This window comes from Hippopotamus amphibius, chromosome 1 (genome assembly GCF_030028045.1).
Source record: "Hippopotamus amphibius kiboko isolate mHipAmp2 chromosome 1, mHipAmp2.hap2, whole genome shotgun sequence".
In the NCBI taxonomy this organism is placed as follows: Eukaryota; Metazoa; Chordata; class Mammalia; order Artiodactyla; family Hippopotamidae; genus Hippopotamus; species Hippopotamus amphibius.
In genome coordinates, this window is record NC_080186.1 from 232816566 (window position 1) to 232932605 (window position 116040).

Consider the following 116040-nt stretch of genomic DNA (forward strand, 5'->3'; position numbering starts at 1 on the left):
AGTCAGACTATATGGAAGACAGGAACAGAGACTATTGATTTTTTTCACTCATAACTTATTAAATAATTCTATCCAAATCTTCATATGCTCTTGGACAACAAGGCCCTTCATTGTCATCACCAGCTCCCCTTTTTGAATTATCAGCACAGTTTTCTAGAGTTCAGCCATATCACTTCCATCTAGTTGTTTCAGACACAGCATAGTGAAGCTGTCATTAGAAAAAGTATTCCAACCCCTAAGTATCTGCTTGTATAATATTAATGCAGTTTCCCCCAATTATCTTAGAAGTGCCTATGTATCATCTCTAATGTAACCTCTTATTTTGTTTTTTAAAGGAGTCTTTCAAAAATTTGTTTACAATGAAATCTAACACATTAAAAATTGAAATCTTACTGCAGGAGTTATTTATTACCAAATCTTCAGTTTTTGCCTTTGGTTCCTTTTATGGAAATTCTTCTGATGATCTTCACATGCTTTCCAAATGAGCATGAATTTTGATGAACGGGTTTTTCCTAAACAGAACTTATTTGCAAAGTAATTAAGAGATAACCTGTAAAATGAGGAATAAGAAATTAACTATTGGGAACAACAATCAAGATGGCAGAGTAGGCTCACTCCCTCTTGCAAGAGCACTAGAATTACAACTAACTGCTGAACAATCATCAACAGAAAGACACTGGAACTCACCAAAAAAAATACCCCACATCCAGAGACAAAGGAGAAGCCTCAATGAGATGATAGGAAGGGTGCAATTGCATTAAAATCAAATCCCATAAATGCTTTGTGGGTGACTCACAAGCTGGAGAACAGTTATACTGCAGAATTCCACCCACTAAAGTGAGGGTTCTGAGCCCCAGGTCAGACTTCCTAACCTGGGGGTCCAGCAATGGGAGGAAGAATCCCAAGAGAATCAGACTTTGAAAGCCAGTGGGATTTGATTGCAGGACCTCCACAGGACTGGGGGAAATGGAGACTCCACTCTTGGAGGGCACACAAAAAGTTGTGCTCATCAGGACCCAGGGGGAAGGGGCAGTGACTCCATAGGAGACTGAACCAGACCTACCTGCTGGTGTTGGGGGGTTGCCTGCAGGGGTGGGGGACAGCTGTGGCTCACCAAGGAGACAGGGGCACTGGCAGCAGGGGTTCTAGGAAGTGCTCATTGGTGAGAGCCCTCCCAGAGTCCACCATTAGCCCCACCAAAGAGCCTGTAAGTGCCAGTGTTGGGCCACCTCAGGCCAAACAAACAACAGGGTGGGTACACAGCCCCACCCATTGGCAGACAAGAAGATTAAAGTGTCACTGAGCTCTGCCCACCAAATAGGATTAGTTTTACTGAGCTCCGCCCACCCAGCCTAACCCACCATCAGTCCCTCCCATCAGGAAGCATGCACAAGCCACCTAGATAGCTTCCTCCACAAGAGGGCAGACAGCGGAATCAAGCAGCATCAGCAGTATTTCATCTTGTGGAACTGAAAACCACAGCCACAGAAAGACAGAGAAAATGAAATGGCAAAAGACTTTGTACCAGATGAAGGGACAAAATAAGATGCCAGAAAAACAACTAAATGAAGAGGAGATAGGCACCCTGCCAGAAAAAGAATTCAGAATGATGGTGAAGATGATCCAGGACTTTGAAAAAAGACTGGATGCAAAGATTGAAAAGTTGCAAGAAAAGTTTACCAAAGACCTAGAAGAATTAAAGAGCAAACAAACAGAGATAAGCAACACAATAACTGAAATGAAAAATACACTAGAAGGAACCAATAGCAGATTAACTGAGGCAGAAGGGTGAATAAGTGACCTGGAAGACAGAAAGGTGAAAATCACTGCTGCAGAAAAGAATAAAGAAAAAAGACTGAAAAGAACTGAAGACAGCCTAAGATACCTCTGGGACAATGTTAAATGTACCAACATTCGCATTATAGGGGTCCCAGAAGGAGAAGAGAGAGAAAGGACCCAAGAAAATATTGGAGGAGATTATAGTTGAAAACTTCCCTAACATGGGAAAGGAAATAGCTACCCAAGTCTAGGAAGCGCAGAGAGTCCCAGGCAGGATAAACCCAAGGAGAAACATGCCAAGACATATACTAGTCAAAATGACAAAAATTAAAGACAGAGAAAAGTTATTAAAAGCAACAAGGGAAAAACAACAAATAACATACAAGGGAACTCCCATAAGGTTAACAGCTGATTTCTCAGCAGAAACTTTGCAAGCCAGAAGGGAGTGGCACAATATATTTTAAATGATGACAGGGAAGAACCTACAACCAAGAATACTCTACCCAGCAAGGATCTCATTCAGATTCAACAGAGAAATCAAAAGCTTTACAGACAAGCAACAGCTTAGAGAATTCAGCACCACCAAACCAGCCTTACAACAAATGCTAAAGGAACTTCTCTAAATGGGAAACATAAGAGAAGAAAAGGATCTACAAAAACAAACACAAAGCAATTAAGAAAATGGTAATAGGAACATACATATCAATAATTACCTTGAATGTAAATGGACTAAATGCACCAACCAAAAGACACAGACTGGCTGAATGGATACAAAAACAAGGCCCACATATATGCTGTCTACAAAAGACCCACTTCAGACCTAGGGACACATATAGACTGAAAGAGAGGGGATGGAAAAAGATATCCCATGCAAATGGAAATCAAAAGAAAGCTGGAGTAGCAATACTCATATTAGATAAAATAGACTTTAAAATAAAATATGTTACAAGAGACAAGAAAAGACACTACATAAAGATTGAGGGATCAATCCAAGAAGAAGAGATAACAATTATAAATATATATACACCCAATATAGGAGCACCTCAATACATAAGGCAAATGCTAACAACTATGAAAGAGGAAATCGACAGTAACACAATCATAGTGGGGGACTTTAACACCCCACTTACACCAATGGACAGATCATCCACACAGAAAGTTAATAAGAAAACACAAGCTTTACATGACACAATAAATCAGCTTGATTTAACAGATATCTATAGGACATTACATCCAAAAACAGCAGATTACACATTCTTCTCAAGTGCACATGGAACATTCTCCAGGATAGATCACATTTTGGGTCATAAATCAAGCCTCAGTAAATTCAAGAAAATTGAAATCATATCAAGCATCTTTTCTGACCACAATGCTATGAGATTAGAAATCAATTACAGGGGAAAATAACTGTAAAAAACACAAACACATGGAGGCTAAACAACACACTACTAAATAATCAAGAGATCACTGAAGAAATCAAAGAGGAAATCAAAAAATACCTAGAAACAAATGACAATGAAAACACAATGATCCAAAACCTACGGGATGCAGCAAAGGCAGCTCTAAGAGGGAAGTTTATAGCAATACAATCCTACCTCAAGAAACAAGAAAAATCCCAAATAAACAATCTAACCTTACACCTAAAGAAACTAGAGAAAGAAGAGCAAACAAAATCCAAAGTTAGTAGACGCAGAGAAATCATGAAGATCAGAGCAGAAATAAATGAAATAGAAACAAAGAAAACAATAGCAAAAATTGATAAAACTAAAAGCTGGTTCTTTGAGAAAATAAATAAAATTGATAAACTTCTAGCAAGACTCATCAAGAAAAAGAGGGAGAGGACTCAAATCAATATTAGAAAGGAAACAGGAGAAGTTACAACAGATACTGCAGAAATAAAAAGCACCATAAGAGACTACTACAAGCAACTATATGCCAATAAAATGGACAACCTGGATGAAATGGACAGATTCTTAGAAAGGTATAACCTTCCAAGACTGAATCAGGAAGACATAGAAAATATGAACAGACCAATCACAAGTAATGAAATTGAAATTGTGATTAAAAATCTCCCAACAAACAAAAGTCCAGGACCAGATGGATTCACAGGTGAATTTTATCAAACATTTAGAGAAGAGCTAACACCCATCCTTCTCAAACTCTTCCAAAAAATTGCAGAGGAAGGAACACTCCCATTTTATGAGGCCACCATCACCCTGATACCAAAACCAGACAAAGATATGACAAAAAAAAAAGAAAATGACTGACCAATATCACTGATGAATTTAGATGCAAAAATCCTCAACAAAATACTAACAAACAGAATCCAACAACACATTAAAAGGATCATACACCATGATCAAGTGGGGTTTATCTCTGGAATGCAAGGATTCTTCAATATACACAAATCAATCAATGTGATACATCATATCAACAAATTGAAGGATAAAAATCACATGATCATCTCAATAGATGCAGAAAAAGCTTTTGACAAAATTCAACATCCATTTATGATAAAAACTCTCCAGAAGGTGGGCATAGAGGGAACCTACCTCAACATGGTAAAGGCCATATATGACAAACCCACAGCAAACATCATTCTCAATGGTGAAAAACTGGAAGCATTCCCTCTAAGATCAGGAACAAGACAAGAATGTCCACTCTTGCCACTACTATTCAACATAGTTTTGGAAGTCCTTGCCACAGCAATCAGAGAAGAAGAAGAAATAAAAGGAATCCAAATTGGAAAGAAGAAGTAAAACTGTCACTGTTTGCAGATGACATACTATACATAGAATATCCTAAAGATGCCACCAGAAAACTACTCGAGCTAATCAATGAATTTGGTAAAGTTGCAGCATGCAAAATTAACACACAGAAATCTTTTGCATTTCTATCCACTAACAATGAAAGATCAGAAAGAGAAATTAAGGAAACAATCCCATTCACCATTGCAACAAAAAGAATAAAATACCTAGGAATTAACCTAACCAAGGAGATAAAAGACCTGTACTCAGAAAACTATAAGACACTAATGAAAGAAATCAAAGAAGACACAAACAGATGGAGGGACATACCATGTTCCTGGATTGGAAGAATTAACATTGTGAAAATGACTATACTACCCAAAGCAATTTACAGATTCAATGCAATCCCGATCAAATTACCAATGGTATTTTTCACAGAACTAGAACAAGAAATTTTATGATTTGTGTGGAAATGCAAAAGACCCTGAATAGCCAAAGCAATCTTGAGAAGGAAAGACAGAGTTGGTGGAATCAGGCTTCCTGACTTCAGGCTATACTACAAGGCTACAATGATCAAGACAGTATGGTACTGGCACAAAAACAGAAATATAGATCAATGGAACAGGATAGAAAGCCCAAAGATAAACTATGGTCAACTAATCTATGACAAAGGAGACAAGGATATACAATGGAGAAAAGGCAGCCTCTTCAATAAGTGATGCTGGGAAAATTGGTCAGCTACACGTAAAAGAATGAAATTAGAACACTCTTTAACACCATACACAAAAATAAATTCAAAATGAATTAAAGACCTCAATGTAAGGCCAGACACTATAAAACTCCTAGAGGAAAACATAGGAAGAACACTCTTCGACGTAAATAACAGCAAGATCTTTTTTGATCCACCCCCTGGAGTAATGGAAATAAAAACAAATAAGTGGGACCGAATGAAACTTCAAACTTCCGCACAGCAAAGGAAACTATAAGCAAGACGAAAAGACAACCCTCAGAATGGGAGAAAATATTTGCACGCAAATCCACAGACAAAGGATTAATCTCCAAAATATATAAACAGTTCATCCAGCTCAATATCAAAAAAACAAACAACCCAATCAAAAAATGGACAGAAGACCGAAACAGGCATTTCTCCAAAGAAGACATGTGGATGGCCAAGAGGCACATGAAAAGCTGCTCAACATCACTAATTATGAGAGAAATGCACATTAAAACTACAGTGAGGTATCATCTCACACCAGTTAAAATGGGCATCATCAGAAAATCTACAAACAGTAAATGCTGGAGAGGGTGCCAAGAAAAGTGAACGCTCTTGCACTGTTGGTGGGAATGTAAATTGATACAGCCACTATGGAGGACAGTATGGAGGTTCCTTGCAAAACTAAAACTAGAACTACCATATGACCCACCAATCCCACTGCTGGGTGTATACCCAGAGAACACCATCATTCAAAAAGACACATGCACTCCAATGTTCATTGCGGCACTATTTACAATAGCCAGGACATGGAAGCAACCTAAATGTCCATCAACAGATGAATGGATAAAAAAGATGTGGTACATATATACAATGGAATATTACTCAGCTGTAAGAAGCAATGAAACTGGGACATTTGTAGAGACATGGATGGACCTAGAGACTGTCATACAGAGTAAAGTGAGTCAGAAAGAGTAAAACAAATATCGTATATTAACACATATATGAGGAACATAGGAAAATGGTACAAATCAACCAGTTTGCAAGGCAGAAATAGAGACACAGGTGTAGAGAACAAACATATGGACACCAAGTGGGGAGGGGGGATTAATTGGGAGATTGGAATACCAAATTGTACACTCTAAATATATGCCGTTTATTGTATGTTAACTGTATCTCAATAAAAGTTCTTAAAAAAAAGAAATTAACTATTGGGGGATTCTTCCTTTTCTTGGAAATGATTTTAGGGGAAACACTCACTTTCTATTTAGGCAAAAAGCTGTGTTCATCAGGCATGCCTTCCTGGAAGAAAATGATTTTCTGTGGAATTTTGAACAAGTAATGGGCATGAATTGGTGAAAAGGAGAGGCACTAGTGTGTGCAAACTGTTGTCAAATTAATGTTGCCTTGGTTTTCAGGGTCAGATTGAACTATAATTCTTTTTGTGATGTAAGATTTAAATTGAAGAATTGGGCAAAATAATTTTTGTTAACCTCTCTGAGCAACACCCAGATATTACCTGTCCTGCTTCCAGCCCTTGGCCAAAAGTAATCAAGGATCCCCAGTTTTCACATTTCCATTTTTCTCAGCATGGCCACAGTTAGATTGATCCGCAACCCATAGTCAAGTGCTAGGGGGAGGAAATCCCAGGACAGAAACAAAAATGCCCCAGAGGACATCTAATCAAAAATCTCTGACCTCAGTTAAGGAAAGTTCAATACAGACATCCACCACCTTTTTACTGAATTTGAGGCAGCATGCAGTAGGTTTCTCTCTTCTCCAATAGAATCATGGAAAGCAAGCCATTCCCATTTCCAAACAAGGAGGCCTTGTGCAAACAATCCTGCAGGTGTCAGATTCCCTCCTGATCTCATGATAAATGAAGTGTCATGACTCAGTGATGTCAGAGACCTCTCCGGGGCCTCCCATAGCACAGAGGGAATAGTAAGAAAGTGAGTGGGACAGAGAGGAGCTTGGTGACAGGGCTGAGGCTCAGATGAGGCCAGCCAGGTGAAGGAGACACTCAGTATATGTGCTCGACCCTGTGGGTGAACCCCACCCTGCTTGATGACCATGTACCTAGCTGGGGGCTGGGTTTCCTGTCATCACATGAGGTTGCGAGTTGTCCAGGTTCTGCAACTGGGCAAGTGGCATGATTAAGAAGACTATTCTAGCACTTGAGTGAGGCATGGACAAGAGAGGGTAAAGCCTGGAATGAGAAACTGTTAAGGAGAGTTTCTCTGATGCTGGTGAAAACTGAAGGGGGCTTAGACTAGGAGGAAAATTGGAAGGCAAAGGCAGCTCACAAGACATTTCAGAAGCCACATAGCCAGTCAGGAAAGAGAGAAAGGAGATATAGCTGGATAAATGAGCCAGGGAGGAAAAGGAAAAGTTATCCTACTTTTGACGCTGTCTCCAAAGAGAGACATCCTGAAGACAATTGGGGAAACCTGAGGCCCTACGTCCCTGTCATATGACACCAAGTCCCATCCCCCCTCTTTAGGACTGACAGATTTCTGTCCTGGGGAGGCCAATCTGTTGGTTTCAGGGGCTCATGTCCATGCCATGGCTCTGGCTATACCTATGAGCTGGGGAGTGTGGGGCTAACAGCAAGGGAAGGTTTCCACGGTGTGAGTAGACAGGGAACTTCACAAGGGTGTACCAAGGCAACTTAATAATGGCAAAGATCTGAGAAGCATCTCATTTCCTCTTTCAAGACAATTGTAGTGAACACCACTGCCCAATCAATTTCTGCCTTCCTCCCTCCTTCCTATATTCCAGTGCCAACTACCTAAACTCCCCAGGACACACCCCTGTGACTGCAGGCCTCATCTGAGTTTCTGTTTGTGAAGAGCATCGAGCACAATGGCACTGATATGGGGTAGGAAAATGTGGGACTTCTGCCCCAGACCTTCTCCAGGTTCTCAGTAAAGCCAGGTTTATACCCCACCCAAGTTCAACTCTTCCCAATTTCTCAGATGGACACATCCAGAAATGAAGACACAGATTATCCATTAGAAAAAGCAAGGGTTTGGAGGCAAACAAACCTGGCACAATTTCTGTGACCCTCATTTACCTCATCTGTAACAAAAACAACAATAATCACTACACCAACATATTGGACAACCTAGAAGAAAACTGATAGATTCCTGGAAGCACACAACCTACTAAGACTGAATCATCAAGAAACAGAAAAGCTAAACAAACTGATTACTAGTAAGGCAATTGACTCAGTAATCAAAAACCTCCCAACAAACAAAAGTCCAGGACCAGATGGCTTCACTGGTGAATTCTATTAAACATTCTGCAAATAATTAATACCAATTCTTCTGAAACTCTTCTAAAAATTACAAGAGAAGGGAATACTTCCAAACTCTTTTTTACAAGGTCAGAATTACCTCGATACCAAAACAAGACAAGGACACAACAAGAAAAGAATATTAGAGGCCAATATCCCTGATAAACATAGATGCAAAGCTCAACAAAATATTAGCAACCAAATCCAGTAACACATAAAAAGGATAATACAACATGATCAAGTTGGATTCATTCCAGGGATGCAAGGATAGTTCAACATGCATAAATCAGTGTGATACATCATATTAACAAAATGAAGGATAAAAATCATATGATTATTTCAATAGATTATTTCAACATCCATTTATGATAAAAACCTTCAATAAAGTGGGTATAGAGGGAAGGTAACAATATAATAAATGCCATACATGGCAAGTCCACAGCTAATATTATATCCAACAGTGAAAAGCTGAAAGCTTCTCCTACAAGATCAGGGACAAGACAAGGATGTCCACTCCTGACACTTTTATTCAACATGGTATTGAAAGTCTTAGCCAGAGCAATTAGGCAAGAAAAAGAAAAGGGGGGGGGGCATCCAAATTGAAAAAGAAGAAGAAAAATGGCACTATTTGCAGATGACATACTATATAGAGAAAGCTCTAAAGAATCTACACACACACACACACACACACACACACACACAGTAATCAACAAATTCAGTACAATTGCAGGACACAAAATCAATAGACAAAAAAAAAATCACGTGTTTCTATACAGTAACAACCATTCTATCAAAAAAAGAAATCAAGAACATAATTGCATGTACAATTGCATAAAAAATAATAAAATACCTAGAACACAGTGCCCCAGCTGCAGTGTCAGGGCAGCCTTTTGGCACTAGGAACTCTGGTCTGAAGGGCTGGTGCAAGTCCTCTACACTCAACCCCCTGTGAGCAACTGAAACTAGATGAAACATGAAAGAAAAAAAAAAAAAGATGGGAAAAAAGAAGACCAGAGGAGAGTGAGCAGCCTGCCCAAGGTTGCACACAACAAATCTGTAAAAGAAAATATCCAACCCAGATCTTCCCCCAATTTTTTAAACATATATTAATGAAATAAAATAGAAGGGAATTAAATTTGAATAAAAAGTTCAAGGCAAAGAGAGGAGTAAGGACAAGAACCCAGACCTGGACCCTCCCAGGTAGCCCTAGCAATAGTATTGTATTGGCCAAAAAGTTTGTTTGGGTTTTTCTGTTACACCTACAGGAAAACCCTTTTCCCAAACAAACTTTTTGGCCAACCCAATATATTAGTATAGTGTATAATAATCAAAAGAGTTGACATTCAACCTCCTCTCATGAAAACACCAAAATCACAACTAACTGCTGAACAACCATCAACAAAAAGACTGGAACCTACCAGAAAAGATATTCTACATTCAAAGACAAAGAACAAACCATGATGAGAAGCAAGGAGAGGAGCTTTTGCAATATAATCAAATCTCATACCCGTTGGTGGGCAACCCACAAACTGGAAAATTACATCACAGAGGTTCTCCCATGGAAGTGAGAGTTCTGAGTGCCACAACAGAATTCCCATCCTGAAGGTCTGGCATCAGAAGGCAGAGCCCTGAGAGCATTTGGCTTTGAAGGCCAGTGGAGCTTGAATGCGGGAGCTCAACAGGACTAGGGGAAACAGAGGCTACACTCTTGAGGGCACATACAAGTAGACCTGTGCACTGGGACCCAAAGCAAAGCAGTGACTCCATAGAAGCCTGGGTCAGACCTACCTGCAGATCTTGGAGGATGTCCTTAGGAGGAGGGTGTCAGCTGTGGCTCACTGTGGGGGCAAGGACACTGGTGGTGGAGGCCCCAGGGAATAGTCATTAGCATAAGCTCTACTAGAGGTTGCCATTTTGGCACAGAGACCTGGCGCCACCCAACAGCCTGCAGGCTCCAGTGCTGGGACACCCCAGGCCAACCTACCAACAGGTGGGAATACAGCCCCACACATCAGAAGACAGGCTTCCTATAGTCATCCTGAGCTCACAGATGCCTCTAAACCCTTGACACAGCTCTGCCCACCAGTGGGACAAGACCCAGCTCCACCCACCAGTGGGCAGTCCCTCCCACCAGGAAGCCTGAACAAGTCCCAGGACCAACCTCACCCATCAGGGGGCAGACCTCAGAAGCAAGAAGAGCTATGATCCTGTAGTTTGCAGAACAGAGATCACAAACACAGAAAGTTACACAAAATGAGATAGCAGAGAAATATGTTCCAGATGAAGGAACAAAATAAAACCCCAGAAGAACAACTAAATGAAGTGGAGATAGGCAATCTACCTAAAAAAGGAATTCAGAGTAATGACGTTAGAGATGATCTAAGAACTCAGAAAAAGAATGGAGGCACAGACCAAGAAGATACAAGGAATGTTTAACAAGGAACTAGAAGATTTAAAGAACAAACAGAGATGAACAACAAAATAACTGAAATGGAAAATGCACTAGAAGGAATCAATAGCAGAATAAATGAGACATAAGAACAAATAAGTGAGCTGAAAGACAGATTGGTGGAAATCACTGCCATGGAGCAGAATAAAGAAGAATGAAAAGAAATGAGGACAGTCTCAGACACCTCTGGGACTACTTTAAACGCACAAACATTCACATTATAGGGGTTGCAGAAGGAGAAGAGAGAAAGGGCTTGAAACAGCATTTGAAGAGACAATAGCAGGAAACTTCCCTAACATGGGAAAGTAAACACTCAAGTCCAGGAAGCACACGGAGTCCCATACAGGATAAATCCAAGGAGAAACACACCAAAACATATATTAATCAAACTGACAAAAATTAAAGACAAAGAGCAATATTAAAAGTAACAAGGGAAAAGCAACAAATAACATACAAGGGAATCCCCATAAGCTTATCAGCTGATTTCTCAGCAGAAACTCTACAGGCCATAAAGGACTGGCACAATACATTTAAAGTTATGAAAGGGAAAAACCTACAACAAAGAATACCCAGGAAGGCTCTCATTCAGACTTGATGGAGAAATCAAAAGCTTTAATACAAGCAAAAGGTTAAATTATTCAGCACCACCAAATTAGCTTTACAACAAATGCTAAAGGAACTTCTCTAGGGGGAAAAGGCCACAATTAGAAACCAGAAAATTACAAATGGGAAAGCCCGCTGGTAAAGACAAACATACAGTAAAGGTAGGAAATCATACACACACACAAATATAATGTTCAAACCAGCAATCATGAGAAGAGGAGAGTACAAATGAAGCATATTGGAAAAGCACTTGAAATTAAGAGACCAGAAACTTAAAACAATCTTGTATACATATAGCCTGCTATATCAAAACCTCATGGCAAGTGTAAAACAGAAGTCTACATTAGATACCTACCAAAAAAAGAAAAAGCAATCCAAACACTAAAGATAGTCATCAACTCACAAGAGAAGTGAACAAAAAAGGGAGGGAAGAAAAAAGACCTAAAATGACAAATCCAAAACAATTAACAAAACAGCAATAACAACATACATATCGATAATTACCTTGAATGTAAAGGGATTAAATGCTCCAATCAGAAGACATAGATTGGCTGAATGGCCACAAAAACAAGACCTGTATATATGCTGTCTACAAGAGACCCACTTCGGACCTAAGGATACATACAGACTGAAAGTGAGGGGATGGAAAAAGATATGCCATGCAAATGAAAATCAAAAGAAAATGGGAGTAGCAATACTCATATCAGACAAAATAGGCTTTAAAATAAAGAGACAAAGAGGACACTACATAATGATCAAGGGATCAATCCAAGAAGATATAACAATTGCAAATATATATGCACCCAACATAGGAGCACCTCAATATGTATGGCAAATACTAAGAGCCATAAAAGGAGAAAATGATAGTAACACAATAATGGTGGGGGACTTTAACACCCCACTTAAATCAATGGAAAGATCACCCAGACAGAAAATCAATAAGGAAATGCAGGCCTTAAATGACACATTAGATCAGATGGACTGAATTGATATTTAAAGAACATTCCATCTGAAACAGAAGAATACACATTCATCTCAAGTGCACATCAAATATTCTCTAGAATAGATCACATCCTGGCCCACAAAGCAAGCCTCAGTAAATTTAAGGAAACTGAAGTTAACCCACACACATAGGGGCACCTTACCTTTGACAAAGGAGGCAAGAATATACAATGGAAAAAAAACAAGCCTCTTCAATAAGTGGTGATGGGGAAATTGGACAGCTACGTGTAAAAGAATGAGATTAGAACATTTCCTAACACCATACACAAAAATAAACTCAAAATGGATGAAAGACCTAAATGTAAGGCCAGACACTGTAAAACTCGTAGGGGAAAACATAGGCAGAACACTCTATGACATACATCAAAGGACGATCCTTTTTGACCCAATGCCTAGAATAACGGAAATAAAATTAAGAATAAACAAATGGGACCTCATGAAACTTAAAAGCTTTTGCACAAAGAAAGAAACCATAAACAAGACAAAAAGGCAACCCTCAGAATGGGAGAAAATACTTGCCAATGAAGCAAATGACAAAGGATTAATCTCCAAAATACACAAGCAGCTCATGCAGCTTAATACCAAGAAAGCAAATAACCCAATCTGAAAATGGGCAGAAGACCTAAATAGACATTTCTCCAAAGAAGACATGCAGATGGCTAACAAACACATGAAAACATGTTCACCATCACTAATCATTAGAGAAATGCAAGTCAAAGCCACAATGAGGTATCACCTCACACAGGTCAGAATGGCCATCATCAAAAAATCTAGAAACAATAAATACTGGAGAGGATGCAGAGAAAAGGGAACCCTCCTGCACTGTTGGTGGGAATGTCAGTTGGCACAGCCACTATGGAAAACAGTTTGGAGGTTCCTTAAAAAACTAAAAATAGAACTACCATATGATCCAGTAATCCTACCCCTGGGCATATACCCTGAGAAAACCATAATCCAAAAAGAAATATGTTCCTCAATGTTCATTGCAGCACTATTTACAATAGCCAGGACATGGAAGCAACCTAAATGCCCATCAACAGAAGAATGGATCAAGAAGATGTGGCACATATACACAATGGAATATTACTCAGCCATAAAAAGAATGAAATTGAGCTATATGTAATGAGATGGATGGACCTAGAGTCTGTCATACAGAGTGAAGTAAGCCAGAAAGAGAAAAACAAATACTGTATGCTAACTCATATATATGGAATCTAAAAAAAATGGTACTGATGAACCCAGTGACAGAGCAAGAATAAGGTTGCAGGTGTAGAGAACAGATTTGTGGACACAGAATGTGGCACGAAAGGGAAGCTGCGATGAAGTGAGAGAGTAGCATTGACATGTACACACTACCAAATGTAAAATAGATAGGTAGTGGGAAGTTGCTGTATAACACAGGGAGATCAACTTGATGATGAGTGATGACTTAGAGGGCTGGGATACGGAGGGTGTGCGGGAGTTCAGGAGGGAGGGGATATGGGGTATATGTATAAATACAACTGATTCACTTTGCTGTACAACAAAAACTGGCACATCGGTGTAAAACAATTACATTCCAATAAAGAGCTTTAAAAAATTACTATACTACCCTTGGCAATCTACAGATTCAATGCAATCCCTATAAAATTACCAATGGCATTTTCCACAGAATTAGTACAAAAAATTTTTCATTTGTATGGAAAAACAAAAGACTCTGTATAGCCAAAGCAATCATGAGAAAGAAAAATGTTGTTAGAGGAATCAGGGTCCCTGACTTCAGACACTACTAAAAAGCTACAGTCATCAAAACATATGGTACTGGCAAGAAAACAGAAATATAGATCAATGAAACAGGATAGAAAGCCCATAATTAAACCCATGCACCTGTGGTCATTTAATCTACAACAAAGGAGGGAAGAATATATAATGGAGGAAAGACAATCTCTTCAATAAGTGGTGCTGGGAAAACTGGACAGTTACATGTAAAAGAATGAAATTAGAGCATTCTCTAACACCATACACAAAAATAAATTCTAAATGTAGTAAAGACCTAAATGTAAAACCAGATACTATAAAACTCTTAGAGGAAAACATAGGCAGAACACTCTGTGACATAAATCACAGCAATATCTTTTTGGGTCCACTTCCTAGAGGTAATGAAACTAAAAACAAAAATAAATGGGACCTAATTAAACTCAAAAGCTTTTGTACAGCAAGGGAAACCATAAACAAAATGAAAAGACAACCCTCAGAATGGGAGAAAATATCTCCAGAAGAAGCAATGAACAAGGGATTAATCTCCAAAATTTACAAACAGCTCATGAAGTTCAATATCAAAAATACAAACATTCCAATCAAAAAATGGCCAGAATATTTAAATAGACATTTCTCTAAATAAGACATACAGTTGGCCAAAAAGCACACGAAAATATACTCATCATCGCTCACAATTAGAGAAATGCAAATCAAAACTACAATAAGGTATCACCTCACACCAGTTAGGATGGCCATCATCAAAAAGTCTACAAATAACAAATGCTGGAGGGGTGTGGAGAAAAAGGAACACTCCTACAGTGTTGGTTGGAATGTAAATTGATACAACCACTATGAAGGACAGTATGGATGTTCCTTAAAAAACTAAAAATCAGGACTTCCCTGGCAGTCCAGTGGTTAAGACTTTGCCTTCCAATGCAGGGGATGTGGGTTGGATCCCTGGTCAAGGAGCTAAGATACCACATGCCACAGGGCCAAAAAACCAACACATAAAACAAAAGCAATATTGCAACAAATTCAATAAAGACTTGAAAAATGTTCCACATCAAAAAAATCTTAAAAAAAAAAAAAAACTAACCAAAAATATAACTACCATATGATCCAGCAATCCCATTCCTGGGCATATATCTGGAGAAAGCCATACTTTGAAAAGATACATGCACCCCAATGTTCATTGCATCACTATTTACCATAGCCAAGATATGGAAGCAACCTAAATGTCTATCAACAGAGGAATGGATAAAGAAGATGTGGTACATATATACAGTGGAATATTAGTCATAAAAAAAGAATGAAATAATGCCATTTGCAGCAATATGGATGAATCTAGAGATAATCATACTAAATGAAGTTAGACAAAGAAAAATATCATAGGATATCACTTGCATGTGGAATCTTTATAAATGATACAGATGAACTTATTTAGAAAACAGAAACAAACTCACAGACTTAGAAAAAAACATTTGATTATCAAAGGAGAAATGGGTGGGGAGGGATAAATCAGGAGTTTGGGATTAACATATACACTCTATATGTGTGTGTATATGTTATACTATGTATATATAAAATACATTATCAACAAGGACCTATTATATAGCACAAGGAACTCTACTCAATATTCTGTGATAACCTATATGGGAATAGAATCAGAAAAAGAATGAATATATGTATAACTGAATCACTATGCTGTACACAAACTAACAGAATATTTTAAATCAACTATACTACAATATAAAATAAAAATTAACTTAAAAACATTCAAAATTTAAAAACATTGAAAAAATAAAATATCTAGAAATAAATTTAACCAAGGAGGTGAAAGAACTATGCACTGAAAACTACAAGACATTGATAAAAGACACAGATAAATGTAAAGATATTCTGTGCTTGTGGACTGGCAGAATATTGTTTAAATGTCCATACTACCCAAAGCTATCTAAGATTCAATGTAACCCCTATCAAAATTCCAATGGAGTTTTTCACAGAAATAGAACAAACCTAAAATCCTAAAATGTGTGTGGAATCACAAAGACCTCAAATAGCCAAAGTAATCCTGAGGAAGAACAACAAAGCTGGAGACATCACGCTCCCTGATTTCAAACTACATTACAAAGTTATAGTAGTCAAAACAGTATGGTGCTGGTATAAAAATAGACACATAGATCAATGGAACCAGAGAGCCCAAAATTAAACCCATGCATTTATGTCCATTAATTTATGATAAAGAAGCCAAGAATATATAGTTGGGAAAGGAAAGTCTCTTTAATAAATGGTTCTCAGAAAACTGGACAGACACATGCAAAAGAATGGAACTAGACCACTATCTTAAACCACACACAAAAATTAACCCCAAATGGATTAAAAACTTAATATAAGACTTGAAACCATAAAACTCCTGAACTATCAATAAATTCACATTAAGATCCCAATTCAACCTGCAAAACACTGAAATTAATTGTGATGAAAGAGGCATTCGGTGTATTAAGAACACAACTTTTTCAAAGAGACCTCAATTTTATTGAACCCTAGTTCCATCACTTTCCGGTGTTATGACCCTGGGGCAATGTCATCTCATTAGCTCTATTTTTTTATTATTATTATTATCAGTTTTTTGGGTTTTTCTTAAGCTCTTTATTGCAACATAATTGCTTTACACTCTTGTACCAGCTTTTGAGGTACACTAAACTGAATTAGCAGTATTTATATATATATCCCAATATCTCCTCCCTCCCGCAACTCCCTCCCACCTGCTGTCCTGGCCCTCTAAGGCATCACCCATCATCGAGCTGATCTCCCTTTGTTATACAGCAACTTCCCACTACCTATCTATTTTACACTTGGTAGTGTATATATGTCTATGCTACTCTCTCACTTCATCACTACTTCCACTTCAACTCCCCGCCCCCCCAATCCCATGTCCTCCAGTCCATTCTCTGCATCTGCATCCTTATTCTTGCCCTGTCACTGGGTTCATCAGTACCACTTTTTTTAGATTCCATATATATGAGTTAGCATACAGTATTTGTTTTTCTCTTTCTGGCTTACTTCACTCTGTATGACAGACTCTAGGTCCATCCATCTCATTACATATAGCTCAATTTCATTCTTTTTATGGCTGAGTAATATTCCATTGTGTATATGCGCCACATCTTCTTGATCCATTCTTCTGTTGATGGGCATTTAGGTTGCTTCCATGTCCTGGCTATTGTAAATAGTGCTGCAATGAACATTGGGGAACATATTTCTTTTTGGATTATGGTTTTCTCAGGGTATATGCCCAGGGGTAGGATTACTGGATCATATGGTAGTTCTATTTTTAGTTTTTTAAGGAACCTCCAAACTGTTTTCCATAGTGGCTGTGCCAACTGACATTCCCACCAACAGTGCAGGAGGGTTCCCTTTTCTCTGCATCCTCTCCAGTATTTATTGTTTCTAGATTTTTTGATGATGGCCATTCTGACCTGTGTGAGGTGATACCTCATTGTGGCTTTGACTTGCATTTCTCTAATGATTAGTGATGGTGAACATGTTTTCATGTGTTTGTTAGCCATCTGCATGTCTTCTTTGGAGAAATGTCTATTTAGGTCTTCTGCCCATTTTCAGATTGGGTTATTTGCTTTCTTGGTATTAAGCTGCATGAGCTGCTTGTGTATTTTGGAGATTAATCCTTTGTCATTTGCTTCATTGGCAAGTATTTTCTCCCATTCTGAGGGTTGCCTTTTTGTCTTGTTTATGGTTTCTTTCTTTGTGCAAAAGCTTTTAAGTTTCATGAGGTCCCATTTGTTTATTCTTAATTTTATTTCCGTTATTCTAGGCATTGGGTCAAAAAGGATCGTCCTTTGATGTATGTCATAGAGTGTTCTGCCTATGTTTTCCCCTAAGAGTTTTACAGTGTCTGGCCTTACATTTAGGTCTTTCATCCATTTTGAGTTTATTTTTGTGTATGGTGTTAGGAAATGTTCTAAACTCATTCTTTTACACGTAGCTGTCCAATTTCCCCATCACCACTTATTGAAGAGGCTTGTTTTTTTTCCATTGTATATTCTTGCCTCCTTTGTCAAAGGTAAGGTGCCCTTATGTGCTTGGGTTTACCTCTGGGTTCTCTATTCTGTTCCATTGATCTTCCTTTCTATTTTTGTGCCAGTACCATACTGTAGCCTTGTAGTATAGTTTGAAGTCAGGGAGCCTGATTCCACCAACTCTGTCTTTCTTTCTCAAGATTGCTTTGGCTATTCGGGGTCTTTTGTGTTTCCATACAAAAAGTAAAATTTCTTATTCTAGTTCTGTGAAAAATGCTGTTGGTGACTTGATAATGATTGCATTGATCTGTAAATTGTTTTGGGTGGTATAGTCATTTTCTCAATGTTGATTCTTCCAGTCCAAGAACATGGTATGTCCCTCCATCTGTTTGTATCATCTTTGATTTCTTTCATCAGTGTCTTAAAGTTTTCTGCATACAGATCTTTTGCTTCCTTAGGTAGGTTTATTCCCAGGTATTTTATTCTTTTTGTTGCAGTGGTGAATGGGAGAGTTTCCTTAATTTCTCTTTCTGCTCTTTCGTTGTTAGAGTATGGGGATGCAAAAGATTTCTGTGCATTAATTTTGTATCCTGCTGCTTTACTAAATTCATCTATTAGTGCTAGCAGTTTTCTGGTAGAATCTTTAGGGTTTTCTGTGTATAATATGTCATCTGCAAAGAGTGACAATTTTACTTCTTCTTTTACAATTTGGATTCCTTTTATTTCATTTTCTTCTCTGATTGCTGTGGCTAACACTTCCAAAACTATGTTGAGTAACAGTGGTGAGAGTGGGCACCCTTGTCTTGTTCCTGTTTTCAGAGGAAATGTGTTGAGTTTTTCACCATTTAGAATGATGTTGGCTTTTGGTTTGTCATATATGGCTTTTATTCTGTTGAGGTAATTTCCTTCTATGCCCATCTTCTGGAGAGATTTTCTCAAAATGGATGTTGGATTTTGTCAAAAGCTTTTTCTGCATCTATTGAGATGATCATATGGTTTTTATCCTTCAATTTGTTGACATGATGTATCATATTGTTTGATTTGTGTATATTGAAGAATCATTGCATTCCAGGGATAAACCCCACTTGATCATGGTGTATGATCTTTTAAATGTGCTGTTGGATTCTGTTAGCTAGTATTTTGTTGAGGATTTTTGCATCTATATTCATCAGGGATATTGGTCTGTAATTTTCTTTTTTTGTGACATCTTTGCCTGGTTTTGGTATCAGGGTGATGGTGGCCTCGTAGAATGAGTTTGGGAGTGTTCCTCCTTCCACTATATTTTGGAAGAGTTTGAGAAGGATAGGTGTTAGCTCTTCTCGAAATGTTTGATAGAATTCTCCTGTGAATCCATCTGGCCCTGGGCTTTTGTTTGTTGGGAGATTTTGAATCACAGTCTCAATTTCCATACTTGTGATTGATCTGTTCATAGTTTCTATTTCTTCCTGGTTCAGTCTTGGAAGACTGTACTTTTCTAAGAATTTATCCATTCCTTCCAGGTTATCCAATTTATTGGCATATAGTTGCTTGTAGTAGTCTCTCATTATCTTTTGTCTTTCTGCAGTGTCTGTTGTTACTTCTTTTTCACTTCTAATTCTGTTGATTTTCATCTTCTCCCTTTTTTTTCCTGATGAATCTGGCTAATGGCTTATCAATTTTGTTCATCTTCTCAAAGAACCAGCTTTTAGTTTCATTGATCTTTGCTATTGTTTCCTTCCTTTCTTTTTCATTTATTTCTGATCTCATCTTTATGATTTCTTCCCTTCTGCTCACTTTGGGGTTTTTTTTGTTTGTTTGTTTTTGTTCTTCTTTCTCTAATTGTTTTAGGTGTAAGGTTAGGTTGTTTATTTGAGATTTTTCTTGTTTCTTGAGGTAGGACTGTATTGCTATAAACTTCCCTCTTAGAACTGCCTTTGCTGCATCCCACAGGTTTTGAGTTGTTGTGTTTTCATTGTCATTTGTTTCTAGGTATTTTTTGATTTCCTCTTTGATTTCTTTAGTGATTTCTTGGTTGTTTAATTATGTATTGTTTAGCCTCCATGTGTTTGTATTTTTTACAGTATTTTTTTCTTGTAATTGATATCTAGTCTCATGGAATTGTGGTCAGGGAAGATGCTTGATATGATTTCAATTTTCTTGAATTTATCAAGGCTTGATTTGTGACCCAAGATGGGATCTATCCTGGAGAATGTTCTGTGTGCACTTGAGAGGTGTATTCTGTAGTTTTTGGATGGAATGTCCTATAAATATCAAGTTGAGATGGTCTAATGTGTCATTTAAAGCTTGTATGTCCTTATTTATTTTCTGTTTGGATGATCTCTCCATTGGTGTAAGTGGGGTGTTCAAGTCTCCTATTATTCTTGTGTTACTGTTGATGTCCCCTTTTGTGGCTGTTAGCATTTGCCTTATGTATTGAGGTGCTCCTATGTTGGGGGCATAGATATTTACCATTGTTATATCTTCTTCTTGGCTTGATCCCTTGATCATTATGTGGTGTCCTTCCTTGTCTCTTGTAATAGTCTTTACTTTAAAGTCTAATTTGTCTGATATGAGTATTGCTACTCCAGCTTTCTTTTGACTTTCATTTGCATGGAATATCTTTTTCCATCCCTTTACTTTCAGTCTGTATGTGTCCCTTGGTCTGAAGTGGGTTTCTTGTAGGCAGCATATATAAGGGTCTTGCTTTTGTATCCATTCAGCCAGTCTTTGTCTTTTGGTTGGAGCATTTCATCCATTTACATTTAGGGTGATTATTGACATATGTGTTCCTATTACCATTCTCTTAATTGTTTTGGGATTGTTTTTGTAGGTGTTTTCCTTCTCTTGTGTTTCCTACTTCAAAAAGTTCCTTAAGTAATTGTTGTTAGGCTGGTTTGTTGGTGCTGAATTCTCTTAACTTTTCCTTGTCTGTAAAACTTTTGATTTCTCTGTCGAATCTGAATGAGATTCTTGCTGGGTAGAGTATTCTTGGCTGTGGTTCTTCTCTTTTAGGACTTTCAGTATACCTGCCATTCCCTTCTGGCATGGATTTTCCCTTATATGTCATGTGTTGCTTTTCTCTTGCTGCTTTTAATATTTTTTCTTTGTGTTTAATGTTTGTTAGTTTGATTAATATGTGCCTCAGTGTATTTCTCGTTGGGTTTATTCTGTATGGGACTCTCTGTGCTTCTTGGACTTATTTCCTTTCCCATGTTGGGGAAGTTTTCCACTATAACCTCTTCAAATATTATCTTAGACCCTTTCTTTTTTATCTTCTTCTAGGTATTTTTTTTTTAATGAGAATAATAATTGAGCCTACCTCACAGAGTTGTTGTGAGGCTTAAATAAGACCCATAACACTTTTGCATAGTTACTGGTCCATAGTAAATACTCAATAAATGATATTTAGCATTAGCAAAATATGGAAAGTAGGAAGAAAGAACACATACCTAGATTTCAAGTTTTCTTTTCCTTCTCCCTACTCAACTACTTACTAGAAAAGTAGGTTTACCTATTAAGCCTACTAGGTAGGAGTTTACCTTAAAGCGTTAAAAGATCACTTTGTCTTTAAGAAGGAGAAATGCTCGGGTATAACGTGTGGGGGTGAAATCAGAGGCAAGGAGAGCAGTGAGGATGCTGTTGCTCTAATTCTGGGAGAGACTTGAACTGTGACAGGGTCAGAAATGCAAGGAGGAAGGAATGGATGGTTGAGGGTATTAATGGGGTAGGATCATTAGTATGTGATCAACTGATTAGATATGGTAGGTAAAGGAGTGGGCACTCTAGCTGCTTTATCAAATGTGAGAGGAGAGGCAGTCAAGTGGCAAGAGAATGCATTGGGGTGATTCCAGTTGGCTTCAGAAATGCACATGCAGCAGGTGAAAAGAGGAGGCTGGGGGCAGAAAAGATACCTGGGCTAGAGGCAAAGTCTTGAGAATCCTGAGCAAAGGTGTGTGGGCTAAGAATGTCACCTGCCAGTTCAGTAAACAAAGGATGTTGTGGCCATTAAGCCATCAGCAACTGCAGCCACCCTCAACCTGAGGGAAATTCAGGGTAGAGAAAACAGGTTACTGGCCCTAGATAGCTAAGGTGTGTACCAAAGGAACTATTGCAATAAGTCCATACTCTTGCATCTTCCCATACATAAAAAAGCATTAGATTCATTAACTTGAGATGTCTGGTTTTTGTGATTCACAGTAATCTTTTGATGTTCGACTATGTAGGTTTTTGTTTTTGTTTTCTCAGCAAAAACTCCTACATATCCTGACTCCTCCTTTACCTCTTTGGAGCAGTGCCTCAGAGCTGAGAGGCTCTCTCCCAGGGTATAGTCCTCAGTAAGACCAGCGAATAAAACATCGGTTTGAACTTTTAGGTGGCAGTTTTTTGTTTTTTTTTTCAGTTGACAGGCAGTGCAGCTTTGTCAATTTGTTAACAACAACAAAAAAAGATATCAGTAATTACTTTCCAAGATCTGATGAATAGCAAGTGAGAGGAAGACACGACGACCTGTTGAGGCGAGACCCCCAGATTTGAAGCAGGCAACCCACCTGGCTCCCAGTTTCTCTAATCTCAAAATCTCCAGAGCACTTCTGCTCTCTCCTTCCCCTTAGCCACACAGTCTCCCCTCCCCTCCCAACTTGCTCCAACCCACCCACAGGAAAACCTCCATTTCAACAACCAACATGCCTGCTGCCCCCCCCCCCCGCCCCTTTCCCTATCAGCTTTACCCACCTTCACCCTCACCAGGACCCTGCAGGTGCCTCTCCCTCCATCACACTCATCTGGAGGTCCACACTCAGGATAAACCTACTTACCTGCCTCTCCTCCATGGAAGATATTTTTGGGCAAACCAGCACCATGACCGACCAATCACAAATATAAAATTATTCTTTAACCATTGCAAAAACTATTTACCTTTCCTTCACTTCTCAAAACTTCCATCACCATTTACTCTTCTGTGAGATAAGCCTACCTCACATTTAAAATACTATATAAAAAAGTTTTTTTAAACACACAGTAAGTATATCTGTTATTCACCGGGCACTTACTCTGTGCCAAGCACTGTGTTCCTCTCAGAACAATCATCACGTCATTTATCTCCCCTTGATTGAATGCAGTGATACTATTCCCCACACACATTTTATAGATAAACTGAGGCTCAGGGAGGCCAAGGAACTTATGAAAGCCCACAGGTGAGCAGACAGCAAAGCTTGGGCTTGAAACAGTTCCCCCTGCAATACTCCTGCTCCAAACACCAAGCTCCAGCCTAAATATCGGGGGTCACCCCCCTCAGGCCCAGGCCACCAGGGAACATTAAAGGATATAATCTTTGACAAATGCAGCTAGTACCTGGCACACGTTAAATAAACTCGTGCTCTGTATTTTTAGTTACTCAATGTGGCGGCCCTGCCAGGGTGTCAGGGTACCTCTTCATCCAGCCAGTTTCCCAAGCCTTGCTTCCTGCCCCTGTCCCTGTGCCTCCTCTTTGGTGGGCAGCTGGCGTCCTCAGCCCCCACAGTCAAAAGTGCCTGGAAAGTTACACACCCAAGTGGGGACGCCCGCAGCAATGACCGAGGGGTTTAAAAGCATAGAAGCCCAGGCCCCTTGCCTTGGCTGGGGGCACACCCTGAGGACCCAGACACTTACCTCCAGCGTCCTCCGTGGGATCAGGCGGGCGCTCCTCGGGACCACGTCTGAAATCCCACCCTCCTCGGCTGACTTCTTCCCACTGCCCTCATGCCTTTCCCAATGCCTCCTGGGAGTGCACTGGTAATCAATTTGTTACACTGAATTGGTGCCTCCAGGTTTGCTTTGGGGGAATTAACATAAACGCCCTCCCTCCCAACAGCCTGCACAGACACAGCTGTTACTACTCTGACCAAAGCGGACCCAGGCTTGATCTGGGTTGAGAGTGGGCAGGTGTGCAAGGAGGCCCATGTGATGGTCGGAGGCAGACTCACTCAAAGTGTCAGACTCTCGCCTGGCCCCAGCTTACCACACTCAGAAAGCACCCGTTTAACTGCCAGTCTCCACTTGGAATACCAGCTGGGGGAGCCTGCCGCTAGACCCTGTCAGCCCTATAGCTACGGCCCTGCTTCTCCACGCACAGGGAGAGCTGACCCCTGAGCCCGCCCTCCACGTGGACCCACCCTGCCTCTGAGGAAACAGCTTCTACCCCTTCGCTCTGTGTCCCATTCTGAAGGCGTTGGCCTCACAACAGCTTCTGATTAGCAGCCAGTTTGGCATTTGCAGTTACAAAACCCTCCTGCGGAGATATTCTATACTCTGGCATGAGAGGTGGGTGAGTTTTTCAGGGACATAAGAAAATAAATGTGACATGAGAAAAACAATTATTGGCTAAAAACCAAGAAAAGAACGTTGCAAGCATATTTAATTAAGCTGAGAGCAAACATAACATGAAATCAACCTCATTCTTTTGGAATTCATAAAAATGTTGTTTATAAACAAGTTGCAAATTATATTAGAATAAATGGATTTTCTCAATTCACAAGAATCCCTATAGATGCAGGATGACTGCTGAGAAATCACAAAACAAAATTACATATAGTCAATTTCAAAAACAAAACATAAAAACCTTTCCAAAAATTTTATGGCAAAAAATTATAGTTAATGTGAAATGCGGGAATTTCAATGTATTTGACAGTATGCGGGCTCCCTGGGGCCCATGAAAGCTCTCAGCCGTCCCAGCATTTAACACATACTGTACCATCCTCACCTACTTTCACCAACCAACATGCTGCAACTCATCAACCACATTTCCAGCCGACCAGCCAGACATCACCCTATTCTCCATGGTGTTACAAGTAGCTGGGACATTTGGCCAATCTAATCTGAGGGGCTGGTCAGAGCCTCAAAGTGAGTAAAGGATGGACACAGCAGTCTTTGCCAAGAGCTTGGCAGGTCCACTGGGAGGAGTGGATGCCTCTGTGACACCAGTGTCCCTTGGGAAGGATGGGATGGCCTGTGTGTAAAGCCCAGGTCATCCTAGGAGATGGGACAGAGCAAACCCTGAGGTCTACAGACCCACACCCACCTGGCTTGATGGCAAAAACACAATTAAATGGTTAAAAAATAGACATTGGCCACAGGGGTGAAGCCAGGAGACAGTCCAGTTTGTGGCTGTTGTAAGAAAAGGAATGAGCGCTCATGGGCGATGCTCTGTGACTTGCCCAGATGTACTGAGTGGCCAGCTGGGGTCATGAGGAGCATCATGAGGACTGGGAGGCACCCTGGAGCCTGACTGGAGGCTGATGGACCTCAGGAGGGAGCCTGCCAAGGAATGGGGAGCAAGGAACCCCCTCACACCCCAACCGCTCCAGTCAGGGGACGGGCTCCCTCAGGCCATTGTTGCAGGGCACAAGCTGGCTGACAGTCTGGGGACAGCTGGACCATCACACTCAAGATAATGCCAGCCCAAGAACACAACCTTAAAAGAAGGGATAGGCCCAGGGGCTGCCTGAGACTTTCGAGTTTTAGCACTGCAGGGCCCATGTCCTGGGATACCTGTCCGTCCCACGCGGCTGAGCACCCGGCCCACAGCCAGAGCTCCACACAGCCCCTCAGGAGCTGGAGGCACAGCAGACGGTGGGAGGGAGAAGCAGGTAGTCGTGCCACCCTAGAAGAGAGGGCTCTGTTGCCAGCGTTCTGTAGTCCTGCTGGTGAGAAAGAGCTGGGTGATTCCTGGTTTGTTACTGGGTCTGTGTCCTGGTCCCACAAGGGTGTGGCCTCAGGACGCTAGGGTACTGAGACCCAGCAGGACCCAGTGGGGCTCCTGAGTGCCCCATTTCTTGTTTGTAGGGAACAGACTCCAGCCTCCACGAACTTCCCTGAGTTCCAAAGGCCAGATTCGAACAGGTACTCATCAGGGAAGGGAGGGGATGCAGAGACAGGGGAGGAACAGCCAGGAAACTATAGTGCAGCCTCGGGGCAGGGTCCTGGCTCCCCCCGCAAGGGATGCACACAACAATATCTTTGAGCTCTTTATAGAATTAAAACCCAACAAGTGGAAGATGTCAGCATTCTTCATACCAGAGAAGACCCCTGAGGCCAGATTAAAGGAAACAGAGATGCTCAGCAAGAGACCACCTGAGACCAGATTAAAGGCGTGCAGGCCCTGCACACACCCTAGTCTTGTCAGCAACCCCACCCTTGAACTATTGCTATAAAACTCCTCACCAAATCCTCGGGGGTTGGGACACACAGTGTGGAGGGCAGGAGCCCACTGGATCCCCCTTTGCCTGGCAAAGCAATAAAGCTGTTCTTTTCTACGTCACCCACAACTCTGTCTCTGAGATTTGATTTGGCACCAGTGCACAGAGGCCAAGCTTTTGGCATCAGTACCAGAGTGCAAACACCTGGAGACTTTACCATCCATCACTTCCTCCCTGCTGCCCCTCACCGGCGAAGACAGGCAGGCACTAAGGCCAGCAAGCAGCGGGAGGAAGCTGGGGTGATGATTCACGAGCCCTGAGGGTGGCTCTGCCCCAACTGCTCCCCCCCGCCCCGCCCCAGGTTTGGTCCCAATTCACACGTAGTGGTTCTGATCCCAGACACCACATCTGCTGCCCCGGAGCCTGACTGCCTTCCCGGCCTACGAAGCCAGGAATGTGTGTCTGTGGGCCTGCACACCCACTCTGCGGTGGACAGCACAGCCGTGGGTCCACAGTGCCACCCTGTCCTGCCCTGAGACTGCAGTCCTCAGAGGGAACCCCCTCCAAGCTCATTAGCTTGGGGCTCTCCCAGCCAAGGAGGGCAGGGGGGACTCAAAGGATGATTTCAGACAGGAGGAGCCCTGAGTTTCATTCTGTTGTTTTTCTTTTGGGATTGTTCTTTTTAGAGTTTTGTTTTTGTTTTGTTTTGTTTTTTGGTGGCGGGGGCGGGGGGCAGTGTCTGATTTTTGTGTGTCTGTGTTTGGGGTGTTTTTCTGGTTTTGTTTTGTTTTGTTTTGGCAAAGGGAAATGGAAAAAATTGCTTTGGGTCCAAGAGATGCTGTTCTGGGTGAAACATTCTCCCTTTGGTTAAAGGGTCACGTGTCCTCCGGAAGCAGCCCTGAGATGTCAGGGAATTGTCAATTGAGGAGGCTGTTATCTTACCATCAGGAAACCAGCATCCAACAACCTTAGAAGCTTTTTCCAGGAACTCACATTTTTTTCCTGTTAAACAACAAAGGCTGGCTGATAAAGCATGTCTTGGGAGAGGCTTGAGTTACAGATACATGCTGACTCCTCTAGAGAAAATGTTCAACTTAGCTTCTAAGTAAATATTTGTTATTTATTTGGAAGGGCAAACAGAACTTTTTTGCTTCCTTCGGGTTGATCCCTATGAAGGAAGATCTGGAACAAAGAAGCCCTGAGATGTGCACATATCACATCATGGTTTTGACCCCGGCACTGGGGGTTGTCCACTAGTTGGGATGTGCTGCCATGGAAGGCTGAGCCCTGCCCGGTCCTGAAAGTCAAGGTAAATACTTGGAATTCTGAACTGAGCGGAAGTTTGTTTGGATCCGGCGCTGCCTCCCCTTGCTCCTCCCCAGGGCCTTGCCCTGATGGTTCTCATGAGCCTAGACCCCCACAGGCCCTGTCAGCTGCGGGCAGCCCCAGGTCTGCTCTCCGGGCTCCTCTGGTAGCCAGCCCGTCTGGAGGACAACGCGCCCTGGTCAGCCCTCTGCCCCACAGGAGAGGGGCTTGTCCCTGCAGAGCGAGGCCTGAGGAGTCCAGCCGGACCCAGTGTGTCGAATTCTGGGGTGACCGCTAGCAAGCCCTCTGGGTCACACATCTAGGGCCAGGCACTCCAGGCAGCGTTATCGGCAACACGCAGGCACGGATCTCTGTCTGGGAGTGGTCCACACCTGGCTCCCACTGGGCTCTGGTCTCAGACGAGACTGGTCCACGGGTCAGGAACACTAAGAAGCAGACAAAGTTAACAGATGCAGAGTGAGGCTTTGGATGGGGCCTTAATGATATGCTTCAGGCCTCAGACTGAGCTCCGTCCCTGCAAGCAGAGGCAGATAGGACTCCAGAAGAACCATCAGGGAGATGCAACAGCGTGGCTTTTTAGATGGAAGAGAGGGCCACCAGCCAAGGGAAAAAGGCTGCCTCTAGAAGCCGGAAAAGGCACAGAAACAGATTCTCCCCTAGAGCCTCCAGAAGGTATTTTCGATTTTAGCCCTGTGAGATGACGTTGAACGTCTAACCTACAGAACTGGAAAATAATAATTCGTGTTATTCAAGGCACTAAGTGTGTGGCAATTTGTTACAGCAGCCATAGACAACCAATACCCGTTAGCTCATTGAACGTGTAGCACATGAACAAATACTTTCAAAGAAACCTCACCCATCACTATGCTAAGGAGTTTGGATGTTACCTGTGGACCATTCCATCAGGAATTAGGAAGCAGGCAAGAGACAGAACCAGACCTGTGCATAAAATCATTCTGGAGGTAACATGCAGGATGGATTTGGGGGTAGAAAGTAGGGCTGCAGGAAGGAAGACCAGTGAGCTGTCAGCTCAAAGATCCAGATCAAAGATGACCAAGCAGGGAGTTGGCACGGGATTAGGGGGAACGGACTAGAGAGGGCTGATAGGGGAGAGAAGTGTTGCAGAGAAGAGTATAAGGATGCGGTAACCCATTAGATGCTGGCGGCAAGGGAGGAAGGAGCTTCAATGACTCCAACGGTCCAAGTATGAGAATGGAGAAACAAGGTCAGAAAGAGGTAAAGTAAATAGGTTGTGGATACACATTCTTTGTTTCGGACATGTTCACTGCAAGCGTAGATGTCCAGGGAGCAGCTGGACGTGCGGATCCTGGGCTCGATGCAGGTGGAGATTTGGGGATGACACAGCTGCAGCCTGGGTGTCGATGACAGAGAGCTTGTGGAGCGCGCTGTCCACCAGGGACTCAACCCCAGGGAACGCCAAGGTTCAAGGGGCAAGTCGGCCAAGGGGCGCCTGAGAAACAAAGAGCAGGAGAGTGATGAGCGAGGAGTGGAAAGAGGGGATTAGTGGGAGGGCAAAGTCATGTGCAGAGCCTTGTTCCCGCTGTCACGGGAAGTCCCCTCTTCCACCAGCCCTCCCTTTGCCCTGCCCGAGGTCCCAGGGCACTCACCGTGTCTATCACTCTGTCGTGGCACCTTGCCTGGCTCCTGCAGCAACCCAAGCCCATCCTGAAGCTCAGGCTCCCTTGGGTCTTCTCTCGTCTTGTCTTTCCCTGTACTGAGAACATGGACATGGTGCCTGCCCCCACCCCCAACCCACCCCTGGATCTGAAACCAATCTCAGGGGTCCTGGCAGGCAATTACAGAGAGGAAGGGTCTCCAGGCTCAACCAAGAAGAGATTCTCAAGGGTCCTCCACATCTTGGAGTCTCTGCTCCCCTCTAACTCTCTCTGACCTCAGGAGCTCACTTGTTATTGACCAGAGGCAGAGTAGCACAAGGGGAGCTAGGGGTCTGGGTTCCAACCCACCACTCCCTGGTTGCAGCACCTTGGCCAAGTCACTGAAGCCTCTGTGAGCTCAGGTTCCTTGTCTGCAAACGGGATCATGGTACTACCCTATCTATGGTACCCACCTCTCTGCACATGAGTTACTAGTACCTCACAGCATAGTGAGAATTGCAAGATAATGCATAGAAGGCCCTTAGCACATGCCTGGTACAAAACAAGATATACATTAGCTGTGGGCGACATTCGTGATGAACAGAACAAACCCTGAAGAAACCGCCCCACTCCAGGGCTTCTCCAGCAAGAGTGGGCACACATGCGCTTTATATATGGTTATTTAAGAGGCCATTCTGGTGCCTTGTCCTCTGTCCCAAAATTGTCTGCTCCTGAAGCACTTGCTTTCTATTCCTCTAGAACATTTAGCAGTGCGATCTTCTCACTACCAAAAAAAGAAAAAAACGAAAAGAAGAGGAGGGGAGGGAAGGGGAGGAATTCAGCCTTCAGCTGCCTGGAGAAGCCACTACACCGGAGGCAGCCCTTCCTACCCTAAAGCGCAGGCCGGGCTGTGGGCTCACAGACAGCAGAGGCAGGTGAAGATTGAGGAGCACCCTTTGTCCTCTTTTCTTTTAAGTCAGAATCACCTGAGCATGTTCAGAGGCTGAGGGGAAGGAATTGATGGAGAGGGAGAAGTTGAAAGTACAGGAGAGGCCAAGGAAGGGATGGACGAGAGCAGGGCCCCCTCCACCTCCAAGACCCTCCCAGAAGAGAGATGGGCCGGCAGCGCATCCTCTGTGAGTGGGGGCCACGTCACCTGCTGAGAGCAGTAAGGGGAGGCCCCGCAGGAGCTTGAGGAGCTGGAAGGAGTTTGAAATGTTGCCACAAGGAATCAAATAGGAGGACAACGAGAGCTCGGGCCTGAGGCCGGCTGGCTCCTTGGCGGTCACTTGGAGCTCTGGTGTTTCCCACAGTCACAAGACCCCTCATGTCTAACACGGTTGGTTTTGTACATTTTTTAAGTCTCATTTTAAACATCTGAGTGGGTAAAACTTTGAAATGGAAGTATAGTATTACATAAAAATGAAATTACAGCTTTATTATTTGAAAGCTCAAAACATAAATGCACTTACAATAAAGCATTTGAAAGGCTATTCTTATTACAATAACCATGTTTTCATACTCCCCTTAAGACACAGAACTTCAATGCACATGCATTACGTGTTGCATCGACATACGAACAACATGTGGAAAAGACGACATGCACAGCCCACAAAGAGGCAGCTCTCCTGGTACACACGGTCAGCCTTCCTCACTGCCATCATCACTCTGGTTTGCACATCTTGATTTCTATCTCAAAGTCCGGGCCTCGGGATACCTTCCTGGCATTTTGTCCTACACATACAGTGAAGTTGGGCGGACAGAAAATTCCGTTCCTGTAAAGGGAACTGGCAGCACAGGCACCTAGAGTCCTTTGAGCGGCTCCCCGGCGGCTCGCTGCCCGCGGGCTGTGTGCGCTCCTGAAGGAGTCACTCCCCTGCCTCTCTCACACCTTTCTCAGCAGCAAGGGGATGGGCATCCCTACAGGACGGCCCAGCAGGAGCTCAGTGCTAAGGGCAGGGGCGGCCTCCAGGCTTTCGCAAATGTGGCCTGGGGCTGAGCAAACTCTCCCCCTGCTGACCCCAGCGTCCAGTAAAAGCTGCAGAAGCAACAAGGCCTGCTAATGATCTTTGTCCTGCTCCACTCGGGAACCTCCACCCAACAAGAGCACAGGACCCGGTAACGCCACATACTTTGATTATAAATAGGCCTTGTCACTAATTAATTTTACATAAAACACTTAACAAAATACATCAGCATGAAATTTCTTTTAAAATACCCTACAAAACCCACATATTTTTAAATAGTCAGCCAAAGGACAAAGTCCATCAACTGTTCTAAAGTCCTGCTGAATGCCTCTCATTTCTAGCAGCTCAGCTGGTCTCTCAGTGGCCCTGGGAGCTTAGAAATAGAAGATTCTGTAATGTCAACATGTGGACATATGGACAGTAAAATGTAGATGGAAAAATTTAGCTTCATCATGACTTAAGCAACACGAACATCTCTGAGGTTTCATTGACCACACCCAGTAAATTGACAAATTTACTGGACAGCTGATTATCAGTGGCAAAGGACAAAGGACACCTCAGACATGTCTGGTGATATTGCAAATCAGTGTAGCTTTTGGGGGGCACAGTCATGCAGTAACCACAGAACTCTGACCCAGCAGTGCTACCTCTGGAAACAGCCCCAAGGAGGGAGGGCAGAGGTGGGAAGAGAAAATCATGTGCAACCATGTTCACGGAAGTGTCTCTCTATACAAGGAGGACGTTGAAAAAAATCCTTAGCAAACCACAACATGCAGGTTCACCGAGGGGTTCTGCATGGCCACTGTGAACTATGTTCATGCCTGGAATTTTAGACAGGAAATAATAAGTGACAGTAAAGGGAGACTACAATCAAATCAACATAGAACTCGCAATTAGGTGACAATGTGCATAGGGACACGCAGATCATACCAGGAGTGAATTAAGAATGATATAAGTAATTGGTATTAAGAGAGTTCTGTTGTTGATGTTGTCGTAAAGTTGAGTTCAAAACAAAATTTACGTTAAAAAAAAAAAAAAAAAGAGGGACACCTGGAGCCACGCGTGGAGGCTGAGCAGCACTGCGGCGGGTGTTGCGGTCCCGGGCAGAGGTGAGTGCATCCAGGGCTTCTCACCGCCGCGCTACGCACACCTTGAGCCCCCTAATTCTCTGTTGCGGGGCTGTTCTGTGCATCGCAGGGGGACCACCGTCACTGCTGGCTCCTACCCGCGAGGTGCCAGCAGCCCCCTCCGGAAAGATCCTCAGGGGTTGCCAAAAATCTGACAGTTGGGGGATGGGAGGTAAAATAACCCAGGTCAAGAACCGCCGGAGTAAGGGACACGTAGCCACCAACGCTCCAGCTTAGCCATGGGCGGTGGCCGACAGGGACTGTGAGGGCCGCGGGGGCCAGAGAGCCTGTGCCCTTCTAAGGGGGCCGGGGCTACCTAGTTAGAAAGCCAGAATGACGCAGCCTGATTTTTGTTTTCATTAGCCCCTATTTCCAAGTTAAAACGCTTTGTGCACTCCGAAGCCCCTGTGTGTGGGCCACGCCGGGGTAGGTCAGCAAACGACGTCTGTGAAGGGCCAGAGGGTGGGCGTGTGGGGCTCTGCAGGAGACGTTCTCGGTCACGGCTGCTCAGCTCTGTCTTTGTGCGGGGACGGCAGCCGTAGGTGTCACGTGAAGGCTGGCGTGGCTGCGTTCCTACCAAGCTTCCCCGGTGGACGCTGAAATTTGAACTCTACAGGATGTTCACGTATCATTCGTCCTTTGATTTTGTTTTCTAGGCTTTGAGAACGTCAGACTCCTCTTTGGCTCGTAGGCCCTGCGAAAGCAGAGCCCAGACTGGGCCTGAGGGCCGGCTGGCTGCCTCCTGGCTGAAGCGGGCCTGTGGCGGCCGTAGCTAGGGACCCCCGGAGAGCTGGGGTGGGGGGCGGGGCGCGGGGCGCGGGGCGGACGGCACAGGCTTTGCCCACACGCGGGAGGAGCAGCCGTCGGGGTGGCTGGGACCGCCTCCAAACCGCTCCCCCCGCCCAACAGGGTGTGTGGACTGTGTTTTACTGCAGCTGCCTGAGAAAGAAGGAAGGTATCATCTCTCTCTGTTAACCCCAGATCGGCTTTTCTGCCATTCTTTACATTTTTTTTTCTGATATTGTTGTAAAAGGAAGACTATTAATAGGGCAATAACTTAGCTGTTTGCGTGGTTCCCAGAGCCCTAGAAAACTCTAACGGGAATTTTAGCCATTTTTAATGACCTTGCGAAAACCCAAGCTTTCCTGTTTGTGTCCTCTCGACGTCTCTCTGGCAGTAACAGAGAAAACACAGATGGCCTTCTCCAGTCACAGAGGCAGCACAGGACCCTGGGAGTGGGGACAGCTCATGACTTGATTCCAGGAGAGAAAGGTCACCACTGGCTTCTTTTAGGCCATGTCCTGTGATCTGCTCTGGAGAGCAAAATGTGTGGCCTGCAGAATGCATTTCTGGGCTTCCTGGGAAACCTGCTCCTCTTACTGGCTGGAAACGCTGACTCCTATGAACTGCCTTGGATCAAACAAAACAGAGGGCCCTGATTTCCCTAGCCCTCAAAGGTAGCAAAAGTAAATTTGGAAACCACAAAAGGGGGCTGATGGGAAGGGGAGAAAGGAATAAAAAGAAAAGAAACTAGAAATAGGAAAGGAAACAAAAAAAGGGGAAGCGTTAAAAAGTCCTAAAAGCTGTGGGGAGTGGTGGAAAAAAAGAAGCAGAAGACTGGAAAGTGAGAAAAAGGAAAGTGAGAAAAGGGAAGAAGAAATGAAACAGAGGAAGGGCCAGGGGTATGATATTTGCAAACTCTTCATTCAGGCTTTAATGAATAATTAAGGGAAGGAGAACAGAGGGTAACATCTTCATCTCTGAAAGCCACTCACAGAAGCCATCTGTGACCTTTCCTTTCTCCCCAGCCATCACATTCTTGGACTTTAGTTTCAAAAGCCTCAGCCAGCTGTGAGGCAAACAAGACTGGGGGACTCAGCCTAGGCCCTCCCCGCCCCGCAGCTGGAGGCGGCAGAGGGTCACAGCAAGGAGGGAGGGGCTGTGGGGCAACAAGCCAGGACCTCCTGTAAGCACATGAATCAGAGGCAGGTGGAGGGGCCCCCTGTGGAACTCTGGGGGACAGTGGGCTTCTAGCAGTGCCCCATCACAACAGCCGGGAACCCCATGCATCCCTTTGGTCTGGTCCTTCTCTGCTCCCGGGACACGGGTTCCCTAGTGCCCTGCTCCGGGCCTCCCTTAGTCCTTGATTTATCAGTAGCTGCCCTTCTGTAAACGAGGAGTGAAGAATGTGGCGGGGTCGGGGGCGCTGCAGATACTTGAGATTTAAGGAGGAGAGCGCTTTGGGAGAGCACACCCCCTGCCTGTGCCCGGCCTGTGATAAGGATACAGCACTTGGCTGAGAACGTGGCCGGGGGTGGGGTCGGGGGTGGGGAGGGACGTCCCTGCCCAGTGTTCGGGAGCAGACGTCATGCTGCTCCCCTGGGTATCCCCTGTCACTCAGAGCCTGTCCCAGGGTGGATGGGGCACAAAATCCCACGTGAGACTGAGCTACAAACCCAAGGCAACTCAGAAACACTGCACTGGGCTGTGGTTACTTCAAAAGGTCAGGGGCGTGGCCACGAAGTTCCTTTTAATTCTAGGAAAGTAAAGTGATGTTTTTGCACACCTGAGTCAGCGGCTTGTGACATCTGTGCCTGCTCCACACGCACTGACTTCGCAAACACTCAGAAAAAATGCTGTCAACTTTTCCATCTGGCAAATGCCCAGCTCACTGCACCCTGCTGCCCCCATCTCACCAGGCTCTCAGTGGCCGCCCCCAGCGGCCAGGCGAGTCACAGCCACACATCAGCAAGTCATCTGATGTCACTGTGCTCAGGGTGCAAACCCAGTGCCAGCCATAAGCTCCCGGGTATCTGCCATCAGCACTTGGTTGCAAGCCCTGGGGTTTGCCACATGAAGGCAGAGGCGTCCTGGTGCTGGAGCAGCACGGCTGCTAAGCAGCCCCAGGTTCTGCTCGGCTGCTTCGGGAAGAGGCCTTTGAAGGGTGTGTTCAGTAAGCATTCCTGGGCTCTGAGACAGTGTGGGGGCCAGAGTCCCTGGAAAAGGCTGCTGCAGTCTTCGGTGCCTTTCTCTTCCCAGGCTTGGGTGCAAGATAGAGGGGCAGCGAGGGCCTCCAGGAACTGTTTGCAGGGCTGGGCAGTGGCCTGGACAGTGGGGCGGACCTGCCAGGCCAGGCGAGAGGCCGTTCCCCAGCGCCCTGCTGAGGGCCTCTCCTCCCTCGTCCTCCATCCCTAGCCGCAGGCGTGGAGTGGACCAGCGGCTAGAGTCGGGGGTGGGGGTGTTGCTGCAGACACTTGAGATTTAACGAGAGTGATGAGGCGTTTCAGGCGCTCCATCGGGAAGGCCACAGCACTTCCCACCCCTATGCTGAGAGAGAGACAATCTCTGAAGTGGTGTCAGGGCCACCTCAGAGGTGGAGTCTGGAGGCAGGGGAGGTCAAGGTGGAGGGAGAGAGCCTCGCCTCCCACCAGAGCACCCAAGCAGCTAAACAACTGTCTTCTGGCGACAGGGAAAGTCTCTCTTGGAGCTGTGAGAACAGCCCCCTCACAGGCTGTGCCCATGGCCCAGTTCCTCAGGAAGGCCAGATACGTCCACCTCCCGCATCCACTGTCCCTCCAGGTCAATCTGTCAGAGGCCTCAGTGACAGCTTGTTATCTGAACAAAAGAAAATAAACTGCTTTTCCTCTGCAAAGTGCTCAGGCTGATCACCATCCTTTTTCTCAAGCAAGCTACACGTCTGTGCCGACCAAGCTCAACACGTTGCGAGGCTTTCTCGCACAAGCAGGAAGGGAGGCGTCAAGGAAGCTCTCGTGGCCAAGTCTTCCCTCTGTGAGTCATCCACACTGAGACGCGTTCAAGCCACGGCAGCATGTAGACTTCTCTTTGGGTTTGGTCTGGAAGTTTTCAGACACCAGAAATTCTCTGGTTGTCACTGAATTTTTCAAGTATGGGTTTGGTGCTCCTTCCTCGCAGAGATGGTCTGGCCCTGCACCTTGGGGAGCAGGGAGAAGCTGCTCTCTGGCTTCTGAGCAGATCCCCTCTGGCATTCCAGAACACAGGTGTTGGGATTTTCTAGGTGGAATCTCAGTTGAAACTGCGGGACAATAAAGCCCATATGAGGAGGTCATGCACTCATTCTTTCCCTCTCCCAAGATGTTTTCCTGACCCTTTTCAGGTTCCTCTGCAGAAATCACTTCCAGAAAATTCTCAGCATTCACCACCAACTTGTCAATAAGGTCCCTGGGGGCAGAATATGGTTTTAGAATCCTGACTTCTTCTGTGTTCACAGAGTCATCAAACTGCTTCAGATTTAGCTTATCCTGGAAAAGAGAAAGGGACACCCCCAATGGTCATTTGGGGGCCACATACAATGTCGCCAAAAGCTATTAGGCTTGGGACACCCAAAGGCCCAGCCCTGGACCAGCCCCCACATTCCTCTTAGAGACCAGACGTGGTGCCCTTCCATGGGAGCTTGGCAAGAGTGACCCATTCCCTGAGAAGAACACACTGTATTCAAACAATTTCTTCTTCTAGAGAGCTCAAGGCTATTTTCCACATAATCACATGCTCATAAAATCCCAGTGGAGATGGAAGCATCAGAATTAGAATTCATACAGATGGAAAAACCACAATCATAAAGGCAAATGACTTGCCCAACATCACCAGAAAATCAAAGGCGGCCTCCTTGCAGAGGCAGTGTCCGGAATCTTTGTATCCCCCACGCCTAGCTCAATGCCTGGCATATAGTGAGTGATGAACAAGTGGTTGCCACAGAGGCCAGACCTACAGATGATTCAAAAAACACTTTAGACATCAGACAATACTGCTTATGAATTAATTTGCTCTCGTAATAACTTTTTTTAAATTTATTTTGTTTATTGGCTACCTTGGGTCTTCGCTGCTGCGCGTGGGCTTTCTCTAGTTGCGGCAAGTGGGGGCTGCTCTTTGTTTCGGTGCACGGGCTTATCTTGTTGCAGAGCACGGGCTCTAGGCATGCGGGCTTCAGTAGCTGTTGCATGTGGGCTCATTAGCTGTGGCGCACGGGCTTAGTTGCTCCACAGCATGTGGGATCTTCCTGGACTAGGGCTTGAACCTGTGTCCCCTGCCTGGGCAGGCAGATTCTTAACCACTGAGCCAACCGGGAAGTCCCTACTCTCTTAATAACTTTTGATAAGTAGGAAATTAAGTAGGGTACCACATGAATGATAAAAGAGAGAAGAAAATAGAAATAATCAAAATTTAATTAAATACAAATAATTTTAATATCTGTGTTAAATAAAAGAATTCTGAGTTGAAACAAGGGCTAATATTAACTATTCCTTATCAAGGAATACTGGAAACAGTCTTTCAATAACAAGGACTTAAAGGTTATATTTGATTGGGCTTATTTCTACTTAACCAAGAAATTAAACCTTAAAAATTTCAGAACAGTTCTCAATCTAGAAATGTGTGGAAAAGGAAGGTTTCTATTATGAATAACTGCCTAGAAAACCCCATGGCCAACGTCTCCAACCTGAGAAAAACAATTTGCCGCAGCCTGCCCCAGCCGTTGGGCGGAAATGCGCATCAGCACCCCTCAGGGTCTCCAGCTGGTCACTAGATTAACTTGCTCCTGGCGGCTTTTTAAATGGTCTCCAGCCTTATAGCTGGGTTCTCTTGCTTTCTAATTAGACCGTCAGGTCCTTAAGGGTAGGGCCAGTGTCTCTTCCATGGCATTCTTTATAGGACCAGTTCTATGCCCAGCAAACACTGGGTCCTATGAGCCTGGTAAAGCACTTTCCTCTTGTCCAAAGAATGAGGTCAAAGTCATTCCAGGAAGGCTGATTCCACCCATCCTGCCAGCCATTCCCTGGGACTGTTTAACCTGGAGTTCTCTTTATGTGAACCCTATACAAACCTCAGTCCATCACCCTGTCCACCTCCCACAACCAACCTGCTCAACGATCTTCTTAACAAAAACAGGAGCGTTTACCTTGAAATCATCTCCACGCCACGTGGCTATACTGCTTTCAGCAGGGTTGGGGACATCGGGCCAACATAGGTGCTTCAATTTGCTAAAAAGAGAGAAGATTTTAAAATAGGATGTAAGTCCAAGGAGCATTTTACTTGTACTGCAAGGCCAAGCCAAAAGAGTAGGGCTTTACTACAGGGAACTGTATGACTCCCTATTGAATAGGGGCAAGCTCACAGCCTCCTGACAGAAACTGGAAAAGCAAAGTACTTTGGGGGTGAAATTGCAAGTCACCTATGGGACACGATGGGAGGAGACCTTTCCCTAGGCAAAGCTATTCCTACTCTTCCCCACTCTCCCACCCCTGCATCTCCACCCCCTGGTCCTAATGCCAGAAGTCACACCATCACAGAGCCAATGTCTTTGAGATTTATTCCCCAGGAAAGGTAACACTCTAAGCCTTATAAGATACCCACACTTTAGAGCAGTGATTCTCATAGTCCCAACCAGCAGCATCAGCACCACCGGGGAGCTTGTCAGACATGCAAAACGTACAAGAATTTGTACTGATGACTCACTTACAACCCACAGTTGGGAACTGAGGTTGCCATTAGTTTGACCATAACTAAGCACAGCTGCTGGGCAGAGGAGGCCCACAGCTGCACCTCTGGAGAGACAGGTGTCACCAGGAGGGAGCCCTTGACCTTCAGGGTAGAATGACGCTCTCTGGAGAGAGAAAGCGCAAGACCCTGAAGGCAAGCTTCCTTCCATACAGTGGCCAGAGCAGGCGGGACAGATGGCCCCCAGCCAGCCCTCCGACGCTGCACCAGAAGCAAGGACGCATCTGTGCTGCGCCTACACCGGGCAGTGCTCTAACTCCATGGGTATCCTGCTCCCTGCTCTGCCTGGGAGAGAAGCTGGCGACCTTGAGGCCCCTTGCTGCTGCCAGGGGTCCCCTCTAGACACACAGAGAGGGGGTCTTGCCCCCAACTCTAGTCTCAGATGCTGCACACAGCAGAGGAAGCTTGTGGGAAGCTGGCACTTCCCTGGCTTCAAAGAGTCCTAGGCCAGGTGCGTGGGGCTCTGGGGGTGAAAGTCCTCTTATTTGGTTAGAATTCTGGCGTGCCACAGTGCAAGGCATACAATAAGTTCAATAAGTATGTATCAAATCAGCAAATGAATGGACGGCCCCCTGTAGCAAAGTGCCCCTTCCACCCGTGGTGCCTTCCAGCCTTCTCCACCCCTGAGCTGGAGGGCCCACACTGTTCTCTGCAAACTCACTTGGGTTCTTTGAGACCACATGCCACCGTCAGGATGATGAGAATAAGAAGGCCCCCTCCAACCAGAGAAGTTATAAGGAAAATCTCAAAGACACCTTTGGGAAAAGGAGAACAAACGTCAGTAGCAGGTCGAGCCCCTTACTTTCTTGACAACAATCAAAGATTAGTGTTTTCTTCCAGTGGCTTCAGCAACACATTCCTTATCAGTTTTCCTTCAATGTAATTCAAAGGCATTCAATTTCTCTTCTCCTTGAGTAATACTGACAGAAAGTGTGTTCCCTGGGTTTATCCTCCAACTTCATTCATTGAGTGAACCTTTTTTGAGCGCTTACAACATGCCAAATACTATCCCGGGTAATAAAATAAACAGCAAGACGCAAGAAACACAAGATCCTTACTCGCATGGAGCTTACATTCTGGTACAAGAATTCAGACGATAAATAATGCAAGATTATTTCAGATAAAACTGAGCGATAGAGAGTAGGGTAAAGTGGGAGGGGGTTAGCACCTGTGGATAGGGTGGCGAAGGAATTCTCCTCGGAGGAGTGAAATGTAAGCTCGTGTGAATGACGAGAAGGAAGCAGCCAAGTTCACGCTGGGGAAAGCGCTCCAGGCAGAAGGGAGAGCGGATGCAGGAGCGCACATGGGAACACACGTGCGAAGTGGTGGCAGGTGAGGTCAGGAAGGGACAGTTGAGGAAGGGTCCTGGAAGCCATGGCACAGAAGCCATTGGTGTGTTTTAAGCAGGGGGTCTAGGATTTTAAACTCTGGCTGCTCTGTGGAAAACAGATGGTAGAGGATCAAAGATAGAAGCAGGGAGAACTATAAGAACCAAGAGTATGAAACTCCTAGGCTCCAAGGCAGGTTCTTGCCTGCAATGTGACCCCTAGAGAAGATTCCATCAGAGAGTGCAATTTGCACCTAGTGTTGTGAAAGCATCACATGATTTTAAAAGATTTTAAAGAGCAGTATCAAAAAGAACTCCCCAAAGACAATGTTAGCCAATAAAAACAGAGCATGTTTTCTATGTAAAAACACATGCTATACTAACATTTTCTAGAATGATAAATTATTTGTACTCTTTTGGAAATGTGATGAACAAAAGACTTTCGAGCATACTTAAGACTATTTATAGCTTTTACTGCAAGTTTTGCAATGTTCCTTCACTTTTAAGGTTCCCTTTTTTAAAAAAGTGTTAGTATATCCTTAAAATCAAATCTCTGTCATTCAAAGATGTTGAAAAATTAACCTGTTTCTGTTTCTCCCATTCTCCTTCCTTCTTCTTCTTCTCCCTCCTCAGCCCATCTTCTTCCCTTCTTAAATATTGTCCCCATAATCATCATATGAATCCCATTATATTTTACATTATTGTTGTATTTATTAAATTTTTCTTGCTCTCATCTTTTAATATAAAAGCTGATTAGTAGAACATATTACACACTTTTTTACTCAGAAAACTCCACCAGTGATGAGGTTAAGTGGGCCAATGTACTTGGTCAACCACGGTTTTCCCTTGTTTGACACACAGGGACTGGTGGTTGTAAACTTGGGGACAGCCTTGAGGTAGGAGCTGGTTTGCAGTGACAGTGAAGTTGGCATCAACTTGATCCTTCCTCCCGAAGAAGATTTGGGGCTACCCATAAGGAAGATGTAAAATGACCTATCTTTCCAAATTCAACTCTCAGTTTTCCTGCTATCCCTCCTCACTCATACGCTGTCCAGGACGGCCAGTGAGTCAGAGAGCAGATGGTTCTTCCCACCTCCCCCTTTCATTTGGCTTTCCTCTGAAGGAGTACTCACTAATTGACAATGTCTTGAAGTTTATCCTGGTGCCATTAACTCCCCCAGCACTGGTGCTGGCCATGACCTCAACAGTGTAAGAGGTCTTTCTTTCCAGGGACTCCAGTTCATACTGCAGGATGCTGGAGTTGACTGTCTTGGCTAAAGGAAAAATATAGAAGTCAAACACCACAGCCAAACCCAAGTGAAACTTGTGCTTTAGTGCCACTGAAATAAGGGCATTGGAACCAGGGCTTCCAAGCTTGGCCATTTCATACCCCCATCTCTCTATCCATGTTCTGATTAAAATTAGCCTATCAAGATGGATGAAAGACCTAAATATATAAGTTAAATCTATACAACACTTAGAAAACATAGGGTAAATATATATGGCCTTGAGTTAGCAATGGTTTCTTAAATATGACACGAAAACACACAAGCAGCAAAAAGATTAAACTGGACTTCACCAAAATTAAAAGTTTTTGTGTATCAAAAGACACTATCAAATGAGTGAAAAAACAACTCACAGAATGGGAAAAATATTTGCAAATCATATATTTGATAAGGAATTCGTATCCAGAATATGTTAAAAAAAAACAAAACCTCTAACAACTCAACAACTGAAAGACAAACAACCCAATTTAAAAATGGCAAAGAGATTGAAAAGAAAGAAGACACACAAATGGCCAAAGAGCACATACAAAGATGCTCTACATCATTACTTATTAAGAAAGGACAAATCAAAGCCACATTGAAATAGCACTTTACACCCACTAGGATAGCCACAATTTTTTTAGAAATGAAAAATAACCAGTGTTGGTAAGGATGTGGAGAAATTAGAACTCTCATGTATCTCTGGTGGAAATGTAAACTGGTGTAGCTGCTGTGGAAGAGAGTTTGGTGGTTTCTAAATAAGTTAAACTAGAATTGCCCAGCAATTCTACCCCTAGCATACACCCCAAAGAATTAAAAGCAGAGATTCGAACAGGTAGTTGTACACTAATGCTCACAGCAGTATTAATCACAGTGGCTAAAAGATGAGAGCAACCCAAGTGTCCCAGCAACTGATGAATGGACAAACAAAATGTTTATCCTTAGAATAGAGTATTATTTAGCTATAAAAAGGAGTGAGATGCTAATACGTGGATGAACTGAACACATGATGCTAAGTGAAAGAAGCCAGGCAAAAAAGGCCACATATTGTATGATTCCGTCTATACGAAATATCCAGAATAGGTAAATCCATAGAAACAGAAAGCAGTTTGGTGGCTGCCAGGGACTACGGGACAAGGGTAAGGAAGAAACTGATTAATGGGTACAGGGTTTCTATTTGGGGTGGAAATAGGTAGTGGTAATGGTTGCACAATGTTATGGATGTACTTAACGCCACTAAATTGTACACTTTCAAATGTTTAAAGTGGTAAATTTTATGTTATATGTATTTTACCATAACAACAACAACAAAATTAACCTAAACAGAAATCCAAGCCTAGCCCAGAATTTAGGATGTCAGGCAACATTGTAGATGCAAGAAAAAGGCGGTGGACAGTAGGAGTCACGGTGAAGAGTCCTGCACTGACGTAAGAGCCAAACTGGGTCTGTCCACCTCCAGCCTTTAATCCAGGTATGCCCTACTCTGGAATAAAGGTCAGGAAGCCCACCTGTTCATGGCCTGATGGGCACAGTTTATATCAATTCCTCTGGTTCCTATAGGACTCTCAGATACAGTCATTTCACTCTTATTTGACTCTAAAACACTCCAGAGGTGGATACCCCCTTGGCCCCGTTTTCAAAGAAGCTCAAAGAAGCAAAGTGATTCCTGCAAGGTGGCAAGGCACCAGCCATGGGAGCCACCCCTAGAGCAGGTCTATCCACAGCCTCTGTCTGGGGCTTGGGGTTCTTTCAACTTGGATATAAGCTCACTTACAGAATTCCTTTCCATCTTCTGCTTTGTAAAATATGGTGTAGTTGTTGATGAAACCATTTCTCTTACTCTTGGGAATCTCCTTCCATGTAATTGTGACTGTATCCACACCAATGTTCTCCGCCTTTGTTATGGGGCCTGCTGATGGAACTTTACAGGACAGGGAGATAAGTAATAAACACTGAATCACACCCCAGCAGATCCTTCCCCCACAAAGTCTCTGGCCAGTCCTCATACTGCAATCAGTGCTGGGGGTGGGAGGCGGGGGCACAGTAGGGAACTGATGAGTCAGCTTGTCTGAGAAACTGCTGTCTGGGATCATCCACCTCGAGTGGGAAGAGGAGCAGTGTCCAAGCCCAGAGATGAAGTACTTCCTGGGAGACCTCTCACTCTAATGTGGCATCCAGCTCTTTCATCCATACCTGTAAGAGCTGCTACCAAAAATTGAAAGGTATGCCTCCATGGGCTGTCTTTGAGTGACAGGATATAATTCCTAAGGTTGGATCTGGAAAAAAAATAAAATAAAACCTTCCAAAAAGTAAAAATAAAGACTGAATGGTTTGCCAGTAAAACCCTTGCTTATCACCACACAATTACAAATCATTTTTTAGCATCTCCAAACTACCGATAACTCTCAGGGTCCCTAACTCGGTCTTAGCTAAATGTTGTTTCTGCTTACAGCGCTGTTTGCACTAAGTTGCTTTGTGACTTTGGGCAAGTGAGTTCACCTCTCTGAGCCTCAGTTTTCCATTTGTGACATGAGGGGCTTGGACTTGATGATCTCTTATGTCTACCGCAGCTTTAAAAGTCAGTGAATCCAGGGACTTCCCTGGAGGTCCGGTGGTTGAGGCTCTGCGTTTCCAATGAAGGGGGCACGGGTTCGATCCCTGGTCAGGGAACTAAGATCCCACAGGCCACGCAGCGTGGCCAAAAAAAAATGCAGTGACTCCATACCACGACCACAGCTGCGTGAAATACACACAGCTCACTGCCAGCTAAAGGCGCAGCACAGACGGGCAGTGCAGCAGCCGGGAACCAGCGACAGGCCTGCTCTGCCTTGTGTAAGTGCTGCGCAGACCCCAGTGTTTCTTGTGTAAGTGCTGCGCAGGCCCCAGTGTTTCTTCTCCCCTATAGAACCTTGGCCATACACACCATCTTCTTTGACATACGCCTGGATAGAGTATGGCTCGCCCACTCGGTCTTGCAACATTGGATACACAGAGATGTTATAGCACCAGAAAGGTTTTAGTTCATCTGTGGGAAAAGAAGAGAGTGGGGGAGGGAGGGAGGGGGGATAAACAGGGGGGGAGGGAGAGAAAGGGAGAAGAAAGGAGAGAGAGGGAGAAAGAGAAAGAGTGGGGGAGAGAAGAGGGGGTGGGGAGAGAGAAACAAGCATTAGGTGCAGAGCGTGGCATGTAAGAAGGAATGCTAGGCTAAGACTTTACGGCCTTTGACTTACAGAAGATATTCTATTTCTCTACAGTTTTCACATCTGGGTAATAAGGAAGTTAGGTTGGATGGTATCTAATGTCTCTTCCAGTTCTAACATTTTAAAATTATTTCTTAGAACTAAATCTGCATCACTCTGACAAAATGACAGAGCCACCCAGGAAGGGAGAAGTAAGAGATCCAGTCTCTCCTCCATCACTAATTTTGTTACATGATTTGCGGGCATACAGGATAAACTTAATCCTTCTTTCAACAGTGTGTCACCCTAGAGAACCCAGGTACCATAAATTCTAGCTCTTCTGTCTGCATCCCTACATAAGCATAACTCTTCATATGGATGCTGTTAAGTGTTAAGAAATGGTTAGACGGACAGGATTGGGAGAGTGAAGCCTCACTTATGTGTCTTCCACGGAGTGGGGACTTTCTTGAAAAGAAGGCTATTCCCTGTATCAGTCACCTGGGGAAGAGGCCTAGATCTTAAACAGGCAATCAACCGAAGGAGGTGCCCTGGGTAGGACAGATGGGATGCAAACTCCGCTCTTACCCACATGATCAAGATATCTGGGAAAAGCTCTCTGATGGTGGGTGTCAAGATGGTTTTTCCACCTGGAAACATGCCAGCTGCCTGGCCTGGTACCCATGGCTTCCGATTCCAGCATTGCTGGGAAATGCCAAGAAGTACACTTCATCAAGCTTGCCCTAGCTTGTCAAATTCTATTACTCACATTTACAGCTTTGAAGCCAAAGTTAATGATTTCAAAACTGATGAAAATGAAACTGAATCCCACACAGAGGGAATGTGTGGGTCTGTACCGGCTACCTTGCTGGATGGTCCAGTTCCTGGTCTGAGACACAGATTCCCAGGAAATGGTCGAGGGCTCTGAGTCCAAATCCGGGACCCACTCGACCATCCACGTATCCACCTCCCAAGCAGAGCTTTGCCACTCCACCACCAACTGGTCGTGAGTGAGGCAGGTCTGCATGACCTCGATGCACCGAAATGCTGAAAGGAGAGGAAAAAGACTGCTTTGCAACACCCAACTCGTCCTCCAAAGGCACCAGCCACGTTAACATCCATTTTCTGCCCAAAGTGTCCAGAAGGTTCTGGATCCTCGCCGCAGCCTTCCCCTGTGATGCTATTTTCACTGCGTTTATCGTATCCCTTTCCTTACCCTCAACATTTGATGAAACGCCTTCTTCATCTTTTGTTATCTTCCCCAAATTTACCTGTTTCCAGCACAGAATCTTACTAGAAGGAGGGCATGAAGGAATGGGCCTCAGAGGATCACAGTGTGTGGCTCTCCCCTCACCTACTCCTCTCCACCCACAACATACCTGGGCCTACACAATTGGAGTCTGTAGGACGTATGTTTAAAGGCACATCAAAAATAGTCCTGCATGAGGGCAGAAGAGGAAATGGAGTCCCTCAAAATAACCCAAGTGCCTCTTGAAGCTGGAAGCCTAGGCAAATGTAGAGATTTGATGTAGGGGCTGGGGGTACTGAATTCCACTGTTTCTATGCAACAAGCCCCAGCGAGCTGTGCATGTATTTAGGAGCCGCAGTTCCTGAAGGCCACAAGTGGTGGGTCCTTTCCCCAGACTGGGCCTCTGTGACAGACTCCAGCTTCTGGTCTGGAAGTAAGGCCAGAGAGTTTGTCCACCTGAAAGGGCAGCTCTGAGGAAGGACAACCGAGGCATGGGGGAAATGTGAAGCTGGAGTAGGGGCAAGGAGTGCAGAGCCAGGCGATCAACCCCACCTAAGCCCTAGGGCTCGTGCTTTCTCCTCCCTGCCCTCCCCTGCTCATAGCCTCTAAGCATCCTTAGTCGCTGTTCCAGTCAGCTTGAAAGTCATCACTGGAGCATTTGGAAGCTTACCCAGCCTCCTGGAGCAGATAACATGCGTGTTCCCTCATCCCCACAGATGCCTTCTCACTGCTTTTATACGCTGCCTGGTTGAGATAACTTTGAGATGTAACTTACACTTCAGAACCACCCTCCCCAGGACTGTCAATTCAGAGGACACCTATTATGGGTTGAATTGTGTCCCCCCAGAAAGATATCTCAGTACCACAGAATGCAACCTTATTTGGAAATCAGGTGTAAGGAGTTAAAATAAGATGGGGGCCCTTAACCCAATATGACTGGTCTCCTTCAAAGTGGAAACTGGATGCAGAGACAGAGACACACAGGAAGCTGGTCATGAAAAAGATGAGTCAGAGATTGGAATCATGCTACTCTAAGCCAAGGAAAGCCTGAGGTTTCTAGAAGTTGGAATAAGTAAGGAAGGATCCTCCCTTAGAAGCTTTTGAAGCAGCATGGCCCTGCCAACACTTTGTTTTCAGACTTTTAGCCTGCAGAACAGTGAGGCAATGAGTTTCTGTTGTTTGAAGTCACCCAGTGCTTTGTTGGGAAGATCTAGGACAATCAACCCGCACCTTTGGATCAGCCTCTTCTTCCTCCCCTTCCTTGGCCTTGCTTCCTCCACTTCTTTTTCTGGTCTCTAGAGGCATTTTCTTAATACACCATTTGCACACCAATCCTGACTTGAAGACAGGAGCGAGCATTGGTGGCTAGCCCCACACTCTCTCTCTTTACCAACGTTGGCCCTCTGGGGAACAGACGTGGAAAGAGGACAAGCCCAGGCTCTGGACCACGGTGGGTGTGGAATCAAGTCATGAGTCAGCCTTGCAAGATGAAAGGGCCTGGGCAGCATGAAGGGGTGCTGAAAGAAAAGTTTCCAAACCATCATCCTACTGAATGTCAACGAACTGCCTCCATCACGCAACAATAATTTTTTGAGCAATTTCTCCAAATACAATATACTCCTGGGTGTGATGGAAAATATGGATCCCTCCAGGGAAAGAAGAAAGGGACTTTGTAAATACCATAAATTTATTGTGATTGCATGAAGTCAGTCGCTCCGGGCCTATCAAACACCGTCCTCAGATGCTGTAGTGCCTCACCTCTGCCGGCCATCCTAACCCGACCTATACCCGACCTCAACTCGGTCCCCACCTCCTCCTCGGCCCCTCATCACACAACTGGCCGTATTTTGCTAGGTCCTGCCTCAGACTACGCCATGGTCACCCGCTGGCTAAGGTCTCCTAGAACTCAGAGGATATTCAGGCCTGAAGGAAATTGAAGGTACACCTATTCCAATCCCTTATCTGAGAGATGGGAAAATAGAGGCCCACAGAGGAAAATAACCAGTTTAGTGTCACACAGCCGCTGTGGCCAGATTTCTAAGTCACTTTATTAATACCAAGTCCAAGATTAATGACATTGTACAAGATTGGAATCATGCAGACCTGGGCTTGAATTCCACTTGAGAAACTTTGGGCAAATCACTAACCTTTCCTGAATCTCACCTTCATCAGCTATAAAGTGAATCTAATAGCACCTACCCCTGGGTCATTTCAAGGCTGAAATTAGATTAACCTATATCATCTTAGCACAATGGCTGACATATCTTAATGGACAACATTGGATAATTATTCTTACTTAATGATTGTTAAACTTATTATTATTATTATTATAACTATTCTCCAGTTGACTCTACTTTATTAAACAAAATTCTGTAGAGCATTACTTTCTTATATGTCTAGGATCGAAACCTGTAAAGAGGACTGTAAGGGGCCAAAGAATAAACACTTTAGGTTTTGTAGGCCTCTGTCTCAACTACTCAGATCTGCCATTGTTGCACAAAGGGAGACATAAACATAAAAACAAACGGGTGTGGTTGCATTCCAATAAAACTTTATTTACAAAAACAGGTGTCAGGCCAGGTTTGACCCACAAGCTATAGTTTGCCTACACTTGGTCTGGAATCATTATAATTGATGATTGTGCCAATACTTGATGACATAAAGCAAACACCTTCAGAATTGGGGATAAACAAAGAAACCCTGTGTTAATTTAGCATAACCTTAAAGTGCATATTATGATATTTTTAAAGTTGATAATCTGTATCTAATAGAAATTTAATTAATTAGAAATTTTACTAAGAATCACAATAATAATAATTAGCACTAGACAAAGCATCCTATACACACAGTCTCACTTAATATTCACAATAGCTTTATGAGGAGGTGTAACTAAATAATAGCCCATTGAATAAGTAGCTAAGGTTTGAGAGGTTAGATAATTTGCCCAAGGTTTATGACGTCTAGTGAAAGAGCAAAGGTTTGAATCCATAGCTGCTGGACTCCAAAGCCCATGTTTTCATTTCCTACTCTTTACTGCCTCCCACTACAGGGTCACACCAAGAAACTGAAATTACTATTCATCAGCGCCTCTATTAACAAAGAATGTATATTCAATGTCACATGCATTTGTCAGAAACTTCGTCACTAGAAATATTGGATAGGCAGGAACTAGGATGCCAGGAACTCAGGACTATGGGGAATACTATCAAATACTGACTAAAATAATATCAAGTGTAGCTTAAAACACACGCAGAAAAATGTATACCTAGGAGTTCTAAAATGAGGCAAAAGAAGATAAGGGTTCAGTTTAAGAAGAGAAAGAAGAAAGCATAGGCAGACAAGTCTAGTGCTGGTAGGGTAAATGCCTGAACCAATCTAGGTCTAAGCAAATAGAGAGAGTTAGAGAATAAGAGAGTGTATACTCTAGTCATGGTGTATTTCAACAAATAGCTACTGAGTTCCTTTTCTATGCCAACTGCTCTATGTCTACTCTAGATGTTGGAAATGGAGGAGGAGAAGAGGAGGATCAGGAAGAGAAAGAAAATGAGAAGAGAAAAACAGACCAAAAAAATCTCTGTGCTTATGGAACTTGCATCCTATTGATGGAGAGATAGGTAATAATGAAAATAAATGAGAAAATCTATAGAATTGAGGAACAGTAACATCTGTAGAAAAAATAAAGCAGGGAAGAGGAAATCCACTGCTTGCAATTCCTTGAATAAGACTTAAGGAAGGGATTTCCCACGTGGCGCAGTGGTTAAGAATCCACCTGCCAATGCAGGGGACACGGGTTCCATCCCTGGGCCAGGAAGATCCCACATGTCATGGAGCAACTAAGCCCGTGCGCCACAGTTACTGAGCCCACATGCCACAACTACCAAAGCCCGCGTGCCTAGAGCCCGTGCTCCGCAACAAAAGAAGCCACGGCAATGAGAAGCCCGCAGAACACAACGAAGAGTAGCCCCCGCTCGCAGCAACTAGAGGAAGCCTGCGGGCAGCAACAAAGACCCAATGCAGCCAAAAATAAATAAATTAATTAATTTAAAAAAAAAGACTTTATAAAGAAGCTATTTTATTCCAAAACAGGATACAAAATATGTTTACTGGGGAGCAGTACATTTTAAAAATTACTTAATTAAAGGTGTAACAAGCAATTTATTGGCAAGTATAAACATTAGAAATTTCCCTAAGTTGATATTCAAATGGATGGAGAAAAGGAAGAAAACAGGAGAGTGAGCAGACCAAGGCTGGGACATGGTCAATCCTGTCGGGGGGAGATTTTGAAAGAGAGGTTTCAGCCACTGAGGATAAACGTGGCAGATATGACAGTTTTTTATAGCTCAACCCAGCTTATCTTCACTCAGAACAAAACAAATCCAAGCTGCCCATAGAACGTCCAAGCTCATGACTTTGTATCACATGATTTATGAAGTCTCTGATTTTCAACACAGCCTTTGTTCCAAAGGAACTTTATTTCAAGAGTCTCACTCATTACTTGAAGTCTGTGATCCCTCCACCATAACCTAAAGAGTCCTCATTTCATTTTCATTTTGACTCTAGAGAAACAGCAACTTTTGAGAGGACAGGGACTACTCCTTGGCCAATTGGGTGGGGCCAGGCATCTAAGTAATAAGTGTATGGTATACTTACGCTTTTCATCAATAGCTGGAATCCTCAGCGTGGCCACCGGAGACTCCCCAAGAGAATTATAAGAAATCACATATACCCAGTAGGTCTTGCCTCCCAGAGACAGTTCAAGCTGCTCATCAGTGGTGTTTCTTGTCTCTGTGAGGTTAGTGTTGTTCTCTGGAAAGTACCATATGTTGTAGCCAAGAGTTTTCTCCAGGACCGGAGCTCCTTTAGCCTTCTGAACACAAAAGAAACAAAATTTATTGCTGAAAGCAAAGAAAGAAAGGCACTGAGAGGTAATAAATGGTGGGAATCAGGAGTGGGAGGTAATGTGAACCATTAGGTGCTAACCTACAATCAGGTAATTACCTTTCTGGGATGAATAGCAAACCCTGTGCCATGATATTAACCCTCCAACTGCCGGAAGAGGGGATTTCTAAATGGTCTCTTGGTATCAACCCTTGACATATCTAATTCCATGGAGCTAAACTAGGATGATGCCCAAACCAATGCAAGCAAGCCACCCCTGTTCCTTTTGGCTGTATCTTTCTCTCTATTCTACGTGGGCAGAGGAGTATAAATAAGCTTAAAATTTGAGGCATTTTCTCTGAGCCAATCCCAAGTCTGTTCTGGCCCCGGGTCATCTCTTTCTTAGAAGCTTCCAAGGGTTGGAGAGTACCAGTGCGCTTACCTTTTATCTCCACACCCCACCCCCACCCCCACCCCTCCAAGGAAAGAGCTAGCTTCCCCAGACCAGGCATCCCTGTTAAGAGGACTAAAACATTCAAGGCTGCCCTATCAGACTCAAATTTTTGGTGAGAATCAAAGGTGACCCCAGGGGCTCCCAGACAACCTCTTCTTTTCAGACTTGAACCTGAGCCTACTAACTAGATGCTTTGCCTAGAGATCAGCATGCAGGAATTATAGGGCTTTCCAGTAGTTCTCTTTCTGTTACTGAAAACACACACAGATGGAGCAGAATAACTGAATGTAAGGTCAGAAGGACTATAGAAGTCACTTTGTCCCACTGCCTTTACAGCTGCCATGACATAAAAAGTCAATTAGAACCTTCCTAATGACTGGGAAGCTTTTATCTCTCAAGACAACTCATTCTCTTTTTACAATAACAGCTTTATTGAGATATAATTCATACACCAGAAAATTCAGTTTTTTGAAGTGTGCAATCCATTGGCTTTTAGTGTGTTCACAGAGTTGTACAATCATCACTACTATCTAATTTTAGTCCCTTCTTTTTCTTAAGCAGTTCTAATTCTTAGAAAACTCTCCTATTAAAGCAAAAGGAAGACCAGCTCCCAGGCGAAGGGGAGGAAGGTATTGAAGTCCATCTCACCTACTTCATAGGTTGGCCTACTTGACCCACGAGAGTCTGGCCACATGTGGTAAGTGCCATTGTTTCCTTTCCTTCCTCAAAAATATGTTGATAGTCATTCGTTTCCATGCTTGATAACTGAGGAAGAGGCCACAACATCTGGGATTGACACTCAAAGATTTCCTAACACCACTGGCTGTGCTCTCCCTTGCCTGCTGCCTCTGAGGGTGTCCCTATGCCCTTGGAGTGGGAAGGGAGAGGAGAAAGGATGCTCCAACTCTGAAGTGATTGGGATTGGAATGTCATTTGGGAAAGCAGGGTGATTTCTCCATTTTCAAAAGGATTTTAAGCTTGCCTGGACTTGAGCAAGTATGAGATAACCGGATGAGTATTTCTGGCGAATTCTGAAGACACACCAAAGAGTTTTGGCTTTTCATTACTCTCCTCCCTCTCTTCTTTCCCCCAACTCCCCATCTCCTCTCTCCTATTTCCTGGCTCTTTTCTTCCCTCTGTTTGCCCTTTTCCTTTGCTAATTATTCCCTCTTGCCCTCTTTTTTCTGCCCTTTTTACTACCACCTCCTCTCATCTCCTCCTCCTCTCTCTCTGCATTACCCACCTGGCTCCTCCTTTGTCACTCTCAGGCCTCCATCCTGCAAAGGACCGTTTGGCCCCTGTTCTACCCTTGCCCCACACTATCCCAGTGCTCAGGGAGATTCTTGTGCAATATATGTTGGCGATGACCTCAGGACACACTAGTAAGCTCACCTCAAGTAAGTGCTCTTCTCCAGTGTGGGGGTAGGGGCAGTATAATTTTACATTGCCTTCTAGTGGAGGCCAGCCAGTGACAGTCTTCTCCAGAAGGTCAAGGTGCCTCCTGCCCTTGCACTGTGTACCTGTCCCAAGTGTTAACATTTCAGACCAAAGAAGAGGGGCCAGGGTCTGCAATGCACATTCAGGCCATCTACAAAATGACCTACAGGCCTTTTTTAGGTGGGAAACCAGTGTGAGATCTGGGGCATCCAAACCTCTAGGGAAAGAAATTAAGGAGGTAAAATTCCAATAATCACAGTTCTTAGAGGTGTAAGAGACCAAGGCTTTTTAACAGACATTGTAAATAAATAACACAGAGGGAGGTCACCTTCCACAACAACTGCACTGGCCTTCTTCCATCCACCTTGGCTGGTCCCAGGACTCTCCACAGATCCGGGCCATGTGGAGCTATAAGGAACAGGAGTGAGGTGTTCAACACAGACAGAAGGGAGTTGCAGCAGGAGGTGGTGAAATTAGCTAACTGTTTAGAAAATACAGTCGGGGAGGATTTGCTTGAGGGAGGCAGCAGGAGTAAGGTGGCGAGTGGATGGATGGCAACATTACAATGATGTCTTCATCTTGCGGCGGAAGGACTGGAATCAACCAAAGGTCAAAAATAACTAAGAATCTATAAAATCATTATCCTATATATAAATCACTCCTGCCCCACAATGAAAACATTGGGATTTTCTTGCATTAGAACAATACTTTAATGTGGTGCAAAACTTGGTATTTTGTGAAAAAAATAAAATCACAATTATTTGGTAAAAAAATAAAAAATTTTTTTTAAAAAACTGCCCTTGGATCTGATGACTTAAGGTAAGGTAAAATAAAATGACAACAGACCCCATTGTAATATAATCTATCACACAAATATGGATTGGAATGTGACATTTCATATTCTCTAAGATACAACATTTACATACATTAAAGCTGGGAATGACATAGATAACTGATAAAGATATTTCATATATATAACTTATGCCATATCTATTCCCCAAAGAGTTGAAACTTCATACTTACAATGTTATAAAACATATGAAAGAATTAAAGAAGAAAGAAGCAGAGAAATAATCTTTCCTAGGTCCCTCTCTGAGCTCTGAGTTTAATGCTGATTTTCCAGGCAGGACAAGTAAAAAAGAATCAAATTGAGTTGTGTATTTCCCATGGGCTGATAAAAAGGAAACACAGAAATCGACGTGAAGAGGTAAGTATTTTCAGGCTATGGGCACTAAATTCATAAATGGGATTTATCCTGTGGATCCTCTCAAAAAAGACAAAGGGTGACGTAAAGGCTGATGTCTACAATCACAGTTGAACGAAGGTAAAGAAATATTGCATGTGTACATTTCTCATGGTTGTCTTCTATGAAATACAAGGTCATAATGTCAGGCTTAATTCATGCATTTCTCCAGTGAGAAACAACATAACTTAAGACAGCATAGTTCAAGTGTTAGCTTCTGATGATCTACCTACACAGGGATAAAGCTTACAAAAACAAGAGGAATTTATATTACACTTGATCTCTGGACTATATCTCTCAAGTATCATGTCTCAAGGAGTTTTGGCAAGAAGTGGATCACTGGCAATTTATAGTTGAATCCTCAGACATGCACCTAAAATTTCAAAATGCTGAGCTTCTGATTAAAGATACACATACACTTTGATCATGAGAGGAAAGCAGGGTTCTAAAGAATTGTTCAGAAGGCTAGAGGCCTGTAATTTGAGAAAGTGAGGAAATATCTCTAATTGAAGCTGCAGTTGGTAAACTCTGAATCTTTTCTTGAGGAAATCATATGGAGGAAAATAATGTAATTCAGTCTGTAAAACATGGGGTCTGCCACTCAGGCCGAGATCTAAACTGCTTTAGTACTGAGAGATTGTTTTCAGGGAGTTTTTGACTTCAGGTGATTGAGAGTTTTAACGTGAAATTACACACTGAACTCTAATTAAAGACAACTTCATAATGTAGAAAAATGCACTAAAGGGCAATTAAGTCAATAACCTGTCTTGTCATCAATGGAGGGTGACATTTCTAAAACTACTCTTGCAGAAGCCAAAGTGTGGGTAACACAGTCTGTTAGGCTCCCGATGAGACCTATTGCAGTTCCATGCAAGCTGCAGATAAAGAAATTGGAACTGTGTAAACTTTACATAAGACGTAATCTACATTCCATTGAAATGTTGTCTTACAACTCTGCCAGGAGTTTTCTGATTTCCCAAATGTCTTTACTGAATCAAAAGACTAGACAGCCAGGACTCGGTTTTCTCAGACAGACAGCAACAGGTTTCAGCCCGTCTACAGGACAAATAGATGTGTGCAGAGAGACTTCCTCCCTGAAGACAGCCTCAGCACAAGGCTACAAAGTCATGAGACCTTCAAAGGTGACCCACAGAATGGGAAGGACTCTCCGTCTCTTACTTGCAGAGTCTCTCTGTTCCAGTTACATGGAAGTCAGACTGTGGGATAATAATATTGAGAATGAGAAAGAAAAAATCTGAAAGCAAAGTGTTCATTACAAGCCAGTTCCACATATTCATCTGACGCATAGACAGAAGCAAAAATAAACTGATTATTAAATAATCAATCATTCTAGTTATTGATTAGAAACGAGTAAAATTCTCCTTAGATTTATGCTGTAGGCAGCCACTTGGTTCTCATAGATGGTGATGATGAGTGAACTTAATCAGGTATTTCTTCTTTCACTGAGATCATTATTTCCTGCAGATGCAGTCCAAAGAGAAACAGTCTTCTCGATACAGACTTCCCACAGACGCAGCTGAAAATATGGGCGAATGTGCCAAACATCTCTTAATACCAACTTGGTTCTCATGGGAAACTCAACCAGGATCCAGAGGAATAAATGTTTGCCATATGGACCAGGGAGCACAGGAGTTGACCCCACATGTTACCTGAGACCAGGGAGGGAACTGACTGTAAGACTGACTAAGAAAGGCCTGAAATCATGCCCAGGGGTGAGGTGGGGGAAATTCCTGGTCTAAAACTTGGGTCTTATAAAGGAAGGTAAAGCCTCAGAAGGTTAGAAAGATCAGCATTTTTCTGTTTCTTCTGCATGTTTCAGAAGATGTGTGGCCTTCAGCAAGTATTCATCGAACTAGTCTTTCATTCATTCATTGTATCAGGTTGAAAAAATGAACCCCAAACACTTAAGTACAAATCTCTGGCACCTTATATGATCAAAGGGACGTAGTACATGTGATTAGGTTGGGATCTGGAGATGGGGAGATTACCCTGGATTATCCGAGTGGGCCCTAAAAGTCACCACAATGCTCATTACGAGAGGGAGGCAGACAGATCTGACACAGAGAAGGAGGAAAAGGCAATGTGATGACAGAAGCAGAGGTCAGAGGAACACGCTTTGTTCACAGGAAGGGGCCGCAAACCAAGGAATACAGGAGGCTACTAGCAGCTGGAAAAGGCAAGAAAATATACCCTCCCCTCAGAATCTCCAAGAGGAAACAGCTGCGCCAACACTTTGACTTTAGTCCAGTGAAATTGAACTCGGATTTTGAATTCCAGAACTATAATAGAAAAAAAAAAGTGTGCTGCTTTAAGCTATTAAATGTGCGTTAATGTGTTACAGTGGCCATAGGAAACTAACACATTCATCAAACATTTATTGAACATTTACTGGAGGTCAGGCACAGGGCAAGGCTCTTGATTTACAGAGCATGGTAACGTGCTCAGTGACCTGCAGCAAATGGGAGTGATTCTACACAGTTCATAGGGCTTTTAGGAGAATTAATAATACTAATAGGATATCTGGCACTTACTGAATGTTTACTATGGGCCAAATACAGTATTTCATTTACTCTTTAAAACAATACTAAAAAGTAGGTACTACTGTTGACTTGATTTTATAAATCATATTCCATTATGAAAAAGTGAGGAAACCGAGTCTTAGAGATTAGGTATCTTGCTCAAAGTCACTCCAGAGCCAGGCTGGGATTCATATCAAGCCCACAGATTCAAAGCACTCTTCTTAATGACTATGCCTGACTCATGGTAAGCATTCAATCAATGTGCAATCCCTTTCTCTTTCCGTCCCTTGCTATCATTAAAGATGTGACTTTTTTTTTCATTAGTTATACTTTTACTTATTTTTTAGTAGTAGCTCCAGGGTTTACAATATATATCTTTAATTTACCATAGGATACCTTTACATAATATTATACCACTTCATGCCTAGTATAAGAACTCTACACAAGTATTAAAGATGTGATCTTTCACCTTCAAGGCAAGAAGCTGCTAACGTCACTAACACCATCAGAGGAAGGCCAGCCTATCCTGTAGGCTCAGGTGCATACCATGAGCCCTGTGGAGAGGAAATGTACAGACTCTCCAGGTTCTGGAATGTGGGATCCCATGATTCTCAAGTACAGCACTTGACAAAACCCACAAAGACTCAGTCCAGGTTGCCCTAAACCAGAGCAGGCAGAAAATGAATTACAAGAGACCAACTTGCCTTCTTCCTCAGTTATTCCCATTTTTTCTTGACTCCAGCCACTCCAGAAACTGGACTTGTCAGCCACACATTGCAGAGCTACAACATACTGTGTAAAAGCCTGCAGCCCTGTCAGGTTGTATGCTTCTTCTCCATTCACATCTCCTTCAGTGAAGTTGACTTCCACCTAAAAAACAAAGACCACCTTGAGCTGGATGGGGGGGGCCACATGTTTGTTATCTTTCCATTTTTCTTCTTTGCTCCCCAGCCCTCTCTCACCTTTCCAGAACTAGTAGCATTATATCTCAAATTTTTAAATGCATAATTTTCATAAATAAAGCTCTACACATGCCTGGGGACCATTAGCACATAAACAAAGGTGGGTCACCCCAAGAACCACCACCCCTCCCCATTTCCTGTTTCTAAGCCTCTGGGGCCGATTCCTGCCTCTGGGCTGGATGTGAGTGAGCAGAGTCTTTCTGTTCTGGAAGATGCAAGGTGGAGTCCCGGGACCCAACATGGGCCTCAGTTTAAATTCTGGAAGTGACTATGATACCTAGAGATAAGGCCTCAAGGAACAGTAGATAACAGACACCTTGACAGCATTAAGTTCAACCTCACATCATGAGTAAAACCCAGACGAGTTAAGTAAAACTCTCTCCGTGTGGGGAGCGGAGAGAGGCAACTACATCACTTCACCTTTCTAGACCTCAGTTTCCTCGTTAGTAAATGTGCGTGTTGCTTTATATGATCTCTCAAGTCCCTTCTGGACTCAACCCTAATAAGAAACCAGAAATTCAGCTATGTATTACTAAGCGTAGTCACTGTTGCTGCAATATTTATATTGAGTTTATTAATGAAAGTAAACTGTGCTAATGGACATGTCCACTTTGTGAGTATCTAGTCCTATAGAACCCGGCGAGAGAAAGGCGTCCTGATATTTCTTACGTATATATAACAGCTGTGAAAATAGGTACACAGTTATAGGTCCCGGGCCTAAAGGAAATTGGGCAAAATGGGGAAGTGTGTATGTGGCCAAATGCTAAGCATCCCAACTGCAGACGGATAGTTCTGAGCTCCCAGCCTAATGAGATAGCATCAGAGCAAGGAAGCAGCATACAGAGGTGAGGACAGTTTTGCCCCTGAACCCCAGGTTCCCTGAGCACCTTCCTCCAAAAGCCCTGCAGACGTTGCAGTGGTAGAACAGGGCTGCTGGGAACATAACTCAGGACAATCCAACATCTCTGGGAAAGTAGCCTCCCCAGTTTACCTCAGTTATGGGGCCCAGTTAAAACCAGATTAAGACCTGTGGGAGAATGCCAACCATATGGTGCCCTCCATGCATAAATCAAAATAAAAACAGTAATAATCCATAAGATACAAGCAAAGCAGTCTAATAAAGTTCTATTTTCCTTTTTATGCTTTTAAAAATACATAAGGGACTTCCCTGGTGGCGCAGTGGTTAAGAATCCGCCTGCCAACGCAGGGGACACAGGTTTAATCCCTGGTCCAGGAAGATCCCACATAGCATGGAGCAACTAAGCCCATGCGCCACAACTACTGAGCTGCGCTCCAGAGCCCACAAGCCACAACTATTGAGCCCATGTGCCACAACTACTGAAGCTCGCATGCCTAGAGCCTGTGCTCCACAACAAAGAAGCCACCGCAATGAAAAGCCTGCGCACTGCAACGAAGAGTAGCCCCTGCTTTCCTTCTCTACTAGAGAAAGCCCACGTACAGCAATGAAAACCCAACACAGCCAATAAATAAATAATAAATAAATTTATTAAAAAATACATAATATTCTTCTTTTTTTTAATCTTTCAAATTTTTCCTCCTGCTTTGCTAGTACCCTCAGCCCATGCTTGGCGTCTTACCAGGTCTCCTCATGACCAGGCTCAAATGTACCTATGCAAGTCTGTTCTTCTCAGCCCTAGCCCCAAAGGGAAAAAAAGCTGTTCAGTGTTCCAAACAGTGTGCCTCTAAGGCTTCTTTACTGTGGCTTTTTTCCAGGTTATGTGGCTTTCGTCCTCAGAGGGTCCAGGATCAAATGATCCTCCATATACAGGCTTAAATCTAAAACTCCCCCAACTCAACACAAGCAGTGGACTCCTACCAAAACACTAATTAATTCCATCAGTTTTGTTTCTAACAAGCTATACTTTGTGCCAAATCCTAGCTTATTCAAAGTGTTTATGTCACAAGAGATGAGGCAGAAGTTTTGGAGCAAAGCCTAAATCAAACCCTTAAAACAGTCTTGAGATCCTTTTGTAGAGTGTTCATGTGGTTCCATTTTATGAAGGTGGAAACCCTTTACACTAGGGCCACAGGAAGATGGTTTGGAGACTAAAGTATGGTCAAATGAATGACTGAACTTGGCATCATAAAACCTGAGCTCAACTCTGCAATTTACAGACCTTGAGATCTTGGACAGGTGATTTAGGCCCTCTGCATCACAATTTACTAATCTGTAATAATAAGGATAGTGATGCCTTATTTGTAGGATATTTACAAGGATTAAATATCCTTGTATATAGAGTATAAAAAAAGCATTTTGTAACCCATATAGCATCACACAAGTGTGAGTCTTGCTATATGGACATATTGGGATTTTAGAATTAGTTTTTACATGGTTTGGTTTAGTTAAGCATTTGTTGAGTGCATGTGCTAGGCAATGGGGAAAAAAAGGTGAAAATCAAGGTCTCTGTGTTTGAAGAACTTACTGCCTAATACAGGGAGACGTGAGTTTAAATGACTGTGTTAAGTGCTATGACAGAGGAGGAGCCTCTAGCTCAGACTCCCAAAAGGAAATATACCAGACTAGAGTTCTGAGAGATGAATAGATTTAGCAAGGTTTAGGGCAAGAGTAGAGGTACGAAGCAGAGGGTGTTCTAAGCAGAACAGTGAAGTGACATGGCATGAGGGAAACTAGCAATGCAGAATTACTAGAGAAGCAAAAGCAAGAAGGAAGGTCAGTGTGGAAGGGTCGATAGGGGCCTTCCTTGGAGGCCTCGGAGCGATAAGGATTTGGACATTTTTCCATTGATAATGGGATGAGAACCGTCCATAGAAAGCTGGATTGGAGTTTAGTTAGGTTTAGAACTGACTAGACTTGGTTGTGTTTGAAAGCTGAAAGGAGAAAGAGACTGGTTGCACATTTCACTTTCCTTCCCACTTTCTCCAGGAAAGCAGGAGGAAGGATCTCTTCCTTCTAAGGGATTGGGAGAAGGGAGGCAAAGATGAGTGCAGATGCAGGTAATTTTATCAAAGAGGTAGGGTACAGGATGCTTAGGAGTTGGGGTAGTTTGCATGTGCTTCCCTCACTTAGTATTGTACTAAGTTTAGTAATTTTCCAGAGGGACATAAATCCCAGCTTATTTTTTATGTTGAATCTTGTAACAGCAGCCACAGGACTCTGGGACCAGATAAGTAAAAGAAATTAAGGGTTCCTAGATAGTAGATCACCCAGAAGTTCTTCAGGTTCACTGAGACCATGACATGTGGTATGGAGATGAGCGTATGTTGTGCTGGGGGCTGCCCTGCTTAGGGGTTTCCTTGTGGGTTCCAGATACTACAGATCAGTGAGTCTTATGTTAATGTAGTCAGTTCTAGGAGAACAGATCCAGAGCTGCATAGAAAGGAAGCTGAGAGGAAGAGTGAACATCATTATTTCTCTTGACTTGAATATAAGACAAGTGAAACTTAACAAATTTTCTTTTCTGAAAGAGTTCTAGTCTAGTAGAGGATGCAACAGACACAGTACCATGGGCTTCAGCAAAGGAAAAAATCTAGTGATGGCCTTATGGTCAAGATGAAAAAAAGTGGGCTGAATGATTGTGGTGGTAACTGGCTATATTCAAAGAAGCCTGAGTAAATGACCACAGTCAAAGGAGAGGCTGATGTCTTTGGATGGGCTCTGATGTAGTCATTCTTTTTGATTAATGATTAGATGAAGGTATAGCAGTGTTATCAAATATGAAGATATTGAAAAGTTAGAAAGTTAAAAGTTAACTATAAGTTTTATTGAAAAGTTATAAAGTTAACTACAAGTTTTGGGTGATAGAATAAAGATTCTCAATAGGTCAAAATGATGGATAAAACCAACATGATTCAATAAGAACAAATAAAACATCAGCATTTTAGGTTAAAAACAGACAAGTTATAAGACAGTGGAAATGTTCTTACTAGAAAATCTTGTGTGGGGGGCATTAAATATAAAGGAAAAGCTTGATAAAGTTTGACAGTATTCATATAAGAATTTCTGTGCATCTTAAGTTACCATTAAGAGAGTGAAAAGGCAAGTCATATGGTGAGAGATGTTTGCAAGACACATAAAAAATAAAAGACTCATAAACAGAACATATAAGGAACTCCTACAAGTCAACTAAAAAATCAGATAGATCATCCAAAAGGAAAAAAAAATGTGCGAAAGGCTTAAATCAACACTTCACAAAGAAGGACTCCAAGTGGCCAATAAACACATGAAAAGATATGCAATCTCATTAAAAGTCAGGTAAATGCAAATTAAAGCCTTGATTCCACTGTGTTCAGGCAATGGAATACTATACAGCAATGAAAATGTATAAACTCCAGCACTGTATAATATGAATCGATCTTAAAAGCACAATATTGAGAGAAAGAAGTCAAATATAAAGGAAATACAAAATGTTTGGATTCCATTTATACAATGTTTCAAACTATGTTGTTCAGGGATGCAGGATTATGTGGTAAAAGCATAATAAAAAGCAAAAAAGTGCGCTTCCCTGGTGGTGCAGTGGTTAGGAATCTGCCTGCCAGTGCAGGGGACATGGGTTCGAGCCCTGCTCCAGGAAGATTCCCACATGCCACAGAGCAACTAAGCCCATGTGCCACAACTACTGAGTCTGTGTTCTAGAGCCCTTGAGCCACAACTACTGAGCCCACCCACTGCAACTACTGAAGCCCACGCACCTAGAGCCCACACTCCTCAGCAAAAGAAGCCACCACAATAAGAAGCCTGTGCACTGCAATAAAGAGTAGCTCCTGCCCTCCACAACTACAGCAAGCCTGCACGCAGCAACAAAGACCCAATGAAGCCAATACATAAAAATAAATAAATAAACATTTAAAAAAAAGCAAGGAACTAACTACCATGAAAATCAGATTAATCGTTAGCTCTAAAGGCAGGAGGAGTGTGTCATCAGAAGAGGGGAGGCGGGGGACTCTGGCATACTATTTTTTACATCAGTGGTTTTTACATGAGCACTGACAATAATAATCTGTTAAATGCAATATTTATGTTTTGTTCACTTTTCTAAACATGTGTTATACATCACAAAATTTAGAAAACCTAAAAAGGAAATGGCCAAGCCATAGAATCTCTGGCAGCCAACATAGCTAGACACAAACCAGGGTGGAATGCAAAAGTCAATTGCTCCCTTTTTTATATGTCCCTGTGTTCAGAATGCAAGACACCTATAGTACAACACTTTTCCAACCTAAAAGGCCCAAATGGGAAACTGGGGAAGAAAAGTATTCACTATTGTTTTATCTTCAATTTTAAATGTAGAAAACGGAAAGAAGACTCCAGGTCAACAAAAGCTGTCAATAATTCTCTTCTTCGGGCCCTCTAGTAGAAACATTGTAACAGCATAACTTACCCAGCAGGCACTATTTACTGTTCTGAATCGAAGTGTGTATTTTAAAGTAGATGAAACAGGTGCTAACATAGGCCTTGTCCATTTTATTTGAACCATTCGTTTGATGCCCAAAAGTGGTTTCACACTGGAAATCTTAGGTGGTTCGGTTTTAACTGAAAATAAAAATCATACAGTTCTTGTATTTGCAAAGAGACCAGAAAGTGCTACTAATATCCACCCAGAACTGGGGTGGAGTCGGGGGCGGGGGGGGGGGGAGGTAGGAGGGGGGGTTGGAAACTAGGAAGGAAATGATAGTGCATATTTTGTGACTTACTGTATGCAAATGGCATCAGGAAGGCAGTGCAAAAGGAATGCTGCCACCTCCCACCCCCTCAAAAAAGACTGTCCAGTGAGAAAAGGATATATTCCTGTGATTTTTCTGCAAATCAGCCTTTCACTGACTGGGTCAGATCTTTTGTTGAACAGACGGGAGGTAAAAAGAAGAGACTGCATGACCCGAAAATGGGCTGTTCCCCTTATCTACTCTCCCCGCCTCTCTTTCTTTGATCCCAGGATGAAGAAGTGCCCACTAGAAAGCACCTCTCCTTTCCCCTGAACACTACAAACATTCCCACCCTAAATCTCTCCTGGAAAATATGGGGTTTTTTTTCTAGTTATAAAAGTAACATAGGCTCATTCCAAAAAAATTTTAAATATAGAAAAAATACAAAGAAAAACTTTAAATCACCCATAATGCCATCAACCGGAGATAACCATCATTAGCATTTTGGTGTATTTCCAGGCTTTTTCCTGCACAAGAATTTGTATATTTTTTAAACAAAATTGATATTATGCTAAATAAAGCTTTTGTCTTTTTAAAAAACTTTATTAAATCAGCAAGTATCCCCTTGCATTATAAATTTTTCAAAACATGATTTTTTTCAAAGCTTCATAATATTCTTATAGATGAAAAAAATTTATTTAACACTTTCTCTATTATTGCACATAGTGTTTCCAATTTTTCATTTTAAAGCCCCCTGAGAACAGAAACTGAGTCTTGATCACAAAGCCTAGAATTAACTCTTGGCATTTAGCAAGTATCAGATATTTTTAAGTGAACAAATAAGTGGATAATAGTTGCATCTTTGTTTGCATCTCTGATGGCTTCCTTAGATCCCCTATGATAGGAGGTTTAAATTAAAGGGTATATACATTTTTAGGACTGCTTCCCACAAAATGTCATTTTGCTTTCCAAAAAAGTTACACTAATTGCAGTGTATGTTTATATCATAATTTCTTTATTCATTAATCTGTTGGTGGACATTTATCTTGGCTATTGTGAATAATGTTGCAATGAACATGGAAATATAGGCATCTCTTTAAGATCCTAATAATTCCTTTAGATAAATGCCAGAAGTGGAACTGCTGGATCATATGGTAGTTACTTTTTTAATTTTTTTAGGAATTTCCATACTGTTTTCCATAATGGTTACATCAATTTACATTCCCACTAAGTGTACGAGGGTCCTCTTTTCTCCATATCCTCACCAACATTTATCTTTTGACTTTTTTAATGGCAGCCCTAAAAGGTGTGGAGTGATCATGGTTTTAATTTGCATTTCCCTGATGATTAGTGATGTTGAGCACATTTTCATATACCTGTTGGCCATTTGTATGTCTTCTTTGGAGAAATGTCTATCCGAGTCCTTTTACTATTTTTAAATGGGGTTATTTCCTTTTTTATTTCTGAGTTGTAGGAGTTCCTTATATTTTTTGGTTATCAACCCCTCATCAGATATATGATTTGCAATTATTTTCTCCAATTCTGCAAGTTGCTGAATCATTTGTTGATTGTGTCTTTTGCTGTACAGATTTTTTTTACTTCGGTGTAATTCCACTTATTTATTTTTGGCTGTGCTTTTGGTATCTTCTTCCCCCCACCCCCCAAAAAAAATAATTGCCAAGATCAATGTCAAGGACATTTTTCTCATGTTTTCTTCTAAGAACTTTATGATTTCAGGTCTAGTGCTTAAATATTTAATCCACTTTTAGTTGATTTGTCTGTATAGTGTAAGACATGGGTCCAATTTCTTTCTTTCTTTCTTTCATTTCTTTTTTTTTTTTTTTTTGCATGTGGACATCTAGTTTTTCCCAACACTGTTTATCAAAAAAGACTATCCTTTTCCCATTTTGTATTCTTGGTGCCCTTGTCAAAGACCAGTTGACCATATATGTATAGATTTATTTCTGGGCTCTCTAGTCTGTTCCATTGTTCTGTGTCTGGTTTTATGCCAATAATATACTGTTTTGATTACTACAGCTTTGTAGTGTATTTTGAAATTAAGTAGTGTGATGCTTCCAGACTTGCTCTTCTTGCTCAAAATTGCTTTGGCTATTGAGTCTTTTGTAGTCCCATATCAATTTTAGGATTTTTTCTATTTCTATGGAAAATGCCATTGGAATTTTGATAGGGATTGCATCAAAAGTGTACATTGCTTTGTAATTAATGGACATTTTAACAATATTAATTTTTCTAATCCATGAATACAGGATATATTGTCATTTACTTGTGTCTTCTTCAATTTCTTTCATCAATGTTTTATAGCTTTAAGTGCACAGATATTTCATCTCTTTGGTTAAATTTACTCCTAAGTATTTTATTCTTTTTGATGCTATTGTAAATAGGATTATTTTCTTAATTTTTTTTTTTTTTTTTTGGCTAGATCTTAGTACTTAGCAACACTTTGCCAGGTCCTAGAGATAGATTATAAAAACAAAATTTCTTCCAAGATTAATTTTATAAATCCGTGTCTTACTAATTTAGACCAAAATTCCTCCTCAGAGTTTTCATCAGTAGTAGTTATAGAATATTTAAATATCTATTATATCTAGTTGAAAAAGGGATAGGAGTTTGGGATTTTGTTTTTCTTTCTTTAGTTATCTTATATTGTGACCGAATTTATTTTTTAGTATTTTAATTGCTAAAATAATACATGTTCATTTTAAGAAAGTAAAGATAATAATAATAAAAGTTTATGTTTAAGAAGTGAATAACCTTGCCCCTTTCAGGCCCATCATCAAGAGGTAATGCCACTGTTTGTAGTGTGTTGTAAGTCTTCCAAAGGGAGTTCCTAAAAAATGTTTTAAAAAGAAACCCAAGTCAAAACACTTCACAAAAAGAAAATCTCAGGCCCAGATACCTACACTGGTGAGATCTACCAAAAGTTTAAAGACAAATTACCACTTATCCTTCAGAAACTCTTTCAAAAACTAGAAGACCAGGAAACACTTCACAACTCATTCTATGAGGCCAATATTTCCTGATACCAAAAATAGACAAGGATATCACAAGAAAAGAAAGCAACAGACCAATGTTCCTTATGAATATAGAAGCAAAAGCCCTCAACAAAAAACTATCAATCCAAATTCAGCAACATATAGAAAGGATTATACACTACAACCACATGAGATTTATCCCAAGAATGCAAAGTTTGTTTAATTTAGGAAAATCAGTCAATGCAATACTCGATTTCAATAGAATGAAAGATAAGACCACATTGCTATCTCAATAGATACAGAAAAGGTATTTGACAAAATGCAACACTATTCATGATAAAAACACTCAACAAACTATGAAAAGAATTGCCTCAACTTTACAAACAGCATTGACAAAACCCTGCAACTAATATCATACTTAATGATACAAGACTAGATGCTTTCCCCCTAAGATGAGGAAAAAGAAAAGTTTGCGTGCTCTCACCACTTCTATTCAACATTGTATTGTAGGGCAACTAGGCAAGAAATATAAATAAAAGGCATCCAGATTGGAAAGGAAAAGCTGAAACTACATTTTCGGATGATACGATCTTGTATATAGAAAATTCTAAGGAATCCACACAAAAAAAACTATTAGATCCAATATTCAAGTTCAACAAGGTTGCAGGTAACAAGATTGATATACAAACGCCTATTGTATTTGTATACTCTAATAAGGAACAATCTGAAAATGAAATTAAGAAAGCAGTTCCAGGGGGAAAAGATGGCAGCCAAGTAGAAGGACGTGGAGTGCATCTCTATCCACAGATGCATCAGGAATACATCAAAAGATGCAATAATTCCCACAAAAAACTGGCTGAACACTAGCAGAAGACCTTGGGCACCCAGAAAGGACTGCAAAGATCCTGACATAACTGGGTAGGATGGGGGAAAGAAAAAAATGAGAGAAAGAGGAGGAGAGAAAGGAAAGGGTCTGGTCCTATACCCTGGGGCAGGGGGCGCTGAAACAGAGGAGAGGTTGCTGAATTCAGGGAAACTCCCCTTATCTGATGGGAAAACCCCCTCTCCAACAGGGAATTTGATTGGGTCAGAAGGGATGCATTTGGGACCGTCCAAAGAGGGTGAAGCAGCCGATCTATGGCAGACGGGAAAGAGTGAGAAACACACAGAGGGTCTGTATCACGGCTCTGCGTGTCCCAGACTGAGACATGGATTCATAGCGGTACAGGGGGCCTGGGAGCTGGAACGTGGGAACCAGAGAACTGGTTCAGGGTGAGAAACATTGTTGGCTGCAGGGAGATGGACTGAGGGGAGAGGAGGGAAGAAATCCTCAGCGGGGAATGCCCACTACGGAAAGCTGGGTGGCCATGGTGGCGTTGTGCTACTGCTGACTCACAAGCAGCGGGGAGGAGCCCCTGTTATAGCCTCTCTTTTGCGCCTGCAACAAACAAAGGGAGGCCCCCTCTGGGCCAGGCTGTCACAGTCGACAAGGGATAGAAGATGCCCCCTGGTGGGAGGGGCGGGGCACGGGTCTGATATGTCTGCTGCCAAGAGCCAGAAGTCTGCAGAGAGGCCCAGCTCTGCAGACATTATGCTTACACCTGAGCCTACCGGCTTCCCTGTGCAACAGGCACTGCCACCACTGCCAGGGCTCCTGCAACATAGGCAGGACACTACTGCTGACTCACATTCAGGAGAAGGAGCCAATATTGTACCCTCTCTCTCCCCACACACCAGCATCTACAGACAAACAACAAAGGAAGCCTCTGCTGGTCGCAGAGTAATAGAAAAAGCCCCCGAGGGAAGCCTGTCAGGCTCCATGTGCTGGGCACCAGTAAAGAACCACACTAAGGCTAGATTTCCTATACCCATGGCCACTGGCATCCCTGCGCATTGGGCGTCACCCCGGGGCTCCCGCGATCCATGAAGGGCGCTACTGTTGAGTCACGTGCAGGGAGAGGAGCCACTATCAAAGCCTCTCTCGCCCCACAAGCCTGTATCTGCAGATGAACAATAAAAGAAACCTTCACTGAGGCAGACTCAAAGAGCTCCAAGGTAGCCTCAGGAACAGACTCTGGTGGTTAGACCACATGCAGAAGCAGGAACAAAACCAAAGCTAAACACCAGAGACAGGGGAACTAAGAAAGGGGTTCTAAAATCTTTCCATCATATATACATGCTGCAGCCTAAATCCCTGAGATCAGCTAGGTAGACCCCATGTCTTTGGAATATCTGAGTAAACAATGAATGCTCCCACAAATGAAAAAGGTCTAGCTCTGTCAGCTGTGGACTGTGGGAGCAAGCACACACAGGAATTGGGCCAGATCAGAGCCTAAGTGGACCCCATAAGGCCCATAGCAGGTCTAGAGTCCAACTGAGAGGCAGAAGAGGGCCTCTTGGGGAGGCGAAGGTGGCCTGAGGTTCAAGGTGTGTACAAGGACACTTACAGCTAAGACCCCAAGGAAACAGAATTATTATTATTAATTCTATTCATCTGATCCATTCTGATCTGATCCATAGCTTTTTTTTTTTTTAATTACGATCTTAGTCCTAAGGGATCTTCACTTTTTATAACATATATTTTATTCTATATATTAATTTTATTTTTATTTTTAGCCTTTTTATATATTCCTATTTCTAGCTTGATTTTTGTAGTGCTGAGTTTATCTCCCTTATATTATTTTCTTCTTTATCTAAAGTACATTTCTATTTTATTTTTATTTTTATATTTCCAGTCATACTACACTGTTCTGTTGCTTTGTGGTCTATCCCTTTTAATTTTATTTTATCTTATTATACTTTTAATCAACATTATTGGTCTGCTCTATTTCCTTGATTTATTCTTCAGATGACACACTGCTTTGGTTTTTGTTGTTAGGTTTTGTCCTTATCTTCGTTCTAATTATAATTGTTTGATTTCATTTTGGTGATCTTCAGTCTATCTGGTTGTTCTCTTGCTCCTTGTTATATTTGCTCCCTGTTTCTATTAGGTCCCTGTTATATTTGGTTCTCCTTTTCACAATTTCCCTGATTTTTTTTTTTTTTTTTTTTGGTTTGGTTTGTTTTTTTTTTTTTTTGGAATTTTTGTTGTTTTTCTCTTTAATCATCTGATTACATTCTGGGGTTCTTCTGTCAAGTTGTTCTACTGCTTTATGTTCTACTGGGTTCTGTTTTTTTGTTTCTTGTGCATGTACATGTTTCCTTGATTCAGTATTTGTTTCTGTGACTTAACCTTTTACCATTAGTCTGGGGCTTGGATAGTCTTTTCTAATCCCCTTTACTGCCAGGACAAGTGACCTTTGGAGTCTGGATTCCTCGAATAGAAGTCAAGTCAGAGGCTCTGGGGAGGGAGCACTGAGTCCAGGACACTAGACCACTAGAGAGTCCTCAGCCACAGGAAAGATTAACTGCAGAGAACTCCCATGGAGGCCTCTATCAGAGTCTAAGACCTGGCTTCACCCAACTGCCTACAACTGCAAGTGCTGGATACCTCACCCCAAACTACAAACAAGACAGGAACACAAAACCACCCATCAGCACACAGACTACCTAAAGCCATATTAAGCTCACAGATACCTGAAAACACACAACCTGACATGGCCCTGCTCATCAGAGGGAAAAGACACAGCCACATACCAGAAAGCAGGCACCAGACCCTCCCATCAGGGAGCCTACTCAAGACACTGGACCAACCCCACCACAGGGAGCAGAGAACAGAAACAAGAGGAATTACTACTAGGGAGAATAGGGAAAGGAGACAGAAAATACTATACATTAGACAAAATGAGAAAATAAAGAAACATGTGGCTGGCAAAGGAGCAAGATAAAACCCCACAAGACCAAATAAATGAAGAGGAAATAGGCAACTTGCCTGAAACAGAATTCAGAGTAATGATAGTAAAGATGATACAAAATCTCAATAACAAAATAGAGAAAATACAAGTAACATTTAATAAGGATCTAGAAGAACTAAAGAGCAAACAAACAGTAATGAACAACACAATAACTGAAATTAAAAATACTCTAGATGGTATAAACAGCAGGATAACTGAGGCAGAAGAATAAGTAAGTGAGTTGGAAGATAGAATGGTGGGAATAACTGCCACAGAGCAGGAAAAAGAAAAAAGAATAAAAGGAATGGAAGACAACCTCAGAGAGCTTGCTGACAACATTAAGTGCACTAACATTCGAATCATAGGTGTCCTAGAAGAAGAAAAACAAAGAAAGAGTTTGAGAAAATATATAAGAGGTTATAGTGGAAAACTTCCCCAACATGGGAAAGGAAATAATTAACCAAGTCCAAGAAGCACAGAGAGTCCCATACAGAATAAACCTAAGGAGAAACACATTGAGGCACACATTAATCAAACTAATGAAAATTAAACACAAAGAAAAGATTTTAAGAGCTGCAAGAGAAAAGCAACAAATAACATATAAGGGAAAACCCATAAAGATAACAGCTGACCTTTCTGCAGAAACTCTGCAGGCCAGAAGGAAGTGGCAGGATATACTGAATGTCTTGAAAGAGAAAAATCTACAGTCAACAATACTCTACCCAGCAAGAATCTCATTCAGATTCAATGGAGAATTCAAAAGCTTTACAGACAAGCAAAAGTTAGGAGAATTCAGCACTACCAAACCAGCCTTACAACAATTGCTTAAGGAACTTCTCTAGGCAGGAAACACAAGGGAAGGAAAAGACCTACAAAAAAAAAAAAAAAAACTCAAAACAATTAAGAAAGTGGTAATACGAACAGACATGTCAATAATTACCTTAAATGTAAATGGATTAAATGCTTCAACCAAAACACACAGACTGGTTGAATGGATACAAAAATAAGACTTTTATATATGCTGTCACCCACTTCAGACCAAGGGACACATACAGACTGAAAGTAAAGGGATGGAAAAAGATATTCCATGCAAATGGAAGTCAAAAGAAAGCTGGAGTAGCAATACTCATATCAGACAAATTAGCCTTTAAAGTAACAACTATTGCAAGAGACAAGGAAGGACACCACATAATGATCAAGGGATCAATCCAAGAAGAAGATATAACAATGGTAAATATCTATGCCCCCAACATAGGAGCACCTCAATACATAAGGCAAATGCTAACAGCCATAAAAGGGGAGATCGACAGTAACACAAGAATAGTAGGAGACTTGAACACCCCACTTACACCAATGGAGAGATCATCCAAACAGAAAATAAATAAGGACACACAACCTTTAAATGACACATTAGACCATCTCAACATAACTGATATTTATAGGACATTCCATCCAAAAACGACAGAATACACTTTCTTCTCAAGTGCACACGGAACATTTTTCAGGATAGATCACATCTTGGGTCACAAATCAAGCTTTGGTAATTTCAAGAAAATTGAAATCATATCAAGCATCTTCTCTGACCACAACACCACAAGACTAGATATCAATTACAGGGAAAAAAAACTGTAAAAAATACAAACATATGGAGGCTAAACAAAACGTTATTAAACAACCAAGAATACCTAGAAACGAATGACAATGAAAACATGATGACCCAAAACCTATGGGATGTAGCAAAAGCAGTTCTAAGAGGGAAGTTTATAGCAATATAATCCTACCTCAACAAACAAGAAAAATCTCAAATAAACAACCTAACCTTACACCTAAAACAATTAGAGAAAGAACAAAAAATATCCAAATTGAGTAGAAGGAAAGAAATCATAAAGATGAGATCAGAAATAAATGAAAAAGAAACGAAGGAAACAATAGCAAAGATCAATGAAACTAAAAGCTGGTTCTTTGAGAAGATAAACAAAATTGATAAACCATTAGCCAGACTCATCAGGAAAAAAAGGGAGAAGACACAAAACAACAGAAATAGAAATGAAAAAGAAGTAACAACTGACACTGCAGAAAGACGAAAGATAATGAGAGACTACTACAAGCAACTATATGCCAATAAATTGGATAACCTGGAAGGAATGGATAAATTCTTAGAAAAGTACAATCTTCCAAGACTGAACCAAGAAGAAATAGACAATATGAACAGACCAATCACAAGTATGGAAATTGAGACTGTGATTAAAAATCTCCCAACAAACAACAGCCCAGGACCAGATGGATTCACAGGCGAATTCTATCAAACATTTCGAGAAGAGCTAACACCTATCCTTCTCAAACTCTTCCAAAATATAGCAGAAGGAGGAACACTCCCAAACTCATTCTATGAGGCCACCATCACCCTGATACCAAAACCAGACAAAGATATCACAAAAAAAGAAAATTATAGGCCAATAGCACTGATGAATATAGATGCAAAAATCCTCAGCCAAATACCAGCAAACAGACTCCAACAGCACATTAAAAAGATCATACAACATGATCAAGTGGGGTTTATCCCTGGAATGCAGGATTCTTCATTACATGCAAATCAATCAATGTGATACATCATATCAACAAATTGAAGGATAAAAACCATATGATCATCTCAATAGATGCAGAAAAGGCTTTTGACAAAATTCAACATCCATTTATGAGAAAATCTCTCCAGAAAATGGGCATAGAAGGAAGTTACCTCAACATAATAAAAGCCATATATGACAAACCAACAGCCAACATTGTTCTAAGTGGTGAAAAACTGAAAGGATTCCCTCTAAGAACAGGAAAAAGACAAGAGTGTCCACTCTCACCATTATTATTCAACATAGTTTTGGAAGTGTTAGCCACAGTAATCAGAGAAGAAAATGAAATAAAAGGAATCCAAATTGGAAAAGAAGAAGTAAAATTGTCACTCTTTGCAGGTGACATGATATTATACATAGAAAACCCTAAAGACTCTCCCAGAAAACTGCTAGCACTAATCGATGAATTTAGTAAAGTAGCAAGATACAAAATTAATGCACAGAAATCTTTTGCATTCCTATACACTAACAACGGAAGAGTAGAAAGAGAAATTAAGGAATCACTCCCATTCACCACCGCAACAAAAAGAATAAAATACCTAGGAATAAACCTGCCTAAGGAGGCAAAAGACCTGTATGCAGAAAACTATAAGATACTGATGAAAGAAATCAAAGACGATACAAACAGATGGAGGGACATACCATGTTCTTGGATTGGAAGAATGAACATTGTGAAAATGACTATACTATCCAAAGCAATTTACAGATTGAATGCTATCCCTATCAAATTACCAATGGCATTTTTCACACAAGTAGAACAAGAAATTTTATGACTTGTGTGGAAACACAAAAGACCCCCAAATAGCCAAATCTTGAGAAGGATAGATGGAGCTGGTGGAATCAGGCTCCCTGACTTCAAACTATACTACAAGGCTACAGTGATCAAGACAGTATGGTACTGGCACAAAAACAGAAATATAGATCAGAAAAAAAAAGCAATTCCATTTACAGTAGCATCAAAAAGAATAAAATACTTGAGAATAAATCTAATGTAAGACTTGTACCCTGACAACCACAAAATATTACTAAAAGAAATTTAAAAAGCCCCAAATAAGTCGAAAGGTATCCAATGTTCATGGATTGGAAGATTTTTATATTAGTAATAGTACTATCCCTATCAAAATCCCAGTTGGCTTCTCTTCAGCTTGACAAGCTGATCCTAAAATTCATATGGAAATAGAAGGGACTCAACAGCCAAAACAACCTTGAAAAAGAACAAAATTAAAGGACTCACTTTCCCAACCTCAGAACTTACTGTAAAGTTACAGTAATCAATATAGTGTGATACTGGCATAAAGATAGAAATATAGATCAATGGAATAGAATAGAGAGTCCAGAGGGAAAAACCTTATATTTATGGCAAATTCATATTGACAAGAATGCCAAGACAATTCAGTGGGAGAAAGAATCATCTTTCAACAAATGGTGCTGGGACAATGGGATACTCCCACTCAAAAGAATAAAGTTTGACTCCTACCTCATACCATATATAAAAATTAACTTAGGATGGATCATAGAACTAAATGTAAGTGTTAAAACTATAAAGGTCTTAGAAGAAATTAGAGTAGTAGATCTTTGTGACATCGGGTTTGGCAGTGGTTTATTAGTTCTGACTCTTGAGTATAAGCAATAAAAGAAAAAATAGATAAGTTGATAATAAATTCATCAAAATTAATATTTTTCAGTTTCAAAGGACACTATTTTGGGGGGGGGGGGTACACCAAGTTCAATCATCCATTTTTATACACATATCCCCATATTCCCTCCCTTCCTCAAAGGACACTATTAAGAAACTGAAAACATAATCCACAGAAAGGGAGAAAATATTTGCAAGACATATCTTATAAGGAGCTGGTACCCAGAATATATTGTACTTTTGGACTTCCCTGGTGGTTCAGTGGTTAAGACTCTGCTCTTGGCCTGGAAAAGATGGCGGCGAAGTAGAGAGACGTGGAGTGCATCCCTCCCCACAGATGCATTGGGAATGCACGGAAGGACGCAGTAATTCTCACAGAGAACCAGCTGAACACCAGCAGACGGCCTCGGACACCGGATGGGACTGCGGGGAGCCCGACATAGCCGGTAGGGAGGCATCTACGAGGGCTCAAAGAGGGTGAAGCGGCGGAGCTGTGGCAGACGGGAGGGAGTGAGAAACATTCGGAGGGTCTGCAGCGCAACTCAGCGTTCCCGGACCAAGACATCGATCCGCGGCTGAACGGAGGGTCCAGGAGCGGGAGCGTGGGAGCAGGAGAGCTGGTTCAGTGTGGGAAACATTGTTGCCGGACCGAGAGGACAGGAGGGAGGAGGCCCGCGGAGAGGAGTGCCCGTTCCTGAGAGCTGCCCGGCCATGATGGCGGCTGGAGGCTGCAGGCTCACTGGCGGCTGGGAGGAGCCACGCGCATAGCCTCTCTCTCTCTTTCCGCGCCTCTGCAACAGGCAGTGGAGAGACGCCCTGCGGGCCACCTAAGGCGCTCAGGGATAACAAGTACCCTCAGGCACTCGGGTGGGGCTAGATTAAAACCCCTTGCAACGCCAGCAGCAGGGAGGCTGCCGAGAGAAAAAAAAAAAAAAAGAAAGAAAAGAAAAAAACCCCCGAGAGAGGCCCAACTCTAAGACTTTCTGTTTACGCCTGAGCCACCGGCGCCCTCTGCAACAGGCACCTCCAAGCCTGACTGAGACATCAGTGCGCCACTGCTCACTCCCTCCCAGGAGAAGGAGCCACTGTTGTACCCTCTCCCTCCCCACACACCGACGCTTACAGACGAACAATAAAGTAACCTCTGCTGGTCACAGAATAACGCAAAAAAACCCAAGGACAAGCAACCCCAAAAGTCTGGACAACCATGAGGAAACAAAGAAACACCATGCAGGCAAAGGAGCAAGAAAAAAACCCACAAGACCAAATAAATGAGGAGGAAATAGGAAAAATGCCTGAAAAGGAATTTAGAGTAATGATAGTAAAAATGATACAAAATCTCGATAACAAAATAGAGAAAGTACAAGAAACAGTTCATAAGAACTCAGAAAAACAAACAGCAATGGACAACAAAATAACTGAAATTAAAAATACTCTAGATGCTATAACCAGCAGAATGACTGAGGCAGAAGAACGAATAAGTGAGTTGGAAGATAGAATGGGGGAAATAACTCCACAGAGCAGGAAAAAGAAAAAATAATAAAAAGATTAGAAGACAGTCTCAGAGACCTCACTGATAACATTAAGCATACCAACATTCGAATTATAGGCATCCCAGAAGAAGAAGAAAACAAGAAAGGGTCTGAGAAAATATTTGAAGAGGTTATAGTGGAAAACTTCCCCAACATGGGAAAGGAAATAATTCACCAAGTCCAAGAAGCACAGAGAGTCCCATACAGAATAAACCCAAGGAGAAATACACCGAGACACATATTAATCAAACTAACGACAACTAAACACAAAGAAAAAATATTAAAAGCAGCAAGAGAAAAGCAACAAACAACATATAAGGGAAAACCCATCAGGATAACAGCTGACCTTTCCACGGAAACTCTGCAGGCCAGAAGGGAATGGCAGGATATCCTGAAAGTCCTGAAAGAGAGAAACCTACAGCCAAGAATACTCTACCCAGCAAGAATCTCATTCAGATTTGAGGGAGAAATCAAAAGCTTTCCAGACAAGCAAAACTTAAGAGAATTCAGCACCACCAAACCAGCCTTACAACAACTGCTAAAGGAACTTCTCTAAGTAGGAAACACAAGAAAAGGAAAACACCTACAAATACAAACTCAAAACAATTCAGAAAATGGTAATTGGAACACACATGTCAATAATCACCTTAAATGTAAATGGATTAAATGCTCCAACCAAAAGACACAGACTGGCTGAATGGATACAAAAACAAGACCCTTCTATATGCTGCCTACAAGAAACCCACTTCAGACCAAGGGATACATATAGACTGAAAGTTAAGGGATGGAAAAAGATATTCCATGCAAATGGAAGTCAAAAGAAAGCTGGAGTAGCAATACTCATATCAGACAAATTAGACTTGAAAGTAAAGACTATTAAAAGAGACAAGGAAGGACACTACATAATGATCAAGGGATCCATCCAAGAAGAACATATCACAATGGTAAATATCTATGCCCCCAATATAGGAGCACCTCAATACATAAGGCAAATGCTAACAGCTATAAAAGGGGACATCGACAGGAACACAATAATAGTGGGAGACTTGAACACCCCACTTACATCAATGGACAGATCATCCAAACAGAAAATCAATAAAGACACACAAGCTTTAAATGACACATTAGACCATCTCGACTTCATTGATATTTATAGGACATTCCATCCAAAAACGACAGACTACACGTTCTTCTCAAGTGCACACGGAACATTTTCCAGGATAGATCACATCTTGGGTCACAAATCAAACCTCAGCAAATTCAAGAAAATTGAAATCATATCAAGCATCTTCTCAGACCACAACGCCATGAGACTAGATATCAATTACAGGAAAAAAACTGCAAAAAAGACAAACACATGGAGGCTAAACAATTCACTCCTAAACAACCAAGGAATCACTAAAGAAATCAAAGAGGAAATCAAAAAATATCTAGAAACAAATGACAACGAAAACACAACAACCCAAAACCTATGGGATGCAGCAAAAGCAGTTCTAAGGGGGAAGTTTATAGCAATACAGTCCTACCTTAAGAAACAAGAAAATGATCGAATAAACAACCTAACCTTACACCTAAAACAACTAGAGAAAGAAGAACAAGGAAACCCTAAAGTGAGCAGAAGGGAAGAAATCATAAAGATCAGAGCAGAAATAAATGAAAAAGAAAGGAAAGAAACCATAAGAAAAATAAATAAAACTAAAAGCTGGTTCTTTGAGAAGATTAACAAAATTGATAAACCATTAGCCAGACTCATCAAGAAAAAAAGGGAGAAGATGCAAATCAACAGAATTAGAAATGAAAAAGGAGAAGTAACAACGGACACCTCAGAAATACAAAACATCATGAGAGACTACTACAAGCAACTATATGCCAATCAATTGGATAACCTGGAAGAAATGGATACATTCTTAGAAAAATACAATCTTCCAAGACTGAACCAGGAAGAAATAGAAACCATGAACAGACCAATCACAAGTACGGAAATTGAGGCAGTGATTAAAAATCTCCCAACACACAAAAGCCCAGGACCAGATGGATTCACAGGCGAATTCTATCAAACATTTCGAGAAGAGTTAACACCTATCCTTCTCAAACTCTTCCAAAATATTGCAGAAGGCGGAGCACTCCCAAACTCATTCTACGAGGCTACCATCACCCTGATACCAAAACCAGGCAGAGATGTCACAAAAAAAGAAAACTATAGACCAATATCACTGATGAATATAGATGCAAAAATCCTCAACAAAATACTAGCTAACAGACTGCAACAGCGCATTAAAAAAATCATACACCATGATCAAGTGGGGTTTATCCCTGGGATGCAAGGATTCTTCAATATACGCAAATCAATCAATGTGATACATCATATCAACAAATTGAAGGATAAAAACCATATGATCATCTCAATAGATGCAGAAAAAGCTTTTGACAAAGTTCAACATCCATTTATGATAAAAGCTCTCCAGAAAATGGGCATAGAAGGAAATTACCTCAACATCATAAAAGCCATATATGCAAAACCAAAAGCAAACATTGTTCTCAATGGAGAAAAACTGGAAGAATTCCCCCTAAAAACAGGAACAAGACAAGGGTGTCCACTCTCACCACTATTATTCAACATAGTTTTGGAAGTTTTAGCCACAGCAATCAGAGAAGAAAAAGAAATAAAAGGAATCCAAATTGGAAAAGAAGAAGTAAAATTGTCACTCTTTGCAGATGACATGATATTATATATAGAAAACCCTAAAGACTCTACCAGAAAACTGCTAGCACTAATTGATGAGTTTAGTAAAGTAGCAGGATACAAAATTAATGCACAGAAATCTCTTGCATTCCTATACACTAACAACGGAAGAGCAGAAAGAGAAATTAAGGAAACTCTCCCATTCACCATTGCAACCAAAAGAATCAAATACCTAGGAATAAACCTGCCTAAGGAGGCAAAAGATCTGTATGCAGAAAACTTTAAGACATTGATGAAAGAAATCAAAGACGACACAAACAGATGGAGGGACATACCATGTTCCTGGATTGGAAGAATCAACATCGTGAAAATGTCTGTACTACCCAAAGCAATTTACAGATTCAATGCAATCCCGATCAAATTACCAATGGCATTTTTCACAGAACTAGAGCAAGAAATCTTACGATTTGTATGGAAACGCAAAAGACCCCGAATAGCCAAAGCAATCTTGAGAAGGAAAAATGGAGTTGGTGGAATCAGGCTTCCTGACTTCAAACTATACTACAAGGCCATAGTGATCAAGACAGTATGGTACTGGCACAAAAATAGAAAGGAAGATCAATGGAATAGAATAGAGAACTCAGAAGTAAGCCCAAACACATATGGGCACCTTATCTTTGACAAAGGAGGCAAGAATATACAATGGAAAAAAGACAGCCTCTTCCATAAGTGGTGCTGGGAGAACTGGGCAGCAACATGCAAAAGAATGAAATTAGAACACTTCCTAACACCATACACAAAAGTAAACTCCAAATGGATTAAAGACCTGCATGTAAGGCCAGACACTATCAAACTCCTAGAGGAAAACATAGGCAGAACACTCTATGACATCCATCAAAGCGCCATCCTTTTTGACCCACCTCCTAGAATCATGGAAATAAAATCAAGAATAAATGAATGGGACCTCATGAAACTTAAAAGCTTTTGCACAGCAAAAGAAACCATAAACAAGACTAAAAGGCAACCCTCAGAGTGGGAAAAAATAATTGCCTATGAAACAACGGACAAAGGATTAACCTCCAAAATATACAAGCAGCTCATGAAGCTTAATACCAAAAAAGCAAATAACCCAATCCACAAATGGGCAGAAGACCTAAATAGACATTTCTCCAAAGAAGACATACAGATGGCCAACAAACACATGAAAAGATGCTCCACATCACTAATCATCAGAGAAATGCAAGTCAAAGCCACAATGAGGTATCACCTCACACCAGTCAGAATGGCCATCATCACAAAGTCTGGAAACAACAAATGTTGGAGAGGGTGTGGAGAAAAAGGAACTCTCCTGCACTATTGGTGGGACTGTAAATTGGTACAGCCACTATGGAAAACAATTTGGAGGTTCCTTAAAAAACTACAAATAGAACTACCATATGATCCAGTAATCCCACTCCTGGGCATATACCCAAAGAAAACCATAATCCCAAAAGAAACTTGTACCATAATGTTTATTGCAGCACTATTTACAATAGCCAGGAGATGGAAGCAACCGAAATGCCCATCAACAAATGAATGGATACAGAAGATGTGGCATATATATACAATGGAATATTACTCAGCTATAAAAAGGGATGAGATGGAGCTATATGTAATGAGGTGGATAGAACTACAGTCTGTCATACAGAGTGAAGTAAGTCAGAAAGAGAAGGACAAATATTGTATGCTAACTCACATATACGGAATCTAAAAATGGTACTGTTGGACTCAGTGACCAGAACAAGGATGCAGATACAGAGAATGGACTGGAGAACTCGAGGTATGGGAGGGGGCGGGGGGTGAAGGGGAAACTGAGACGAAGCGAGAGAGTAACACAGACATATATATACTACCAACTGTAAAATAGTCAGTGGGAAGTTGCTGTATAACAAAGGGAGTCCAACTCGAGGATGGAAGATGCCTTTGAGGACTGGGGCGGGGAGGGTGGGGGGGGCTTGGGGGGGGGCGTCAAGGAAGGGAGGGAAGATGGGGATATGTGTATAAAAACGGATGATTGAACCTGGTGTACCCCCCCAAAAAATAAATAAATAAATAAATAAATAAAAAATAAAAAATAAAAAAATAAAAAAAAATAAAAAAAATAAAAAGACTCTGCTCTTCCACTGCAGCAGGCACAGGTTAGATTCCTGGTAGAGGAACTAAGATCCCACAAGTCACATGGCATGGTCAAAAACAAACAAGCAAACAAAAACAAACAAAAATCTCTTAAAACTCAACAATAAAAAGACACCACAACTTTAAAATGGGCAAAGGCTTTGGATTAACATTTCTCCAAAAAAGATACACAAATGGCCAATTAGGAAATGAAAAGATGTTCAATTAGGTAAATGCAAATCAGAACAATGAGGGATGACTTTATACCCACCAGGATGGCTATAATCAAAAAGATGGACAATAACTAGTGTTGGCGAGGATATGGAGAAGCTGGAAGCTTTATAAATTGCTGATGGGAATGTAAAATAGTATAGCCACTTTGGTAAAGTTTGGCAGTTCCTCAGAAAGCTAAAGATAGAGTTATCATATGACCCAGCAATTTTACTAGGTATATATCTAAGAGAATTGAAGCATATATCCACATAAAATTTGTACACAAATACTCATAATAGCTGCATTCATAATAACCAAAAAGTGGAAACAACCCAAATGTCCATCAACTGGTCTATGGCTGAATAGAATGTGATCTGTCCCTATGGTGGATTATTACTCAGCTATAAAAAGGAATAAATGCTACAAGATGGATTGAACCTTGAAAACATTATGCTAAGTGAAAGAAAAGATACAAAGGTGACATATTGTATCATTACATTTATATAAATTGTCAAAAATAAGTATATCCATAAAGCCAGAAAATAGATTACTGGTTGCCAGAGATTGGGGTAGGTGGAAATAAGGAATTGGGGCACTGTTAATTGGTATGAAGTTTCTTTGGGAGGTGATGAAAAGGTTTTGGTACCAGATACTGGTGATGTTTGTATAACTTTGTGAATACGAATTTTAAAACCCATGAATAGTCATTTTTAAAAAGTGAATCTTAAGGCATGTGAATTATATCTCACAAAAGCTATTATTTAAAAATTAAATAGTGAAAATGAGTTTTTGAACAAGAATTTAAAAGGTAAGAGTTAGTGAGACATTTTTTAAAATAAGAGTTTTACTCTCTTCTACATGAGCAATAATGTTTTGAGGGAGAAACACTCTGTTTCTTCTAATATAATTTATGGTACAAATTGCAAGAGGAAATCAGGGACCAGCAAAATCTCTTCTCATTCCTTTTGTTCTTTTCCATTTGGTCAGTTCCTTCCTTCCTTCCTTCCTTCCTTCCTTCCTTCCTTCCTTCCTTCCTTCCTTCCTTCCTTCCCTCCCTCCCTCCCTCCCTCCTTCCTTCTCTCCCTCCTTCCCTCCTTCCTTCCTCCGTCCCTCTCTCCCTCCCTCTCTCTTCATTCTTCAGTAAGAAGACAAATTTTCTGTATATCCATAACATACACCTACTATATTCTTGAGTTTGAATCTACTTTTCTGTTCACAGATATCTCTTTTTTAAAAAAAGAGGGTATCTTTTAATAAAAATGTGTATAAGAATATCAAATGACACTTACTGACAGTATCTAAATCCCAATGTGTTGTATCAGATTTAATTATACCATGTTCATTTTGAGCTTCCACTTGAATGGTGTAATCATCTGGTTTTGTTATTCTTGAATGAAAAGAGCATGAAGCACCACTTTCACTTGTAGAATTACAAGTATCACGTTCACGTCCATTAATGCTTCAAAGGAAAAAGTGATTCAACATGAGTTTAGTACAGCAGTTTAGAAACATAAACATATTCAATGTATTAAGCATGTATCTGGTAGCTTCACTCCGAGTTTCCCTTGAGAACTGCGTAGTCCAGAATTTGATGTCCATCTCACCAGATTCCTTCCTCACCTTCTAGGAGAGATGTTACCAAGTTACCATGGAGACCTCCCTTGGAAGCCTATAAATCCATCAAAAGCTACATTCAACACATTTCCTATTGGTAAGAAATAATGAATAGGCCCCTGAAAATCCCAGATTCTAACCTTGAGAGCTTATTCATAAAAGAAAAAAAAATCAAAAAGGATTTGTTAAATAAATTACAGTAGATATATAAATAAAATTTTAAATGATAATTTTTAATACAACTGTATTTATTGATGTGGAAAGATGGCTGTTCTCTATTGCTGGTGAAAAAAGCAGGATGCATATTATGTACAGAATGATTACATTTATATAAACTTATATATTTACCTAACTATCCTTAAAGGTGTCTAGAAAGGTCTTCATCAAAATGTTAAAAATTGTTACCTTTGATGGTGGGATTTTGGGTGATTTCTTACATTCTTCATATTTTTCAAATTGAATTTTTTGCCACTGGTGTATATTGTTTTCAGAAAACTCAAAATTATTTTCCTAGATAGAAAATTTAAACCCTAACAAGCTGTAACTTAATAAAAACAAATACACATATTGGTAGGAATCGAGTGAGTGGTATAGCTATAGTTCTCCGGGAATTATGTGGGAGATGAAATAGGCTGAGAACAGAAAAGGAGGCCCACCTTGCAAGTGTTTGCGAGGGCAGGGGGCGAGAGAGCAGAGCTTGAACATACAGAAATACACAATGCTGGAATTCTGAAAGCAGAAAGGATCTTAGGATTTTCCATGGTTATCATACAGTGCAAAAATGTCCTCCAGGGTAATGTTGGGTCATGGTTACAAACACAGACTCTGGAAGCAGACCAGGTTTGAATCCTGGCTTTGCTCCTATTAACGCTGTGCTTTGGGCAAGTTTCTTAACCTCTCTGTGCCTTAGTTTTCTCATCTCTAAAGTGAGAATAGTAATATAACTATAGAATAGGGTTGTTATAAGGATGAAATGAGCCAATATATGTAAAGTACCTTTAAAATGTCAGGCACATAGTCTAAATGTGAGATGCTATTAGTAGTAGCAGTAGTACTATTACTATAGCTGAATTTTTTTGCATTTATTCATGATATACTCTTTGAGAAACACTCTTTCCCCGCTTTCTATACCTCTAGAGCTCCTTCAAGTCTTAGTTCAAAAACTACTACCTCCATGAAGGCATCCCAACTCTTTATGTTCCCCAAGGGAAAATCATTTCCTACTGTCCCTGGGCAACAGTAGGCTTTGTGTTCATCCCACAGACCCACTGTGACCTGCTCTCGGAATTGACTGTCCACAAGGAAATCTTTCCACTCTGCCTGAAGATACAAGCTGGCCTGGGATCATCAAGGGGGGCTGTGTTTGTACAGCCTGAGGACGCCCAGGGGTTTCCTCCTTCTCGTGACCAGCTGGTGGTCATGATGACAAACCATAGGGAGTGATGGAAGTGGAGGAAACAACTTTTTAAAACACAAAAATAGGAGTAAACATATTGAGGTTTCCAGATGTTCATTCCACTGGTATTTCCCGGTCAGCACTGGGTCTAGAACTAACAAGTCTGGGCAAAGATAAGTCATTTGGACCATGGATAATTAGGCCTTTATCATTCTTATTTTCTAAAGCAGGGGTCAGCAAATGAGAGTCTGCAACTCAAATACTGCCCGCCTCCTCTTCTTGTATGGCACAGGCTAAGTGCAGGTTTTAGATTGTTAAACGATGGGGGCGGGGGGGGGGGGGGGGGGAGGGAATAAAAAAGAAGAAGAATATTTTGTAGCATGAAAATTATATGAGATTTGAATTTCAGGGTCCACAAATAAGGTTTTATTAGAAAGCAGTCAGGTCCATGGGTTTACATTTTGTCTGTAGAAGCTTTCCTGCTACAGCAGTGTTGAACAGTTTGACAGAGACCCATCTCCTCTAAGCCTAAAATATTTACTATCTGGCCCATTGCAGAAAACGTTTGCTGACTTCTCTTTTACATCATCCCTTTGACATACTCATTGATATATCAGTGCTACAAAGGATATTCTTTGCTTTTTCCCTTTTTTCTACTATAAAACGTGAGATAGACGTCCCTTACAACACTAGTTACTAATTTCCAAGGAGTGAAAAAAATGGAGTATACACAAGACGTGGTATTTAAAAACAAAACTTGGAACTATAGACTCTCTTTCTGAAATGGAAAAGACCTAAAGATCATCTTTCAATAGTTCCCAACATAGGCCTCCTTATTCCTAAGGGAACGTGAGGGATGTAAATAGGTTTCATGAGTTTATTTTCAAAATTTTAAAAAAATCTCTGCACATACTCACTAAAACATCTAGCTTTTTGTTAGGATTATAATTTTTAAATTTTATAATTTTTCTTCTAATAGAATTAGAATAAAAAGGGATGCTTAATATAGTAAAAAAAAAAAAATGGACATCCTTGTCCTGGCTGAGTACTTGTTTGTCAGGGGTCACACAGCAAATTAGTGACAGACTGAGGTAAATCTGCTCTTAGCTCTGGGATTATAACCCTTATTATATCTGGATCCATGAAGAAGGAACAGTTTTATGACACATTTGGGAACGAGGAGGGATATAGCTGAATATAACAAGCAGATGTTCCCCCCTGCGCTTATAACTGGCGACTAATCTCAGCCAGTCCCACAGCCCTTCCCCGCCCTCTGCAGCTGTAGACCCTGTCAGCAAGGCTGCAAGCAGCCAAGGTGTCACCCCAGCCACTGGATGCAAATAACTGTCCTCCACAAGCTATAACTGAGAAAACAGTTTACTTTGTGACTGGAGTCATGTGTAAAGCAGGGGCCCCTGCCTCCTCCCCTTACACCCGCTGACAGCACACAAGTGCCCATACTTACAACGTTCTCCTAACTGTGTACAAGGTAAAATTAGCTTCTTCCTCTGGACTCCAGGTGCAAGTAAAATTTTTCATATAGTAGAGAATGCAAGAAATGTTCTCGGGCTTAGCTGGCAGAACTAAAAAAGAAACACACACACACACAATAACTTCAGTACATGATAAATATTTCCAGCATTGAACAGTCTGATGAAAACAGACTGATCAAAAGCTGGATTTCTTGGTTAGTTACTGGGTATAATAGGTTCTCCTAATCAGGGCCATGGAGAGAATCTAAGTCCATCTCTTCAGTTATTCCCTTTGAAGAGCTAGATTTCGACTTCTTAAAAAACATTTCTTATATTTTTACTCAAAAGCAACATTTGAGAAGCAAAAATTATATTAAAACACCAGGCAAATATAAAGTGTTAGTGAAATACTAAGTAAAGCATCAAATGATACAACTACTCTAGATAACTGGGCAATGGATGATGTGAGGGGAAGAGGAAAATGCAGAGTGCTGAACTATGCCACACTTCTACCTTATATATCAATAATTTTCCCCAGAAGACTGTATAATAGAGGAAATTTCTGAAATATCTTCAGCTGTATTTTCATATCTTCTAAGTCTTGGCCCCGTATAGCTCCCCACCCAGTAACATCCATACCTTCACAGGGAGAGCAGATACTGCCATCTAGAACCAGGATCTAGACCCTCAAGGTATCCAGAGACGGAATTCAGGAGTGCATGAATTTAAATGGGAAAATTTATTTTTCACTAATCTATTGTTGAAATTTATAATTTTCTCCCATTATGAATATGATCAACAACCTATAGTAATATCATCACTAAAAGCCACAGTTATTTTCATATGATATTTCAGTTGTTGCAATACATTGAAATATCAAACACTATTATCAGTATTACTAAGTTAAGGTAATTATTAGGTCTTATTTAATGTGTTACTAAAGAAGCATATATTTACTACCTCACAAATTTGTTTCTTTAACATTTTGATGATGTCATTTCAGTATATTTGGGTTCCTTTGTAATCTTGTGTATCTTATCTATGAATTTACAAATATTATTTGGAGAAGCAGTCCATAGGCTTCACCAGATGGCCAAGGGCTCATCATACACATGCATGTGCCCTCATATACACAATTAAGAACTAAGGGCAATTTTAAACTAAGCGCAACGCTCAGCTCTGAAGCTCAAACTAACTTCTTTCTGAGCCTTTGGTAAGACCATAGTCTTAAGAAGCAGGCATTTTTTTTTAAGCTCTTTATTGGAATATAATTGCTTTACACTGTTGTACCAGCTTTTGAGGTACACCAAAGTGAATCAGCTGTATTTATACATATATCTCCATATCCCCTCCCTCCCACGACTTCCTCCCACCCTCCCCGTCCTGGCCCTCTAAGGCATCACCCATCATCGAGTAGATCTTCCTTTGTTATACAGCAACTTCCCACTAGCTATCTATTTTACAATTGGTAGTGTAAGTATGTCTATGCTACTCTCTCACTTTGTCCCAGCTTCCCCTTCGCCCCCCTGCCCAATCCCATGTCCTCCAGTCCATTCTCAAGAAGCAGGCGTTTTTGATAGCGAAAGGCAATTTCTTAAGTTACCCTTAATATCAAAGCAAAGCTCTAGTGCTTTTAGGAAGGAAGTACCTACCAGACAAGTAAGATAAAGCCTATCACTTCTAGCAAGTAAAATATTGGAGCAGGGGAGTGAAAGTAAGATAGTGCAAAGAGCTCAGATGTTGGAGCAGTACAAACACGCAGATGGGTCTGAAGAACCAAGGTCACTCAGGCTGGTGGCCTATTTTACCAGGCACAGCCTAGGGGATGTTACAAGTCTAGACAGAGCCTCATGTTCCACTCAGCACCAACCCCAGTATGACATGGAAGTCCTAACACTGCACTGGCGGAGGATGGGCTGGGGAAACTCTTCGGATAAGCTCTACACAGGTGAGTGTAGCGTGCAGGGAGCCAGAAGTCCCCAGTGTCTCAGGGTGAGGGATCGTGGGTGGGTGTAGAGGTGTGGGGCTAGTCCAGGCCTGGGATTTGGATGAAGAGACTTCTGTGCACAGGAGGACGTCAAGACCATAGGCAAACAACTGGGGCATGAACTTCAGGAGCAGGTGCCAGTATGATGCCCAAAAGCCCAGGCTAAGCTGGCTGCCCGGCAGCAGATAGCAGAGAAGGGATAAGACCACAGCAGACAGTCCAGAGAAGGACAGAGGGAAACACAAGGACTTGCTCACGTGGATTTAGGAGCCCTTGCCCAAGACTCTGAAGTTACAAAGCCCTGCTCATATGTCTAGATACCATCCTAAGGAGGAGTGGGGCAGGGAGGAGGGGGGGGAGTCTGAAACTCTGGAACAGTGCACATTTACCCCAGGGAGACTGAATTAGCTGAAAGACACTTAACAATGTCTTTGAGACAGTGGTAACAGATGTAGGTAATCCCCATCCTGTCCCCATCCTCAGCCCTGCCTGACTTCCCAGGGCAGTGGGGACTTTTGAAATTGATTAGCTTAATCACAGAAAATAAGGATGTTATACATTTCTCTGCACATCTGACTAATACTGTATATATTTCAACTCTTCCAGAGGTAACACCTTCTAACAGGAAGGCAGTAGTAAAGGGATCCAGAATGAGTGGCATTCACTGTTTCGTTTAGATTTGGGATTCTTGGATTTGTATATTCATTCATATATTTGGTCTGTGGAAAGAGAATCGTCCCCTGGGAATGACAAATGAGAGTCAGGGAGAGCAAGGGGCCCTCATGTTGTGCCAACATTCCTAGCTTTTTCCTGAGAAACCTTTCCTCTGAGTTCTGCACATGAACCCAATCCTGACAACACCCACCAGTCAGCAGTTAAGTCAAAGACTTTCTATCTATGCTACTCGCATGCTGAAAACCATGACAAAGCTGGCGAACAAGTCCAAATGCTTAAAAGGACCACAGTTAACTGGACCTGAACCAAATAATACTGCGTATTACACAGAGATTAGAAGGTAAACTGTAACACATTGCTCAAAGAGCCCACAGGGCTGGCAGCCCTCCCTGAGGACTCCTTGGGTCAGCAAGCAGAATAGTAACAGATTCTACACTTTACAATGGCCAGTGGGGACATGCAAAATCCTACAAGAGAGTCAGCCAAGGGTCAGGCAACAATGTCCCCAGGGGAATGACTTTCATGCCGACCAACTCACTCCCTGGCTCAGAGATTTTGGCTCTGTGTGTGTGGGGCGGGGGGGGGGGGGGGGGGGGGCGGCGGGGGGGGGGATCTGTCTTGAGTCCTTTGGCCAAGTTCCTTACAAACAGTCCTTCAATGTTAGCTGGTCCTCCACCTCCGTTTCATTCGTGCCTGTCACGTGAACTCTTAGCAGGATTTCAAAGTTGATAATTTGCTGGAAAACAAGGAAATAAGACACCTTTCCCTGTCTCCCCAGAATAGTCTTCAGTTTTGTCCTATTCTCATTATGGCCCCCTATAGTCATATTTTATTTTATTTCCTTCTTGATTCTCAATCTACCTTTCATTGGCTGAATCCAAAGCACAAATAGATCCAAATGGATCTAAATATACCCCCATCAAACCTCAGTGAACCCTGATCTTTACTATTCTTCCTTGAATATCTCTCCTTAGCTCTTTCAGAAGCTTTGATTAACATCTATAAAAGCTATAAGCCAGAAGAGATTCAAGCATATGGTTTCCAGAACCATCAGTGTCACCAGATATCAGAAGAAGAGAAAGTAGTTCTAAAAATGAGTTTCCACTTCACCTGAGCTTTTTTTTATGGAGCTCCATTTGTTTTGCCCTTACTGATTGGTACATGGCAAGAGAGAGAAATATTCTCACAGAGGCCACTTGATATTGGTGTAGGGAAGGAAAAAATTCTTTTCCCTTTTACCCTCCTAGGTTCTCCAGCCCTGTAAAATTAGACTGACAAAAGACAGATTAATAAGAGAAAAACAGTATGTTAACGCATGCAGTGAAATCACACGAGAGAAAACTCAGTGAACAGTAACTTAGAGGGTGGTTAGAATTTGGGCTGATATAGCATCTTAACAAAAAAACCAACAAATTCGTAGAGAAGTGACAATACAAAAGAAAATAAATATAGGTTTTCAAGGATGGCAAATTGTGAAAAGGTAAATATAGGTGAGAAGTTAATGGAGCAAGGTTTATGTGTGTGGGGCCATCCAGGCGCTGACTTTCTGTCTTCTTCATGGCCACAAAACTCCTTCAGGAAAGGAGATTTATGGCAGTCCTCATTTTTCAGAAGCTTCTTCTTTTAAACAGAGAAAGGAAGCTCCACAAAGTCTTCATTTCTGCATCTGTTGATTCTCATTTGCTTCCGAGTCAAAATAAATCCTATGCCAAGTGCTATGTTTTGGGGCCACATACTCTGATTCCCTACACTGATATTACAGAAGAGATTTATGATAAAGAAAATGAAAACCCAGCAATATTTCCAGTGCTCATCAGTATTTCCCCTTCCTAGGCAGACAGGAAGATTTTATTTCCTTGCCCCCTTGATAGTGGGCATGGCCACGTGACTTGCTTTGGCCACTGACATGAGAAGAGCACTTAACTTCTGGGGCATAATTATTTTCTCTCTCCTCCCTCTGCCTTACACAACCTGAAAATCCATGTTGAGATGGTGGGTCTTAAAATGGTAGAGCCTCCATCAGCCTGGCCCCTGCTTGCCTGTGATGGACATGTAGAGTTTGTTGTCTTAAGCACTAAGATTTTAGGCTTGTTTATTTTCACAGCATAAACAACATTCCCTGACAAATGTAAAAAAATAGATAGCCTGATCTGAAAATCCAGAGTTTTAGGACTTGGGGGAGGAATTCACTTAACAGTAGTTTCCCCTCTTCTTCCCTTTGTGTGTCCTCATGACATTCTAACTCTGCCTACGTATCTCAGGTCATTTTAGATTTCTTTTATCACAAATGAGGGTGTCAAGAGGAACTGGAATAAGAAAGGAACCAGATCAACAAACAGTATTAGGTTTCACTTTTGCTTTCTTGCTTTACTTAACGGTTACCATTTCCAGCCTCAATTATCTGGGGTGATCCCACACATCTGAACTGCCTTGACTTATGTAATAGAACTGCCATGACTGGCTGAGCTTATACGTCTGCTGTCCTGCCTGTCTACTTGTTGGCAACCACTGTGCCTGTTTTAAGTCTTATTGGACTTACTACCTCTAATTAGAATATCAACTCTTCATTGGAAGACTGTCACAAACATGTATATGATTGTAATAGAGCAATGAACAGCATTTCACCTCTGCTGTATTTTTCACAAAACCCCAGGAGTATTGGCAGTACCCCTCAAGACTGCAGAGGTGATGAGAAATAAGGGAAAACTAACAAACTGTCATGATCAGAAGAGACTAAGGAGACGTGACAAGTCAATGCAATATACTACCCTGAATTAGATCCCCACACAAAAGGAGAACACTCAGGAAAACCCAGCCAAAGCCAAATAAAGTCTGGAATTTACTTGAGAGCTATGTGCTAATAGTTTCTTAGTTTTGGTGAATATACTATGGTATTATAAAATAGTAACAGTGAGGGAAACTGGACAAGGGGTATATAAGAATTCTCTATACTATCTTCACAACTTTTGTGTAAATTTGAAATTAAAGTAGAATGTTTATTTTTTAAACATGGACAACTGAAGACTAGATTTGCCCCTCACACACATTCATCCTTCTTCCACAACTTATGAAAAAACATATAACCATATTTCTACATTTCTAGAAATAACTATTTCCTGTATTTTTAGAAATAAGGAGAACTACTCAACACTTTCCTCTAAGAAAGACCAGGACAATATTCTTGCTTGTCAGAGGGTTTCCCACATGCAAAAGGAATATTTTTCAAAATTAAAAAGATGTTCTCAATCTCCCTTCATCCCTCTATGCTCATATCACTTTGGTGCTATTTCAAAGGTAGTGTTTGTTCAGAAAAAATGTCTTGAAATAAAAGAAGGGCAAGGCTGAGACCAAGGCAAGAATAGTCTAGATGGGAAGAGGTGTGGAAACTGGAGCCAGTCATGTAGGAAATTGTATAAGTAAGATATAGTAAGAGAAGACATGCAAGATGGAAAAAGACAAGTCAAGGGGAAAGGTGCCATGAGGCTCATAAGTGGAACCTTAAACTGGATAACTGGGAGCAACTGTTGAGTTCTGAGGTGGCCAAAAGAGGCTGAATGAGACAGGGAGACACAGGCCTACCTGCCTGTGTTGTCTGCAAAGCTCTGGAGTGCCACAGATGTACCCCAGGGAGCTTCAAGGCAGGCCAGGCCAGGACAGAGGATTGGAAGACATTCGCATTAGCTCTGGATCACAACTGCCTTCTGGGTGACCCCCGATGATGACACATTACGGACCGAATTGTGTCCCTTCCCTCAGAACTCGTATGTTGAAGCCCTACGCTCTCTCCGCCAGTAACTCAGACGGTGACTGCATTTGGAAACAGGGCATTTAAGGAGGTATTAATTAAAATGAGGCCAGTAGAGTGAGCCCTAATTCAATCTGACTGGTGTCTTTATAAGAGATTAAGATACTCAGAGGGATGACCATGTGAAGAGGCAGCAAGAGGATGGTCATCCACAAGCCAAGGAGAAAGGTATCAGAGAACCTCAACTCTGCAGGCACCTTGGCCTTGGACTTCCAGTCCCCAGAACTGTGAAAAGAATAAACTTCTGTTGTTTAGGCCACCCAGTCTGTGGTATTTTGTTATGGCAGCCTGAGCAGACTAGTTCCTATACTACATGCCTTCTCTACCTCCCCAGTGTCCGATCCCCACTTCTTTTAATCAGGTCTTAATTTTTTTTTTAACATAATATGTGATCAAAGCAATACATCTTAGATCTGCAAGGTGTTGTATGAGTATTAGGCTCATGGCTCTGAGTTGGACCATTGTAGGAATACGGTGTTTCATTTCCCTTCATATCCTTGGAATTTATGGCAAGTAGTGTGAAAATGGTATGTATCTTTTTTCTATGTGTGTGTCTTATATGAAACCAAATGCACTTAACACAGAAATTATCAGGAAAGCACTTACCATTACTCTTAAACACTGAATCTCAATCTTTTGGAGGGTTGTACCTCCCTCTGAAAATATGATAGACCATCTTGCCAAATTTGCACATGTATGAATATGTATCAACACGCACACACACCCCCACACAAATTCGGGGAGTTCACAAACTCCCCATTGTCCATCCAGGTGTCCCTCTGCTCTCAAGTTAACAACTCTTATCCAAAGAAGGCAAAAAAATCACGTAATCCGTAAGAAGGCGCAGGCTGACCTACCTGCCAGGCCGCATTTGCAGAGCAGAGGGAGCACGCACAGCGCCCAGGCCCACATTGTCCTCACGTTAGTGCAGGAAGGCTGGGAAGAAAAGCGAAAATAGCATCCATCAAGAGTCAGCTTGCTTCCTATCTCTTTTCAACAACTCTATTTCCAGTGACAAGCAGATTCTGGGAATTTTGAGGAAAGGTATTTAGTTTTATATTTTTTATATTACATTTTATTTTGTTTTATTTAGTTAGTTAGTTAGTTAGTTAGTTATCATCAGATAGATCCCTTCATAATTACTCCATTAACCCCCGTCAACATTTTATTCCATCCACAAGTCACTCTACTGTGTAACACAAAAAGCATACCAGCCGCCAAGAATATACTCCAGAAAAAAGAGTAATGTCCTCTAGCCTCTGCCTCAGTTCCTGAGCACTCCAGCCAAAAGGGACATCTCATAATCTCCCAGAAGCACCACGTGATTTCACATCTCCACACTTTGCCCAGGTGGTTCCTTCTGCCTAGAATATCCTTTCTTCCTTATTCCTGACAAATTAATCCATCCTTCCAGACTCAGCTCAAGGCTAACCTTCTCTAAACGCCTTCCCTGAACTCCCAGATGGACTCAGCCAGCCAGTCCTCGCCTGTGCCCCACCCACCCTCCATGCCATCTGTTACTGTGGCACACGTCACACAGAATGGCATGTAGGAGTTCATCTGTTGGCTTCTCTACAGATAGGGATCTTCTGAAGAGTGGCGCTTCTATAATTTCTCTTCGAAGGCTTAGGGTTGAAGGCAGTGCCTTGTATATGGTAGATACTCACTATTGTGTGTGGAATAATTAGAATAAAAGACTGCTGGATCCTCATCTCATCCCAGATGAGATGGTGAGTTAGTCTAAGGATAAAGCAAATGTGAAAGCAATACCTCGCTTTCAGGAAGAAATAAATGATGCTACATTTTCAGCTGACAGATCATTACGGTGGGGGGGGGGGGGGAGGAAAGTTCTCCACAAAATAAAGCATTTTAGAAAAATTTGCATGCAGCATTTCTGGACAAAACCACAGGGATAATATTTTCTCACACACAAACCAGCTGAAATACCTAACTAATTGAAAATGCCGGACTTCCTGGTGGCATAGTGGTTAAGAATTCGCCTGCCAATGCATCAAGCACTGGTCTGGGAAGATCCCACATGCCAAGGAGTAACTAAGCCCGTGAGCCACAACTACTGAGCCTGAGTGCCACAACTATTGAAGCCCGTGCACTTAGAACCCATGCTCTGCAACAACAGAAGCCACCGCAATGAGAAGCCCATGCGCAGCAATGAAGAACAGCTCTCGCTCACTTCAGCTAGAGAAAGCCCTGGAGCAGCAACGAACACCCAATGCAGCCAATAAGTTAATTAATTAATTAATTTTTTTTTAAAAAGTAGAGGATTGTCCTTCCTAATAAAAAAGAAAAAAAGAAAAGAAAAAAGAAAATGCCTAATGCAAAATGAAGTAGAATGAGAACTTGGATCCATAATAATAAAAATACCATCAACATGAAACAATAAGACTGGTTACATAACAGCAATAGTTAATGCCTGTTACCCAAAAGCTATAGCTAGTCTCTCCAAAAATAACCTTTTTGATTTAAATGAGTATAAAACCTAAAGGGAAAATTTTTAAATTTTTCAATGAAGAATAAATGTGTTCTTTGAAAATTAATTATAAGAATAATAGCATTTTTTTTTTTGGCCACACAGCATGTGGGATCTTAGTTTCCCGACAGGGAATCAAACCCATGGCCCCCTGCAGTGGAAGCACAGAGTCCTAACCACTGGACCACCAGGGAATTCCCAGTAACTATTTTTTTTTTGTATTTTTTTCTTTTCCTTTTTTCTTTTCTTTTTTAAATTTCTTTATTGGAGTATAATTACACTGTTGTGCCAGTTTCTGCCGTACAACAAAGTGAATCAGCTGTATTTATACATATATTCCCACATCCCCTCCCTCCCACAACTCCTTCCCACCCTCCCTATCCCACCCCTCTAAGTCATCACCCACCATCTAGTTGATATCCCTGTGTTATGCAGCAGCTTCCCACTAGCTATCTGTTTTAGAGTTGGTAGTGTATATATATCAATGCTACTCTCTCACTTCATCCCAGCTTCCCCTTCGCCGGTCCCCCACCCCGCCCCCCACCGCCTGTGTGCTCAAGTCCGTTCTCTACGTCTGCATCTATATTCTTGCCCTGTCACTGGGTTCATCAGTACCAGTTTTTTAGATTCCATATATATGTGTTGGCATATGGTATTTGTTTTTCTCTTTCTGGCTTACTTCACTCTGTATGACAGACTCTAGGTCCATCCATCTCACTACAAATACTTTCATTCCTTTTATGGCTGGGTAATATTCCATTGTGTATATGTGCACATCTTCTTTATCCATTCATCTGTTGATGGACATTTAGGTTGCTTGTAAGTATTTTTAATGTCTAACTATTTACAATGTTGTCTTAATTTTCTCCAATTCTTAGCCAGAAGACATGACTTTACAAGTCCTAAAAGCATACTGGAAAGGGAAGGAGGCCCAACCATGTAGACTCTATAAAAGATATGATGCTGACAGTCTCAATAATTGAATAAATAAATAATTATAGGTGCTAAAGTTCAAACTGTTACTCCAATACAGGTTTTGCATTTAAAAATCTTATCAATATTAAATATTGGATATTTATATGTATATAAAATAGTTTAATTAATTGTAAATATTGCTTGCTTTCTTCACAGTGAAAATACTTACCTATTATTTGTGATTTTTTTTTTAAGCCTTAAGAAAAAGCAACAGTACTAAATTATTCCCAGAGACAAAGCTGGAAAAATTGCAGAAGAAAAAAGGGTTGAGAACCACTGATCTACTTGCAGACATGAAAGTATGGACAGTAATAGCATATATCACCTGGTAAGTGTTGTAATTACAGTAGTATAAGAGTGTCCAAGGAGAGGAAAGAGCTGACGCTGGGGAAAGCCAACAAGTGTTGCTAGGATGACAATACCCCTCACTCTAATGCCTGTTTGTCCTCCAGTGCCTTTTCCACTTCACCTTACACAGCAGAGAACTACCACACGTGATTGCTTGTTGGTAGTAAATGTGAACAAATGTGAGGTGCCTCCTGGAAACATAGAAATAAGTTCAATTGAGAGTTCAACTAGCAAAATCTGTGCACAAAGGCTATCCTAGTTAACTGTGGGAGTAAATCAAGAATGTATTGGTAAAAGAGTAGCTGAAGAACCTGAGTTCACTCCAAAATCCATCCAAGGAAACCTGGGTATAAACTCGAGAGTTGGATCTAGAAAATCAGCATTGTCATTTAGCTGCATGAATCTATTCAACTAATTGTATCCTAAACTGAAGGAGACTTTGGGAACAGAAAAGAGAGGTCACCACAGAATGTAAAACATTGATTATTAAAAACGACAAAAGTTGGCAGTGTTCATCCAGTACTATCCATGAGAGGAAATGATGAAGTTTTCTGTTGCTAGAGCGCTATACAGTTGACCTTGAAAAAATGTGGGGTTTAGGGGCGCCAGCTCTCCATACAGTCAGAAATCCACTCATATAACTTCCGTCCATATACATGGTCCCTCCCCATCCAGGGTTCTGCATCCTTGGATTCGACCAGCCACGAGTGCTGTAGTTCTGTAGTATTTACTACTGGGGAAAAGTGCACATATAAGTGGACCCACACGGTTCAGACCCATGTTGTCCAAGCATTAGGCATACTCTATAACAGGGCAACCAGCAGACCTCACCGCAGCTTTGACGAAAGCAAAATCTCCACGATGGCTCTGATTCTGCGAAGCCTTTTCTGATTACTCATTTCGCAGAAGGGGAGACCCTGAATAAGGGATGTAAGCCTTCTAGTCATTAGAAAAGACTGTCTCCCCCCCTTTGTTTAAATATATCAATCTTACGAAGTCTTACATGAGGTGAGTCAGCCTCCCCAAATCTGAGCAGTTCAAGGTGCAGCAAGACTATGGGCTATAGTAAATTCACAAAGATTATCCTGTGGTCTTAAGGAGAGCCATCAAACATTTCCTTCATCGCCTGGATCATCAGCCCTAAACTTTTAAAATGCAGCAGCTTTGAGTAACTGGTCTTCACTAAGAGGACACATCCTAGAAATATAGTTTCTCATTATTGGTGCCTCATTTGAATACAGCATTTAATAGAGCCCTGGAATTCTCAAACAGCACTATGAATATCCCATGCTGAACCAAAGGACTCTTAAAATACAAAGTGATGCCACTTAAGTAATTTGTGGTGTCTTATCTTTAAAGTAATAGCTACTGTTTGGAGTAGAATGACTTGAAATAAATCCAAGTAATTATTGCTGGCTATAGCAGTGGCTGGAGACAAGGCAAGAGGGAGAAAACAAAGGAATAGACAGTGCCTCTGCCAACTGATGTTAAATTATCCCTGCCTCCCCACATCCTGTCTCATATGACCAAAGCAGAAGCAATAGCGTGGTTGTTCTACTCTCTAGCAATCTCCCACTACACACACAAACACCACCCCAAGCCATCCTTTGACAATTCAGTTTCCACTCAAGGCTGTGTCCTGGATGCTGTCTTATCTGATTTCATTTGTACGAAAACGTATCGCTACCTGATTTTTCCCAGGGCTGACCCTGCTTTCATTCATTCATTCATACTTTTACTCAAGTCATGTAGGTTGATACTCATTCTGTGCCACCAGCTATGCAGAGTGTGGGACTGGGCTTTAAAGCGTGAGCAAAGGAGTAAATTCTGGGGAGAGCAATATACTTTCGAGTTGAATCATACAAAATTGCTCTTATCATAAGTCTAAAACAGTCAAATATTGGCAATTTCAGCCTAATAAATAACAGTACCCTTTCTTTTTGGGTGAGGAAATGATTATGTACCTTGCCCAAGATGAGACTGAGAGCTAGCAACATAGTGACTATCGTTAGCAATACTGTACCATATATTTGAAAGTTGCTACAACAGCAAATTTTTTTCTAAGATTTTTTTTATATGGACCATTTTTAAAGTCTTTATTGAATTTGTTACAATACTGCTTCTGTTTTATGTTTTGGTTTTTGCCCACGAGGCATGTGGGATCTTAGCTCCCTGACCAGGGATCGAAACTGCACCCCCTGCATTGGAAGGCAAAGTCTTAACCACTGGACCACCAGGGAAGTCCCATGACAGTAGATCTTAAAAGTTCTCATTACAAGAAAAAAATTTTGTAACTACGTATAGTGATGATTATGTGTAATTAACTAGACTTATTGTGGTTGTCATTTCACAACACATACAGGTACCGAATCATGTTGTACATCGGAAAACGAATACAATGTTATGAGTCAATTATATCTCAATTATTTTTAAAAAGAGCTGTTAGATAAATAACTACATTCAACTTCAAAGTCTATAAACCCATTTGAGGTTCAGCCTGCTTTCACACAATGAACATTCAGAGACAGCCAGCAGCAAGCTGGCAAAAACACAACCATGATGCAATAGTGAGAGTCTACACAGTGCTGATTACATTACACAAATTATATCTGTCCTTCTTAAAATCCCTGCAGAGTTGGTGTTATCATCTCCACTTTACAGATATGGAAGTTGAGACTCCGCAATATTATGTAATCCGTCCAAAAATCCTATAGCTTGTAAATGGCTTAGCTGGAGTCAAACCTATGACTGTCTTTTTCCAAAGCCTAGACTCTTTCCACCAAAATCAAGCAGCAGCTATTAGTGATTCACTCTCCCTCAGTCCTCCTGCCACAAAACACCAATACACACAAGGACGTTCCTCCGAATCTCTTAGGTCTAATTTTCTGTAGCCTAGAGTTTCCAGAAAGATAAATCCATTACGTTCATATAGTTTCCCCAGCCCCTCCCTGACTGCTCTCCTGCATGATTTCCCACTGCAGTCCCCGCATCTTAAACTATTTACTGCCAAAGATTAGATTCCCTGTAACCATCAACAACCAGTCTAAGGAGCAATTCAAGTGGTGAGTTCTGATCCATAATTTTACTGAAGAAAGCAGAAATAGACCCTTATATAATAGGAGACCTAATCTGCAAGTGTTCAGGCTATCAAACTCTGCAGCACTCACCTCCCTGTATCAGATTGCGTCCCAGAGATGTCCTGCTGGTTCAAAGGATCTGAATCAAAGGTCTCTGTCTCCTACAGCACACGTGTGAGAACAGGGAGGGTGGTTTGTAGTTTATACACATAGAGCTATGTGAATATTTCCTCTCTGGTTGTCCAGGGGCCTTTCCTTTGCTTTTAAGCCCAGCCCAAGCCAGGGTGGCACTTAACCCGCTTATGCTGGGAAGTGGAGTGCATTATTGTAACTTGAAAAAAAAAATCACTCTGTGAGACCACTCAACTTTACAGGAAAAGTGCCATCTGAAAGTGCATAAACAACTAAAAGGAATGACTAAATATAAAACTTTCTATTCAGGAAGTCCTTACAAATGTGGTAATGGGTGAAATGCTAAGAGTATGTTTAGCTTGAAAGGGGAATATATCATCATGTAATCATATTTAAACAAAGAAGAAGATGAAGGAGAGAAAATAGCGGTAGCTAACTTGGAAGGAGGTTTATAATTCCTGTGTGTGTATTAAGCATACTAAACTGAGAGGCCAGAGCCCAGCTAAACTACTAATTTAGTGGCTTATTATAATAATTAAAATTATATGGAGCTCTTACTATACATCAGGCACAGTACATAAGAACTTGAAATTAATTATCTCAATCTTCACAACAATTCTATGGTATCAGTAGTATTTTTATTCCCATTTTACAGATGAGGAAACTGAGGCCAAAACAATTAAGAAATGTACAAAGGAAGTAGTGGACCCAGGAATTGAACCAAGACAGCCTGACTCTCAGTTTCCTATAACACTAAGGGTTAAATCTGATGATTTCTGGATCTCTTTGGGCACTATAATTTTAAAACTTTTTGTAACTGACTGACAAAATCATAAATAAATCTCTCCTCTAGGGAAGAGATTACAATGCAAAAGGAAAGAAACCCAACCTAAGCTTTAAGACAAGATATGCTCTCCAGCCTCAAATGTCTTATTTTAAACCTTTTTACCATCTTCCTTAGGCAATGTTCTACTAAGTGGGAAAGTTTACCAGAAATAAGGAGGAGAAATAGAGGTGGTCTTTTACCTAGTACTATGAGATACTAAAAATCCCATTATAACATACTATCTAGGATAGCTAAATTTTTGCATAAAAATAGCACTTCTTTAATTTATTCAACCAATACTTAGTAAACCTATTATATGTAAAACACCTGACTAATTGTGTTGTGTGTGAAATAAAATTCTGGTTAACACATGGTTGATTGAATATATGCATTTATCTCTGCTTTATCAGGTAACTCCACAAAAGTTATGGTAAGGGTAGAGGAAAGTCACAGAGCCATAAAACAAAGCAAATGGGAGAAGAGACAACAAGACATGGCAGTAAGAAAGGTCAACTAATTTCTGGAATATGAGAAGTGAATCAAGTGGCAACTGAACTGAGAAAGATGAGAAAGCCGAAACCTAAAAACACCTAAAAGGGAGGCCGCCAAGAAGCAGGACCTGTGCTGTGAATCTCATAACGGTCAGGAGTTGAGACACCAGATGGGTACAATCCATCCTCATCATCCACGCTTTCATATTTGGAAATTCGCCTACTCTCTAGAAGTTACTTTGTGTCCCCAAAATCAATACCTGAGTTGTATCATGGTCATTCACAGACGTGAGCAGTAGTGAAAACCTTGAGTCACAAGAAGCACACACTCCCAGCAGAGGCTGAACAAGGCAACACTGCTCTCGTACTGTACACACGTCCTTTTCATGGTCTATTTAGTGCCACAGTTTTCACAGTTTTGCACTTTTTGATGGTGATTTTGCTGTTTAAAATGGACCTGAAGCATAGTGCTGAAGTGCTGTCTAGTGTTTCTAAGCAGAAGGCTGTGATATGCCGGACAAAACATATGTATGCTAGATAGCTTTTTCAGGCGTGAGTTACACTGCTGTTGGCTGTGACTTCAAGGCTGATGCACCAACCTTGAAGTCACAGCCAACAGTATATATTAAGTTAGGTGTCTTTAAATGGAAACACATATAAAAGAAGGTTATGTATTGAATAGCTGACAAACATGTTGTGACCAGAGGCTCACAGGAACTCAACCCTGTGTTTACCCTAGCAAGAAGTGTTTCGTATTCACTAATACAGTGTTCACAGTGACTTTATAGAACACAATTACTGTAAATAACGTGCAATAGGGAAGATAAATGTGAACTGAAGGAGGATGGCAACTTGGACCTGCAGGGCCACTGAAGCTATTGTAGCAGGAGTTTGTTGAAAAGGGCTAAAGTAGATCTGAGCATGTAACAGAGAGCACGGGACAGAGCACATATCAGATAGCACTGGCTAGAATGGGTAATTAATATACTTGAAGACAGTAATGCTGAGGTTGGAGGGGGAGAGAAGAAATCCACGCATTCCAGCCATTCAACTCAACTCCACAAACATAATTCAATGTTAGTTCCTGTGCTTGACACAAACTTGAGGAAAGCAGAAGCCCCAACCTGGAAAAGTTCACAATTTGGTGGAAAAATGGACTTGTAAACAAGGTGCTATAAAGCAAAGTAGCAAATGCTGTTAAAGGTGTGTATAAAGTGCTACAGGAAATGAGAAAGAAGGGCCATTAATTCTGCCCTAAGGGAAATGTATCCCAGAAAGTAATTAAGAGAAAGGGACATTTTAGTGGTACATTGAAAGTAAATGTACAAAATTATAAAATAACAAATATTCCTGGTAGAGATGTGTAAGAGCCTGACATTTACGGCACCTGGGATGGGGCCTAGAAGCCTCTCTGGTAGCCCTTGACTATACCTCCTTCGGTGAGTCAAATAGCGGCCCCTCAGAAGTTAAGACCACCCAGAACTCACAATGTGACCTGATTTGGAATAAGGGTCTTTGCAGATGTAATTAGGGTAACGATCTCTAGACGTGACCATCCTGGATTAGGTGAGCCCTAAAGCCAGTGACCAGCGTCTTTATAAGAGAAGGAGAGTCAAACACAGAGAGACACAAGAGGAAAGCTATGTGACTACAGAAGCAGAGATTGGGGTGATGCATCTACAAGACAAAGGACACCAAGGATTGTAAAGCCACCAGAAGCCAGGAAAGAGGCATGGAACAGATTCTTCCTCAGAGCCTGCAGAAGGAATGAACCCTGCTGAAAGCTCGATTTTGGACTTTTGGCCTTCAGACTGTGAGTGAATAAACATCTATTGCTGTTAGCCACCGAGTTTGTGGTAATGTGTTACAATAGCTCGAGGAAAGGAATACACCTTCCTATCCCAGGTTACATATGATTCATAGGCCAAGCTGACCCACCAGATTCTCCCCCCGGAAATGTGGAACTGAGTAAGCTAGACGGTGGTGGACAATGGGACTGTCAGGTCACGGGTGCTGCCAGCTATGTTTTAGACGTGTAGGAAAGAAAGGTTAAGAAAGAAAGGCAAAAAGAGAAGCAAAGGTGAGAGTCCGTGTGATGACAGACTGTTCAATAAGCAGCTGCCCAGCTGCTTGTGTGGAACACATGAGACCTGGCGTAATCCCTGCCTGAGGATGTCCATGACTTTTCCTGTTATATCACTGAAATAACCTGCTGCTGACTGAAGTTAGATTGAACTAGTTTTTGCTCCTTGCAACCAAATGAGGCCCAATTTAACAATGATGCCTGGGAGTAATTTTGTTTTTAGAAAATATACAGTGGTAGAAATAAAATGGTAATTACTAAACCGATGGATTCAAAGTGTAAACGGATCAGGAAAGAAAAGATAACAGTTGGGAAATGTTAGCAATAAAAAGCTCTCTGACTAGAAAGCAAACATGTATTCTTTAATAATACAGCATGATTGTTTCAGGCCCCAGACTAGACGTTCACATCAGGGGAAAAGATGAAAAAGGAGAGAGTATCAAATGCTCTGGAGACTTAACAAGCACAGCTCTCCTGACCCCCACTTACATGCCTCCTTGGGGTAGGTCTTGTGGTCCCTCTGCCTTAGATTGGGTCTATCTTATGTGCCAGATTAACTTGATTCCTTTGATCTCTAAACATCTATTAGCATCTACTATGTACTCAATTCTAAAACTTAGACATCAATAAATAGTATTTACAATATTGATGATATAATAAGTAACCACAGCAAAATCAAATAGTGCTTTGCACATACAGAAAAAGAAATGTAACCCCATGTCTCTCAAACTGTAATGCAGGATTGAGTATGTTTCAAGAATGAAAGTCAATGAGATTATCATTTTCTAAACTCTAACGATTCCTCAAAATTATGCCACATTTTTTTCTTCCTATTTGGACAATGACTTTCTAGTAGAAATTTTTATTTTTCCTAAAGCTTTTGTTTTCTATTCTCGTGTCGACAGGAGGAGACTATACTTTCATCTAATACTAAAATTGTTCAAATCATCATCACACATTTTGTTAAAGTACATCTATTTTCTTTTTGAAGAGTCTTCTCAGAGCCAGCTGCAATGGAGTGTATGCAGCAAGAGGAGTATACGGGAAGTGAGGAAGCAGCATGAATCTTGAAAGAAGCTAAACTCTGAAATGAAGGCTGCAAAAAAAAAAAAAAAAAAGGATACACATTTGTGGTATGCATATCAGAGTGCTGTGTATGTGTTTGTTGTCCTCTTAAAATTCAGAATGGGCTTGAATGTAGGTGTGTTTGCAGATTAGAGCCCTTTCCAACTGACTGCTCCACTTAAGTAGGAGAAATGGCCATCTGTTAAGATGATGGATCCAAGGACAGTAAAAACATTTGGAATAGTTAATGAGAGGGTTGAAATATAATAGAATCAAATAACAATTTTCCAAGGAAACTCTCACAAGTAGACTCCATTACATTATTATGCCAAACACTAATGAAGTATCATGCTCTCTGGGAAACTCTACAGGTCTTTTAAGCATTTACTTCTTTAATTAATTTTCAAAAATGTTTAAGACCCATGAATGGAGAACATTCGCATTTTCACATAACTAACCATCTCCCACAAATACCAAATGGTTTTTTTCTACATTATTATAACTAGAAGAAAAAAAAAACATGGGGAACAGATATACACAGGTAGATATCACTCATTTCTTCTTTCATTGTTTTATTATCAGCTGAGAACCAAATTGTCCCGTAAGTGGACTTTTCAAAGTATGGTCCATGGCCACATAAACATTAACTAGGAACTTGTTTAGAAGCAGATTCTCAGGCTTTGTCGGACCTGCATCTCAGTTTGAGTTCTCCCTCTGCCCAATCCTAATTCCTATCCCTCCCTTTCACAGGCATTGATAAATATGCTATGTTCAAAGGTAAAGCAACCACAGTAAATTCCCACAATACAAGAGAAAGCCTGCCATGCTTTTGTGCAGATCAGCATTTGTCAGTATATTAGGCACTCCAAAAATATCTGTTGAATGAATGGACCAGTCTCCATGTCCTGCAAATCTCACAGCAATTTTTCATATCCAAATTATGTATCTTCTATAGTCATATTTCTCAACTATTAAAAATCCACTCTCACTTTTGATAAACATAAAAATCCCCCCATTAACAGTCAGCCAGAACAGGTGTACCTATTTACAGGTGTAATACTATTTATCTGAGTCTCTACACATGACTACTATTTGAGCAAAACTTGTCAAGAGATAGTGAACAGAATCAAACTCAGAGGTGACTTAGATATTGAACTATCAAACAGGAACTTTAAAATAAAAACTGGGATTAGCTCAAGATGGAGGAGTAGGAGGACATGCACTCACCCCCTTCTTACAAAAACACCAAAATCACAACCAACAGCTGAACAACCATTGACCAAAAAAAATGCTGGAACCTTCCAAAAAAAGATATGCTACATCCAAAGACAAAGAAGAAGCCACAACAAGATGGTAGGAGGGGGTGCAATCATGATAAAATCAAATCCCATATCCATTGGGTTGGCAAACCACAAACTGGAAAGCAATTATTCCACAGAAGTTATCCCACAGGAATGAAAGTTCTGAGCCCCTCCTCAGGCTTCCCAGCTTGGGGGTCCAGCAATGGGAGGAGTCCCCAGAAAATCTGGATTTGAAGGCCAGCAGGGTTTGACTTCAGGGCTTCCACATGCCTGGGGGAAACAGAAACTCTCTTGGAGGGTGCACACAAAGTCTTGTATGCACCAAGACCCAGGGGGAGAAAGCAGTGACCTCATAAGAGACTGGGCTAGACCTACCTGCTAGTACTGGAGGGTCTCCTGCAGAGGCAGGGAGTGGTTTGGGCTCACTATGGGGACAAAGACACTGGTAGCAGCAGTTCTAGGAAGTATGCATTGGTGTGAGCTCTCCTGGAGGCCACCATCAGCCCCACCAAACAGCCTGTAGACACCAGTGCTGGGTTGCCCCATGCCAAACAACCAACAAGGTAGGAACACAGCCCCAGCCATCAGCAGACAAGCAGATTAAAGTTTTATAGAGCCTGGCCCTGCCCACCAGAGGGACAAGACCCAACTCCACCCACCACCAGTCCCTCCCATCAGGAATCTTGCATGAGCCTCTTAGACAGCATCATCCACCAGAGGGCAGACAACAGAAGCTAGAAGAACTATAATCCTGCAGTGGAACGGAAATCAAAATCACAGAAAGTCAGACGAAATGAAACAGCAGAGCAGTATGTCCCGGATGAACAAACAAAATAAAACCCCAGAGAAACAACTAAGTGAAGTGGAGATAGGCAACCCTCCAGAAAAAGAATTCACAATAATGATAGTGAAGATGATCCAGAATCTCAGAAAAAGAATGGAGGCAAGGATTGAGAAGATGCACAAAATGTTTAACAAAGACCTAGAAGAACTAAAGAAACAACAGAGATGAAAAATGCAATAACTCAAATGAAAAATACACTAGAAGGAATCAGTAGCAGAATAACTGAGGCAGAAGAATGGATAAGTGACCTGAAAGACAGAATGGTAGAAATCACTGCTGTGGAATAGAATAAAGAAAAAAGAATGAAAAGAAATGAGACCCTTTAAGAGACCACCGGGACAACATTAAATGCATCAACACTCACGTTATAGGGGTCCCAGAAGGAGAAGAGAGAGAGAATGGACCTGAGAAAAGATTTGAAGAGATAATAGCAGAAAATTTCCCTAACATGGGAAAGGAAACAGTCACCCAAGTCCAGGAAGAACAGAGAGTTCCAGGAAGGATAAACCCAAGGAGGAACATGCCAAGAGACACAGAAATCAAATTGACAAAAATTAAAGACAAAGAAAAAATATTAAAAGCAACAAGGGAAAAACAACAAATATACATGGGGACTCCCATGAGGTTACCAGCTGGTTTCTCAGCAGAAATTTTATAGGCCAGAGGGGAGTGGCATGATATATTTAAAGTGATGAAAGGGAAGAACTTACAACCAAGAATACTCTACCCAGTAAGGCTCTCATTCAGATTTGATGGAGAAATCAAAAGCTTTACAGACAAGCAACAGCTAAGAGAATTCAGCATCACCAAACCAGCCCTACAACAAATGCTAAAGAAACTTCTCTAGGAGGGAAAGAGACCAACAACATAAAACAAACTTGTGCATATATAGACTGCTTTATCAAAATCTCAAGGGAAGAGCAAACCCAAAAGCTACCATAGCTACACACACAAAAAAGAAAAAGCAACCCAAATACAACACTAAAGATGGCCATCAAACCACAAGAGAAGAGAAGAGAAGAGGAAGGGAAGAAAAAAAAGACATACAAAAACAAACCCCAAACAATTAAGAAAACAGTAATAGGCACATACATATCAGTAATTACCTTAAATGTAAATGGATTAAATGTTCCAACCAAAAGACACAGACTGGCTGAGTGGATACAAAAACAAAACCCATATATATGCTGTCTACAAGCGACCCACTTCAGATCTAGGGACACATACAGACTGAAAGTGAGGAGATGTAAAAAGGTATCCCATGCAAATGGAGATCAAAAGAAAGCTGGAGTAGCAATACTCATAGCAGACAAAATAAGCTTTAATATAAAGACTGCTATAAGAAATAAAGGAGGACACTACATAATGATTAAGGGATCAATCCAAGAAGGTGGCATGACAATTGTAAATATATATGCACCCAACATAGAAGCACCTCAAAATAGAAGGTAACCACTAACAGCCATAAAGGGAGAAGTTGAAAGTAACACAATAATAGTGAGGGACTTTAACACCCCACTTTCATCAATGGACAGATCATCCAGACAAAAAATCAATACTGAAACACAGCCTTAAGTGATACATTAGACCAGATGGACTTAATTGATATTTATACAGCATTCTATCCAAAAGCAGCAGAATGTAATTTTTTTTCAAGTGTACATAGAACATTCTCCAGGATTGATCACATGCTGGGTCACAAATTAAGAAAACTGAAATTATATCAAGCACCATTTCCAAACAAAACACTATGAGATTAGACATCAACTACAAGAAAAAAACTGTTAAAAAACCCCACAAACGTGGAAGCTAAACAATATGCTACTAAACAAACAATGGATGACTGAAGAAATCAAAGAGGAAATCAAAAAATACCTAGAGGCAAATTAAAACAAACATACAATGCTCCAAAACCTATGGGATGCAGCAAAAGCAGTTCTAAGAGGGAAGTTTATAGTAATACAATCTTACCTCAGGAAACAAGAAAAATCTCAGATAAATAACCTAACCTTACACCTAAAGCAACTAGAGAAAAAAGAACAAGCAAAACCTAAAGTTATTAGAGGGAAAGAAATCACAAAGACCAGAGAAGAAAGAAATGAAATAGAGACAAAGAAAACAATCGTAAAGATCAATGAAACTAAAAGCTGGTTCTTTGAAAAGATAAACAAAAGTGATAAACCTTTAGCCAGACTCATGGAGAAAAAACAGGAGAGGACTCAAATCAATAAAATTAGAAATGAAAAAGGTGAAGTTACAATGGACACCACAGAAATACAAAGGATTATAAGAGACAACTACAAGCAAGTGTCTGCCAATAAAATGGACAACCTGGAAGAAATGGACAAATTCTTAGAAAGGTACAATCTCCCAAGACTGAACCAGGAAGAAATAGAAAATGTGAACAGACTAATCACAAGTACTGAAATTGAAACTGACTTAAAAACTCCCAACAAACAAAAGTCCAGCACCAGATGTCTTCATAGGTGAGTTCCAACAAACATTTAGAGAAGAGCTAACACCTATTCTTCTGAAACTGTTCCCAAAAAAATTGCAAAGGAAGGAAAACTCCCAAACTCATTCTGAGGCTACCATCATCCAATACCCAAGCCAGACAAAGCTACCACAAAAAAGAAAATTACAGGCCAATATCACTGATGAACATGGATGCAAATATCCTCAACAAAATACTAGCAAGCTGCATCCAAAAACACATTAAAAGGATCATACTCCATGATCAAGTGTGATTTATCCCAGGGATGCAAAGATTTTTCAATATCTGCACATCAACCAGTGTGATACAGCACATCAAAAAATTGAAGAATAAATACCATGTGAACATCTCAATAGATGCAGAAAAAGCTTTTGACAAAATTCAATACCCATTTATGACAAAAGCTCTCCAGAAGTGAGCATATAGGGAACATACCTCAACATAATAAAGGCCATATGACAAACCTACAACTAACATCATACTCAATGGTGAAAAGCTGAAAGCATTTTCTCTAAGATTAGAAACAAGACAAGGATATCCACTCTCACCACTTTTATTCAACACAGTTTTGGAAGTCCTAGCTACAGCAATCAGAGAAGAAAAATAAATAAACAGACTCCAAATTGGAAAAGAAGTTAAACTGTTACTGTTTGCAGATGACATTATACTATATATAGAAAACCCTAAAGATGCTACCAGAAAACTACTAGAACTTATCAATGAATTTGGTAAAGTTGCAGGTTACAAAATTAATATACAGAAATATGTTGTATTTCTATACAACAACAAAAGATCAGAAAGAGAAATTAAAGAAACAATCCCATTTACCATCACATCAAAAAGAATAAAATACCTAGGAATAAATCTACCTAAGGAGACAAAAGACCTGTACTCCTGAAAGCTATAAGACACTGATGAAAGAAACTGAAGATGACACAAACAGATAGAAAGATATACCGTGTTCTTGGATTGGTAAAATTAATGACTATACTACTCAAGGCAATCTACAGATTCAATGAAATTTCTATCAAATTAACAATGGCATTTTTCATGGAACTAGTACAAAAAAAAATCTTAAAATTTGTATGGAGACACAAAAGAGCCCGAAGAGTCAAAGCGATCTTGAGAAAGAAAAACAGAGCAGGAGGAATCAGACTCCCTGGCTTCCGACTATACTACAAAGCTATAGTCATCAAAATAGTATGGTACGGGCACAAAAATAAAAATATAGATCAATGGAACAGGATAGAAAGCCCAAAAATAAACCAATGCACCTATAGTCAATTAATCTAAAACAAGCGAGGCAAGACTGTACAATGGAGGAAACACAGTCTCTTCAGTAAATGGTGTTGGGAAAACTTGACAGCTATATGTAAAAAAATGAAATTAGAACATTCTTTAACATCATACACAAAAATAAACTCAAAATAGATTAAAGACCTAAATTTGAGACTGGACACTATAAAACTCTTACAGGAAAACACAGGCAGAACACTTCCTGACATAAATCACAGCAATATCTTTTTCAATCTGTCTCCCAGAGTAATGGAAATAAAAACAGAAATAAACAAGTGGGACCCAATTAAACTCAAAAGTTTTTGCACAGCAAAGGAAACCATAAACAAAATGAAAAGACAATCCACAGAATAGGAGGAAATATTTATAGATGACCAACAAGGGATTAGGCTCCAAAATTTACAAACATCATCAAAATTAAAAAAGCAATCAAAAAATGGGCAGACCTAAATAGACATTCCTCCAAAAAAGACATACAGATAGCCAAGAGGCACATGAAAAGAGGTTCAACATCGCTAATTATTAGAGAAATGCTAATCAAAACTACAAGATATCACCTTGCACCAGACAGAATGGCTATTATCAAAAAATCCACAAACAATAAATGCTGGGAAAGGTGTGGAGAGAAAGGAACCCTCCAACACTGTTGGTGGGAATGTAAATTGGTACAGCCACTGTGGAGAACAGTATGGAGGTTCCTCCAAAAGCTAAAAATAGAGCTACCATATGATCCAGCAATACTACTCCTGGGCATATACCCAGAGAAAAACACCACCTGAAAGGATACATGTACCCCAATGTTCACTGCAGCACTGTTTACAATAGCAAGACATGGAAGTAACCAAAATGTCTATCAATAGAGGAATGGATAAAGAAGATGTACATAGATACAATGGAATATTACTCAGCCATTAAAAAGAATGAAATAATGCCATCTGCAGCAACATGGTTGGACTTAGAGATTGTCACACTGAGTGAAGTAAGTCAGACAGAGAAAGAGAAATGTTGTATGATATCACTTACATGCAGAATCTGGAAAAAAATATACAAATGAACTTCTTTACAAAACAGAAACTGACTTACAGAATGTATTTATGGTTACAGGGGGGTGGGGAAGGGTGGTGGATAGGGATAGTTAGGTAGCTTGGGATTAATATGTACACACTGCTATATTTAAAATGGATGACCATTAAAGAACTAGTGTATAGCACAGGAAACTCTGCTCAATATTATGTAACAATCTAAGTGGGAAAAGAATTTGAAAAAGAGTAGATACATGTATATGCATAACTGAATCACTTCTCTGTACACCTGAAACTAACACAACATTGTTCATTAACTACACTCTAATATAAAAAGTTAAAAAAAAATAACAACCATGTTATTAGTTTGGTGAAACAATATTTAAACAGTGTCTAAGAGGTTTTATCTTGTCCAATAGGCTAATTTTGAGATGTTAATGTTCCATCCTGTTATGTTTCCCTCCTTCGCCATTATGAGCAAGAAGCCCTGTTATTTCTTTTACTCAGGAATGTGAACAGGCTGGAAATGTCCACTTGAAGTCAATGACTCTTCCAGTCTTTAGGGAGGGCTCAGATGAATGGGAGAGGTACCTCAAGGAAGGGAGAGGAGAGTGTCTAGAGAGGCAGTGGAGAATAGGAGGAAGAAAACACCCACCCAGCCCCAGACTGAGGAGAGGTAAAGGATTTTCTAGGTTTCAAGAGTTTGATCTGAAGGGCTTCCCCAGGGCTTTGGTGGTGCTCATGACCCTGGAACCTCAGCATAACTATGAGTTTATGCGTTGGGGTGAAGGCGATCCCTAATAATGCCTGAGATCAAACTTCCTGCCATTCTAACAGGATAGGGACTCTCAGATTCAAGCTGAATTTTTAAGGTTGTTATATTACTTCCAAGAGTTATGGAATAGGAGTCACACCCCTATGTGTACCAATTTCCAAATTGTATATCATTCATGTAATAATTTACATTCTGTGGTAGACAGCTACTAAAACACCTCCCAATAGAATTTAAATTGATGCAGCCACTATGGAAAACAGTATGAAGATTCCTCAAAAAACTAAAAATAGAATTACCATGTGATCCAGCAATTCCACATCTGAGTATTTATCCAGAGAAAACAAAAACACTATTTTGAAAGGATACATGCACTCTTGTGTTCATTGCAGCATTATTTACAATAACCAAGATACGGAAGCAACCTAAGTGTCCATTAATGGATGAATGGTTAAAGAAGATGTGGTACAAATATGTAGTAAAATACTACTCAGCCATAAAAAAAGAATGAAATCCTGTCATTTGGGACAATATGAATGGACCTTGAGGGTATCATGCTAAGTGAAACATGTCAGACAGAGAAAGATATATACTGCATGATTTCTCTCATGTATGAAACCTAAAAACAAAACAAAACAAAATTCACAGATACAGAGACTAGACTGATGGGTGCCAGAGTGGAGAGGAATTAGGGGTAGGGCAAATGGGAAAAAGGGATCAAAAGGTACAAACTTCCAGTTATGAAAAAAATAAGTCATGAGGATATAATGTACATCATAGTGACTATAGCCAATATTGTACTGCAAACCTGTAGGCTGCTAAGAAAATAAATCTTAAAAGTTCTCATTACAGGAAAAAAGTTCTTATAACCTTGTATGGTGAGAGCATAACTAGACAGATTGTGATAACTTCTTAATGTATATAAATATTGTATCATTATGTTGTACTCCTGAAATTAATATAATCTTGTATGTCAATTAGACTTCAATTAAAAAAAAAAAAATGTCCGCCAACGAGCCTGCCTTTTGTTATTCACACTCTGTGTAACGCTCTCTCTGGTGTCGGTTGGAATTGATGACAATTGTAATCAACAGAACACAGGAAAAGTGATGGGATGTCACTTCTGCGATCAGGTTATAAAACTTCACCCTCTTTCTTTCTCAGCTCTCTCCTGCTCTCTCACTGGCTCACTCTGATGACATCAGCAGTCACACTGTAAACTGTGCTATGGAGAGGAACATGTGACAAGGACCTCACCACAGGACAATCTTCTCTATGACTTGAGAAACTGAGATCTTAAGTCCAACGACTTGAGAGGAACTAAATCTTGCCAACAATCACTTGCGTGAGCTTGGAAGTAGATCCTTACCCAACCAAGTCCTGAGATGACCGTCCGTCCCAGCCAACACCTTCGTGACAGCTTTGTGAGACACCCAGAATCAGAGGACCCAGCTAAGTCATGCCCAGATTCCCACCCCACAGAAATATTGATAATAATAAATGTTGATTGATGCCTCTCAGTTTGGGGGTAATTTATTATGCAGCAATAGATAACTAAAACAGATTTCAAGAGAAAGAAAAGAGTGTGCTAATATATATTTAACTATAGGTGATATATTTCTATAGAAAGTAAATCTAGCCAGTGTTTCTTAAACAGGAGTGCACATCAGAATAACTCAGGGCTAAGACTAGTGTTAGAGGAAAGAAATTTATGGAAAAGGTAAAGCTGGGTAATAAAAAATAAGGAAGAGAAAGTCCAGTTTTTTTCCAATGAGATTCCACTGCCCAAGCCTCTGGCTCAGTCCATAGCAGGTGAGGGTGTCAGAGCCACAGTCCCAGGATTTGCTCTTCTTGTTACAAAAAGGCTTTGGCTCACCACATTGCTTTTTGTTTGTTTTGTTTTTGTTTTAAGATTTATTATTTTTCTATCTTCATTGGGTCTTTTTTTTTAAAGCTGTTTATTGCCGAGACCAGCTCGGCGACTTGGGGCGAATGACAGGTGCTGCAAGCTTAAAGAAACACAGACACAGATTTAAGAGAAAGATGGGACCAGGGGACTCCAGGCCTCTAGGATCAAAAGCCCCGCTGCTTCATCCCACGTTGTTTTTACTGAGCATTCCAGAAGCAAGATAGCATAAGGTTTTCACACTCCCAGTTTCGTCCTACAATCAAGGTTTTTCTTTGAAATAACCAAACAAAGGCCTCATATGATTGGAGGCAGTGGTCTTTTGCAAGAACAGCAAAAGGAGGGCAGCTGCTATTGGCCAGGTCTCTGTTTGCCTCCTGGGTCCCGATCTGAGTTGGGCGTGGGAAGCAATGCAGCCCTGGGGGCAGGAGACCTCTCTCAGAAGGAGTAAGGGTCTGTGCCCCACCCCAGTTGGCCCCTCTGCGACTGTGCCTGTCTTAGGTTGCTCCTCCCCTGAGGAATCTTACCCGTCTCTGGCTAACCAGCCATCCTCCGGGGCCACACAGGGTGATAAGAGGTGTGCAAGTGAGGAAGGGGCTGTGCCCCCAGAGAGGGTCAATTTTCTGTTTCCGTGGTAGCCTATGCCCCCATGGCCTCCACGCCCAGCACCCTTAGTTCCTCTGCTGCTCAAGCAGGACATCCTGCATCCAGTCACTCGGCCCACATACTTTAATTACTTTTAGCCATATTTATTGTAACATTTTCAAGGTTTCAGAAAGACTTTTGAATGTTTTCCCACAATTTATTGGAGTATGATTGCTTTATAACTGTTGTGATAGTTTCTGCTGTACAACAAAGTGAATCGGCTGTATTTATACATATATCCCCGTATCCCCTCCCTCCCGTTGTTCCTTCCCACCCTCCCTATCCCACCCCCTAAGTCATCACCCGTCATCGAGCTGATCTCCCTGTGTCATGCAGCAGCTTCCCACCAGCTAGCTGTCACCACATTTCTTATGTGGTCTTTCAGGACCATTTGGTTTCCTGCTATCTATCATTTGAATTTGGTTTCCAAATTGAATTAAAGATAAATGCAAGTGAAGAGGGACACTATTGTGATACCATCAGAATCTTATCCCCTAGTCCTTATTCGTGGACAGGCTTAGCAGTCAGATTTGGGGAAATGGCTCCAGTTGGATCCTTAGAACATTCCATAGTTTAATTAATTTGTTCTGCCCTGGCAGAGGTTATGAAACAGCTCATGGCAGTCCTGACACAGAGTAAAGTGAAAGTTTCCTTTCATATGTGTAGTCTCTTCAGAACTCCCTCCAGTTAGACCCATGAGCTAGTGAAATTAGCAAAGTCCCATTTTCAGTCATATCATGTTTCCCAAAACCACTAAGCAAGATTTGAAGTCATTCCCAGAAAGTCTTGGCATGGTTAGAGGTGTTAACAATCCCTAGAAAACACTAGTGAGTGGGGGCAAAAAAGAGGACATGAGGTTTGACAGTTAGGTGTTGTTACTACTTTGACTTTTACAGGATAAGGACTTTTGGCCAAAAAAAGAAAAAAGAAAACTTACTCTTCTCAGGTGACTGAGAAATAATTTACATAGTTGTGGGAAGCTCTTATAACTAAATATGGAGGAACAATCATCAAAGAAAAATTAGACATTGTCCTCTCTGCTTCAGAATCTCCACTGTATTCTCTTCTGATTCTACACCCTACACCTAAATCTATTTCAATAGAACATGTTAGGAAGGTCTAAAACAGAGATGCCAAAGACATAAACTGTCAAATTCAAGATCTTATGTAGGAAATGTTTACAAAGATAGGTAAGAATATATAGAAAGGTGTATCTCACTAAGCTTAAGATTTTTTGATTCTGTATTTGCTTTTTTAGTTGAAGCATAGCTGATTTATACAATTACATTCAATATTTTTATAGATTATACTCCATTTAAAATTATTATAAGATATCGATTATGTTCCCTGTGCTGTACAATATAACCTTGTAGCTTATTTTATACATAATAGTTTGCACTTCATCCTCTGCCCATCTTGCCTCTCCCCACTTCCTTCTCCCCACTGGTAATCACTAATTTGTTCTCTATAACTGTGAATGTGTTTTGTTATGTTCATTGGTTTTATTTTTCAGAGTCCACATATAAGTGATAATATACAGTACTTGTCTTTCTCTGTTTCATTTACTTCACTAAGCATAATATACTCCAGGTTCATACACATTGTTGCAAATGGCAAAACTTCATTCTTTTTTACGGCTGAGTAATATCCCACGGTGTGCACATACTGCATGGATAAAGATGTGGTGTGTGTGTATACACACACACACACACATCCATGCAGCTGTTGATGGACAATTAGGTTACTTCCATATCTTGGTTATTGCAAATAATGCTGCTTTGAACACTGGAGTGCATATATCTTTTCAAATTAGTGTTTTCCTTTTCTTCAGATACATATCCAGGAGTGGAATTGCTGGATCATATGGTAATTCTATTTTTAGTTTTTTGAGGAAACTGTGTACTGTTTTCCATAGTGGCTGCACCAATTTACATTCCCATCAACAACATACAAGGGTTCTCTTTCCTCCACATCCTCACCAACATCTGTTATTTGTAGACTATTTGAGGATAGCCATGACAGGTGTGAGGTGATATCTCATTGGGTATTTTTTTGGGGGGGAGGCGCTTATTTGTGTTTTTATTATTGAGCTATGAGTTCTTTATTTTTTTTAAAGCTCTTTATTGGAATATAATTGCTTTACACTTTTATGCCAGTTTTTGACGTACGCCAAAGTGAATCAGCTGTATTTATACATATATCCCCATATCCCCTCCCTCCCGTGACTCCCTCCCTCCCTCCCTATCCTGGCCCTCTAAGGCATCACCCATCCGCGAGTTTATCTCCCTATGTTATGCAGCAACTTGCCACTAGCTGTTTATTTTACATTTGGTAGCGTATATATGCCTATATATATACTAGCAATATATATATAGCAATATATATATATATAGTATATATACATTGCTACTCTCTCACTTCGCC

At 41.4% G+C, this 116040-nt stretch overlaps 1 protein-coding gene across 1 annotated transcript; it reads right to left on the minus strand.

Annotated features, from left to right (window-relative positions):
• Positions 1-36306: 36306 nt before the first annotated feature.
• On the minus strand, positions 36307-92784 carry IL31RA (interleukin 31 receptor A). Its single transcript, XM_057720641.1, is given in 15 exon segments — positions 36307-36416; positions 36419-36830; positions 38483-38564; positions 39743-39836; positions 41542-41682; positions 43448-43594; positions 44597-44698; positions 45714-45896; positions 50749-50965; positions 53196-53275; positions 57355-57520; positions 62973-63124; positions 82192-82361; positions 85378-85495; positions 92709-92784. Coding segments are annotated over 15 exon segments (2229 nt in total). The 5' UTR covers positions 92764-92784.
• Positions 92785-116040: the final 23256 nt, after the last annotated feature.